Consider the following 144,179-nt stretch of genomic DNA (forward strand, 5'->3'; position numbering starts at 1 on the left):
CTGATTCCATATTTCCACTGCTAGGAGTCTCCGATAGAGTCACTCCCATATGCCTTCTGGAGGCTCCAACAATCCAGGTCCCTGGTATGTCCAAGAGACTGCTCCCTCCTCACTGTCAACTTCCCTTCTCTCCCAATCTTGAAGTAGAAACTTAAGGGTTCTTTGGAAACTCAATTGGATGGTGTTTTGCCAGAGCAAACATGTAGAGGAACATTTTGCTGAAGCAGACACAGGACAACAGATGTTCTGCTAAAGCAAGCATGTGAAAGAACATGTGATAAAGAATTCTTAGCTAAGGAAACGCATGTATTTACCCCCCTTTCATAGCTTAGTTGAGCTGCATTTGTCAGGACTCTGGACTGAAAAACTTCTGGTGGTATATTGCAGTTTCTTGCTTCTTCCAAAGACTCAGCCTGATTGGATGCAAGTCAGGAGGCAAAACCAGTGCTGAGAATAGACCAGTGCTGAGGCAAAGCAGGTAGAGGGCATGTGATTTTTGGAGGCTATAAATAGGATTCCATGGTGTTACAGAGACAGAGCTGGACTTGCTGGTACAACTAGCTGTGCAATGCTTGTAGGTCCTGAGTCTTTGCTTCTCTAAAAGAGGCACAGTTGAGAACTCTTGGCTTTCCTCTGGGTCCCTCTTATCTATCTATCTATCTATCTATCTATCTATCTATCTATCTATCTATCTATCTATCTATCTATCTATCTATCTGTCTATCTATCTATCCATCCAGTTAATTTATGTGAATACACTGTTGCTGTCTTCAGACACACCAGAAGAGGGGAATCTGATCCCATTACAGATAGATGGTTGTGAGCCACCATGTGGTTGCTGGGAATTAAACTCAGGACCTCTGGAAGACCAGTCAGTGCTCTTAACCACCGAGCCATCTCTCCATTCCCTTTGAGTTTCTGTTGCTGACTCTAGTCAAGGTTGAGGCCTGACTGTCTCTGCTAAGTCGAGTCCCCACAGTTGCTAAGCTGACTTTACTGATCTGGACTGCTGGTGTGTCTGTGAAGTGTTTGTGAGTAGATCAAGCTGCCACTGCTAACCTGTGAACTGAACTGCTAATTTCCAGATAATGCAAAGGAAAGTTCCTCCCAAGAACCTTTCTAAACAGGTCCATTCCCCTAGTATCTTTTCTTTACCTCTGGTGGGTGGTGGGCTACAAGGGAGGTTAAGTCATTTAAGAACTGTCATTAAAAATAAGGTTTAAAAAAATGAAAGATACACTCTCCCTACATCTAATCACCCCAGCCCTGCTCTCCTCCCTATCACCTCTCTCACTCAATTCGCTCCTATATTCACCTCTGAAAACTATTTTGTTTCCCATTTTGAGAAAGGGAGAACAATATTTTGCATCATTCTAACTTGAGTCTTCTTTGTTATTTGACTTCTTCAGTTCTGTTGATTATAGCATGGTTATCCTGTACTTTATGGCTAATATCCACGTATAAGTGAGTGCTTTTGGGGTCTGAGTTACCTCACTAGGGATGATATTTTCCAGTTCCATCCATTTGCCTGAGAAATTCATGATGCCCTTGTTATTAATGATTGAGTAGCACTCCATTGTGTAAATGACACACATCTTCTCTATCCATTCTTCATTTGATGGATATCTGTGTTGTCTTAATTTCTGATTATAATGAATATTGGTGCTATGAACACTATGAACATAATTTATCATGTATGTCTGTGTGATGGTGGAACATTTTTTAGGTGTATTCCTAGGAGTGGTATAGCTGTGTCTTGAGGTAGAAATATTCCTAATTTTGTGAGAAACCACCAAACTGATTTCCACAGTGACTGTAAAAGTTTGCACTACTACCAGCAGCAGAGCAGTGCTCCTCTTGCTCCACAACCTCATGTGAATGTGCTTTCTCTTCAGTATCTAATTTTAGGCATTCTGATGGGTTTGAGGTGAAAACTCGGAGTCATTTTGATTTCCACCTCAATTGTAACTATGGACACTGAACATTTCTTTGGGTGCTTCTTGGAAATTTGAGATTCATTTCTTGAGAACTCTCTGTTTAGCTCTGGACCACATTTTTTTTTTTTTTTTTTTTGGTTTTTCGAAACAGGGTTTCTCTGTACCTGGAACTCACTTTGTAGATCAGGCTGGCCTCAAACTCAGAAATCCGCCTGCTTCTGCCTCCCAAGTGCTGGGAATAAAGGTGTGCGCCACCACCGCCCTGCTCTCTGTTTAGCTCTGGACCACATTTTTAAATAGTTTACTTGGGTTGTTTTTGTCTAACTTCTTGAATTCTTTATATATTTTGGATATTACCCCTCTATCAGATGTAGGGTTGGTCAAGATCTTTTAGCAATTTCTAGGCTGTCATTTTGTCCTATTAATGGTGTCCTCTGACTTTCAGCAACTTTTCAGTTTCTTGAAGTCTCATTTATTAATTGTTACTCTTAGTGATAGAGACATTGGTGTTCTGATCAGGAAGTTGTCTCCTGTACCAATGAGTTCAAGTTTATTCCCCACAATCTGTTTTAGTGGATTTAGTGTATCTGGGTTTACATTGAGGTCTTTGATCTATTTGGAGTTGAGCTTTGTGCAGTGTAGCAAATGTGGATCTATATGCATTCTTCTAAATGCAGACATCAAGTTTATAGACTTGCACCATTTGTTGAAAATATCCTCCCTTTTCCTTTTTAGTTTCTTTGTCAAAATTCAACTGTACTTAGGCATGTAGGTTTTTATTTTAACAATTTTTATTAGATATTTTCTTCATTTACATTTCAAATGCTATCCCAAAAGTTCCCTATACTCTTCCCCTGCCCTGCTCCCCAACCCATCCACTCCTGTTTCTTGGCCCTGGATTTTCTCTGTACTGGGGCATATAATCTTTCCAACACCAAGGGCCTCTCCTCCCAATGATGACCGACTAGGCTATCTTCTGCTACATATGCAACTAGAGACACGAGCTCTGGGGGTGCTGGATAGTTCATATTACTATTCCACCTATAGGGTTGTAGACCCCTTCAGCTCCTTGGGTACTTTCTCTAGCTCCTTCATTGAGGGCCTTGTGTTCCATCCAATAGATGACTGTGAGCATCCACCTCTGTATTTGTCAGGCACTGGCATAGCCTCACAAGAGACAGCTATATCAGGGTCATGTAAGCAAAATCTTGCTGGCATACACAATAGTGTCTGTGGCTGATTTGGTGGCTGATTATGGTATGGATCGCTGGGTGGGGCTTTCTCTGGATGGTCCTTACTTCTGTCTCAGCTCCAATCTTTGGGTTTAATTCTGTATCTTCAATTCGATTCCATTTTTCAACCTGTTTGTTTCTATACCAATACCATGTGTTTTTATTACTATTGCTTTGCAGTACAGCATAATGTCAGGGATGCCAATAACTCTAGAACTTCTTTTATTCTTCAGAATTGTTTTAGCTATCCTAGGTTTTTTGTTTGTTTTACTGTTTTTTTTTTTCCTTATGAAAGTGAGAAATATTCCTTCAAGTCCTGTAAAGAATTGTGTTGGCATTTTATGGGATTGCATCGAATCAATAGGTAGTTTTTTGTAAGAGGGAAATTTTCATTGAGCCAATCTTATTGACCCATGAGCATGGGAGATCTTTTCACCTTCTTATCTAATCCTGAATTACTTTCTTCAGAGACTTGAAGTTCTTATCAAACATGTCTTTTACTTGCTTGGATAGAGTTACACATGATATTTTATATTATTTGGGTCTACTGTGAAAAACATTGTCTCCCTGACTTCTATTTCAGTTGTTTATTGTTTGTATAGAGGAGTACTACTGATTTATTTGAGATAATTTTGTATCTGTCCACATTGATGAAAGTCATTATCAGCTGTAGAAGTTCTCTTGTAAAAATTTTTGGATCGCTTATATATAGCATTATATCATCAGTGAATAGCAATATTTTGACTTCTTCCTTTCCAACTTATATCCTCTTGATCTTCTTTAGTTTTCTTATTGCTCTAGCTAGAAATTAAGTACTATATTGAAGAAATAGAGAGAGTCGACAGCCTTGTCTTGTCTCTGATTTTAGTGGAATTGCTATAAGTTTCTCTCCATTTAATTTTATTTTGATATTGACTTGTGATATGTTAACCTCTGTTATGTTTTAGCTATGCACATTATCCTTCTACTATCAGTGAACTAAACAAGGCTGCACATTCTCTCCCTATCTGTTCAATATATTACTCGAAGTCCTAACCAGAGGAATTAGTAAACAAAAGGAGGTAAAAGGGATAAAAATTGGAAAGAAAGAAGTCAAAATATCACTATTTGCAGATGATATAAGAGTATACTTAAGTGACCCTCAAAGTTCCACGAGGGAATTCCTAAACCTGATAAATAATGTCAGCAAAGTGGCTGGATATAAAATTAACTCAAACAAATCAGCCTTCCTCTACTCAAAGGATAAACAGGCTGAGAAAGAAATTAGGGAAACAACACCATTCACAATCACCAAAAATAATATAAAATACCTTGGTGTTACTCTAACCAAGCAAGTAAAAAATTCATATGACAAGAACTTCAAGTCTCTGGAGAAAGAAATTGAAGAAGAGCTAAAAATGGAAATATCTCCCATGCTCATGGATTAGCAGGATTAATATAGTAAAAAGGGTTATCTTGCCAAAAGCAATCTACAGATTCAATGAAAGCTCCATCAAAATTCCAATCCAATTCTTCATAGAGTTAGAAAAAGCAATTTGCAAATTCATTTGGAATAACAAAAAACTCAGGATAGCAAGAACTCTTCTTAACAATAAAAAGAACATCTGGGGGAATCACTGTCCCTGACCTGAAGCTGTATTACAGGGCAATAGTGATAAAAATTGTATAATGTTGGTAAAGTGACAGGCAGGTAGATCAATAGAATAGAATTGAAGACCCAGAAATGAACCCACACACCTATGGTCACTTGATCTTTGACAAAGGAGCTAAAACCATCCAGAAAAACAAAACAAAGCAAAACAAAAACAAAAACATGTTCAACAAATGGTGCTGGTTCAATTGGAGGTTGGAATGTAGAAGAATGCAAACTGATCCATTCTTATCTCCTTGTACAAAGCTCAAGTCCAAGTGGGTCAAGGAACTCCACATAAAACCAGATACACTGAAATTAATAGAAGAGAAAGCAGGGAAGAGCCTTGAACACATGGGCACAGGGGGAATTTCCTGAACAGAACACCAATGGCTTATACTCTAAGATCAACAATAGAAAAATGGGATCTCATAAAATCCCAAAGCTTCTGTAAGGCAAAAGACACTGCCAATAGAACAAAACAGCAATCAACCAATCCTACATCAGGATAGAGGTCTAATATCTAATATATACAAAGAACTCAAGAAGTTAGACTCCAGAGAACCAAATACCCCTATTTAAAAATGGCATACATGTTAACTTCTTCAGTTCTTTATATTTTGGATTTTAACCCTCTACCAGATGTGGGGTTAGTGAAGATTTTTTCCCAATCTGTAGGTTACTGACTTGTGTTTACCACTATGTCCTTTGCCTTACAGAAGCTTTCCAGTTTCATGAGGTCCCATTTATCACTTGTTGAACTTAGAGCATGAGCCATTGGAGTTCTGCTTAGGAAATTCTCTCCCTGTGCCAATGAGTTCAAGGCTCTTTACTACTTTCTCTTCTATTAGACTCCATATATCAGTTTTATGTTGAGGTTCTTGGTCCACTTGGACTTGTATTTTGTACAGGGTGACAAACATGAGTCTATTTGCGTTCTTCTACTTAGAGACAGCTAGTTAGAACAGCACCATTTATTGAAGATGCTTTCTTTTTTCCATTGTATATTTTTGGTATCTTCATCAAACATCAAGTGACTGTGAAGTGTGTGGGAAGACTCAGCTATACCACTCTTGGTAATATAGCCATAAGACTCAGCTATACCACTCTTGGTAATATACCTAAAAGATGTCCAAACATGACCTAGGGGCACGTGTTCCACTATGTTCATTGTGGCCTTATATGTAATAGCCAGAAGCTGGAAACAACTTAGATGTCTCACAACAGAAGAATGGAAACAGAAAATGTGGTTCATTTTGCCTGGTGGAATACTATTAAACTATTATGAACGAAGATATCCTGAGTTTTTCAGGCAATGGATAGAACTAGAAAATATCATCCTGAGTGAGGTAATTCAGACCCAAGAAGACATCTATGGTATATACTCACTAATAAGTAGATATTAGGAAAATCAAAAAAACAAAGAAAAAACCCATACATAATACCCCAAGATACAGTTCACAGAACTCAAAAAGCTTAACAATCTGAAGTGCCTAAGTGCAGACACCTCAGTCCCACATGGGGCAGAGAAGAAAAAAATCACAAGTGGTGAGGGAGGGAGAGAGTTGGGAGAAATTGGATGGGGTTTCATGTATTGGGAGAGGGAAAGGGGAACATGATCTGGTATTGGGTAAGGGAAAGGGACTGAATCACTGAGGGCCAGCAGAAAGAATGTAAAAAAGCAGCCTTAAATAGGAAATAGGATGTTGCTACCCCCCAAGAATGCACCAGAGGTCTGGGAGGTGAGAGACTCCCAGGACTCAAAGCAAGGGACCTTAGATGAACTGCTGGACAGTAGCTACAGGGAACTTACAGAGCCCACCTCCAACAGGAAGACAGGACATCAAGTGGAGGGATGGGCTTGCCATCCCACAGTCACACCTCTGACCCTTAATTGTTCCTGTCTGAAAGAATTACAGGGATGACAATGGAGAGTAACTTGAGGAAAAAAAGGTCCAGCTACAGGCCCAAAGTAGGATCCAGCTCAAGGGGAAGTCCAAAGCCTGACACTATTCCTGAGACTATGGAGCACTCACAAAAAGGATCTATCATGACTCCCCTCCAAAAGACCTAACAAGCAGCTGAAAGAGTCTGATGTAGATATTTGCACCCAATCAATGGACAGAAACAGCTAACCCCTGTTGTTGAATTAGGAAAGGCTCAAATAAGCTGAGGAGAAGGGTAATCCTGTAGGAGGACCAGCAGCCTCAATTAATCTGGACCCCCCGGGATCTCACAAGCACTGGACCATCAAACAGACAGCATATACCAGCTTATATGAGACCCCCAACATACATATAGTAGAGGACTTCCAGATCTGTGTTCATTCAGAGATGATGCACTTAACTCTCAAGAGACTGGCAGACCTAAGGAGTTTAGAGGTCAGGTGGTGTGGGGGTAGTGGCATCTGTGTGGAGACAGGGTGGGGTGGGGAGGAGATGTTGGATGTGGAGCAGTTAGAAGGTAGATGGGGGAAAGGTACTGGAATATGGAGTGTAATAAAATAAATTTAAAATAAAATTTAAATTTAAAATAATAAATAAATAAATAATGAGAAAAATAAAAGAAAACTTAAAAAAATGGGATACAGAGCTAAACAAAGAATTCTTTTTTTTAATTTTTAATATTTTTTATTACATATTTTCTTCAATTACATTTCCAATGCTATCCCAAAAGTCCCCCATACCGCCCCCCACTTCCCTACCCACCCATTCCCATTCTTTTGGCCCTGGCATTCCCCTATATTGGGGCATATAAAGTTTGCAAGTCCAATGGGCCTCTCTTTCCAGTGATGGCTTCTTATCTGAGGTATATCGAATGTCAGAGAAGCACCTAAAGAAATGTTCAACATCCTTAGTCATCAAGGAAATGCAAATCAAGACAACCCTTAGATTCCACCTCACACCAGTCAGAATGGCTAAGATAAAACAAACAAACAAACAAACAAACAAACAACTCATGTGACAGCACATGCTGGCAAGGATGTGGAGAAAGAGGAACATGCCTCCATTGTTGGTGGCTTTGCAAGCTTGTACAACCACTCTGGAAATCAGTCTGGAGGTTTCTCACAATATTGGACATAGTACTACCTGAGGACCCGGCTATACCACTCCTGGGCATATACCCAGAAGATACCTCAACATATAACAAGGACACATGCTCCACTATTTTCATATCAGCCTTATTTATAATAGCTAGAAGCTGAAAAGAACCCATATGTCCTTCAACAAAGAAATGGATACATAAAATATGGTAGATTTACACAATCAGGTACTACTCAGCTATTAAAAACACCGAATACATGAAATTCTTAGGCAAATGGATGTAACTAGAAAATATAATCCTGAGTGAGGTAACCCAATCAAAAGAACACACATGGTGTGCACTCACTGAAAAGTGAATATTAACCCTAAAGTTCAGAATACCCAAAATACAATTCACAGATCACATGAAGTTCAAAAGAAGAAAGACCAAAGTATGGATGCTTTGATCCTTCTTAGAAGGTAGAATAAAATACTCATGGGAAAAAATAAGAAGACTAGTGTGAAGTGTGAAGCAGAGACTGAAAAAAGGCCATTCCAAGACTGCCCCACCTAGGGATGCATCCCATATACAGACACCAAACCCAGACACTATTGTGGATGCCAAGAAGTGCTTTCTTATAGGAGCCTGATATAGCTATCTCCTGGGAGGATCTGCCACAGCCTGTCAAACCCAGCCACCTATTGGACTGAGCACAGGGTCCCTACTGGAGGAGTTAGAGAAAGGACTGAAGGAGCTGAAAAGGTTTTCAACCTCATAGGAAGAACAAAAATATTAACCAACCAGACCCCAAGAAATCCCATGGACTAAACTACCAACCAAAAGTACACATGGAAGGACTCATGGCTCCAGCTACATATATAGCAGAGGATGGCCTTGTTGGGCATCAATGGGAGGAGAGACCCTTGGTCCTGTGAAGTCTCAATGCCCCATTGTTGGGGAATTCCAGGGTAGGGAGATGGAAGTGGGTTGGTGGGTGGAGGAACACCCTCATAGAAGCATGGGGGGGGGGAGGAATATGGGGATTCTGAGGGGAAAACTAGGAAAGGGGATAACCTTTGAAATGTAAATAAAGAAAATATCTAATAAAAAAGTTAAAGAAAAGAAAACCATGTTAAAATAAGGAAATACAGAGAAAAAATGATTATCTAGAGATTGAAACTGATGCTGGATTTAAGGAGATACACAGCCAGGAATGATGAAGCTCCTAATAGGTGGGCTGGAACATTCTTCCTGACAAGTCCAGAAAGAAACATGGCTGAGCCATAAATTATGTTTGGGCATATAAGCTCTAAAACTGAGATGTGACCATTTCCATTGTTTGAACACATTTTCTACAGTGTTTTTCTACTGCAGATCCAGGGACTCAGATATTTGTTGTAAAATAGGAGAGAATAAAGTAGTATGCTAATCTTATCATCCCACAGGTAAAACGGTATGGGTTATCATGTGAAGTCCCATTTCACAACTTTATAGTTCTCAATATTTATACTTACCAAATAACATCCTTAGCATGTCTATGACAGAAATAAAAATAAATGAGCCGTAACAGAATTATTGCTGCTCAGGGAATGCAATTGTAACAAAATCTTATATATTTTTCACATAGTAATAGATAAATACCATATGCCCACAGGCCATCTTTGCTACAGGTAAATTGCAAGATACTAGCAGTACAGGTCAGGTTAGGGGGTGGCTGGAGGGGCAAGTCAAAAAAGGAAGTTGAGACTCAGAGGCATCAGGAAAGTTAAAGTTCTTCTATGCCTCCCTACTTTATTCTTCTCTGTCAAAGAACATCATTATGACTTGCTTCCTTTGTTAAGCATCTTATACTTCTGCTTTGTCAAATGGTAATCTCTCAGTCTAGACTTGGCTTGCCATTGACCTAATTAATTATACTCAGTATTTAATTATGTTTTTTTCCTAATTTTAAACTTTGCCTACTAATTTTATTTTCTTCCTTTCTACTCAAAAGCTTCCCAGACTTCCTATTTGCAGAATATTTGTCAATGACACCTTTTTTAAATCCAAATATTAAAATCTTATTTCTTTCCTAAAATCATGATTGTACTGATTAGAAGGATGAGAAGGATGATGAGGATGATGATGATGATGATGTTCATGATGATTGTCAATTTGACAGAACCTAGAGTCAGCAAGAAAGGGGAACCCCCAGAACAGAATTGCCCAATCAGTTTGGCCTGTAATTATATCTGTATGGCATTGTCTTTGCTGCTGATAGATATGAGAGGAGCCCATCCCACTCTGGTTCAGGCCATCTCTGGGAAGGTGTTTTAAGTATTGTAGAAAAAAAGCTCTCTGAGCATGAGAAAGAAAAACAAAAAGAGGAATTCCTCAAGAGTCTCAGCTCCACTTTCTGTCTCAGGGTTTCTGCCTTGAGACCCTGCCCTGACAATCCTCACTGTTTGACTGAGCCTTGAAGTGCATGCCTAAGAGATTATATCTCTCTGAGTTGCATTTGACCATTTTTATCACAGCAGAGAGAACAAAACAAAACAAAATAAAACAAAACCAAAGGAAAAAAAAAGGGCAAAGATAAATATCCAGTGATCACACCCAGTGATCTTTTGTAATCACTTGGATTCATTTTACTGAACAATATGTTTGGTAGAAATGTTATGTTTTCACACCTTTCATGAATTAAAATCCAAATAGTTCTCTTCTTAACAGGAAATTAGCTGGGCAGTGGTGCAGCACATCTTTAATCCCAGCACTTGGGAAGCAGAGGCAGGCAGATTTCTGAGTTCAAGGCCAGCCTGGTCTGCAGAATGAGTTCCAGGACAGCCAGGGCTACACAGAGAAACCCTGTCTCGAAAAACAACAACTACAACTACAACTACAACAACAACAACAAAACAAACAGAAAATTAATTGTTTTCTGCTTGTTTTACTTTGGTGGATTGGGGTGGGGTTATCTATGTTGACAACAACCCAACTAGAGAATAGAACAGGCTGCTTCTGTAAGATACATGATGCTTGGAATTGTGGATGCTGAACACATGGGTGATGCATCAAGCATGAGTCTTCTCATGGCAAGCTATTTCTATACTTATAATTGATCATTTCGATCAGAATTCCAAGCAGTTATTCTCCAAGCCAAGGAGCACTTCATCTGCATTGATAAAGCAAAATTATAATCACTATTCCAGTCATTATTCTTTGCCATTTTATGATTAGCTGCTCTATGTTTTCTTCAGTTTTTCATAAAGCCTTTGATAATCAATGGGTTCCATTATCTAATTTTTTTTGAAAATCATTTATTGTTTCATGTACTTATAAAACCTGGTTATACATATGGGCACATGTAAGTAGACTGTAATATGCTTGAGCTTATACTATGTCTGCCTAAGAAAAACACTAATTCAATATATCTATACTAACTTCAGCTACTTAATAAAACCCCTGATATTGAATCAGAAAAGAAACCATTTGTAGGTCTTTACTTTGTGTTACTATGGTAGCAGCAGTGGAAAGTAGTAGAATCCAGATAGGACCAGTATGAAATAATGAGAACTCAGTATGAATTGATGTGTAGTCATTCTTCTCCCATAAATATATAAATACAATGATATGGCATGATGAAAATGTCAGTTAAAGTGAAGCCCTAGGATCGTCTTCATCGCTCTTGAAATTATCAATCAACAAATATTCAATTTAATTTTCATTAATTCATCCCTAATGGTCAATCAACTTCTTTAATGGACAACACTTATCTCTAGTTTAAATTATTTCAATTTACAATAAACATAACTAATTATAAACAGTAATAGCACACCTTAGAGAATAAACCTGCAAAGTATCTTTACCAACTTCTCTGAATTCTCTAAAACTTTTGTTGCCATAATTTATGCTTAAAAATTAATAGGAAACACAAAGTTCTAAATAAAACTAATGTGTTAATTTACAGCTATGACCATACATATAATCTAACCGCCATGATTTTTAATAACTTATAAACCTTCTTGAATTTTAATTATACATATTAATGATACTTAAGAAAACAGTTTATGCTTAGAATAAATCAAATAATTAACAAGAAATGAAAATATAACTTTACCAGCTTTTGTTTGGGAATATCAGAAATGAGCCTTCCTAAGTGTAAGAAAACAAATCGAAGAAATTTCTGTTCTTTAATAACTTTATTTTTTATAGTCCAGTCATTATCCCCCTCCTATTCTGCCCTCTGACAGCTCTTCATCCCATTCCTCCTCCCCACTGTCTCTAAGAGAGTGTTATCACCACCACCCCTTCTCAGGCCCATCCCCTGGGGCCTCAAGTCTCTCCAGTCTTAGGCACTTCTCTCACTGAGGTCAGACTAGGCACTGCTGTATATGTGTCGGGGGCCACAGACTAGCTAGTGTATGCTGCCTGATTGGTGACAGTGTTGGAGAGATCTCTGGGGCCCAGGTTATTTGAGACTGTTGGCCTTCCAATGGGGTAGCCCTCCTCCTCAGCTTCTACCAACCTTTCCCTAATTCAACCACAGCAGTCCCCGACTTCAGTACAATAACCAGAGGACAGCCAAGCCTTGGAACCTCCCCTGACATGGATCCCAAGTTGGGCTGGTCACTGGACCTCCTTTCCCTCAACTCATCTCCATTTCTGTCCTAGCAGTTCTTTTAAACAAGAGCAATTCTGGGTCATCTGTATTGTAGGTAAAATTGTCTAAACTCAGTGCATTGTAGCTGGCAATCCAGACCTCTTTCTATACTCTTTATGATAGTCACATTTTATCCTGTTTAGCACTGTGGAAGGGAATTATGGTTCATGCTCCAAAATATAATTTAATTAATGTCGAGTTATTATGTTTTTAATAGCAGAGGTAGTATACCTATTCTTTTCCTTTTAAAAATCTTCATGCACAGTCAAAATGTTCAACGAACTATTTATTAGAAATTACTACCAAGATTGAAAATTTTCCATCTTGTATTTAGGCCTGCAAATTATTTGAAATGTTGTTTCCTTTTGAAAAATTCTAAAGGAATTTTTTTATTTAAATTTGTATTTATTTAAGGCTGGATAAATTTGTTTGTGTGCCTAATATTTCTTTTTGTATGTAAAGCATTCTGCTATGTCTCTATGATAGTGAACCATGTTAACTCTGGAATACAGTATTTTAAATGCTCTTCTATTTAGTCCTGTGTTGGATGGTAATTCTAATTGACCCGAAGAACACAAGTCGATAGGTCAGATTAAAATGGTGAGTGTACTAATTGCTGATGTCCTGAGAATTTCTGCAATGTGAATGCATAATGCTCCGTATTATAACATCATGAATACAGTAATTTAACTCCAGAATGACAGAAAATACTTTCAAAAATGCTAAACTTAACAAAAGCAACTATATATTGAAACGATTGTGACTTCTTGGCGTTAACATTTTTTCATACATCTAAATCTGAATAAAGTGTGAAAGACATTAAATCTGTTGAAACTTAAATTTGCCCCACTTCTGGTTTGGGGGAATCTGTCATAACATAGACAGAACATATGTTCCTCTCCTCTGTTTCCTCACTGTTAATCCTGCCTCAAATCCTATGAGCCATTGAAACCAAATTCAATTAATTTCTAACCACAAGGAAAGAGTTACAAATATGGTGATCAATTATTTTAATAATTAATTTAATAATTTAATAATAATTACATTATCCACCTTTTTATTCTTTCTTTTGTTTCACAAGGAAAATCTGGTTGATCTTGATTTTAAATACTAGAATTCATTTTAAGTGATAAAAGCAATTCATTGTGGACTTTTCTTTATATCTATCAAAATAACTGATAGTATTAATATATTAAATTTTATATGGTGAATTTAATATTTAGGAAAATCTTATAGGTAAGTGTCTACTAAGAATTTGTGATTGTTTTTATTATTTATGAACATATGCTAAAATGTATTATTTTGAAAAGTATAAATATAATATATTCCATACAAGCAATTTAGAAGAGTAATAGGCAGTTCCTATCTATTAAGCCAATAAAATGAGAAATTTTTCATTTAAATAATGCCTTGTACTAATATATAAGCAATTCTATATGTATACAATTGTATATAAAATGAACCACTCGAGTTTTACTCCTATACAGCAGTGTACCTATTTAGAGGGCATCAGAAACATTGGTTTGTCTTTTAAATTCTGTACATACTAAAGTTTAATGCTGTTATAGAATTTAAATTTCAATTTTTTTAAATAAAACAACCTTAAAATTAAGTATAAATGAATTAGAAGATTTCTGATTGAATATATTTGTAGAATTTTCTTCTGTCTGTGGATTACTCTAATCTAGAACACTTTCTTGGGATCATATTTTTAGCATTGAGTTGAAGTGATTCAGTTGATTCTAAGCTGAATCTCTTGTCAGAACGTGAGTAGCAGAGAAAAACTGCTCACCCACTTCAGCCAGGAAGAACTAAAACAGAATGAGATTCTGAGAATTTCTTTCCATTTACCCTGTTCAAGTAAGAGGTCATCTAGGCTTCAGTCTACTGTTGATATTGCTCTCAACCTTGGGGCTTCCATCATAAATACATAGCCTCAAGTAGTTAACTCTCAAGCATTTCCAGAGATTTGCTTACTAATGTTTTAAGTATGTCTCAACTTAATTGAGTTGACAATTAAGATTGACTCAAACAGATGGTACAGTGTTAAAAAGGATTCCTTTGGAAGCCATGAAGTAGCGTGTGTTTGTAAAAACCAGCTTCCTCCTCTCTCCTTTCATTTCATACAAAGCTTGGACTATTAGTAGTGAACTTCCACACTCTAAGCTAAAATTTCCCGTTAGATTTTTTTCCTTTATATGAATCATGTCTACATACAGGATGTACAGACACATAAAAAGGTTATATTACTATAGGTTATATATTGTCCAATATGATCCAGTTAACAATAAAAACTATTAATCATATACAAAGAAATTTTAATCCACTAACACGGTTTCTCTGACAAGGATCACATCCAAAGATATGATCTAGCTGTAATGCAGACACTCTCTGGATTACAGTGTATGTTTTCAGTACATATGTTTAACCCCTAATAATTAATGTAAAGTTAGTTTGTAGAAGAAAGCAGCCATGTTTAAACATGACCTCTAATTGAGGGTCAGACAAACTGTAGAATAAGAGAAGCATTTGACACAATGAGTCAGAGATAATATACATCCAACTCATACAGAGAACAGCAGAGGATGAGAGGTTACTTAAGAGCAGGAAGAGAGAAAAAATATAGTGAGGTATGTGTATGTGGCAGTTTTACCAGAAACATTTTACAGAGACCGAAAAAAAAAAATCCAGAAGAGAAGCAGGACTGAATCAATCAGCTTGGAAAATTGTATAGTACAAAGGCTAGAAGCTTTCAGGTATAGGTTAGTGATAGAATAGACAAAGAAACTCTCTGGGCTCAGCCCAAGCCATGCATTTGCACAGCTTGAGTAAGGCTCTCATCTCATCCCTTCATCTGAGGAAATAAAAATAACATTTACATTAATATCATTGTGATTCCTTTGGAAAGCTATCTTTGAAGCCTTTTTGAAGTATTTTTCACTTGCCCATAAATCACACAGACACAAAAAAAAATCTATCTTAACTTTAAAAGATTTCAAGTTATAGTACTATGAAAGATTTCTCTCTTGAGTAAATTACAACTCTTTCACTATAAGAAAAATGGCCACATTTATCCCTTTAAAACTCTTTGCCTTCCAAATTAAAATTTTGTACATGTATTTAATGAACTCATCAATGCTACAATAAAAAAGGAAGAAGAAAACACGTTGCTGACCTGGATAAAGATTACAAGACAAATAGACCCTAGGATTTCATTCTAAAAATACTGCTTTTGCAACTCAGGAGGTGGCTTATTTGTTGCGATTACTGACTAGTCCTGTCAATGATCCAGGTTTGGCTTCTAAGACCAATATCATGGTATTCAATTATCTGTAACTTACATTCCAAGTGATGCCATAGCTTCTTCTGACTGTCATGGACACAGGAAAAGCAAGTGGTACACATGGATACAGGGGGTCAATACAGTCACACATATCAAATACAACTGAATACATTTAAAAAGTAAAAATACAACATTACTATCACATAATTAACATGCAAAAACGCTATGTTTAACAGATAGAATTTGGTGGTTGCCCTTGTTCCTTGGACTACTGACACTGTCCTCATTATCAATGTCATAGCTATAAATAATTTTCTTTTCAAGTTTGTATGTTTTCCTTATTGATTTTTATTTTTGTTACTTTAAGAACATTAACATGAGTATTTCCTTAACAAAAGGGTAATCATACAATATAGTATATTTAGCTATAGGAAGCATGAGATACAATGGTTTGTAAGATATACTCTTATTGTGCTCTGAGTCCTCCTGCTTTCCATTATTTTATCAGTCTAGTAAGAGCTTTAATGAGTTTAACAGTTTTACATAGATCATTTAAATGATATCACATAGTGACTATCTTTTTCTGATTTGTTTCTTTCATTTGGTATGTCTTTAGTTCACTCATATTCATTACATTTGTATTCATTACATTCTCCCACCAGCAGAAAGCATATTTAAAAAAACATAAAAAGGAAAGAAAATAACTGGTAGAAATATAAGAAAATGATATGAAAAAGGAAGAGAAACAAATTACATGAAATTATAGGTGTGATACTGTGAGGGATTTAAGTTGGTTGCTCTATGAATTTGAAATACAAAATAGGATACAAATGTAGAGGGTTTCATATATCAATCTAAATAAAAGATCAGCTTTCACTTTAACTGAAAGAAAGACTAAATAGGAGGCTATCAAGGTTGTATTTCAATAGGGTTTACATTTTATAGGTCTTTTAAAAATCTGGTGTAATGAAGAGTTGAAGTAAGGAATAATAACATCTTAAAATAATGGATTCCGAACAGACATCTTGGTTCCAGATCCCCGCCTAGTGTATTCTGCACAGAGGTTAGGGATCTGACTGGCCCGAGAACACTTTGTCTGAGCATCAGCAGCAGACACCTTGGTTCCGGGACCCTGCCGGGTGTATTCTGCACAGGCCCCAGACTTCCAGCCACCTTCCAGCCAGTGGAAAGGGGTCTGAGTGGAGAGGGAGCGCCTAGCCTGAGCATCAGCAGCAGACATCCTGGTTCCAGGACTCTGCCGAGTGTATTCTGCACAGGTGAGAGTACGGAATGCAGAAGCTAAAAGCTTCTGGGACTGGGGGAGCCACAGAGCTTCTAGGGCAGCCCCCTTTTCGGGTCCCAGACAGCTGGCCACTTTTCTGGCCAGTGGTTAGGGATCCGACTGGCCCAGGAACACTTTGCCTGTGCATCTGCAGCAGACATCTTGGTTCTGGGACCCCGCTGAGTGTATTCTGCACAGCCCCAGAGATTACCAGATGGCGAAAGGCAAGAATCCTACTAACAGAAATCAAGACCACTCAACATCATCAGAATGCAGCACTCCCACCCCACCTAGTCCAGGGCACCCTAACACAACCGAAAAGCTAGACCCGGATTTAAAAGCATATCTCATGATGATGGTAGAGGACATCAAGAAGGACTTTAATAACTCACTTAAAGAAAACTTCCCAGTCCTAAAGAAAGAGATGCCCATGATCATACAAGAAGCCTACAGAACTCCAAATAGACTGGACCAGAAAAGAAATTCCTCCAGACACATAATAATCAGAACTACAAATGCACTAAATAAAGATAGAATATTAAAAGTAGCAAGGGAGAAAGGTCAAGTAACATATAAAGGCAAGCCTATAAGAATTACACCAGACTTTTCACCAGAGACTATGAAAGCCAGAAGAGCCTGGACAGATGTTCTACAGACACTAAGAGAACACAAATGCCAGCCCAGGCTACTATACCCAGCCAAACTCTCAATTACCATAGATAGAGAAACCAAAGTATTCCACGACAAAACCAAATTCACACATTATCTTTCCACGAATCCAGCCCTTCAAAGTATAATAACAGAAAAAAAAAAAAAAAACAATACAAGGAAGGAAATCACGCCCTAGAAAAAGCAAGAAAGTAATCGCTCAACAAACCCAAAAGAAGACAGCCACAAGAACAGAAGGCCAACTCTAACAACAAAAATAAAAGGAAGCAACAATTACTTTTCCTTATTATCTCTTAATATCAATGGACTCAATTCCCCAATAAAAAGACATAGACTAACAGACTGGCTACACAAACAGGACCCAACATTCTGCTGCTTACAGGAAACCCATCTCAGGGAAAAAGACAGACACTACCTCAGAGTAAAAGGCTGGAAAACAATTTTCCAAGCAAATGGCCTGAAGAAACAAGCTGGAGTAGCCATTCTAATATCGAATAAAATCGACTTCCAACCCAAAGTTATCAAAAAAGACAAGGAGGGACACTTCATACTCATCAAAGGTAAAATCCTCCAAGAGGAACTCTCAATTCTGAATATCTATGCTCCAAATGCAAGGGCAGCCACATTCATTAAAGACACTTTAGTAAAGCCCAAAGCACACATTGCACCTCACACAATAATAGTGGGCAAATTCAACACACCACTTTCATCAATGGACAGATCCTGGAAACAGAAACTAAACAGGAACACAGTGAAACTAACAGAAGTTATGAGACAAATGGACTTAATAGATATCTACAGAACATTTTATCCTAAAACAAAAGGATATACCTTCTTCTCAGCACCTCACGGGACATTCTCCAAAACTGACCATATAATTGGTCACAAAACAGACCTCAACAGATACAAAAATATTGAAATTGTTCCATGCATCTTATCAGACCACTATGGACTAAGAATGATCTTCAATAACAACATAAATAATGGAAAGCCAACATTTGCATGGAAACTGAACAACACAATTCTCAGTGATACCTTGGTCAAGGAAGGAATAAAGAAAGAAATTAAAGACTTTTTACAGTTTAATGAAAATTAAGCCACAACATACCCAAACCTATGGGACACAATGAAAGCATTTCTAAGAGGGAAACTCATAGCTCTGAGTGCCTACAAAAAGAACCTGGAGAAAGCACACACTAGCAGCTTGACAACACATCTAAAAGCTCTAGAAAAAAAAAGAAGAAAATTCACCCAAGAGGAGTAGATGGCAGGAAATAATCAAACTCAGGGGTGAAATCAACAAAGTGGAAACAAGAAGAACTATTCAAAGAATTAACCAAAGGAGGAGTTGGTTCTTTGAGAAAATCAACAAGATAGATAGGCCCTTAGCTAGACTCACTAGAGGGCACAGAGACAACATCCTAATTAACAAAATCAGAAATGAAAAGGGAGACATAACAACAGATCCTGAAGAAACCAAAACACCATCAGATCCTTCTACAAAAGGCTATACTCAACAAAACTGGAAAACCTGGACGAAATGGACAAATTTCTAGACAGATACCAGGTACCAATGTTAAATCAGGTTCAAGTTAACTATCTAAACAGTCCCATATCCCCTAAAGAAATAGAAGCAGTCATTAATAGTCTCCCAGTCAATAAAAGCCCAGGACCAGATGGGTTTAGTGCAGAGTTCTATCAGACCTTCAAAGATGATCTATTTCCAGTTCTGCACAAACTATTCCACAAAATTGAAGTAGAAGGAACTCTACCCAACTCATTCTATGAAGCCAAAATTACTCTGATACCTAAATCACAGAAAGATCCAACAAAGATAGAGAACTTCAGACCAATTTCCCTTTTGAATATAGATGCAAAAATCCTCAATAAAATTCTTGCTAACCGAATCCAAGAACATATTAAAGCAATCATCCATCCTGACCAAGTAGGTTTTATTCCAGGGATGCAGGGATGGTTAAATATACGGAAATCCATCAATGTAATCCATTATATAAACAAACTCAAAGACAAAAACCACATGGTCATCTCGTTAGATGCGGAAATAGCATTTGACAAGATCCAACACCCATTCATGATAAAAGTCTTGGAAAGATCAGGAATCCAAGGCCCATACCTAACCATGATAAAAGTAATCTACAACAAACCAGTAGCCAACATCAAAGTAAATGGTGAGAAGCTTGAAGCAATCCCACTAAAATCAGGGACTAGACAAGGCTGTCCACTTTCTCCATACCTATTCAACACTGTACTTGAAGTCCTAGCCAGAGCAATACGACAACAAAAGGAGATCAAGTGGATACAAATTGGAAAAGATGAAGTCAAAATATCACTTTTTGCAGATGATATGATAGTATATATAAGTGACCCTAAAAATTCCACCAGAGAACTCCTAAACATGAAAAACAGCTTCGGTGAAGTAGCTGGATATAAAATTAACTCAAACAAGTCAATGGCCTTTCTCTACACAAAGAATAAACAGGCTGAGAAAGAAATTAGGGAAACAACACCCTTCTCAATAGTCACAAATAATATAAAATATCTTGGCATGACTCTAACTACGGAAGTTAAAGATCTGTATGATAAAAACTTCAAGTCTCTGAAGAAAGAAATTAAAGAAGATCTCAGAAGATAGAAAGATCTCCCATGCTCATGGATTGGCAGGATCAACATTGTAAAGATGGCTATCTTGCCAAAAGCAATCTACAGATTCAATGCAATCACCATCAAAATTCCAACTCAATTCTTCAACGAATTAGAAAGAGCAATCTGCAAATTCATCTGGAATTAAAAAAACCTAGGATAGCAAAAACTCTTCTCAAGGATAAAAGAACCTCTGGTGGAATCACCATGCCTGACCTAAAGCTTTACTACAGAGCAATTGTGATAAAAACTGTATGGTACTGGTACAGTGACAGACAAGTAGACCAATGGAATAGAATTGAAGACCCAGAAATGAACCCACACAGCTACGGTCACTTGATCTTCGACAAGGGAGCTAAAAACATCCAGTGGAAGAAAGACAGCATTTTCAACAAATGGTGCTGGCACAACTGGTTGTTATCATGTAGAAGAATGGGAATCAATCCATTCCTATCTCCTTGTACTAAGGTCAAATCTAAGTGGATCAAGGAATTTCACATAAAACCAGAGACACTGAAACTTATAGAGGAGAAAGTGGGGAAAAGCCTTGAAGATATGGGCACGGGGGAAAATTCCTGAACAGAACAGCAATGGCTTGCACGGTAAGATCAAGAATTGATAAATGGGACCCCATGAAACTGCAAACCTTCTGCAAGGCAAAAGACACTGTCAATAAGACAAAAAGACCACCAACAGATTGGGAAAGGATCTTTACCTATCCTAAATCAGATAGGGGACTAATATCCAATATGTATAAAGAACTCAAGAAGGTGGACTCCAGAAAATCAAATAACCCCATTAAAAAATGGGGCTCAGAACTGAACAAAGAATTCTCACCTGATGAATACCGAATGGCTGAGAAGCACCTGATAAAATGTTCAACATCCTTAATCATTAGGGAAATGCAAATCAAAACAACCGTGAGATTCCACCTCACACCAGTCAGAATGGCTAAGATAAAAAATTCAGGTGACAGCAGATGCTGGCGAGGATGTGGAGAAAGAAGAACACTCCTACATTGTTGGTGGGATTGCAAGCTTGTACAACCACTCTGGAAATCAGTCTGGCGGTTCCTTAGAAAATTGCACATAGAACTACCGGAGGATCCAGCAATACCTCTCCTGGGCATATATCCAGAAGATGTCCCAACCTGTAAGAAGGACACATGCTCCACTATGTTCATAGCAGCCTTATTTATAATAGCCAGAAGCTGGAAATAACCCAGATGTCCCTCAACAGAGGAATGGATACAGAAATGTGGTACATTTACACAATGGAGTACTACTCAGCTATTAAAAAGAATGAATTTATGAAATTCCTAGGCAAATGGATGGACCTGGAGGGCATCATCCTGAGTGAGGTAACACAATCACAAAGGAACTCACACAATATGTACTCACTGATAAGTGGATATTAGCCCAAAACTTAGGATACCCAAGATATATAATACAATCTGCTAAACACATGAAACTCAAGAAGAATGAAGACCAAAGTGGGGTCACTGTACCCCTTCTTAGAATTGGGAACAAAACATCCATGGAAGGAGTTACAGAAACAAAGATTGGAGCTGTGACGAAAGGATGGACCATCTAGAGACTGCCATACCCAGGGATCCATCCCATAATCAGTTCCAAACGCTGACACCATTACATACACTAGCAAGATTTTGCTGAAAGGACCCTGATATAGCTGTCTCTTGTGAGACTATGCCGGCGCCTAGCAAACACAGAAGTGGATACTCACAGTCAGCTAGTGGATAGATCACAGGGCTCCCAATGGAGGAGCTGGAGAAAGTACCCAAGGAGCTAAAGGGACCTGCAACCGTATTGGTGGTACAACATTATGAACTTACCAGTACCCCGGAGCTCTTGACTCTAGCTTCATATGTATCAAAAGATGGCCTAGTCGGCCATCACTGGAAAGAGAGGCCCATTGGACACACAAACTTTATATGCCCCAGTACAGGGGATCGCCCGGGCCAAAAAAAAAAAAAAAAGGAAATAGGTGGGTAGGGAAATGGGGGAGAGGGGGGAGGGTATGTGGGACTTTTGGGATAGCATTGGAAATCTAATTGAGGAAAATACGTAATAAAATATATTAAAAATTATTTAAAAAAATAATGGATTCCTTGGAACTGTGTGCGTAACAGAGGCAGGAATGTAGAACATAAAATCACTTGGAGAACCATTGGGGAGGCAAGATGAGTGTATGTGACAATGATTGATCATTGTGCTCACCAAGTTGAAACCCCTGGCAGAATTTTTAGTGTTTTTACTTTGACCTAAAATGGACTTGCTTTTTCCTGTGTTTTACAATATTATCTGATGTCATTACTGTCATCTTGTACACTTGTTGCATCTAAACATTTTCTTATGAATTCTAAGCTTTTGATTTCTTTTCCATAAGTGCTTTTATCTAGACCATAAATTCATTTAAAATGTTCTTGCTGCTATTTTGTTTGTTTGTTTTTTGTTTGCTTGTTTTGAGACAGGGTTTCTCTGTATAGCCCTGGATATCCTGGAACTCACTCTGTAGACCAGGATGGCCTCGAACTCAGAAATCTGCCTGCCTCTACCTCACAAGTGCTGGGATTAAAGGTGTGCACTACCACTGCCCAACATCCTACTGCTTATTAAATAAAAATTTCTCCATAGGTTTGATGTTTCAATTGAAATAAACTTTAATCTTCTTCTGACATACTTGTTGATTTTCTCATTTGTTTATTTTATCATGGTTTCTTGGCATTAGTTACATTTTGTTTGTATCTCATATAACAAAGTAGATTTCAGTTTTTTATGTGTATGCATGTATATAGATGATTATTTTGTCAAAGTTAAATTAATCGAATCTCCATTGATGCTGTAGCATTATTTGCAAACAGTTCATCATGCAGGGATCCTCTCTGTATGGTGTTCAATTCGATATTACGAACCTAGTTGATACAATGCTTTTCAAAGATGAGTGGCATAAAGACCTTAAACATTTGGAAATGTTAATTTTGTTGGTATGGAGACATGGTACAATGGTTGTAGCTATCCCTGCTCTTACAGAGGATGTGGATTCTGATCCTATATGTGATAGGCATGTCATGGGTCCCAATGTAGTTCCTTATCTTCTGTTTCTGCCCTCTCAGGGTGTCTAGATGCTGCTGCTGCTGCTGCACACCAGGCTGGAAGGGTGAAGGGGGATCTGGAACTTGTTGAGTCTGCAGGGGTTGGGGGAGGAGCAAAGGTTTCTCCAAGGATCTTAGTGGTACAGCTCTTTAGACAACAAACTTCTCAGATGATCTTCAGTAAAATACTCTCTTAGATGATCTTAGCTTGTGTGCATACCTTTATTTGGGGTGAGCTTGTATCCTCACACTTTATTCAGAGTGACCCAGGGCTATATATAAACTTTGGAAAGTGGAAATGAGTATTCAGGGTGAATGAAATCATGGGCTGGAGTTTAAAGCACTTTGAATGCCTCATTTGTATGAAGAGGCATTCAAGGAATCCCAGGTATTTGCTGGGCAGGTTCTTTTTGGGAATAAAAGAAGTTGTCTGACAAGGACTACACAACCTTCACTAGGTAGAGGGTGTGAGGAGTCAGGCTCCTCATATAAGATGAGAGAAGGAGAAGCCCTGCTAGTAAAGGGAATCTTCCATTTTGAACTAAGTTTAGAGGAGCTATCTGGTCATCAGAGATGTCACCTTAATTAGCAGGTTTCCTCACACCCAAGACCCAGGTTGAGTGGTTCCTAAATGCCTGCAACTATAGCTTCATAAAATCTGACACTATTTTCTGGCTTCCATGGGTACATACGTAGTTGGGACACACTCACACACAAATAATTAATTAAAATAAATCTTTAAGAACAAAAAAATTCATGCTCAGAGTTTGTCTCCAGAGATAAAAGTAATATATATTACACTATTTGTACTTTATATTTACATACAATTATATATTATATATAATATATGATATATTATATACATCATATATATTATATATATTATATATATTATATATAGATACACACACAGACAGGGTCTGCATGCTTATCTTTTTCCATCACAGCAGCCTACTTTATGTATAGCTGAAACCAAGAAAGTATTTTTAAAATTAAAAGAGATTGTAAAGAAACTTTAAAAAGTAATACTACTTGAGCTTTGTGCAAGATGACAAATATGGGTCTATTTTCAGATTCCTCCATACAGACAGCCAGTTAGACAAGCACCATTTATTGAAGATGCTTTCTTTTTTCCATTGTTTATTTTTGGCATCTTTATCAGAGATCAAGTGTCCATAGTGTGTGTGTTTTTTTTCTGGGTTTTCTATTCTATTCTAATGATCAACGTGTCTGTCTCTGTAACAATACCATGCAGTTTTTATCACTATTGCTCTGTAGCAAAGCTTGAAGTCAGGAATAATGATTTTCCCAAGCCGTTTTTTATAAAGAATTGTTTCGCTATTCTGAGTTTTTTGCCTTTCCAGATGAATTTGAGAATTGCTCTTTCCATGTCTTTGAAGTTGTTTTTGAAGTTTGTGTTGGGATTTTGATGGGGATTGCATTGAATCTGTAGATTGCCTTTGGTAGGATGGCCATTTTTACTGTTATTTCTGCCAATCCATGAACATGAGAGATCTCTCAATGGGAAAGTGAACAGGGGTTGGGGGCAAGAAAGGAACATGAACTGGTATTGGGTGAGGGAAAAAAGACTGAAGCCCTGAGGGCCAGCAGAAAGAATGGAAACAGGCAACCTCAGGAGGTAGGAGATTGTGGGGACCCTCCAGAATGCACCAGGGACCTGGGAGATGAGAAACTCTCATGAATCAAAGGGATGAAATACACAATAGTAGGGAAAGGGAACTTATAGACTCCACCTCCTGCAGGAAGACAGGACATCAAATGAGAAATGGGGTTGTGATTCCATAGTCACAACTCTGAGCCTTAATTGTTCTGAAAGAATTACAGGAATGGTAATGTAGAGGAGCCCGAGGAAAAGAAGGTCCAGTGACAGGCCCAAAATGGGATCCAGCTCAAGGTAAGGTCCCAAGGACTGACACTATTACTGTGGCTATAGAATGCTCACAAAAAGGGACCTAGTATAACTGCACTCCAGAAGATCCAACAAGCAGCTGAAAGTGTCAGATACAGATATGTGCACCCAACCAATGGACAGAAGCAGCTGACCCGGTGTCTGAATTAGGGAAGTCTGAAAGAAGCTGAGGAGGAGGACAACCATATAGGAGGAACAGCAGTCTCAATTAATATGGACACCCAAGGTCTCTCATACACTGGCCCACCAAACAGGAAGCATAATTCATCTGCTTTGAAGACCCCAACACATATACAGCAGAAGACTGCTGAGTCTGTGTTCAATGGGAGATGATGCACCTAGCCTTCAAGAGACTGGAGTCCCCAGGGAGTTTAGAGGTCAGGTGGGGTGGGGGTTGGAAGTGGGGTCTTCCTCATGGAAACAGAGAGTAGGGAGAAGGTATGGGATGTGGAAGAGTCAGAGGATGGACAGGGTAGGGGCAATAAAATCTGGAGTGTTAAAAATAAATTTTAAAAAATTAAAACAGAAAAAAAAACATGTAAAATATTATCGAGGATCTTAAACATATTCCATAGCAGTATGTCTAGAGTGGATGGCACAGAAAAATAAAGTTTGATGGATGGAATGTACTATAAAGGCAGAGGCGGGATTGGCTGCATCATACCTGAAGTCTGCAAGACATTATAAAGATGAGTAGTGGTATATTCACTGAGTAGTTATGTATTCACTGAAGTCTCCAAGCATGTGATGCAAAGTGTTGCCTTGCTTTGGGTGACAACAGAGATGTAATTTGATCTCATAGCCAAGGTTATATTTATTCCACAATATGGTAGTAACATCATAAGCTCTCCCTTCAGCCTATCCTCAGTCAGTCTCTAGGGTCTCTATTCTCTCGTCAGACACCCAGCACGTTACATTGGTTACTACCACTTAGTTAAGAATGAGCACATAACAGGTTCATTTTTTAATGATACAATATGTATTTTTATTATTTTGGTCTTTCAGTAAAATTTTATGCAGGTCTCTGTCACTGTCAGTCACAAGTAGAATTTCATTTCAATAACTTTTAACTACTATAAAAATGTTTCGATTTAGTTTAAAATTCCTTCCCAATTTTTGCTCTAACATCAAATCTAAAACATCTACAGATGGGAAAAAAATCTGCCTCTTTCTTCTCATTCCCTTCTCTTCATGGCAAGAACTAAGTTTTTAACTCCTCTTGGCTGGAGCCGGGGAGGCTGGGAGAGGGAGGAACGATGATATAATTTATGTTTATTATCTGACTGTAAGAGAATTTTTTTGATGCTTCTACTCTTTCAATGGGAAATGTAAAATTGATAGAGTTTGCTTTCAAATTCTGATGCAGTTGGAATATCCTTGGTATGAAATTTTATATAAGGTTGACTGGTTTTTAGGTTTTTTTTTTTTTGTTTTTTCTTTTTTTGTTCTTTTCCTATATATTCAGTATTCAAGCATCCAGAAATATACCCTTCACATTTTAAATTATTTAGGAGACATTTTAAGATAAAAAATATTCTTTAAGATGAGCCTAAATGCCCTCAGCTCCTTCAATCCTTTCTCTAACTATTCCATTGGGGCCATTGGGCTCAGTTCTATGGTTGGCTGTGAGTATCTGCATCTGTATTGGTCAGGTGCTGGCAGAGCCTCCCAGGGAACAGCTATACCAGGCTCCTGTCATCAAGCACTTCTTGGCATCAGCAATAGTGCCAGGGCTTAGTTTCTGCAGAGGGGATGGATCGCATGGTGGGACTCTCTAGATGGCCTTTCCTTCACTCTGAATGTCCCCCATATATTCAGATATTTGAACAGTAGCTCAGTACATGGTGGCAAGAATTTTAGGAGGTCTGGCCATGGTGGAGGAGGTATGTCAACTGGTGGCTGGCTTTGAGTGTTAAGACGCCTCACCTAATTTAATTCTAGTTCACTCTATGCTTGAAGAGGTTGTAGCTGTGGGCTCTTGGCTTCCTGCTCTAGTTAATATATCTGATGCTTGCTGCCATGCTTTGCAATCCTGATGGACTCTTACTCCTCTGGAGGAATAAGCCCAAGTAAACCACTCCTTCCATTAGTTGTCTTCGTGATGATGTTTTAATGACAGCAATAGAAAAAAAACACATAACAGATCATTAATATTCTAGTAACATAAGACTTAAAAAATAAAACATTCCCATGTTTACACAAAGGCACACATCTGCAATGTAAAGGTTAAGTATTTCATGGTAAGAATTACACACAATCCCATCATCCTTTCAACTTAAGGACACACAGAGGAAGCTGGCAATGCTGTTGTCTTAACAGGGGCTGCACATTTATGTAAAGGAAGAGAGAATTGCTCTTATCCATTTGTGAAAAGAAGGTGAAAGCCAAAACTTTGAAAGTGTTCTCGACTTGGATTTCACAGCTTTTATTTCTTACATAGATAAAAGGGAACAGAATCGATTCCACAGACTTGGAATGCATCTTCTCAGGGGCCATTGCTTTAGTGTAGTATCTAAGCATCATGTTCAGTTTTTCTTTGTTTTGATAGATCAACTAAGACTGAAATTTTTCTATTTTAGCTTTATTACTCCATGTATTTTGTGTATTATTATTCTGTTAACATAGCTTCATGTTAAATGTAATCACAATAGATTGTTATATCAGAATATGAAATAATGATTTAACTTCTCTAATTTTGTGAATAGACTAATTGATAATTACTTCATATATACATATTTTATGATTAATATCATATAAATAAATATATTACTAAAGTGTGTATAACTATAAGTCAACAAAATACACACACACACACACACACATATATATATATATATATATATGCACACACAGATATACTGAATGTTATATAAAGAAAATTCATGCTTTCGCTAATGGAAATAACTAGTACTTTTTCCTCTAAATTTTCTTTCACCTGTTTTTCAAGAGTAAATTTTTGTTAAGACTATTCAGCATTTGTGTCTGTTCCATATACTTAAATTTTAGGAAATTTCTAGGTCTTTTTTTTTCTTTTCTGTGTTTTGAAGTCTAATATATCTTGGTAATGATTGAAAAGTTGGTCAGATAATTTTGTAAGCATTTACTACAGAGCTTTTTCATACATTTAACTATTTAATTTCATTCAATATTGCCAACTATTAACATTTGTCAAGAGATTAAAATATAGAGATATGATGCTAACATATTTTATGGTGAGGGGAGCAATTTCTCATGTTACACATTAGTTTTTCTGACCGATGAATTCACACGTTTCTGCATTAACACTGACTATGAGTAACATCTCACAGCATGTGTTGTTCCTAGTTTGGAATCTATTGACAGTTTAGTGAAGATCACCAGTGTGCTGAGGACCTGACATGCTCAGAACTCTTCCCTTGTTTCCTGGGAGAAACATGAGCTTCCATAAGCTATGTTGATAAGTAGTCATTAGTGACAATGGATGAGCCACACTTTGAAATTAGTTCCAAATTTTTATTTCTCTGGTCTTTGATATATTGTGCTTTGGGTCAGTAATCACCTGTCTCTATGGTTTTGCTTTTAGTTATACACTAAAAGTCTAAATGAATTCTTTCAGGACTCACACAAGAAACCGTGTTGCTAACAGCAGAATATGATGACATGAATTCTGTGTTACATTCTAATTGCCATTCAATGTGGCATAGCCCTGAAGCGTACTTTCACATTAGGATGTGATCATTAAAAGAAGCCACTCCCAATTCCTCCCATTTACAATCCAATGGAAATTTTAAATGCAATCTCATAGATTATTCTACTTTTGTAGACGGTTTCACACTGAGTTTCTAGTTTGAGTGTATAACCAACATTTGAAATAAAATACTTTGCCATTTCATAATTTGTAGTCACAGAAATATAAGAAAAGCCATACGAATTATATCTTCTCATAAAATTAGGATGAGGTCCCTATAAGTTCTGTTGAAGTGATAGTAGTTCTGTTATTATCTTGAACAGATTTCTTTCATATTAAAAAATCGAAAATGAAATATTCTGAAAATATGCACTAAAATTTTACTCAGCGATAACACAATGTTTGCATGAACTAAAATTCAAACTAAAAGTGCATCCTCTAAAAGAATATAAAAGACTCAGTTAGAACCAGCAACTAAATACCCAGATACCAGCATGATGCTTTCTATACCAGAGCTTTAAACATCATTGCATCTCTCATTATTTTCTGATTTTCAGTCCATCTCTTTGAGTGTGGAGCCCAACCTCTCCTGTAGGAAATTTTTCTTCCTCAGGCTATTGCTCTGAGACCTCAAGAACCTACAAAGAAAAAGAAAACAATTCTTTCTGCCCACACAGTTGCATATTCCCAACTGAGGTAATCATTGATCATCTGTATGGGGTGGAAGAAGGATCATTTCTAAGAAAAACCTGCTGTGAGGTCTAGAAATATGTTGGTTCTGTAGTAGAAAATTTACTATAACAGCAATTTGGCCATAATCTACACTTTCCAATTAGCAGTCTTGCAAATGTTAGAGCCACAAGAATTCCATTTGGCATACCAAAAGCATTTTTTTTTAAATTGGGATACTTTCATTTAGAAAAGTGTTAGTCTGTGTAATGCTACCAGTTTCTTTAAATATGAGAGTGTGCTAGTTAGTTCACCAGGAGCCTCATTACAGATAAGTCTCATTTTACTTTAATATAGAAAAGCAGAAATACATAGGAAGACCCTAAATGACCGTCTCTTAGCTATGTTAATACCCTTCAAAGTATCTACTTCGAAGGCAGTAGTGTTTTTTCACATTGTACTCTGAGCCTAATGACTTCTGCCAAAAGTCAAAAGGGAAATTATTCTAGAATCTTGTCATGAGCCAATTTTCTGTCTCAAATAATCTCCTGAAACACTATGTGAAGATCTATATACAATCTAACTGAGAGATATTTCTTTTAAAAATTACTTTTATATTTTGCAATGTTAATTGTATGCTGCCAAACCAAACAAACCTCATTTCACGTTAAGTGAACAAAGATTTAAATGTGCTGCAGAGAAAAATGCCAGTTAGAAAGTAAAGTTTGAAGCCGGGCAGTGGTGGCACACGCCTTTAATCACAGCACACAGGAGGCAGAGCCAAGCAGACTTCTGAGTTAGAGGCCAGCCTGGTCTACAGAGTGAGTTTGAGGACTGCCAGGACTATATAGAGAAACCCTGTCTCACAAAACAAAAAACAAACAAACAAACAAACAAACAAACAAAAAAACCACAGAAAATAGATATTAAAGTTTGTTTGCATCACTAAGGTAGCACGTATTAATAATCTTTACAAACAAAACTGCCCTTGTGATTAAACAAATCTGAAAATCAGTGAGCTCTTTTACTGAAAAGATTCCTCTTTCAAGCTTAAAACTTGAAAGAAGAAAAAAATAAAAGGCTAAGGCTGGAAAGCTAGTGGTTAAGAGCATGTATTTCTCAGAAAAAAAAAAAAATGCGTCTGGTTCTCAGCACCTGCATCTTACATCTTATAGCTGCCTGTAACTCCAGATCCAAGAGGAGCCATGCCTCCATCCCCTTCAGCCATGAGAAAAGTGTGTGAGTGCGAAGAATATTAGATTGATTTTAGTTTAATTATTGGAGAAACTTTCTTTTAACATTCTATACCACAGTTTGTAATCTTACGGAAACCTATAAGCAAATGCCATTCTATAATAAAATACCACCATAGTGTATGTGTATACAATATAAAATTCAATAAAATGTTTTCAAGAAATGTGAATATTTCAATTTACATTTCAGCTCCCCTTTTCTTTTCATAAATAAAAGGCTTGAGATCTTGAAGTTAATTATTTATACAGGAATTGGCAAACTATGACCCATGAGATTATCCCAGATATTTGCTTGCTATAGAGTTCACAGCCAAGATGGATTTAATATTTTAAATAGTTGAGAAAATAGAAAAGAATTTCTCACAGCAGGTGTAAAGAATATTTGATTCAATATCTAGTGCATGTAAGCCTACTTTTTATAAGAAAGCAAGCATTTGGCAAATCTAGTTACAGAGTACCAATTGTTTGTAGGTTTCATATCCAGCGCATTCAAATCTATAATTGCAAAAGCATATTGGAAATCCAATGCTTGAAACTATGTATGTTCACACAGTTCCTTAAAACTCATCTATTTTGTAAAATAATAAAAAAAATATTAATTTTATCAAGAAATTGAAACGAAAGCCAAATTGTGTTTGTTATGGTTATCAGCAACATACACTTTCTTCCCTTCTTATTATTGCTTTTATTTTTTGAGATTATAATACAATTACATCATTCTCTTTTCACTTCCCTCCTTCCAAACACTTCCATATACCTTCTCCTTGTTTCAGATTCATGGTCTCTCTTTTTTTCCCAATTTTTATTAAGTATTTACTTCATTTACATTTCAAATGAAATCCAGAAAGTCCCGTATACCCCCCTCCCCTGTTCCCCTACCCATCCACTCCCACTTCTTGGCCCTGGTGTTTCCCTGTACTGGGGTATATAAAGTTTGCAAGACCAAGGGGTCTCTCTTCCCAATGATGGCCGACTAGGCCATCTTCTGGTACATGTGCAGGTGGAGACACGAGCTCTGGGGGTACTGGTTAGTTCATGTGTTGTTCCACCTATAGGCTTGCAGACCCCTTCAGCTCCTTGGGTACTTTCTCTAGCTCCTCCATTGGGGGCCCTTTGTTCCATCCAATAGCTGACTGTGAGCATCCACTTCTGTATTTGCCAGGCACCGGCATAGCCTCGCAGGAGACAGCTATCTCAGGGTTCTTTCAGCAAAATCTTGGTGGCATATGCAATAGTGTCTGTGTTTGGTGGCTGATCATTAAGTAATTTATTTATTCACTTTACTTCCCAGTCAGAATCCTCACTTCCTCCACTACTCCCAGTTCCACTCTCAAAAAATCCCTCCCCACTTTTATCCTCTCCCCTTCCTGGTTCCATTCCTATCATTCAGTCCTGGGATATCAAGTCTCAGCAAAGACATCCTTTACCACTGAGGCCCAACAAGTCAGTCCAGATATTTATAGGGTATCCAGTGGCTGGTAACAGAGTCAAAGAGACCCCTACTCCAATTGCTAGAGTACCCACAAGAAGAACAAGCTATGAATCTATGAATTGGCTGTAAATGTGAAGGGAGCCTAGGTACACTCCGTGCACAGTCTTTGGTTGGTGGTTCAATCTCTGTGAAGCCCCACATACCCAAGCTAGTTGACTTTCTCTTCTCTTCCCTAAGACTCCCTGAGCTCAGCCTGATGTTTGGCTGTGGGTCCCTGTATTTGCTGCTGGATGAAGCCTCTCAGGAGACAGTGAATCTCGGCTACAGTCTGTAAGCACAATGGAGTATCATTAATAGTGTCGGCAGTCAGCTCTCTCGCAAGGGTCTAAAGTTGGGTCAGTCACTGGTTGGCCATTCTCTCTATATCTGCTCCATCTTTATCCATGCAGACTTACAAGTAGCAAGATTTTTGGTTGGAAGGTTTTGTGAGTGTGTTATATCCCCTATCTATCTACATTGGAAGACCTCACCTGGCTTCAGGGGGTGGCCAGTTCAGTCTCCATATCTCAGTGACTAGGAATCTCAGCTAGGGTAACCACATAGACTCCCAGAAAGCTCCTTTATCCCAGGTCTCAGGCTAGTCATAGAGATGCCACCCACGGATTTCCAATCTCTCTCTCTCTCTCTCTCTCTCTCTCTCTCTCTCTCTCTCTCTCTCTCTCTCTCTCTCTCTTGCTCCCTCCCTCCCTCTCCCTGCCTTCCCTCTCCCCCTCCCCCTCCATTCCCAGGATCTAGTTCAATCCTGCTAGACCTCTCACCACACCTGATCACCATCCCCTTTTCCCTCCTTACACCCTATCCCATAGAGTTCCTCCTTCCACCCACTTCTAATGTCTATTTTCTTTCCCATTCTGAGTTATATTCAAGCATCCTCCCTTAGACTTACATTATTTAGTTTCTTGTGTCAGTGGATTTTAGCATGGTTATCCTGTACTTTATGGCTAGTGCCCACTTATAATTGAGAACAAATCATGCTTGTATTTCTTCTTCTGGGTTATGTCTCTCAGGATATTTTCTAGGTCCATCCCTTTGCCTGTAAAATTCATGATGTTCTTGTTTTTAATAGCTGAAGAGTATTCCATTGTGTAATGGTGCCACATTTTCATTATTCATTTTCCAGTTAAGGGACTTCTTCTAAGTTGCTTGCAGATTCTAGCTATTGTGAATAAAGCTGCTATGAGCATATGTGAGCAAGTATCCTTGAGGTAAGGTAAAGAATATTTGGTATATGCCCAGGAGTGGTATAGCTGTGTTTCGTGGTAAAACTATTCCAAATTTCCTGAGAAACATACGCATTGATTTCCAGAGTGGTTGTACAAGTTTGCATTCCCACTAGCAATGGAGGAGTGTTCTCTTGGCTCTACATCCTCGCCAGCATGTGATGACACTTGAGATTTGGATCTTAGCTATTCTGACTGTTTTAAGATGGAATCCTGGTAGTTTTGATTTGCCTAACCCTGATGACTAAGGAGTAAATATATTTTTTGATGTGATTCTTAGCCATTAGACATTACTCTGTTGTGTTTTTTTTTTTTTCTGTTTAGCTCTGTACACTATTTTTAATTGGATTATTTGGTTGATTGGTGTATAATTTTTTGATTTGTTTATGTATTTTTGACATTGGTCCTCTGTCAGATGTAGAATTAGTGTAGATCTTTTTCCTTTTTGTCAGCTGACATTTTGTCATACTGATGATATCCTTTGTCTTACAGAAGCCTTTTGCTTTCATGAGCTCCCATTTATTTATTGTTGATCTTAGTGCCTGATCTGTTCTGTTAAGGATGTTTTCTAGTGGGCTAATGCGTTCAAGAGAATTCTCCATTTTCTCTTCAATTAGATTTAGTGTATCCAGATTTATGTGGAGGTCTTTGATTCACTTGGACTTGCGTTTTATGCAAGGTGATAAATGCGTATCTAGTGACATTCTTCTACATGCAGACATTCATTTAAACCAGCACTATTTTTTGAAGATGCGTTCTTCATTCTTGTATCGTTTTGGGTTCTTTGTCAAAATCAAGGGCCCGAACTTATGTGAATTTATTTCTGGGTCTTCAATTCTGTTCCACTGATCACCCTTTCTGATTTTATGTGAATACCATGTGGGTTTTGTTACAATTGTTATGTAGTACAACTTGAGATCAGGAATGGTGATACCTACAAAAACTTTTATTGTACAGGATTGTTTTATACATCCTAGTATTTTTGTTTTGCTTTGTCTTGTTTGCTATATGAAATTGAGAATTAATCTTTCAAGGTTTGTAAGGAATTCTATTAGAATTTTGATGGGAATTACATTGAGTTTATAGATCGTTTTTGTTAAGATGGCCATTTTTACTATGTTAATCCTACCTATCCAGGAGCATGGTTGATCTTCCTGTCTTCAGATATCTTCTTCAGTTTCTTCCTTCAGAGACTTTAAGTTCTTGTCATACAGGTCTTTTATTTGCTTGATTTGAGTTAGACCAACACATTTTATATTATTTTTGGCTATTGTAAATGGTGTTGATTCCCTCCTTAATTTTTTCTAAGTCAGATTAATGGCTTTTATAAAGTAGAATTTCTGATGTGTTTAAGTGAAATTTGTATCCAGCCACCATGCTAAAGGTGTTTATCAGGTCTAGGATTTAAGTTCTCTGGTAGAATTTTGGGGTCATTTATCATGTCATCTGCAAATAGAGACACTGACTTATTCCTTTCTAATTTGTATCACCTTGATGTCCTTTACTGCTCTTATTGCTCTAGCTAGAATTATGTGGAGTATAGGCTTTCGAAGTAAGACCTAATAATTTGATTTTGGATTTCCTCAGTGTCTCTTGTTGTATCTTTCTTTTTCTTTCTGATTTTGTTGATTTGGATATGCTGCCTATGCCCTTTATCTATCTTGTTGATTTTCTCCAAGAATCAGCTCTTGGTTTTGTTGATTATTTCTGTTGTTCTTTTTCTTCCTAATCTACCCATTTCAGCCCCATGTTTGATGATTTCCTGCCATCTACTCCTGTTGGAGATGTGTGATTGTTTTGTCCCATAGTATTCAAGGTGCTAGTATGAGATATCTCCAATTTCTTTATGAAGGCATACAATGTTATGAACTTTTCTCTTAGCATTGCTTTCACTGCATCCCATGAGGGTGAGTATGCTGTACCTTCATTTTCATTGAATTCTAGAATTGTTTTAATTTTTCATTTCTTCTCTGACCTAGTAGTCATTGAAAGAAGGTTTTCATGAGTTTGTAGGCTTTCTCTTTTATTTGTTTTTGTTGAATTACAGTTTTAATCCATGATGGTCTCATAAGATACAGAGAGTTACTTAAGTTTTGTTATATCTATTGAGGCTTGTTTTGTGATTGTCAATGATCAATTTTGGAGAAAGGTCTAAAGGTGCTGAGAAGGTACATTCTTTTGTGTTTATGTGAAATGTTTGTAGACATCTGTTAGGTCTATTTGATTCATAACCTCTGTTAGATTCATTATTTATTTCTTTACTTTCTATCTCAATACCATGTCCATTGATGAGAGTGAAGTGTTGACATCTCTCACAATTAATGTGTGTGGGTGTGTGGGGGGGGGATTGATGTGTGATTTAAGCTTTAGTAAAAATTTTTTTATGAATGTAGGTGCCATCAAAGTTGGGGCATATGTGTTCAGAATTGAGATGTCATCTTGGAGAATTTTTCCTTTGATGAGTAGGAAGTGTCCTCCCCCATTTCTTTTGACTAATTTTGGTCTTTTTTATTAAATACTAGAATGATTACTCCAGATTTCTTCTTGGGTCCTTTTGCGTGGAAAACCATTTTCTAGACCTGAGACTTTTTTACTCTGAAGCCATGCCCATCTTTGTTACTGAGGTGTGTTTCTTGTATGCAGCAAAATAAAGTATCCTGTTATCACATCTATTTTGTTATTATTGGAGAATTCAATGTATTGATGTAGAGAGATATTAATGACCAGCAATTGTTAATTCTTTTTTTTTTAATGCTGGCTATGAGTGTGTATGTGTGTGTGTGTGTGTGTGTGTGTGTGTGTGTGTGTGTGTGTTAATTTCCCTTCTTTTGGCTTGCTGGTGTGGAGTTATTTATTTCCTAATTGTGGGCAGAGGGGGGCATAAGCTAGCCTCACTGGGTTGGAGTTTTCCTTCTACTATATGCTGTAGGCCTGGCAATAATAATAATAATAATAATAATAATAATAATAATAATAATAAACAATAATAATAATATCATTAGTATAAATATAGTATAATATAATATAGTAATATTTAGATATTATTTAAATTTCATTTGTCATGGAATACTAGCTTTCTCCATCTTAAGGGATTGAAAGTTTTTCTGAGTATAGAAGTCTTAGCTGACATCTGTGAAATCTAAGAGTCTGCAAGACATCTCCCAAGACCCTTAAGGTTTTAGAGTTTCTGCTAGGAAATAGGGCTTAATTCTGATAGGTTTGCCTTTATATGCTACTTGGCCTTTTTTACTTGTAGCTTTTAATATTCTTACTCTCTTTTGTACGTTTAGTGTTTTGAGTGTTATGTGGAAAGACGAATTTCTTTTCTGGTCCAGTGTGTTTGGTGTTCTCTTAGCTTCTGATATGAACTTAGAAATATCTTATTTTAGGCTGGTAAAATTTTCTTACAAAATTTTGTTAACGTATTTTCTGGGCGTAGTACTTGGGAATATTCTCCTTATATTCATATTATTCATAGGTTTGTTCCTTTCATAGTATCCCATTGGATGTGTTGTGTCATGGACTCTTTAGATTTAGCATTTTGATTGATCTATCAACTTTTAAAATTATATTTTCTATGAGGAAGATTCTTTCTTCCATCTCTTGTATTCTGTTGGTGAGCTTTCATCTATAGTCTTACTATTCTTTATTAGATTTTCTATCACCAGGATTGCCTCAATTTGTGTTTTGTTTATTGCTTCTATTTTTATTTTCAGTTACTGGACAGTTTTATTCACTTCCTTCACATGTTTGATTTATTTTCTTATATTTCCTTAAGGAATTTATTCTATTCCTCTTTAAAGGTCTCTGTTATCATTATAAGATCATATTTAAAATCATCACCTTATGCTTTGACACAACATATAGTAGGGCAGCTGGGTCCTGGTGGAGCTTTATTGCCCTGGCTATTGTTCATTGTGTGCCTACACTGCTTTTTTACCATCTGTTTGTCCCTGGTGTTGGATGGATGTTCCTGATATCAGCTTGATTCTGAATAGAGGCAGACAGAGCTATGGGTTTGACAATGAATCTCGGGGAATAGCACTATACTTACCTCTGTTGGCTGTGGGAGAGGTGGCCCCAACTGGCAGGGAATGGATAGGAAGAGGTCTAAATTGGATGTTCCTGAACCCACCCACCCCCACATACCTTTTAGAGAGAACAAGGCAGAGAGATCCTTTGGGTAGAAGGTGTCAGGATGGTGTTGAGGGGATATTGTGTCTTCCTTACTGTTTTAAGCTCTATAAGCTCATGCTGTCTTGATTTACTATCTTTATCCAGCATTTAAAATAATACCTACCATCTGCTAATTTTATACAATATTTTTGTATAGAAAATGTATAAGAAAAAAGATCCCATGTATACCTGCACATCACATAAAATGAGTCCTAATTAAAACTATAGTATCTAATAATAATAAAAATAATGTTTATAAATCAATTTTAATGGATATGTTAAATAAATAATTAAGATAAATTCATGATAGAAATGGGGGATTTATAAAGGAATTTCTATATTGTTTTACCTATTTTTTTCTGTAAGCTTAAAACTGCTACAAAGTATTAAATACATTAATATAAAAGCCCTTGGAAAAAAGGAACAAAATAAGGGATGACAAGAGACGTTAAAGACAAAGAGTTATATTGTTATATATGTATGGATATAATCTTCGAGATCTGTGGATCTCAGATTGGTACTTGAGTTTACCAGGATCTAAGCAGATGGTACATTCAAATTGGAGGTGAGGAGAATAAAAGATTGTACAGACAAACTGGAGTCAGAATGCAGCATTGTTATACCCAGTATTAGTGGGCTCTGTCACCATGGCATGAATTGGAGAAACTTCAAAGGAAGATAAGTAAACCTCACATAGGCTATAGAAAGTCTGTGAGAAAAATCACAGGGAAAGATCCAAGCTAACACCCAACAAAGGCCTTATAGTGGTTGAATGAAAATGGCCCCAATAGGCCCATAGAGTGGCAATATTATGATGTGTACGCTTTTGGCAATAGGTGTGGCCTTGTTAAAGAAGTGGGTCACTAAGGGTAGACATTGAGGTTCCAAATACTCAAGCCTGTCCTAGTTGCTTTCTCTGTCACTACTACCTGTTGCTGCCTACAGGGCTGGATGTAGAACTCTCCAACACCACATCTATCTATGTGCTACTCTGTTTTCTACCATGACAATAATGGATTAAACCTCGGAATCAAATGTTTTCTTTTATGAGTTGATATGGTCATGGTATATAGGCTTAGATTTTTGAAACCTACTTTAATCAGGGTTCTCAAAGGCTTTGACCCCTCTCCACTTCTAGCCCAAAGTCCAAAGGTGAGAGGAAAGGATGATAAACAGGACAAAGGGCTGGAATCCTGTTTAGTAGTATTTCTTTGGGATGATTTCAATCTCTGTTGTCAGAGTATCAGCAGTCCAGTTCAGTAGTGTTAGATACCAACAGTCTAGCCCAAAGGATCATTAAACACAGATCAGCAATGGTGGCACAATCCAGGAGAAACCGACAGACCTCTGCTCAATTGAATTAGAATAAATCAAGGAGAGACTCAGAGCAGCCAGAATGCCAAGAATTCTCTGCTGTGCCTCTCTCAAAACAAAGTGAAGATCAGCGAAGATTGGAGACCAATAAAGAGTTGCACAACTAGTTATGCGGACATCCAGTCACTGTCTGTTGAGTGCCATTTATACTCTCTCCGAATATCACTTGACCTCCCATGGTTCTTGATTCAGCAAAACACCATGTGAGTTGAGTCTGCATCACATGACACAACTAGAAACTTCTACTTCAATGGTGTCTCTTCACAGCAATAGTAACCCTGAGACAGGTGCACTGGGTCCTTTCCTTCAGTATTCTGTTGCTCTTCTCTTTATGAGCACTAATCAGAAGCACACAGAAGTGGGGTGTGTTGCTATAGGATGCTACCTGAAGAGAATACATAACCTGGAAACAACAGCTTGCTGAGCAAAACATGTAGCTACACACTCAGAAGCTTTCTTTGCCAATCTTGCACTCTATTATTTCATGTAACATAATATAAGCCTGAGATAAAATGTTAGACTATGTAATCTCATGCAAAACTTTCCTTTAACTATACTAATTATTTTGATCCAAACATTTGTGATTTTCCCCTTGTGATTTCAACCCCCTTTTAATCAACACATTGAAAAATATCATTCTTTAGTATACTTCAAGCTAATCATGTACAAATCTATAGTATCTATCTGCTTATTTAACTAGCCTTCATTATTCAATGTATGAAAAACTCTCTTAGTTGTTTGAGTAAATATTATGAATCAGAGACAATTGACTAGCACAGGCCTAATTAGACTTCTGCATATCACTTTCTTCTATACTTGCTGACATCACATTTTCCTAATGTCCTGTTTTCTGCACTGTTTCCACCTCCAGCTCTTTATCATTTATCTTCCTTTAGTGCAAGCTAATTACGTTCATTACTAACTATACAAAAACATTAATGACAATGATTATGACAGTTATGGCTGTGCATAAATAGGGACCCATATGTTTAATAATTGTACAAACTCTATGACATATTCATATTCATCCTTATTCATAGCTGGGAAATTTGAAACACAGAAAAATTAGGCACATCTAAGACCACATTAGAGTTCTAAGGGCTTCAAATTCTTGCTTGACAACAAAGTCCAGCACTTTAATCATTACAAAGAATCATCTCTCTTACAAACACATTTGTCATTTTGAAAGGAATGATATTCTACTGCTCACTATGTATACGAGCAAATCAGTCCTTCAAAGTAAGTGTTGGGTACTTTAATTTTCTTTTCTTTTCTCTCTTGTAAGATTGTCTCCTGCTGTACACACCAATTATGCTTAATTCACCTTCTGGTGAATTGAAGAACCTTAGAACTAATGAATAAGTATTTCATGTGAACTTGGGAAATAAAGATATTAGAACTGGTTTTCTTTGTTCTTTAACATGGGTGAAATAAAAATATTAAATGTAAATTTAATCCTAGAACTCAAACTATCAATTTCTTCAATTCAAATGGATTATGTTGCAATTATTTCATATCTAGGATAAGTATAAAGTTATATCATTTGATAAAATTCATGTATACTTTAAAAGTTTTTATTTGTAAATAATAGATTTTTAATTATAACTTCTTCTTTGTTTTTTTCCCACCAGTACTTTATTATGAATCACTTCAGCAACTTCAATATTAAGAAGAAATACATGGAAATCACACTGAAAAAATGGAAGGAATTTTCCTGCAAAAGATATTGAAAACATAAATACATAAAGACTCGGTATTTAAAGGCCACGAAATCAACCCTCATTGACTCATAGGGGGAAAAAAAAGGAAAATGGAAAGTAATTCCGAGATTCCTAGACTTAGGAAAGAAGTTAAGAATATACATTTATAAGGGGCACTAAAACACATAATTTATAGGGAAATAGAAAACAAACAAACAACAAAAAAATAATATAAGTATTGTAAATGTTGTAACACATTGCAGAGGGAGATATAATAAACACAGTGAAATAGAAAAATAACAGAAGAAGAAAGACCATAAACAATAGCAATTGTGAAAGAGAAACAAGCTCTGTCTGCTGATGCATATTTGAAGAACAGAAAACTATTGGAGACTTAAATGAATATATTGAAAAATGATACCATGTTCTTCAAAAACACAAATTAAAAATTTTGATTTTAAGAATGATTCCAAAAAATATAGAATTAATCAATTAAGACTATTCTGAAAATATAATGAAGAAAAATCTTACGTAGAGAAGAGCCAAATAAGAAAAGACAAGCTGATTGAGATTTAACCATCTAAAAGGAATCTGTGGGAGCTAGGAATCCCACCATTGGTTAATCTCTGCCTTATGTCCAGTGGGGTTTTCTGTGTAGGTTAGTTTTATATATATTTATATATATATATGTGTGTATGTATATATATATATGTGTGTGTATATATGTATATTTTTACATACAAAAACATATATGTATATATGTGTGTATGTATGTGTATATATGTGTATATATACATACAAACACATACATGTATATGTGTGTGTTTATATGTGTATATGTGTATATATATACATATATATATATATATATATTCATTTTTCATAGATAAGATGATAGGTTGGTGATGTACCCAATGTAATCCTTTTGAAGTGAGGTATTGAGGTTAACCCCTTTCAAGGCGAAAAAAAAACCCCAAAAAACAAAAACAAAAACCAAAAAATTAACATGTTAAGTACAATTATTAGTTATAGAATTAATAGCAAAACGTCAATAGTTTTCCTAATTTAAAATATTTTAGAAATATTGTAAGGAAATTATATTAATAAATGAAGCAAATGAATAGGTCCTCTTTTATACACTCATTTATTTTGTTTCTGTATGTGAATAAATCTGTGTGTGTGTTTATGAGTGTGTGTGTGTGTGTTTTTATGTGTGTGTGTGTTTATGTGTGTGTGTGTGTTTGTGTGTTTGTGTGTTTCACATGTGCTATGAGTGAATCTCCTTATGTGTTGGTCAGAAACTTAAGAAAAACTGGGAAATGCTTACTTTAGAAATTTTATTGTCATGCATAAGACAATTATTCGCCTCTGGACAATTCCCAAAGAAAACAATCCCTTGTCTTGGTTGCTTAAAAACAAAGTACCACCAGATGTATTCACAAATGTTCTCCCTCTCATTGGATACATGTCCACAAGAAAATAAACCTTAAGATCAGATCGCTTCCATAAACTGATGTGTACATGTGAACTCCCACACCTGCCATGAATATGTGGAGCCATCCTAGTAATTTAGGACCTAGTAAAATTAATTACATCTTTTTTTAAATAATGAGCAACTTCTGTGAGGTCCCAATTGTTGATTTGCTTCTAGATAGCCTTGAGACTGGCATCTTTTTTGGTGTTGCATTAACAAGAGTGCTAACAGAAAATTAGGGCTTCACTCAAGGTACTGTTTGAGGGTCTAGTGTCATGGCTGGTCCTTCATAGTGCTGAAAACTGGGCTGTTAATATGTGTATTGGTACAGTGACAGGTGGATCAATGGAATAGAATTGAAGGCCAAGAAATGAATCCACACACCTATGGTCACTTGATCTTGGACAAAGGAGCTAAAACCATCCAGTGAAAAATAACAGCATTTTCAACAAGTAGTGCTGGTTCAACTGGAGGTCTGCATACAGAAGAATGCATATAAATCTGTTCTTATCTCCTTGTACAAAGCTCAGTTCCAAGTGGATAAAGGACCTCCACATAAAACCAGATACACTGAAACTAAGAAAAGAAAGTAGGGAAGAGCCTTGAACACATGTGTACAGGGGAAATTTTCCTGAACAGAACACCAATAGTTAATGCTCTGGGATCAAGAATTAACAAATGGGACCTCATAAAACTGCAAAGTTTCTGTAAGGCAAAGGACACTGTCAATAGGACAAAATGGCAACCAACAGATTGGGAAAGGATCTTTACCAACCCTAAATCTGATAGGGGGTTAATATTCAATATATACAAAGAACTCAAGAAGTTAGACTCCAGAAAACCAAATAATCCTATTTTAAAAACATGGTACAGAGCTAAACAAAGAATTTTCAACTGAGAAATACAGAAGGACTGAGAAGCACCTAAAGAAATGTTCAACATCCTTAGGAATCAGAGAAATGCAAATCAAAATACCTCTGAGATTCCATCTCACACCAGTCAGAATGGCTAGGATCAAAAACTCAGGTTACAGCAGATGGTAGTGAGGATGTGGAGAAAGAGAAACACTCTTCAATTGCTGATGGGAGGGAAAGTTGGTATAACCACTCCGGAAATCAGTCTGGAGGTTCCTCAGAATATTGGATAAGTATTACTGAGGACCCCGCTATACCACTTCTGGGCATATACCCAGAAGATGATGTAACATGTAATAAGGACACATGCTCCATTATGTTCATAGCAGCCTTTATAATAGCCCAAAGCTGGAAACAGCCCAGATGTCCTTCAATAGAGAAATGGATACACAAAACGTGGTACATTTACACAATGACTCTACTCAGCTATTAAAACCAATGACTTCATGAAATTCTTAGGCAAATGAATGGAACTAGAAAATATCATCCTGAGTAAGGTCACCCAGTCACAAAAGAACACACATGGTATACACTCACTGAATAAGTGGATATTAGCCCAGAAGCTCAGAATACCCAAGATACAATTCACAGACCACATGAAGCTCAAGAAGAAGAAAGACCAAAGTGTGGATGCTTTGGTTCTTCTTAGAAGGGGGAACTAAAAACTCATGGGAGTAGTTACAGAGACAAAATATAGAGCAGAGACTGAAAAATAGGCCATCCAGAGACTGTTCCACCTGGGGAGCCATCCCATATACAGTCACCAAACCCACACACTATTTTGGATGCCAACTAGTCCTTGCTGACAGGAGCCTTATATACCTGAGTCTCCTGAGAAGATCTGCCAGTCCCTGACAAATACAGAGGTGGATGCTCACAGCCAACCATTGGACCGAGTACATTGTCCCCAGTGGAGGAGCTAGAGAAAGTACCCAAGGAGCTGAAGGGGTTTGCAGCCCCATAGGAGGAACAATAAGAACTACCTAATATCCCTAGAGCTCCCAGGGACTAAACCACCAACCAACGAGTACACATGTAGGGACCCATAGCTCCAGCCACATATGTAGCAGAGGATGGCCTTGCAACACATCAATGGAATGAGAGGCCCTTGGTCCTGTGAAGGCTGGATACCCTAGTGTAAGGAAATTCCAGGACAGGAAGTAAGGAGTTAGTGAGCAGGGAGAGAGGGGGATGGGGTTGGGGATATGGAGGTAAATGAGGAAAGGGGATAACATTTTAAATGTATATAAGGAAAATATCTAATAAAAAGATATTTAAAACTAATGGCTTATAAATAAATATTAATGGATAAACAATTTCCTGAGGTTTCATTCTGTATTGTTTATTTTGTTACTTGTTCTTTTGGTATCATATCATATATTTAATTGAAATTTTTACAAACATTTGCTGTCACAATAAAACTTACACCTTTATTTAATATTAAATTACTAATTTAAGTCATAAAATGCCAATTCAATATAGGATCTATATATATTTTATACATATATTATATTTCAAATATTTAATGTTGTGACTCTTAATTCAGTTCCTCGTGCTCTGGAAACTAACCCCCATCATAAAATTATTTCACTGCTACTTTCTAACTGTAACGTCGTTACTGTTGTGAACGTTAATGTAAATATGGGATATGTAGGCGATCTGATCCTTGACAACCAAAGGTGTCCTAGTCCACAGGCTGGGAATTACTGCTTTATACTTTCCATACATTGCTATTATAGTTCATTACAATGAAAATGGTAACATGTTACAATTTTTAAAATAGCCTTCAGTTTGAGAAGCAATCATGATTAAAAGCACCAGACCACCCAGCCAAATTTCTCTTATTTTTTTTTCTAATGAAAATTCAGACACTTAAAAAAAGATCAGGCTTTATAATCAACATTAAATTTCTCATGTCAAATTCTGTTCTGTCTTGTGAAAGCAAAAATCTCATAATGAATATATTCTGTGCCTGAGAGCTAAAAGCTTATACATTTTAACACTTTCTCTCTCTCTCTCTCTCTCTCTCTCACACACACACACACACACACACACACACACACACACAGAGAGAGAGAGAGAGAGAGAGAGAGAGAGAGAGAGAGAGAGAGAGAGAGAACCCAGTTTGCAAGCAATCCTTTGGATTCTTCATAATATAAATGTATACTTCCTACAGATCGTTTTTTCCATTACTTTAGGACTTAGTAAATCCTAACCAATATCTTTCTCATAAAACTCTCAAAGTAGTAATATTCCCTATAAATATCATATCTATTAGTCCTTTATTTTATTCCTTTTCCAATTTATGTTTGAATCACTGTTTAAAACTTATAATAAATATTATAAATATTTATTAAAATAGTTGTTTAAGTTTTCCTTCTTAACTATTATGAATCATGTAAATATTAGGTAGTAGAAAATTTCAAGCTGGTATAATGACAATTAGAATATCGTACTGAAGTTTATAATATACCTGAAGAATGAATATGAATCAGATGGTAAACTTTCAAATATTTTTGCATATGAATTTATATTTATCTGTATTTTTAGAAGTGAAAGAATTTGCCTTGCTAATTTTTATAATATTCATTTAATACAAGATGCATATATTTAATTTTACATTAGCAACTTATGTGTACAAAACAACATTGGGACAGGAAATATGTGGTTGATGTTATTCCTACATTTTAATACAGCTAATATGAGAAATAATTTAAATACTAGAAGAGTAATGCATTGGTCTAACTGCATTAAAAATATTAAGATTTCAAAGGCAGTTGTGTGTTTAAACAAACCACGAAAGATGATATTCCTGGAGAGAACTATATAAAGGTTTAGAATAAGTGACCGCTCAATATTTTAAGGAGGAACGTTGTAATAGTTGACTGTGATTCAAGGATTATTAATGTGTGTAACTCACAAAGTTTATTGAGTTTTATTCATGCAGATACTGTACAAGACATTAAGTTTCAAAAAGCAGTCCCTAATGCCATTTGCTTAGTTTATTTTTAAAATCAAGTCATGTGCTAGCAGTAGTTTGTGCCTAGTATACTTAGATGCAATATTTATATTGCATATATGTGCTGGCCGTACTTAGATATTAGCACAAATTTGGAGATTATTTGTATGTTCTGAAGACAGTTTGTTTATTTGCTAGATAGTGGGCCCCAGAATATTCTTGAACCAAGTATATTGCACCTGAGAATATCAATGACATGATAAAGAAATTTATCCAACAGAGAAAGAGATAAAAGCTTAAAGGAAAGAGAATGTTAAAATACCTTGACGCACAGTAACTGGAAAGTAGCTTGGTGTTATGAAAGACTGTAGCACACAGGGAAGGACTGACTTCAGAGTATAAGTAGATAATCTTAAGAAGCTTAAGCTATGTTAAAGACAATGAGAAATTGTTGAAGGGTAAAGCGGTAGGAAGAAGTAAAATAATCACAATATGGAACTTAAGACAAGAAGAGAAATTACGCTATTAACTGGAGCTTAGTGTTAAAATGTACGAAAAGAAATATAAGAAAGTGATACAAGACAAAGGGTACTATCAGCAGTTATTGAAACTCCAAGAGACTCTAGAATAACACTAGATATTGTTATCGCCCTTGGTTATCTACCATAATTATATAGGTGAGACCCTGTATCTGAAGACACTATAAATTTTGGCTGGAGGACATGGAAAAAATCAATCTCCAACCAACCAGGTAAATTCCTCTCTCCTGACTGGTTTCCATAGTACAAGAAAATGATAAGCAGATTACTAGGAAAACCAGAGATGAGTTATTTTCTCTAGCATTGACCCCTGAATGTCACAGTAATGATCTGCTAGCAAGATATACCTGCTGACCCAGAGGGGTTCGAATGTTCTGATATAAATAATGGCTTTCTGCTTTGATTTGAGAACTCTTCCACAGGAGGGTGTTTCATAAATATAATGTAACCCTGGTGAAAACCCTATGTCATAGGAAGGTCAGAGGACCAAGTGTAGAAACTGCTATTGTATTTGGTTGTTTTCTTCTCTGAAATACTGTCTTTTAGACATGGCATGGCTATTACATTACCTCCCAGCATCTGTGGTTATCTGTAGACTTACCTAAGACCAAGCTAGCTACATTTCCTATAGATGGGGTGATGACTTGCAGGGTTTCTGCTGATGATCTATTGCCAGTGGAAGTACTAGAGGAAAAGAGTATCACTCTGTATGGAGGATATGGCTATGTATATTTTCTCCGTACTCCAGTGAATGGCCTCAGTACAAGAAACATATTGGCTGTGTGCTCAGTAGTAGATGGTCCACACAAAATGAAGTCAATCATATTTTTGAGAATTTTTGTATCACATTACTTTCCTTGGGAATTCTTTTTTTTTTTTTTTTTTTGTCATAGTGGTGTTTTAGTTAGATATTGCGGTTTCTGATTTGTGTGTTTTGGTGTGTGTGTGTGTGTGTGTGTGTGTGTGTGTGTGTGTGTGTGTGTGAACGCTCACAGGAGCATTCCCATGTGCACATGCACTCGTGGACATGTGCATGTGTGCAGTGTGTGAACATAAGTGTATGTGTGTATTATTTTTTACTTTTCTGTGATTTTTGAGGTTTTTCACTGGCTGCCTGTTTACTTTCTAAAGAGAATGAGCAGGAAAGAGGGTGGAGTTGGGTTGCTTGGGACATGAAATAATCTAGAAGTTGGAGAGGGGAAAACATGATCAGAATATATAGTACAAGATTTTTCCAATAAAAATTAAATTGAAATTATTCAAAATAACAAAAATATCATTAACAGAAAACAGATTACAGATAGATTTATTATCAAAGGTAAGTAATCCTCTTTCACAAATTGTTAAATTTATGAAGCCTAATTTTAATGCCTTTTTTAAAAATGAATTTATATTTTACACTCCATACTTCATACTCCATTCCCTGCTCCCCCATCTACCCTCTGACTGCTCCACATCCCATACTTCCTCCCCACCCCACCCCTGTCTCCATATGGATCCCCCAACCCCCACACCACCTGACCTCTAAACTCCCGGGGGCCTCCAATCTCTTATGAGTTAGTTAGGTGCATCATCTCAGAATGAACACAAGACAAGAAGTCCTTTACTGTATGTCTGTTGGGGGTCTCATATCAGCTGGTATATTCTGTTTGGTGGTCCAGTGTTTGAGAGATCTTAGAGGTCCATATTAATTGAGACTGCTGATCCTCCTACAGGATCGCCCTTCTCCTCAGCTTTTTTTCACCCTTTCAGCTGCTTCTGTCCATTGGTTGGGTGCAAATATCTGCATCTGATTCTTCCAGCTGCTTGTTGGGTCTTCTAGAGTGCAGTCATTCTAGGTCCCTTTTTGTTAGTGTTACATAGCCTCAGTAATAGTGTCAGGCCTTGGGGCCTTCCCTTGAGATTGAACCACTTTGGGCCTGTTGCTCAACCTTCTTTTCCTCAGGCTTCTCTCCATTTCCATCCCTGTAATTCTTTCAGACAGAAATAATTATGGGTCAGAGATGTTACTGTGGGATGGCAACTCCATCCCTCACTTGATGCCCTCCCTGTCTTCCTGTGGGAGGTGGGCTCTATAAGTTCCCTCTCCCTACTGTCTGGCATTTCATCTAAGGTCCCTCCCTTTGATTCTTGAGAGTTTCTCACCTCCCAGGTCTCTGTTACTTTCTGGAGGGCCCCCCTCCCAACCTCCTATTTCCCAAGGTTGCCTGTTTCCATTTTCTCCTGCTGGCCCTCAAAGCTTCAGTCCTTTTCCCTTACCCATTACCAGATCAGGTTCCCCTCTACCGACCACTCCCCCCACCCCATTCACTTTCCCTCCCAGGTACCTCTCTCCCTCGCCATTTGTGATTGCTTTCTTCTCTCCCAAGTGGGACTGAGATGTCCTCACTTGGGCACTTCATTTTAATGCCTTTTTAACTTTCATATTCCACAGTTAAAATAATGGTGGTTCATCTGAAAATACCTCATTGTATTTTATATATATATATATATATATATATATATATATATATATATATATATTAGTTTAAAAATCTTGTCCATTTTTCCTAGTAATTAGGTTCTTTTTCTGTTGGCCACACAATTAATGTGTGAATATACATAATTAATTTTAAAGAACAAAGAACAGCGAGGAAATTGACTTTATAAAGTATTTATGCTTATGAACCTTGCTATCATTGGAGAAATGTATCTGAAGATTTAACGTCATGTGTCTTCATTTTTATTCTGTATTCATGCCATTGAACAGGCACAGCATCTAACAATGAATTTTAATGAATCATTGGATATATGGATTCATATTCATTAAAAATACATGGCTATGTGTGAGTGTTCCTAAAAAATCATCAACTTCCCAGTTTAATAGTACATTGTTTTTCAGATTTCATTCATTGATGTCTTTAATGATAGCTTATTAACATAACAGAAAATAATTGCTAAGAATATGATTAAATTTCTTATAGATGGATTTAAACATTACTACACTAAATGCTTTCATAAAGCATTAACAAACAAAATCTATTTCCTAATAACTATTTAAATTAAAATAGGAAAACATAAATACTTGTATCACCACCACCATTTATCAAATCTGCAATACTGATTGGGTCTGTTATGAAACCTGTGACGTTTAAGGATTACTTATATTAATTTCAGAGATGGAAGGAGAAAGACCACTTAACAACTCATTATGGTCAAATTAACTAAAGCCAACAATTAATTAAAACAAGGATTTCTTATTCATGAATGTGAGCTCCCCCCCCCCCCAGGTAGGGTTTTTAAGGTCTGCCTTGTATGTGAGGAAGACAAGGGTTTTATAGCACAGGAATAGGTAGAGTGAACCTAACTTAAGCATAACAAGTTATGAGTTAGGAACTTCTGAAACAAAGACACAAGATGGGTATAACAGATCATCATAGCAAGGTAGCCATAACTACTCATTTGAAACAAAGGTAAGGTTGCAAGATGGCTCTAAATATTTCTTTGAATCAAAGACTTGATTGTCATTCATGAAACAGGCAGTACAAAACCATCTGTTGTTAAGGATACAGGTGAGGTATAGCCAAATCTTTGAGAAACAAAGGTTTAAGCATAAATAGCGATGAGCCTAATTTGTCTTTTCTGTAAGAAAGGTTTTTGCTCTCACTCCTTTGTTCCTCTAACTCTCACTTCTCTCACTTCTTTCTCCTCTTTCCTTTCTCTTTGTCTTCTCCTCCCCTCCCCTCCCCTCTCCTCCCCTCCCTCCTCCTCCTCCTCCTCCTCCTCCTCCTCCTCCTCCTCCTTCTTCTTCTTCTTCTTCTACTTCTTCTTCTTCTTCTTCTTCTTCTTCTTCTTCTTCTTCTTCTTCTTCTTCTTCTTCTTCTTCTTCTTCTTCTTCTTCTTCTTCTTCTTCTTCTTCTTCTTCTTCTACTTCTTCTTCTTCTTCTTCTTCTTCTTCTTCTTCTTCTTCTTCTTCTTCTTCCTTTCTTTCTCTCTCTCTCTCTCTCTCTCTCTCTCTCTCTCTCTCTCTCTCTCTCTCTCTCTCCGTTCTCTCTATCCCCTGCATTTCTATAATAAAGCTTTTAAACCATAAAAAAGAAGAGTTTTATGTCTAAGATGGAGGCAAGTCAGTTCTTTAATTACCCCAACCTCTAATATGGCTGATCATAGTTGATTAAATAGATGTCTGTGTGTGTATATTTGCACAAGTGTGAATAAAAAAATTGACAGACTATTATTTGAAAAAGTTTTTGTTTGTTTCTTGGATTTTTTCCTTTATCTTAGCAATTGTGTTAAAATATAGTCATCAGTTCAATGACAAGTTAGCTGAGAAATGTGAGGGACCACTGAAACATTGATCTAGACTACACTCTGGGTTGAAAGAAAAATTTGTTGGGGATCAAAATGCCAAGCTACCTCATGATGTGGGGTGTCAAATAGGAAAAAATGGCAGAAGGCAAGTAAGGGTATTTGAGCTGACCCAGGCTGTTTGTAATAACAGGAAACTAGGTGAGATTTCATTAGTTGTCATTCAGGGATGCATCAGACCACTTTCCTAGTAAACAGATAGTTGTCTTGACATATTTCTGAGGAATGCTGAATTTAGGTTTCTACTTATTCCAGAACAATCCTTTGGTTTACCTGGTCAGAGGACTTCTGTTCTGGATATTGTCAACAGCACAGCGATTTGGGGGAGCCTACTTTGTACTTAACAACTCTTTCAGCAATATTTTTAAATGAATAATCAAATATTTCACTTCAAGTGTGCTTTCAACAAGATTTACTGTCATACTAGTTCTCTATATTTTTAATATTTATTCTTAATGTATTTTATGTATGCAGGTGGCTTTCCCACGTGTATAGCTGTGTAACACTTGTACAACTGGAGATTTGGGAACCCAGAAGAGATCATTGATGCTTATGAACCATGGAGGGGCTGACAATCAAACCCCAGTACTGGAGGACATCAGCCTGTACTCTTAACCACTGAGATGTCTCTTTATTCCTGCTTTGTTAAATCAATCTTTACCACATTTACATCCTACTTGTAAATTATCCTTAAAATTACCATTGTGTTAAAATGAAGAACTCTATCCAGGTAAAGTAAAGATTTTCTAGTGTTGGGGTCCAGATGGTTTGCAGTTCCTGTCTCAGGAATAAACACTAACCCAAACTGTGGAGAATACAGGCCTGAGATAAGACAGAAGAGGAATGCCCTCATCAGGAATAAATCTGCTAGGGCGGGGAAGTACAGAAAGAAGAAATAAGATAAGACATGCAAATACACTGTGCAAATGCTACTTGCATATTTAGTTTAGCAGGTAGCTAAAAAATGAATAAACAGCATTATACGAATAAAAAGTTCATTCCTGAACTGAATCCAGCTTCTTGTTTTTATCATTTTCATTTCCAGATCCCTGTGTGGCCATGGCTGTTGTGGCTGAGGCCCTCTGTTTCTTCTACAAATGAAGATGTCTCATAAACACTTGTGTCTAGTGCTTTTTACCATTTCGAAGTGAATATTAATACCCACCTCCATTTTTATGTTGCTATCCATAATGTATTTGAGCCCAGGAGCCTTGAGCTTGGAATTGTCAAATGTGAGATCAAACCTTCATCAAGAAGTCCTCAGAGAGTATGTTAGCTCTCTTCCTGGAATGTGAAGAAGCAATGAGAACCCCTTCTGCAACCCAGCACAAAGCCCTACCTAAAGCACTGTCATAGTGGCCAGTGTCAGTTGAGACCTCAAAACTCCAGATGTTATAAAATATTCTCTTAGTTTTGAACTTTAACTGGAGTTGTCGATGCAGCTGTAACTAAGAGAGCCCTCAGTTGCCTATCATGATTTCCAATGTCTTTTTACCCACAAAACTGACGTACAATTTGTTTTTAAGTGGTATGTTCTTCAAATGTCCTTTTTCACCAAGGTGTACCCCAAGGGTGAAGTCTTCTTCCTTCTCACAGTGTGCAAGGATGGTTTTATTCTAACGACCCTCCTCTAATATATAGCAATGGTGGCTATGCATATACACTATTTGCTTTGTGTTGTTTTTAATGAACACAGTCAGCTTTTTCTGATCTTAAAAAAATGCTAAACTAACCATGAATATTATTCATAGTCAGGCAGTGGTGGCACATGCCCTTAATCCCAGCACTTGGGAGGCAGAGGCAGACAGATTTCTGAGTTTGAAGCCAGCCTGTTCTACATTTGTGAGTTTCAGGACAGCCAGGGCTACACAGAGAAACCCTGTCTCGAAAAACCAACAACAACAACAACAAAATCAACAAAAAACAAGAACAAAAACAAACAAACAAACAAACAAGAATATTATTGAAATAAGAAATAAAGTTCTTTCCCAGGAATATCACACAGTGCATATTATTTTTAATATGTATGTTATCCTAGATCAGTGATCATATTACTTACAAATTCAACTCACAAATAAGAAGAAAACAAATAAGTTAGACTTTCAAAAGAGGTGTTTATATTTAAAAGTATATTAACTCTATCTTCTGAGGTCACCACTTAGTTTAATGTGAAATGGATATTATTAGCTAAGATATAAATAAAATATTCTAGCTATTAAATCATATGCATTTTCTACTGGACGATGATGAAGATTTCCATAAAGCAAGATAAACTTGAAATAGGGATCGTTTTAAATTATCCAGATGCATGAGTAAATAGATTTTCATAGTAACTAATCTCCCTAGTAGATCTATCAGCTACATAAAAATAATCTTAGCAGAATATTTATTTTAGAGTGTGATGTCTTAATGCCAGCAATTAATAGTGTCACTCTTTTAAGATACACATTTGCGAATTTCATATCTCAACAGCTACCTTTTAAAATGAAGGTAAAACAAATCACTGGAAGGATGTGCAAAGTATATATTTTGATAATTGCTACAATTTCCTTATCATCTTTCATTTATTTAATTCCCACAAGCTTTGTCAAATATTGAGGAATAAGAAAATTGATCTTATATTAACTGCTTGTTTTGACAAATTAAGTCATTTGAATTTGACTTTCTATTTAAATCATGCTTATTTATCAGATAGAATCTGCATCTGCGAAGCCCAGCTTGTCTTTGATGGGGAGAGAGGGACATGGTTCTTGCCCCCTGGGAGAGGGCCCATGATGTGAGCCTTCCTGAGTGTAGATCTCTACTGTGGTCATAAGGCTTGTTTGTGTAAAAATGTGCATATTTCTGGAACCAGTACTAGCAGTGGAGCACTTTCTTTCTGAGGAATATCCTCCCAGTTAATGTTAATGACTCTATAGTATTTAGAAACAGCACAAGCCCAGGAGTTGAGGGTGTGGCTATGTCTCCGCAAAATGGTAAACACTGGTACCTTCAGGACAGCTCTTAAGGCTATAGGAAAGAACTCTAAATAAATGAGTTTGAAAATACATAATCTCTCAACTATGCAAAAAATAAGGATGCAATATGAATTATATGAGGGCAGCTTCTTGAATCTAAAGGAAAAAAATGCAACTGGGCTATGAGCCAACTTGCTAGAAAGTTACTAAGGAAAGAGATAAAGAGATTTAGGGAATAGTGATCGCCAGAGATCACTTTGAGATAAGTGTCTTCTTTATGCAGAGACAGACTCCTGAGTTCAGGATCAGCCTAGTACAGAGCAAGGTTAGGCTCAGGCATGGTCCAAATGGTAATTTCAGGGCAGTGTCACACCCAAGTAGTTTATTTCTGTGCTTAAAAAAGGCAGGCAGATCTCTGAATTCTTTTGCAATGTATGTGTTTGAAAAAAAAAGTATGCTTGCTGTCTCCTAAGAATTAAAGGGCTGGGGGTCACAAGATGTTGATTCATAAGATTGTCAAAAGAGAACCTGGAGTAAATAACTTAATTGATATGTAAAATTAAAGACTGGACATTGTGTTCTGCAGGACATGAGCTATCCAGAGAAAGAACTTTTGGTCTCTGTCTCCGTGTCTGTCTCTCTGCCTCACAGTCTCTCTCAGTCTCTCTCTCTCTCTCTCTCTCTCTCTCTCTCTCTCTCTCTCTCTCTCTCTCTCTCTCTCTCTCTCTCTCTCTCACACACACACACACATACACACACACACACACACACACACAAGCAGGACATTGACAGAGATTGACAGAGAGAGCTCTTGGAATAACAACAAGCAAAATGTTGAAAGAACTTTCCCAAAAGAAAGCAGAAAATAGAGGTAAGAAGACTGGAAAAGAAGCTGTATCAATCATAACACAGCTTGGACCCATGACTTGACTTCTAGTGTGCTTTTTACAAACTTCCACATACTCCTTTCTCAAAACCTCTCTCCCTGCCAGGGTTGGTACTTGGCAAGAATCCAAATAAAATTCTTTAAAAGAATTACAATTTAAAGAAAGATAGACTGGAGCTTAGCATGTCTGTCCTCTGAGAGGTTCTTCCAGTGTCTAACTGAGACAGACACTTATAACCAACCATCGGACTGAGGTCAGGGACCTCTATGGAAGAGATAGGAGAAGGATTGATGGAGCTGATGGACATTTGCAACCTCATAGGAAGACCAATCATTATCAACTAGTCAGGGCCTTTCAGAGCTCTGATAGACTAAGCCACCAACCAAAGAGCATATATGAGCTGGTCCTTGGCTCCTGACATATATGTAGCAGAGAACTGCTTTGTCTGGTCTCAGAGGGAGAGTATACCCCTAACCCTATAGAAGTTTGATGTCCCAGAGTAGGCAGTGATGGGGGCAGAGATGTGGGGGTGGGTGGATGCCTGCAGGAGCACCATCTCAGAAGCAAAGGGGAGGAGGAAGGAGTGAAGAATGGACCTGGAAGTGGGGCAATATTTGAAATGTAAATAAATAAAACAATTTAATTTTAAAAAGAAAGATAGAAGCCACTTATAGAAAAGTGAAAAGATTTTGAAGGTGAAGGCCCTCTGATATGAAAGCAAGTTATCTTTTAGCTAATAGCCAAATTTCCAGAGGACCTACATATAATTTTATAGAATATTATGGCTATTGGAGTCTATAGAGTATTTATATAAAGTTTCATTTGTTAAATGAATTTCATAATACATGCCAGGAAGTTCATTTTAGAAAGCATATATTTGAACAAAATATGTCTGAGAGGTTAATCCAGACTGAGTATGATGTCATATCGATCTATTTTAATCTATCAGTCTCACACAGTTATAGAAAGCGTGATGAGTTTTCAGCATTCCTAATATATTCATCCCTAGGCACACATGAGCATCTGTTCCTTATTTGGGGTTTTATTCTTATATATTAAGTTAGTTAAGTAGCTGAAGATGCAGTTCTTTGGAACCTTATTAATTTGAACTGGCTTTTGTTAAGGAAGATTGTCATAATCCAGAGTTTACAAGTAGGACCAATCATCACACCAAATACAACCATGCAAGCCTCCAGTGTCTACTGATTTGCTTGTCCTGTTACCCTCCAGTTGAAGCCAATTGGCTGTGTAACATTAAAAAACAAAACAAAACAAAAAAAAAAAAACAGAACAAAAACAATGAAAATTTGTGAAAGAATCCCATGCTCCACTTGAATAAAAATCTTCATTATAAACAAAGCAAGACATAATTATGCTCTATGTATTTTAAATTTGTCTCCTTTATTACCCTTCTAGGGAACCGTGGGTTATGCCAAGATGCATGGAAATTGTAAAGGTTGTTAACCATCTTAATGTGTCTACTTATTTTTAAATCATTGTTCTCATAGTAAACTCTGCTACAGAGCGACCAAAATCAAAGCATTTCATAATTTTTTACCATGGATTAGCCTATGCTATCATGCAGAGTTACAATAGACAATTTAGTTATAATTTAAGCTCTCTCCCGTATTTGCACCTTGATAGATTTCCCAATATTTTACTTTAATTCATATATGTGGTCCCAAGATAACTTTAAAAAAAAAACCTGGATATTACCATGTCACTTCAAAATTTTAATTTATAAGAACATGAAATAAGGGTATTCATGAAACCATTACAGAACTCTTTACAGTTTATATAATGAAATCCACATATACATAGAGTTCTGTTTATAAATTTACTTTGAAGATGAAGTTATTTTAAAAAATAAACTTCGAAACTTTCTAGATCCTAAATGTATGTTTTTTAAAGCACCATTTCATAGCAGAGGCAACAGTTAGACTTTCTAAATTACATTCATAAGTCTGGGATATAATTTCTATTCCTTTTAATCGTGGATATCTCCTTTGAGCAAGGTTAGCTATTCTTCAACTCTGAGATAATTGTTTTATACCTTAAACTCTTTCTTTTATCAATTTCTCTGTAAACAGGAAAAATTTTATATTTACTTTTGGATTAATTATATAATCAAAAATTAATGAGACTCTATGAAAACCTTAGTGAGTTTCTAGGACAAGTAGTGGTCCTCTGTGGATCATGTTCTCATTGTAGCTCCCTGAGATTTTATAGATATTCAAGGGTATTCGAAAGTTAAAATATTTAATTTCTTCTTGTTTTTGCTTTCCTCTGTTTAAAATCCTACATTCTCTCTAAGGTACTATATGTAATTAGGGCTGCATTTAAGCCGTGCTTTGTCTTTCTTATTAAACAATATTCATTAGAGAAAAGGAACCAAAACACTGGTTTATGGGTTTTTTGTTGTTGTTCTGTGGTGTGTGTGTGTGCATGTGTGTGTGTGTGTGTGCCTTGTAAAGTAGTCATTAGAGAGGAGAGAGAGAGATAGAGATAGAGAGAGAGAGAGAGAGAGAGAGAGAGAGAGAGAGAGAGAGAGAGAGAGAGAGAGAGAGAGAGAGAGAATTTTAAAAACGAATTCACATTGTAAAGGATTCTAAGATCTTCAAAGTAGAATTTCAGGGCAGAGGTCCAGGGTGTTCAAAGGCACTTTTTGACAACATTCTCTTCTTCTTGGTAAGGTTATCATTAAATTATCACCTCAGAGTCTCATCTTTATAAAGCAAGTTTTATCTATTAATTGTTCATCTTTGTAAAAGAAAATACATTGGGAACATTCAAAATAACATTTGACAGGCTACATGGGCACTATGACATATTCATGTGGAATCATATAATTAACCGTCTTCATTGTATTTACAAGTATTTAATCTGAAATCTGATAATTCTAATATTCTCATCGTGTTGAATGTACATAGAGAGAATGAGCCGAGGACCTAATTGCTGATTTTAGCAATTAACTGATTAACTGATGTAGCATTATAATTAGATGACCTAAAGCTATTATTGCTATGGTTATGAGCATCTTAACTTAAAATTTTTATCTTGAGTAATGATAATGAGTGTAATAAAATAATGATTGAAAATACATTCAAAGAAGGGAGCAAATACTTTAAGGTGCAACCATTGTTGACCAATTGTATTTATATGGAAGGTTACAGCATACAGTTTGTAAAATATTCTTCATATGAAATATAGATAAAGTCAGCCATGGTAAATTATAAAGGAATAAAGAATTTTAATAATTATTATGGAGAACTTGCCTGCTCCTTCTCATTATCTCAAGAGAACTACCAATGTATTAAGTTTTGTCTTCCACTAAAATTTATTTTCTAAGAAGAACTTTATACTATAAGATGCCTAGGCAATGCCATGTACTGTGAATTGGAATTTAGCCAAGTACAGATGGTGAGAATGCATCTAAGCTGAAGAAACAGCATACACAAAGACTCTGAGGTGTGAGATAGCATGGCCTAACCAGGGCAATATCATTATTCATCATGTCACTACTTAAAAGTAAAGAAATGGGCTTTATCTTTGCATAAGAGTTAATGACTATGCAACCTATATACAAAGATGTAATTGGCATGTAATATCCTGAGAGACAAAATAATCACACTGCTGTTATTCCTATTATTACAGAAACATGTAAGTTAAAAGCAAGTTAGAATTTACACTTTGTTTTGTTTGCCTTGGAAAGTAATCATACTAGACACACACACAAACACACACATGTGTTTATGTGCATTTAGATGGGCTAATATGTGTTTATACATGTGTGAGGGTAGGTGTTCATATGGGTGAGTAGGGATGGCATATGTGTCTGTGTATGAGAATGCATGTATGTATTTATATGTCTATATATGCTTGTATGTGTCTGTATGTGTGTACTTTTGTGTTTATAAGTGTGTGTGAATGTGTAAGTGTGTGTGTGAGGTGTGGTCACATGTGTATTTGGGTCTGTGTGTATGTGTTTGTACATGCCTTTACATGTGTATGTATGCTGATGTGTGAGAGTAAATGTATGCATGTGTGTATATATACATGTGTTTCTGAGATGATATTTCAATGAAACCATGAAATAATGATTCTAGGTTCTGCTTTTGGTGAAATGGACTTTTGAAAGATCGAATATCTAATGACTCAAAACCATTGTTTCTAAAAGTAAAGAAATGTTTATCTTTAGGATCAGTGGTAGAAATTATTTTACTATTTTTATTTCTTATGTTGTTAGTCAATACAATGTCAAAATCCTAACTCCTGAAATTTTTCCTTTAATGATCTAAATGTTAGATATATATATATATATATATATATATATATATATATATATATATATATATATTTAGATTTCTACTATTCTCAAAAATAATTGTACTGCAGTGGTTTAGTGGCAAACACATCCTGCTACTGATACAAATAGAAATAAACCCATTGGAAAAATAGAAGATAAAGTAATTAAAGGACAAATGTATGGCCACCTAGGTTTCAACAAATAGGGAACTAAGATGCATTGAAGGGAAACAGACTACTTGACAATGTGTACTGACAAAAGTATATCCACCTCCAGGGAGCAGAAATTAGATCCATATCTTTCACTCCATAGAAAACCAATTAGATGTGGTTCAAAGACCTTAAATTAAAACTTGAACCAGTAAAACTGCTTTTGTTCTCAGTTCTTGACACTTTTTTTTTTTTTTGCTAAAAAGTTCATTAGAAGTAGCAATCAGTTCAATTTTTAAAAAAGATGGGGAAAGGTTGTTTGTGTGTAGTATCTGATGTTATATTAATTAATATTATTACCACAACTGTCTCCTTATTAATTCCAAATGTTCCTCAATTGATAGTGTTCTCTACACTTAAATAAATTTGTCATTAAAAGAGATAAAGCTCAGAGCTTGGTGAGGAATAATATGAGAGTAGTGTGTGTGTGATTGTGAGTGTATGTGTGTATTATTCACTCTTAAGTGTGTGGCATTCACTCTTATTGATGTATGAAAAGGCCTCATGGGCCTTTTTATTCTTTTCTTGTGCTTCAAAATGATAAAGTTCACATCTGTGGTTTATTCTGATAGAAAAATCTTGCCTGCAAGAGAGAGTGCTCTCTAGAAAATAACTATAGTAGTCGGCAGAATGTTGAAATGAAAGTTTAGACAACTGATAGAAATAATTGTCATAAGCAGGATTTTAGTATGATATGAGCATTTCTTTGGTAACTTTAATGTTTGCTTTGGGAGAGGAAGACAAATGAACTACCACAAGCCAGCATCCACAAAACATGACTAGAGATGCTAAACATTATACAGTTTTCATCTCTTAACATTTTTAATCCTTTTCTGATCATAACTTAAAGGAATCAAAACACTGCCCATTTTTCCCATTGAATGGCCATGTGTATAATAAAAGAACGTCACATGTGGTTAGTAAATAGTAGTATAGAATAAGACAGTATGAGAACATGTGTTTCTCACCACTAAAATACAGGTAAGGTATTAGTGCAAGGTAATAGTGAGTTGGATTGACAGTTGCACTCTGAACAAAGACAGACAGTGTGACAAACTGACCTAAAAGCTGCCACTCTTGGGACTCTCTCAGTAGTTGTGGTCTTCTGTTCTCTATGTGGTTCATCTCTCTGTGATATGATGTATTTACATAAAACATATTTTCAATAATTTATTACAAACAGACTAAGTAGCAGCTATAATGGAGGCAAAAATTTTACCAATCCTGCATAAAGTACATTAATACAAATGCCCCTATTCTGGACAACACTCATCATTTCTTACTTCCTTTGAGTGACTCTGGAATGGACACTCATAAACTCAAGCCCTCTAATCTCTCATTTCTGAAAAACATTTACTACAACTGGACATGGTAGGTGTTTTGCTCTGCATCAGCCTAACTCGTAAAATCCTGTGTGATGCCCTGCTTGTCCTTCTCTGAAATAACTGTAGGATTTGGGAGTTGGATATCTGTTCAATTTGATGGCGAATAGTAAAAGGCATTAGATTGGTCACTCACAACATAAAGAAGGACAATTAATGAAATATGAGAAATTGGAGAAATTAAGAATCATAGAAAGGGGAGGAAAGAAAAGGGGAGAAAGTGGTAATATAAGGAAAACAGAGAGAATGACCTTGAGTCCAGAGAAGCAACTTTTCAAATGATTTCAGATATTAAAATCCATTGGTTCTTCAAAAATTTATTTAAGATTACACATTATAGACTCTAACTTGTAGATAGAATATTGGTTTATAGGCATTCCTCCCTCATTTTAGAGCAAAGAATGTTTAACTAACCAGCTAAAAAGGGCATATTTGATTTTAAGAGATCCTAATATGGATGGAATATTACACAAATATAGAGCATCTAAGAATTTTGTGAATTTGTAAAACATGCATTGACCAGAAACAGTAAAACACAAAATAAACCTAATGTCTAAAATATATGCTATACCTTTTATCAATTATTTAAGAAAATCTGTTTTAGAAGTTGACATAAATGACAAAAATTTTTGGACTTCATTTTCAAATTAGAATATGCATGTGAATGTGCATATTGCTATTTCCCAGTATATATCATATAGAAGTGTAATTGTTTAAATCATGATAATACATGCATAAATCACAGTACCACTATTTTTCCTTCAGTTACACAAAATCTTCTGTGGAGTGCCCTCTTTTTCTGCTTGAGAAAGCAGAGTCAGTGCATGGAGTTTAGTAAAGACGAAGGGCAGTGAGATCCTTCTGTAACCTTGGTTTTTCCTCTGGTGAGATCATGAGGTCAGATTGCTGCCACCTTAGATAAAAGTTGATGTAAATCCCTGATGAAATTAGATCAAATGTGATTTTCATCAAGGGTACTCTAGTGATTGCAGCCATCATCATATTTACACTAAAAGATGAAATGTGTAGTGTATTGCTTTTTGTTCCACCAGCATATATTTTAAGAGAAAGTACCTTGCTTGCCTCTTAACTTAAATGTAGCTTGTTGAAGCTTGCCAAGTAAACAGAATGGAACGTTGGTCCTATGGGTCTATTCTTTTACATGTTGAACATTGTATGTGTTTTGGTGAGTTTCATGATTTATATATGCATCTTGTTCTTAATAAAATACAACACTAAGGGTGAGGAGATACAGCATCATGTACTGCTCCTACAGAGTATCTTTGTTCTGGTTGGGAACCTATATCCTTCATTTCAAAGTCCTGTGAATTGGTTTGCCAGGAATAAGGAATCATCTCTGGCCATCATAGACACCATAATCTGTGTAGGGTTCAAAAATTCATGAGAGCACACAGAAAACCACATAAATTAAACAATATATTATTTTTAATTTTTATATTATAATAATTCCATAAAATATCAATTTTTAAAAATATGAAAATTATCAACAGATGATTACATACATTTATTCCTGCTAGTATGCTAGTAATTTTTCTATAGGTAATACTCATTATGAGTTGATTCCATGAAGAATTCAACTATGGACATACAAGTCTGAAGCATATGCCTTATAGTCAACCAGAAACACACAGGTGTGAATTACTTAAAGAAAATATTTTTGTTTTACTAAAATATTAATTATAATAATTTTTATTTATTAGACAAATTTGAGTTTTTCAACTTGTATTTAAAACTCACAAGTCTTGTATCATTTTCCTTTTCTGTGTTTGTTTTTACTACTTTTGAATATTGGTTCCCAGGGTTTTGCTCTGTTTCCTCAGACATGGTGATGCATGCCTTTTATCTAAGTGCTTCAGAGGTAGAAGATAGCAGATCTCTCTGAGTGTGAAGCCAGCTTTGTCTACATAGTTAGTTTCAGGAAAGCCAGGACCACAGAAACAGACTCTGACTAAATAATGCCAAATATATACATATATTATATACATATATGTGTATATACATGTTTATATTTTTTATAAATTTATAAAACATTTATTGGTCAGAAACAATAAAGTACAAAATAAACATAATGCCTAAAACACATGGTATTTTTACTAATTGTTCATTAGAAAGGACAATCAGCCGATTCATCTGGAATAACAAAACACCAAGGATAGCAAAGACTCTTCTCAAGGATAAAAGAATCTCTGGTGGAATCACCATGCCTGACCTAAAGCTGTACTACAGAGCAATTGTGATAAAAACTGCATGGTACTGGTATAGTGACAGACAAGCAGACCAATGGAACAGAATTGAAGACCCAGAGATGAACCCACACTCATATGGTCACTTGATCTTTGACAAGGGAGCTAAAACCATCCAGTGGAAAAAAGACAGCATTTTCAACAAATGGTGCTGGCACAACTGGCTGTTATCATGTAGAAGAATGCAAATCGATCCATTCCTATCTCCTTGTATTAAGGTCAAATCTAAGTGGATTAAGGAACTCCACATAAAACCAGAGACACGAAACTGAGGAGAAAGTAGAGAAAAGCCTCAAAGATATGGGTACAGGGGGGAAATTCCTGAATAGAACAGCAATGGCTTGTGCTGTAAGATCAAATATCAATAAATGGGACCTCATTAAGTTGCAAAGCTTCTGCAAGGCAAAAGACACCATCAATAAGACAAAAAGGCCACCAACAGATTGGGAAAGGATCTTTACCTATCCTAAATCAGATAGGGAACTAAAATCCAATATATATATATATAAAGAGCTCAAGAGGGTGGACTCCAGAAAATCAAATAACCCCATTAAAAATGGGGCTCAGAGCTAAACAAAGAATTCTCACCTGAGGAATACCGAATGGTTGAGAAACACCTGAAAAAAATGTTCAACATCCTTAGTCATCAGAGAAATGCAAATCAAAACAACCCTGAGATTCCACCTCATACCAGTCAGAATGGCTAAGATCAAAAATTCAGGTAACAGCAGATTCTGGAGAGGATGTAGAGAAAGAGGAACACTCCTTCATTGTTGATGGGGTTGCAAGCTTGTACAACCACTCTGGAAATCAGTCTGGCGGTTCCTTAGAAAATTGGACATAGTACTACCAAAGGATCCCGCAATACCTCTCCTGGGCATATATCCAGAAGATGTCCCAAACGGTAAGAAGGACACATGCTCCACTATGTTCATAACAGCCTTATTTATAATAGCCAGAAGCTGGAAAGAACCCAGATGCCCCTCAACAGAGGAATGAATACAGAAAATGTGGTACATTTACACAATGGAGTACTACTCAGCTATTAAAAAGAATGAATTTATGAAATTCCTATACAAATGGATGGCATAGGTGTGTATCAATGCAGTGGTATTTATACACATTGCCCAGGCTTCTTTTTATGTCAAGTTGATACAAGTTGCACTCACTAGAGAAAAAGGAACCTCAAGTGAGAAAATGCTTACATAAAATTGAATGGTAGGCAGACCAGCATGCAGGATGTCTTCTTAATTAGTAATTGGTAGATGGTGGCTCAGCTTATTGTGGGTGCAGACATACCTGGGCTGCTGGTCCTGAGTTCTATGAGAAAGCAGGCAGAGGAAACGGTGAGGAGCAAGCCGTTGAGCAGCATGCCTCCATCACCTCTGTATCAGCTCCTGCTTCCAGGGTCCTGTGCTGTTTGCGTAGTTACCCTGAGTGTTTTAGATGATGAACTGCAATACAGAAGTGAATTCACCACTTTCCTCTCAAGTTGCTTTTGTCCTAGTGTTTCTTCAGTTCAAGGGCAATCATAACTAAGATGTCATATATGTCATTCACAAAGCCAAATAAAACAGTTAATAAAAGGAGAAAAGCATAATAAGGCATAATAAAGTGACTGCTTGATTGTGTGCCTACAATCATTGAATTTTTCACTTCATTATGTCTAAAAATATTTTATTTCCTTCATTTAGTTTTAATTTAGGCCTAGTTAAAATTTATTTGGGAAATACATTATGAAAAATGAATTATATTAATGGTATTAAAATAATCGTTAGGTACAGTCCAAACGATTAAGTATATATTCATTAATTATTTAACTGTCTAGTCTATTTAACTTTAGGATTCTATTTATATAAAAGACTACTAAAATAGGTTCATGGATGCTACATTGTCTGAATTCTTGTTAAAATACTATCTGAGTAAACACTGATATTTATTTACTGTGTTGTTGTTGTTAATGTTGATATTTTTGTTGTCAGTGTATGTTATGTGTGTACAGGTGACATGTATGATAGAAGAGGATGTCAGATCCTCTATAGTTATAGGTGGTTGTACCAGCCAGATATGCATACAGGGAACTGAACTCAGGTCCTCTGGAAGACAGTAAGTGTTCCTAAGTACTAAGCCATTTCTCCAGCTCTAGACACTATTTTTTTTTATTAATCATTCCATTCATTTACATCTCAAATGATATCCCTCTTCCCAATTAGCCCTCCACAAAACCCCTCCTATATCTGCCCTCTCCACCTCCCCTTTGCCTCTATGAGGGTGTTTACCCACCCACTCACCCACTCCTTCCCTACCCCTCCAGCATCCCCCTATGCTGGGGAATTAAAAATCCACAGGACCAAGGGCCTACCCTCCCATTGATGTCAGAAAAGGCCTTTGCTCTGGATTCTCACCCACTCAACCCACACCCAGATGCAGCTGGACACCCAGGAGTTCTGACATCCAGGATCACAGGAACTCAGGATCATAGGACACTAAGTTTTTCAATTGCAATGGTTTTTCCAATATATATTTTTGCAGTGTTTTCTCTTTTACTACATAATATATTATAAAATGTAAATATATATAGTGTGTATGATACTATAAATGATGTTATATCATATAATGTTATATATTATACTTTATAATATAATGTGACTAAAAACATTTCATGTCATCAAAATGATACATGTGACTAGTCATTTTAATTGTATGTTGTTAATAAATGCCTTAAAATTATATGTATAATGAATTGCTTAAAAAGCTATCAATCATTCTTTTATTTTTTTGGAAACCATCAAAGTTGCAAAGTTAACTGTATTTTATGAAGAATAGGTAAAGAATTATACATAGCAAAATGTGGGAAAGGTTAGTGTAAATTCTCCATTTTATGAAGGAATTTTCTTTATATTTATTTACTGTTTTATTACAAGTTGGATCCTCTAGGTACGTTTTCCAGGGTTTATATTATTTCCAATTAAAGCTCAGGCAAAAAAAAACTGTAATGATTTTAAATCCATATAGGATACTAAAAATTTGTAAATAATTAAGTTTGATTCAAGAGTGTATCCTACTGTATAAAATAAACATAATAAGGTATATAATTTAGAAAATGTACTTTTCAATAGTTTTTATGAACACATGAAACAAAAGTTTCATAATAATTTAATCGCAAAACCTACCAAGTGCAGACATAAAACACTAATTACTGGGTGCAGCACACAGAACTAGAACAATATTTGTAAGAATTTTCCATTAAGAACCCACCGTTAACAATTTCATCTCTCTTTTTTTTCTCTTATAGCATAGAGCTCCCTAGGGATTTTTCTTTCTGTGTACAATATGCTGAAGACTGGAGAAAAAAAAAACAAACCTGTGCTAGCTAGATGATTTTCAATGTAGGGCTGTCCTTAAAATGTCTGTGTTTTAAAGATCCGATAGCTGTTTATATTTGTTTCATGCACTCTTTGACAAGTGAGGCATAAGATATATCTATACTATTTTTTAATGCTCACTACCATATAATACAGATATTCTATGGGTTAACCTGGACAAGAGTTGGAATTATCTTCTGATCCTGGGATTATAAAGAATGTCAAAATGAAAAGAAATTCCTTATTAAAAATCAATCAGTGAAAAAATAAAATGCAAAAACACAGAGATTTGATAAACTGAGAAAAATAAAATTTATTGTACCTAGATAAACAACTTTGATATGCTTCTTTCACCAATATAGGCAAATATTGTAGCACTGTCATCTGCATTTGGGGACTGGTCATAAGTGTATTATCAAATACATGTAGTAAGCTAATTTTATACAATAAATTAAAAGTAGATTACTTTTGTACAATTAGTTTTTAAAAATCAGGATCAGAAACAACATAACATATGTAAGTCACAAAGTAGTCTCCTGCAGTCAGAGGCCATCACCAGAACAATTTATAGCAGGGTTGATGATAAACAGGACAAGCTGCCTCCATGTAATACTGCAAATGATAAAATGTGATGCATTCCCATGCTTAGCTCCTTTACAAAGTTTCCTAAAATCTTCAATAAAAAAAAAATCTCTACACATCTATTAGAAACATACTAGCAAGGTTTAAATTAAGACTGAAGATAAATGTTTCAAGGAATGAAAATCACACAAAACTAGAAAAAAAACAGAGGATTTGGAAATATAAGTGATATATTAAAAATATTACTTTCATAGTAAGTTCATCAGGAAGTAAGAAATGTACAGCCCCGATGTCAGGCGTGGTGGTGCACACCTTTAATTCCAGCAATTGGGAGGAAGAGGCAGGCAGATTTCTGAGTTGGAGGCCAGCCTGGTCTACAAAGTGAGTTCCAGGACAGTCAGGGCTACACAGAGAAACCCTGTCTCAAACAAAGAACAAAACAAAACAAAAAACCCAACAACAACAACTACAACAACAAGAAGAAATGTACAGTCCCCATCCCCAATAACGACAATAACAAGAAACAGAGGTATTGGAGTAGTAACAGAAATTCATAAGGACTAAAAAGAGACTGGAAACAGCAGGATGAATATGTTTATCTAACCCAAGAATGGTTTGCTGAAAAATGACAGAAATCCTGCTACATTTTGGAAAAGTGCCTTGACTGGAAACACTTTAAAGTAAATTAATTCCTCTTAGAGTCAGAGGAAAGCAAGCTCATCACTGTAATCCTGGTGGCTAGGTGGAAGATTGTGACATTGCTGGAAAACACTTGTGTCAGCATCATTGACTGAGACACAAACACTTGTATATTCAGATAAATCTGTGTCTAAATGGAGAAATCAGGGGAAAGTTCCGATTTTGATGTGTTGGCGCTTAAGAACATCCACAGTAGGTAAGGAAAGCAGATGGTACATGGGATATCTTGGTTTCAGCAAAACAAGTGAGAAACAGTACCAGATGTCCAGCACGTGAGGATGAAGGTTACATAGAACTTTGCTCACAGAGATATGCTGAACACCATAAATGTGAGTTATCTTCAGGGCAAACAAAGGCATACTGAAGATGCTTGCCTAGCTGTGACAGTTGTTCCACTTGGTTTATGTCTTCAAATGCTGAAAGAGTTCATTGATGTATAAGAAATCCTATATGAGATAATCAGAATTATGCTACAGGATTTTTGTTGTTTTTTCCAATTTCAACCTAAAATGTCATCAAATTTCAAATCTAGAAAAATCCCTTCCTTTAATTAGATTTTTAAAAAAATGTTTTTTATCATACTAAGTATGATTTTGTTTTTATTTTACAAAGATTATTAAATAGGCTTTGGGTATACCCAATTTTGCCATGTATACTTTGGTACCAAGCTGGTAGTTTAGCTTCTCACCTCTGGTTTCTGAATTGTGGCTCTGTACCAGGTCTTATCTTATCTACTATTCTTCAGATTTTTTTAGAACACTTGGTTCTGTGGTGAGATCTCTACTGTTCTAATGAAACAGAAGAAAAGCAACAGCAAGTAGTTGTATGGTTTCCACATGCTACATACAGTGCTAAGTTTTATTAATTCTCATAAGATCACAAGGTAGTCTTATTACTGTTTGTTGTTTATAAACAAAGGAAATGCATGAACATGCCCAAGTATATATAGCTATTAAAACTGGCTTATTCGGTCTAGAATCTCTACACATTTCTCCACCCCCAGTATTGCCTCCTGGAAGCCAAATGTTAAAAAAAAAAAAAAAAAAAGGCATTCCAGTGAACTTCACAAATGCACTTATTTTGAAATCACTTAAGTCATAAACAGTTAAGACCACAAAGTGGGCCTGTAAGATGACTCAACAGATAAAGACACTTAATGTCAAGCCTAATGATGTGAGTTTGGCCTCTGGGACTACAGGGTAGAAGAAGAAACAGTTATACACACAGACACAGAAACATACACAAACCACAGACTAAAGACAACTGAATGTCCTTGACTCTGAACACCTAAAGGATAAAATCCAAACAACCCCCAAAACCACAAACAAAAATGCCAAACATTAAAATATCACAAACAAACCCAAACATTGTAGACCCAGATAAAAATATATTAGGAGAAATGCAATGAAAAAATATGATAAAGGTCCCTAAAGAAAGGTGATTTCTTATTTTATTTCTTCAATTCCATATGCTACATAATCACTTGAATAAACTGAATTTTGAGTCGAAATTTTAAAAACGATGTTTATTATCTAGCTACATCTAGTAATACTCTCTTGAGATCTGCATGTTTGTGGGCACCTAACCATTTTACCAGCTGAGCCATCTCATTGTCACCTCTCCTATTCATTCTCGTGTTTCTCTGTGAAGAAATATATTAATTGGTTGTTCCTCTATGTTCTGCACTACCATTGCCCCAACACATCTTTCAGGCAGGACAGATTGTAGGTGGAGGGTTAGTGTCTGGGTTGGCATCTAGGTTTCTCTTCTTATAATCTGTGGAGTATCTTTTCCAACCAAAAGGAATAGAATGTGGTGATGAAGTCTCCAAGCCCTTACCAGCTCCACCTCTCTGTTTATGTGGAGGTGATGTCCATTGTCATGACAGCAGGGAGCATGTCAGCAAGCAGGCAGATGAGGATTCTACATCTGGATCCACAGGCACCAGGAAGAGACAGATTCTGACACTAGATTGGGCTCTCAAAACTCCAAAGCCCATACACCAAAACACACTTTATCCCATAAGCCCGCACTCTCTCCAACAAAGCCACTCTTCTTTTTTAAATTTAATTTGTAATTCATTTTTTACACCCCATATTCCATTCCCTGCTCCTCCCCATCCACCCTCAGACTGCTCCACATCCCTCACCTCCTCCCCTTCCCATCCCATCCCCATGTGGATGCCCCCACCCTCTACCCCATCTGACCCAAATACTTGCACTTTCTAAACAATCGAGTATGGGGGTTTGTGGGATCCAGTCTTATCCAAACCACCACAGTCATTACAATTAAGAAGGAAAATGTCTACAGCTAGAATAAGCTAGCTTACTGCATATTTATTTTATGTTTGTTAATGAGGCACAGAATATTCAAAATTATTGCTTGCTAAAATAAGTAGTGATTCCTTTTATTACTTTTCTACCCCCTCAATTCCATACACAGATAATAAAATAATATTTTTGTAATGGTTTCAAGTTTAGTCTTAATGAGGAAAAAAATTCACCCTCTTTACATCTTAATTATATTTACTATTTATTCAAATTTACTGTTTAGTCAAAAAGCTTAGCTGAGTATTTTGTAAGTTCTTAACATGTTTTAATAAAATGGTGTAACATAAAGATAGTGGAAGAACTTGGAGATTATAGTATGCCCCACTTTTATAAATACTAGGCCAGAAAACACATTTATTTTTAGATTTAACAATTAAGTTCTATGGACTTTGGGGATATGTTACACTTTTCTATTAGTTTTCCAGTAACTATAAAGTATTTTATTTAGAAAATGATTCTTTCCCTTCCTTCCCCTTTTTTCCCTTGTTCAGCAACTCTGAAATAATGAAATAATATTTAATTATTTAAATTAAGGATCTGCTAGTGAGGCCATGGAACCTACTGTAACTGCTTTCTACAGCAGTGTATTCTAGCTACTTATTCTAAATGCTTATTCTTAACCCACAGAGAAGCGTAGTCCTCACCCCTAGTCATATAAGCTGCTTCCTGTAGCAAATGGAGATCGTTACAGGAAACCACAACTCATAAAATGCAGAGCACAACTGCCTGTGGGATGCCTACTCCTAGTTAATAAATTTACAACATGACACTACATATTAGGCTCAGGATACATCATGGGAGATGGGGCAGACAAATGGAAAGAGCCAGAAGACCAGGACATGAGGAGAGACATATTCATTTCTTTAAAAACAATGATTAAAATAAGAGAATATTTTTTAAGGTACAGGAATTGGAGAATGGTAGGAATGATGAATCGATCTAGAGGTGGCTGGAGGACAGGTGGGAGGGAATGTGATTCAAATGGTTGTACAAAATTCTCAAAGTATTGCTTGACCAATTCGGTGTGTTCTTTCCACCACCATTGGCCCAGCACATCTTGCAAGCAGGACAGATTGCAGGTGAGGGGTTTTGTGGTTGGGTTCATGTCCAGGCTTCTCTTTTCTTAACCTGAAGATTATCCTATTATGCCCAAAAGACTACAATTTACCGCTGAAGCCTCCACCCCTGCATCAGTTCAACCTCTTTTTCTTCAATGAGTTATTCTTCGAAATGGACCACATTATTAGTTTATAGAGGGCAGCCTTCTGTCTCTTCCCTCAGAGATTAGGAAACCTCATGGAAAGGGGAGAGGGACGACTGTGGGAGTCAGCGGGGACAGAGGACAAGAGATGACAGCCCACTGAATAAACTAAGCCGGACTCCCGTGGGCTCACAGATGGAAATGGCAAGCACTGGCACTGCATGGTTTGAAAGAGGTCTTTAGCCTATGTGTATGGGTGTTAGCTTGGCGTTCTTTTGAGACGCCTAATAAGAGAAGTGGCTAAGACTCTGTTGGTTTGCTTTTTCTTGAGACTCTTCCTCCTTTTGGATTGTCTTGGCCACCCTCCATATGAGGGCTTTCACCTTGTCTTAGTGTGTCTTGTTTTGTCTTTACTTGATGTTGTCTCTTGGAGACTTGCTGTTTTCTGAAGAATTAAAGGAGAGGGAGTGGATTTGGGAGAGAAGGGAGGTAGAGGAGACTTCGGAGGAGTGGAAAGAAAGGAAGCATTGTTAGGGAGAAGAATATATTTTCAATTAAAAAAAGCTTTTAATTAATCTAAGTAAAATTTCAAATTGTTGTCTTATAATGATTACTGTCTATTCCCTAAATTCACATGAAAGAAGAGGAACAATCAAAAGTTACTTCAAGAATCATTTAACAGATTTTATTCCTTTTGGCAATAAATGTAAAATTAATAATTGAATATAATGTGAACTTTTTGCAATATTAGTTTACCTAAAGTCAAATTGCACACATTTTAAGTTTCTCTCTCTCAGTCTCTCTCTGTCTCTCTGTCTCTGTCTCTCCCTCTCTCCCTCTCTCCCTCTCTCCCTCTCTCCCTCTCTCCCTCTCTGTCTCTCTGTCTCTCTGTCTCTCTGTCTCTCTCCCTCTCTGTCTCTCTGTCTCTCTGTCTCTCTGTCTCTCTGTCTCTCTCTCTCTTTATATATATATATATATATATATATATATATATATATATATATGTGTGTGTGTGTGTGTGTGTGTGTGTGTGTGTGTGTGTGTGTGTGTGTTCCAAACTGATGTATCCAGTATGCAAATCACTGATGGATAGGTAAGTTTGGATCACGAGGACTTTGACCTAATGAATGGGTTAATAAATTAATAGTAATGGAATTTGGGGGAATTGGTAGAAAGTAGGAAATAGGGTGTAGTTGGGAAAATATAGGCAGTCATTTAAACATTAAACTAACATTTTTCTCTGTTACCTCTAGTTGTTTTGATAATGGTTGTCATGCTTTGTTATTCCCTCCTCTAAAGCATTAGTAAGGAAGACTTATTCTCTAAGAAACGAAACGAGGAAAACTCTAAAGCACAGCTTTTAGTATGATGTATTTTTACAAAGAGAATAATTAATTTCTCTAATAATGATGCAGGTGTATTACGCTAACTGTCTTATAAATAAGCCAAACTTATTTAGTTTACAGCATATATTTTCTGCTTAAATGCCTGTCTTTCTGCTTCCCTTTTAGCAGGAGGCGGACTTTTCTGCTTGGCAATAATGTCTTTCTTACTTCAGATCCAAAGAAATGGATATTAAAAAAGCAGGGACTGATATCCAAAGCAAAGCATATTCTTTCTCCATTTAAGTGCTCATATAATTTGCTAGAGTAGGTACAGTTACTAACTCATTTACCTACATGAACAAAAACACTTAGTGAGCATTTAATATGTTGGTATTTCATATCCGATGTTACAAATTTGAATTACTTTAACATGTGAGGTGTTAGAAATGGTTGTTTTAATTTTTACATGTATTGCTTTACAAGAGTGAATTATCTTTAGATATCAATGCCACATTCTTTTCCAGTGCCTGATGATGTCCCACATTGTGTCTTAATTGAGTGGATGCTTCTTATTTTTATTGTGGCAATCTATATGTATTAATCAGCTAAATATGGGCTCAGATATACCTACTATCAAAATATATAAATTCGGAACTTAATTCTTACTATCATTGTAATTATTACTTTTAATCTTAACTATTTAATGTCTGAAGTACATTATATAATGTTGATTCTGTGGGCATTCATAGTTCTAATGTAAATAGGAAAATATATTTAACAATATATTTACTAGTGCTTAAAATGTATTAAATGAACAATTTTATGAGTTAAAGAATTACTATCCCTTTACTATACTTTATCTAGAAGATTCCTTAAATATGTATTCCTTTTATTATTACATCATAAATTATATCTTCTTTATTAATGAGTGATAATGTCATTCACTCATTTGGGCTTTAATGTAACAGTGTGGAAAATTTTATTGTTACTTATTTTTAACTAGTATCCAGAGAAATATTCTGATTACATATCTTAAAGTATGTGAATGTTATGTATCATTTCTTCTCTCTCCTGGGTACCCTATTTTCTTATCTACTTACTCTTTTATGCTCTAATACATGAAAAAAGACTGTTGGTCAATTAAAAGCTGAGAAGAAGGCATTTTTGTTCTGTCATTTCAAATTCAGACAGAAGAAGAAAGGGCTCAGCTCATTAAAGCAGAGATTCCACTTACTTTCTAAATCTATCAAATGTGCCTATAATACTAATGCTGCCAGAGACTTCACAGACTTTGTTTCTCTGGAGAATAGACTGGACATTGCAAATAAGCTAATTAGGAGCTATAAGTACAAGCCTGTGTTCTTTTGTGAGCAGTAATTTTAGCCCCTTGTGAAGACTGTGACAGAGCATTTAAATTAAACAGTGTAGTAGCCTAAGATGAATATTCTTAGATGGATCTTTGGTGATAATTGTTGTTATGTGTTGTTATGCTCTTCTCTAAAGCATTAGTAGGGAAGACTTATTCTCTAAAAAATGAAATGAGGAATTTTAATACAATGTATTTTACAGCATGAGTAATTTCCCTAATAATGATGCAGGTGTAACATGCTATCTGTGTTGTAAATAAGTCAAACTTACTTAGGTTATACTCTATCTTTTCTGCTTAGATGCATTTTTGTTATTACTTAATTATTTTATTTATGTACATCCCAAATGTTGTCCCCCTTTGCCTTTTGTCCTCACAGAGTTCTTCCCCCATCCCCTTTCTCCTTCACCTGTGAGAGGAGCCCTCCAGGTATTGCCCTCTCCCCTGCAGCATCAAGTCTTTACATGATTACACACATTTTTCCCACTGCTGTCAGATAAGGCAGCCCTCTGTTACATATGTGCTTGACGCCTTGGACTAGCCCATGTAAGCTATTTGGTTGGTGGCTCGGTCTCTGGAAGCTTACAGGGGTCCAGTTTAGTTGGCATTGTTGGTCTTCCTCTGGGGTTGGCATCTACTTCAATTTCTTCATCCTTGACCTAACTTTTCAATAGGGTTCCCTGACCCCCATCCAATGCTTGTGTGAAAGTATCTGCATCTGTTTCAGTCAGATGCTGGTGGAGACTCTGGACTCATTTGGCACTTATAATGTCTAGTCCTAAACTCTCAACAACACCCCTGACTCAGCTTTACACATGCTGGAGTTAGAGAATAAGTCACTATGTGTGGCAAATACATTTGTATTTCTTAAATGGTCTGTGTTTTCATATAGTCATTTGTTTTATTTATGTGACACCAATAATACTAGAATGACTCCTACATATTTCCACTCTGGGTGCCCCTAAATGTAAAATAAGTTTATCTTAAAGTACAAATATTCCATACATTGCACATTTTACTTTTGGTTTGTAAAATTTTGCAGTTTGGTGAGGGAAATAACTGTTTTCATCTAAAGATTTCATCATTCATCTAAAGATTTCTAGAAATATGAAAGTTTGAAATACAGTCAAGAATATCCTCATCCAGAAAGGCCTATGATCTACACTAATTATGATATTCTGGTAATATCGTTTTTGTACACATATTTCAGGAGACAACTAAAATCTAGATGTTTTAATTTGGGGATTTTTCACAATTGGACAGTATTTACATTATGAGATAAACATGAGACTTGAAGAGGATGGTGGAAGGTTATGATAAAACAATTGTTTCACTTTGGCAAGAGTGATGGACTTGTGAGTGCTAGTATTGTCAAATAGATACACTGTAACTCTAGGATAAGGGTCTCAATGAAAGGATTGTCCAAGTCAGGTTGTCCTATGCATATGTCTGACAGAGGTTTTCCTCATTGTATTAATTGATGTGGCGAGATCTGGTCGATTGTGGGTGGAACCCTTTCCTGAGTTTGTTTCCTGAAGTATGCAATAGCTGGTACAACATGAAGAATAGTAAACACACAGGTCCATTTATTTCTTCCTTTTCTTGATTAGATTTATACCATGAACTGCTTCAAGATTTTTGTTACCTTAGCTATCTGCTTGAATGAACTACAACCTGGGAATACAAGTAAAAATAAACCCTTCCTCACCTAAGTTATTTTTTAAAGATGTATTTTATAAGAACAATAGAAATGAAACAAAGAATTTAGTAATTTCACTAGCTTCTGACTATGAATTCTAGTTAATGTTTTAGATTTAATTTCATGGTACAATTCATTACTAATGTCTCTCCTAATATTTATATTATAGGTTCTTTTTGTATTCTTTTACTGATATCTTTATTTATAAACTTAAGTCATTGCCCTCTGAATAATTCTCATTTTTTAGTATCACTACCACTATAACTTTGTAAAAATCCCTTTATCAGCATCACTTGAATATTGATATACATAACAAATGTTGATTGTTATTTCTCAAATTATTTTGTGATATAGATTAAAATTGTTTATCAGATACACAAAATATAAATAAACTAACCCTTTCATAATTTTCACTGAGTTGTTCTTATATATAATCATTACATTACATGTACTCAAAAGTACACTGGAGTTATTTGAAAATGTTTCTTTTTCATACTAACATCAATTATTTGCCTCTTGTCTCTTTGAGGAACTCACTAATCCCAGGAATCTATTACTGGTATATTCTTTCAAGGAAGCTCATCGTCCACCATTTTGGTAAAGGAGATCATGAGCAGACAATGGATGCTCTGCCTGGTTTCCTTGCAGTGGATAAAGTGATACCTACCCAGAAGAAAACCAATGCTAATGTCAAGGACACTTTGTTCCAGTGTTAAGATCTCATGTAAATTCTCACTTTCTTAAGACAAATTTTTGGTAGATATATTCATTCCTTCCTTCATTCATCATTTATGCAGTGAGTTAGTGTGTGTATGTGTGCGCATGTGTGTGTATCGCTTTACATTTTCTAAAGATAATAATAATCAACCTTTAAATTAAGCACTGTTCTAAATTATAATATTTTTCCACTATGTTTTCATAAAATATTTGAACTGCTTGTACTTAAAAATCATGTCTTTGGACTGGAGAAATGGCTCAGAGATTAAGAGCATTGTCTGCTCTTCCAGAGGTCCTGAGATCAGTTCCCAACAACCACATGGTGACTCACTACCATCTGCAATGACATTTGGTGTCCACTTCTGGCTCTCAGGCATAAATGGAGGCAGAACACTCTATACATAAAATCATGACTTCAGTTTATTACATAAGATTATGTAAACATTTCCAAACTGTTCATATGTTATCTGTTTTGCTTCTATTGGTTTAAATTACTATTGAAGGCTAGGAGAGCTGTGACAAGTCTTTAATCCTAGCACTCCTGAGGCAGAGGCAGGTGGACCTTTGTGAGTTCAAGGACAACCTGATCTATATAGTAAGTTCCAAACTGGCCAAGAATTGAATTCCTGTCTCAAAAACAAAACAAAACTATTTTTGAAATTATAAATAAAACAAAAATATTTAATTAACTGAAAAAGAAAGAAATAACCTGTTAATAGACAAGGATATCTACAGTCATGGAATAAAATACTTTGTCAACATGTAAATCATGGTCAATCAATTTCCTGTGGAAAACCTTGATGCTAGTGGATGATATAAAATTTCAGTATCTTAAATCATTTCCAAGTTGCATACTGCATTGTCATATGAATGTTTTTATTTAATTACCCTGTCCTTTAGCATCAAAGAAACAATTTAATGTGCCACAAGGGAAAAAAAAAGGACACTAATAATATTTATGTCTGTGACTATGGAAAATACATTGAGAAAAAACTACTCTAGATGTTTGGTGTTGGACCCCAGGACAAGGAACTGAGGTGTATATTTTACATTTCAAATCAGACCAGGCCTCCATGTTCTCCCAGTATCCCTCAGTCCCTACCTAGCATACCCTGCCCTTAAACTTGAAATTTCCAGCCCAAGAGCTCTGCTGCCCTTCCCACAGAGGCTCCTTCTCCTGGTGTAATTGATATATTTTGGTCTCATTGAGGCATTTCTCCCCATATCCTGCTGCCCCTACCCCAATGACTACGAATTCCCTGGCCTTGGTCCTTACCCACCAGAAAGCAGCTTCCCAAGTTAACCTGCCTATACTATATTCTAATCTGAATTGAATTGCCACACTTCACTGCCGGAGAAATAAACCCATCACTAGAGTTAAATGAGAAGTGACAAAATTTGTAATTTGAAAATTTCCATGCAGATTTATGCTTAATCAGAAAAACAAATATATACATTGGTATATGATACTGCTAGAAAAAAAACATTTAAAATTTCTTAGGCTGATTTTCTTAAAGAAAATCACATTTTTAAAAAGTGTGCTTTAGATGAAATGAAGTTATATCAGTCTACCTTGCCTCTCTCTAGCCCCTCTCAGCTACCTACTGTTGATTCCTTCCCATCCTATCCTCTTCAAGTTGTTTATCTCTTTGTTTTTGTTGTTGCTGGTGGTGGTGGTAGATTTTGGTTGTTTCCTTTTTATATCATTATTATTATTATTATTATTATGACCTAAAACTGGGGAGTTATTTAAATATATTTTATGGTGTCTAAATTAGAATTTCTAATGTTGTGATGAAATACCATAACCAAAAAAAGAAGTTGAGGAAGATATAATTTATTCACCTGATGCTGCACCAAAGAAAGTCAGGACAGGAACTCTAGCAGGGCAGGGACCTTGAAGGCAAGAGCTGATGCAAAGACGAAAGTAGGGGTATTACTTTCTGGCTTGCTTGTCACGGCTTCCTTAACCTTCTTTCTTTTTCTTTTATGTTGGATAACATTTTGTCCTATTGACAGTGTCCTCTGCCTTACAGAAGCATTGCAATTTTATGAGGTCCCATTTGTCAGTTCTTGAATAGATAGGGAGAGAGTGTGTAGCCATGTCTAGACTCTGATTTTAGTGGGATTGCTTCAAGTTTCTCTCCATTTAGTTTGATGTTGGCTACTTGTTTGCTGTATATTGCATTTAGTTTGTTTAGTTGTGGGCATTGAATTCCTGATCTTTCCAAGACTAACCATGAAGGTAAGCTGAATTCTTTCAAATGCTTTTCCAGCATCTAATGAAATTATCATGTGTTTCTTTTTCCTTGAGTTTGTTTATGTAGTAGATTATGTTGATGGATTTCCATACAGTGAACCTTCCTGCATCACTGGGCTGAGGCCTTCTTGATCATGGTGAATGAACCTTTTGATGCGTTCATGTATTTGGTTTGCAAGAATTTTATTAAGTATTTTTGCATTGAGGTTCATAAGAGAAATTGGTCTGAAGATCTCTTTTTTGTTGGGTGTTTGTATGATTTAGGTATAAGCATAATTGTGGCTTCATAGAACAAATTAGATAGTGTTCCTTCTGTCTCTATTTTGTAGAATTGTTTGAAAAGTATTGGTATTAGGTCTTTGAAGGTTTTATAGAATTCTGCACTAAACCCATCTGGTCTTGGGCTTTTTTTTGGTTGGTAGACTTTTAATGACTGCTTCTATTTCTTTAGGGGTTATCTTTAGATGGTTTATCTGATCCTGATTCAACATAAAAATGTACACACTAAGTTTCACAGGAAAGAAATAGCCATGAAAACAATTGGTACAGGAGACAATTTTCCAAACAGAAAACCAAGGGCTCAGGCTCTAAAATCAAAAACTGATAAACGGGACCTCATAAAACTGAAAAGCCTATGTAAGGCAACAGACACTGTCAATAGGACAAAATGTTAGCCTGCAGATTGGGAAAATATCTTAACTATGTTTGGCAGAGTGCTAATCTCCAGAATATATTATGAACTCAAGAAGTTACACTACAAAGTACCAAATAACCTAATTAAAAAATGAGGTATAGAGCTAAACAGAGTTCTCACCAGAGGCTAAGAAGCACTTAAAGAAATGTTCAGCTTCTTAGCCTGACCCCTTCAGTCCTGGGCTATCTTAGTTAGGGTTCTGTTGCTGTGAAGAGACATCATGACACTCTACTATCCCTTCCTTATCTGGCTTGGGAATCCTCACACATCTCGATAGCGCTACTTTGTATTATCAAGCATTCAAATACATGAATCTATGGGGGCTGTTCCTACTCTACCACTGGGGACTTCATGACAGTGAGGATGCGCTTTCACCAATGGCCTCTCCTAACCTCTCACAGTACCAAGTCTCCGTTATTCTTCATAATTCCTTCATGCCTTCAAAACTAGTATCACCTGGGTGACTCTTAAACATTGCCAAATCTGGCTGACAGAATAATAAATAATGTCTGCATTAATCAACCTTTTATATATTGTAAGAGTCAGCTTAGATGTCGCTAAGAATGAAAAACTGAAGATAGGCAAAAGCTAACATTACTTGTAACTCAGATAGAGTAAGAGTCAAAATTTTATTTGAAACTTGCTAGCAAAAGTAGAATATTCTCTCATCTGCCAGCATATTCTCTGCAAGTTCTCCCTAATTTTGCTTATGCATTTTACTTATTATTGTTCCTGTATTTTATACTTTCTTAATATAACAAAACATGCATGTATATACCTCTAATTTCTACTAACAGAGAGAGGGTGGAAGAAATGTACCAATCCAATGATCTAAATACACTCATAAATGTCTGAATATATTTTTGTAATTTCTTTCTTTTCTGTTTGTTTTGTTGTTTGTTTTGGTTTGGTTTTTCGAGGCAGAGTTTCTCTGTGTAGCCCTGAATATCCTGGAACTCACTCTGTAGACCAGGCTGGCCTTGAACTCAGAAATTCACATGCCTTTACCTCCCAAGTGCTGGGATTAAAGGCATGCACTACCACTGCCTGGCCCATTTTTGTAATTCTTATAATTGACATATTACAATCACTTTTGCAATAAAGAACCCCGTGTAATTGGCAGCATCAAAGTTCTCATTCAAATGACCACTAATATATAGAGTTACTTTTCTATAAGAGATATTTAGCATTAAATTCATCATCACCCTGAGTACAACATATTAGACAAAAAATTGCATGGTTGGCTTGAAAATATATACTAATGTGTCTCTAGAGATGCATAAGGTACAATGGAACTTTGGTTTGTGATGAAGTATCCCATGTGATTGTTACATTCTACCATCCTGTGTCATTTAAGTACTTAAAATATGATCAGTATTGCTAGACACTGATTTTTTTGTTTTATTTATTTTTGATTACATTTTAATAGTCACATGTAGTTAGGGACTACTTATATTAGTCAAGCTGTTTTTATTATTGAATTGTCATCAGTGAACAAAGCACACACTTTCCTATCTTCAAGCATATTTTATTCTGTACAGACAGATTTGACAGTACATATACAAACAAATATATATGCAAAAGGAATTGTAATGAGGGTATGGTTTTGATGTGGCAGTTAGGTACAGAATATGAAAAATGTGAATCAATTAAATTTGTAATAGTAATAAATTAGAAAATAAATTTTAAATGGAAATAGAGAGTAAGGTTTTTTAGAAGAAAAATATGTTTCATATATTTTAAAGCAAAGATACTATAGTATCTCAAGGGGCTGGTAAAAAATTTTGAAGGATAACTTTGGCCACCTCACATTTACTGTTTCTAAAGCAAAATCAGTGTCTTTGCAGTGAGTAGAAGCTACTATTGCCTTTTAAAGAAAGAAATGGTGTAATGCTATGGAGGATATTCTGGAAATTGCAAAATGTTTATAGAATTCACAAAAACATGTAGCTTTGATTTTAATATTTTGCAAATTCAATTCCAGGCAAAAAACACCTCTGATTTTTTAAAATTTTTCATACAGGTCTTAATAAGTGTTTTCATATGCAGAATTAGTAGAATCAGAGACTTCTAAACTTCCCTAATAGCTTATAAACATATCAGTGTTGTTTTGTATTTTAGCCAATATGATACTCATAAAATATAAAAAGACAAAGCCACTCCAAGTCTGATTGTTTCTCCTGTGATACAGATCACTTCTGACAACTGATGTGACAGAGGCTCTCCCCATCTAGAAATATATAATTGAGTTCTTGGCAGTAAATATCTCTGGATAAACTGCAAACAAATCAGTTCCTACACTGTCTACCTGGAGAAGTCACCTCACCATGTACAGTACCCTTCCTCAACAGCATCCTTCCCATATGTTTTAGCTGCCTTTAGCAAGCCTCCAATGTGTCCATGCCTTTATTTCTCTTCTATCTCTGCTTTAGGTCAGGATTCACAGAGCACATTTATTCAGTAAAACTCATTTGCTCTAGCTTCTTATACAACAAAGGAATCTTTTGCTTATGGTTGCCATATTACAATGAAGCAAAGTATGAAAGATGTAGACAAAGAGGTTCAGGCACAAGGTGCTCCAAAGGTCACAACAATTTCTAGTGGGATTCGAGTGTATTCCAACTCCTCCCACTGCCACCCATGCATTTTTTAAGTGTTCCCTAGACCCTGTCTTTTGTTTGTCATTCATGGCAACATTGATATTAGATTGAATGGCAAACAAAGACTTCATCCATGGATATGCCCAAGTAGACAATAGGCTTCAGTCCTATACCAAGAACTATAGATGTCTGAGGAAAGCCAGGAGCAGGAGAGGTGAGTGTCCTGTTCCATGAAAGGGCACACAAAACAGTGTCCAGTGCCAAGGAGCCAGGCAAGAAAACATACAAATATGTAACATTATACAAACCCAGAAGTTTATGTTTACATATGTGTGTGAATAGAAATACATACACATATATATGCATATACAAATAAACATAAATACAATAATAATGAAAAAAGAAATCATGAACTTGAATAAAGATGTGAAGGGCTATCATATATAAAGTACTAGAAGGAAGAAAGGGAAGAAAGAAACATTGTATTTAAAATATAATCTAAGAAAACAAAGTAGAAAAAAAATTGTAAGGTCTGCTTTTTCAGATTATTCTGGCCTCTGAGCTCAACAGAGAAGGGGTCAGTGGAAGTAGATAGCAAAGGCAAAAGCCATAATTAAAAATCCATGCACTCTTTGTAGCAGAGGATGGCCTAATCAGTCTTCAAAAGGAGGAGAGGCCCTTGGTACTGTGAAGATTCTATGCCCCAGTATAGGGGAATCCCAGGCCAGCAACCTGGAGAGGGTGGGATATTGAGCAAGAAGAGGGGGAGAGGATGGGGAAGGGGTTCAGAAGGGAAACCAGGAAAGGGGATAACATTTGAAATGAAAATAAAGAAAATATCTAATAAAAAACCCATGCACTCATATCATACTGTCAGAAACAATTACCTATTATATTATACTATTTTAGGGTAGGATATTTGAAAAATAGAAAATACAAAAATTAGTATATATGAAAGAGGGATCAGCAGATAAGAGCACTGACTGCTCTCCCAGAGGTCCTGAATCTGATGATCTTTTCCTGATGTGTCTGAACACAGTTACAGTGGTCTGTCTGTCTGTCTCTCCATATATATATATATTAGACTTATATGTATATATGTAATGAATAAATCTATTTTAAAAAGTTCTCGATTTCTGTGCTTTCTTTGTACGTTTCTCATTTCTAGTATTTGAATTCTCAGAAACCATCATTTTACTTAAATCACAAAGAACATTGTAATTGACAAAAAAGAAAACATTTATTCCCTAACATTACTTTTATAGAATATTATTACACTGCATCATTCTCCCTGACACTTTCATTGGGACATGTCTATGTGCTTTCAGTTGCTTCTGATATAAAATTCTATCCTGACTGAGATTCAAATGCAAATATACAAATATATAATACGCATTTGCTATAATACAACAAGGCAAAGGCCCTCCTGTCCAGCCTCTGATGATGAGTCTTCCCTGCTTTTCCCTTCACAAAGGAAGTTCACTAGATTCTTAGATTGCTCTTCCCTCTGTCACTCTATGATTGCCCCACCTCCTCTATCATCCTGTAGGTTTTGGTATGAGTTTTGAATAAACACTGTTAACCAACCCTACATATCTCACATACTCATTGCATTGGTTGTAAAAGCACACCTCTCTTCAAATGTACACTCAGTCTTTCTTTTTTTTAAAAAATAATGCATGAATTTATTTTATTTTTCAGGATATTTTACCTACCTTTGTAAAAATGGATTTACTCTTTCACTATTTCATATTCTATGAAATGATTTTATTTTAAAAAGCCACATTTGGAGGATGCCAGGAGCACTTAGCCCTGAGTTGAATGAACGTGACTTAAATGGGTTCACAGAGACAATTGCTGCAAGTACAGGGCCTGCAGGTTTCTGCACCAGGTCTTTGCATAAATGCTTTAACGGTTGGCTTAGTATTAATTTGGAAAGCCTAACAGAGGCAATGGGTGTGCCTGTGACTCTTGTCTGCCCTTGGGTCTCTCTTCCTCCTCTGGGTTGCCTTGTTCAGTGGTGTTTGGTTGTGTTTCCTTTCTGAAGGGGAGCAGAGGGGAGTGTATCTAGGGGAGCTGGGATGAATGTTAGGAGAGAAAACTGTGCTCAGGATATATTGTATAAAATAAGAATCTATTTTTAATTTTAAAAGAAAGAACTTCTACATATAACACATTGTTAAATTCTTAATTTAAGTAGGCTCTCTGATCCATAACAAGTATATTAAATAGTTATGTTTTTATTTCATTTTATGTTCTATGCATCATAGACAAGAATGGTGATTATGCTTCTAGAAATTATAAAACACACACCACAAACTGAGTTGTGTAATACTCTAAACACATTAGAATTTGAATCTGTTTCTCTGCCTTAGACAGCATAGTGGAGAACTTCATTGGATTTAAGAGTACCTAACTGTGGAAGGATGGTATTTCCAATATGTTGGGGATTACAAGGTATATTAATCAACTCCTCCCAGAAAAATCTCTGAGATGTCCAACATCCTATTGAGTACTTTACAGTGTATGATTATTATTTCTCTCTTTGATTTCTGATGAGATCAGAAATGCCTCTTAATAACTGACATAGAACCACGATACCTGGGTAGCTTCCTTTTCTCTCAAATCCATAACACTCCGGTGTATATTTTGCAGTAAGTTTTCACAGACACACTATGATGCACAACTATGTGGTAGGGAGATAAGAGAGACAAAAAAGCAAAAGACATTGAGCACTATGACAGGCAGAACTGGAAACTAGAGGGAGGATAGGAACTGCCTGATGTGAATAGACTGCTTTGTCACTGAGGCCATGCAGAAGTTCCAGCCCATGTGGCCCCTGAGGGTCACGGACACAGACTTGGCCCTGCAGCATCAGGGGTTTGTGTTGATATGTGTCACTCATGTTATCACCAGAAGCCATGCCAATAGCTCAAGTCATGCCAAGAGCTGTGCACAGCTGGCCCCACTCCTCACTGACTGCAGCACTGAGGAGAGTGGGCCTCCCACTGCTCTAAAACAGCGCAGTCCAGTGGCATAGGCACAGGTGACTAGCCACAAGGGCAGGAGAGCAGAAGAGTGGGCCCCATCTCTTGCCAGCTGTGGCATTCGGGTTAGTTTGCCAGAGTAGTGCTGGAGAGCTAGCAGACTGACCAAGTCAGCGATTAACCAGGCCCAGATGCAGAGCTGTGGGAGGGTCCATCCCAACATCTACCCCATCTGTGAACTACTGGAGTGCATGAAGGGGCAGGTGCTGCAGAAGCAACCCCCCGCAGGACCTCAGTGACATAGAGCAATGACAGGATGACCAAGAGAAGTGTCAGTGAGGACAGAGCATTCATTGATATTGGAGAAGAATCCTGAAGCCTCAAACCAGACCAATGACTCATTGCTATAAACATTTGCAAGTAAAGACGTTTGGACAAAAGAGAATGCCAGATGACAATCTCTGACATACTTTGGTACACCACAGCTTCCACAGTAAAACCTTCTTTGTTTTTTTGTTTGTTTGTTTGTTTTAGGTTTTTTGTTTTTTGCCTTTTTGGATTTCTATTTTTATTTGTTTTTTGTTTTCTTTTGGCAGGGGGAGGATGCAAGGGCAAAGGGTGATTATGAAGGGATGCTGTGATGGTTTGTATATTCTTGGACCAGGGAGTGGCACCATTTGTAGGTGTGGCCTTGTTAGAATAGGTGTGACCTGGTTGGAGTAGGTGTGTCACTGTAGATGTGGGCTTAAGACCCTCACCCTAGTTTCCTGGAAGTCAGTCTTCCATTAACAGCCATTGAATGAAGACATAGAACTCTGAGCTCTGCCTGTGCCATGCCTGCCTGGATACTGCCATGCTTCCACCATGATGACAATGGACTGAACCTCTGAACCTGTAAGCCAGCCCCAATTAAATGCTTTTTTTCCTTGGTCATAGTATCTGTTCACAGCAGTAAAACCCTAAACAAGACAGATGGGGAAATGAATGGAACTGGACTGAATGATGTGAATAAAAAAAATTTAACTATGTCATGCAATGTGTGTGGAGGGGAGCTGATACCCAGAGGTTCATCTCCTTCTCAGAGGAGAAAGGGAGGGGGGTGAGGAAGGTGTTATGAGGGGGGACTGGGAGGATGTGGCTGATATTGGGATGTAAAGTGAATAAATAAATAAATTTAAAAGCATAAAAAGGTAAATTGATTGAAAGTGCTATTTTGCTGCTTATCATATCCTTAAAGTTCATTTTATATGGGATAAAATCAGAGTCCAGACTTGGAAATGTAGAAGTGCTTCTATTTACTATTTTTTTTTTCCAAATGATGAACATTCAAGAACAGAGTCCTTTGGTATCATAAAACATTTGGATATCTTTGCTATGTTAATATAGATTTAACCTTTTATGGTTATTATACATGAACAAAAACCTAAAGTGACTAGTAAGTATTAAATCTATTTCAGAATTGCTCAGTAGAATGTAGTACCCCACTTGTAGTTCTAAATTGGCTATAATGACTTCATTCATCTTAGAAACCAGAAATACGTTTAAAAATAAAAAGCAATTTTTGCATGAGGAAGAAAAGTAAATGGCTGCTACCATTGTTTATTTAGAATAATAGTTCTCAGCCATCCATACATTGACCAAATGCCCTTAAAAGCTTAGCTCTTTAGTTCTACATTTTTGTTGACTAGGAGTCTTAGTCATCTCTATTTGCTGATTTACTTATTTTACATACTAAATATGTTCTCCTACCGATGAGACTGCTGCTATAATGCACGCCTAAAATCTTACCTATTCAAGAGGCAAAGAGGAGAAGATCACAAATAGGAGGCCTCCCTGTGAAATTGATGATATTTAGTCTCAATAAGATAGCAAGGTAGAAGGTGACAGGTAGCCAAGAAAGCTTAATGACAGGGAGTTCACTTACGCTGCCCTTCTGGGTAAATCTCTAGTCATTTCAAAATGCTGTTACATCTTCAAAAATGAATCATAGACTTCAAACACACATATTTAATACCTTGTGTCTAACAACTAATAAGTTCCATGGACTTTTAACAGTACAGTGTTGAACTAGATAAAAACTGACAATGCCCCACTCTCTCCACCACACTGCTATTTTCTAGTCCAGCCCCTATTTTGTTTTGCAGGTGTTAAATTCTAAACTGAAATAAACAAGCTAATATTGAATAGTACAAATGTTTTCAAATGTCATTTATAAAAAAATACTTCAAAGAAAAAATCTGTAAGTTTTGTGTACTAGTTTTACTTGGCATAAAATTAATTAAGTGTATATAATTACATAGTCTTCAAACTAAAAAGGGGGGTTGGGGTTGGTATGCAAGGAAGGTGGGTGGGCAAGAGATAATCATCTTGAAGGGACTGTCACAGTTTGTATTCACCCAAGTGAAGTATATCTTGGGAAGCAAGCAAGCAGAGGATTTGTTTGCAGAGATCAGGAAGGACATATCTATGAAGCAAATTGTAATTTAGATGCACATCTGTTTCGGGGCAATTTTGCAAAGGTACGAAATATTGCTTCCAACATTCAATATACAGTTTAGCATGGAGGCTGTCACCCGTGACTAAACAGAAGCATGAAAGTTGTCTTATTCTTGGTTTTGTAGGGGAAAGGATGGTGTTTGCTAGGTGGTTCAGAACTAGCTTGAGGGAAAGAAAGCACAGAGATTGTTCTAGGTTCTGTTTTATGGTATTAACTTTGCTGTTTGTGTTGGATGAAGTGAGGCACATTTGAACATTCTTTAGCCAAAAGGAGGAACAAACAAAGGTTTGTGTTTGTTTGTTTTGGTTTTTTGTTTGTTTGTTTGTTTGTTTTGTTTTTTTTCCCTAAGGCTGTCTCTACAAGCAGCAGATGAGGAAGAAATGTTTGAAAAGATGCCACACTCAAAAAAGAAGCCAACTGAAACTGTTAGTGCTCTATGGGATAAGGTACTAGGATATAATGCAGACTTGAGGGTCTGGGACCTTCCTTTTCTTTCGTTTCATTTCCTTTCTTTTCCTTCTTGTTTATATTTTTGTTTTGTTGTTTAATTGGTATTTGGACAAATCTTTTACTCTGAAGTTTTCCTTGCACAAACTGGTTTTAGTGATATTTTATCTCTTTACCTTTAAAAACTCACGTGATGTTCACAGGAGAAATTTCTGTGATTGAACACAGGTTAAAAGGTACAAACAGAGATGGGCGTGGTGGCACACGCCTTTAATCCCAGCACTCGGGAGGCAGAGGCAGAGGCAGGCAGATTTCTGAGTTCGAGGCCAGCCTGGTCTACAGAGTGAGTTCCAGGACAGCCAGGGCTACACAGAGAAACCCTGTCTCGGGAAAAAAAAAAAAAAAAAAAGGTACAAACAGGCTAAAAAAAAAAACCAAAACAAAGGCATGCAAGCACCTGCCGTAGTCGCCACTGTAATGGAAGAATGAGTGATAGAGAGATAGGAAAAATGGAATAGTCAACAGAGGGATGGGAGAGAAGGCAAAGCCAAAGGATTCCTGTGCTGTGCAGTAAGCTAAACATGGAGACTCAACAACAGTGAGGAACAGGCAGGCATGAGGAGGCGATGGTGAGTCCCTGACCCAGGCTGTCCCCAAGGGCCATGTTTGGGTCCTTGGTCCTGCTTCAGCTGGGGCCGCTGCCGATGTCTGTGACCTGACAAAAGTCCAACCGATGGCCAGGTCTGTGGTTTTGTCTGTCACCTAAGACCATATGAATGTCTGCAATGACATGGTGATCTGAATGGCAAGCTCTAACATCTGAGGCCATGGGGACATCCAGGCCCATGCTGCTTCTAGGGACCAGGTCTAGGATAATGGTACTAAGGCAGCCAGAGTCTGTGTTTGATGTTAGAGGGCCATGTTACCACCAAAGGTCCTGCATATCTCCCTGGACTGCCTCCTAAGGCACAGTGCACCATGCACCTTGAATGCCACCTCATTCTGAATTATTGACCTTCTTGTTGCCTGGGCAGCTTAATAGAGCTGCCCCTGGTGGCTGGGATGCAGGTCAACTGCCCTGAGGAAGTGAGCATAGAAAAGCTGGCCCTTTTCCTCCTCTGCAAGGTGGGGGTGGGGGGAGGTTTTTGTATGAGTGAGGGAGAGATGCCTCCCTCTCCCTTGTCTCTTGCCTCCTGTGCTAGGCAGGTGAGATGTGCTGACATCAGGAGAGGGGGAGAGATGTCACTGTACCTCACCTACTGCAGCCCTCTGAGTAATGGGAACCTGCCTCTTGTCATCTGAGAAATTGGGTGAGCTAGCTGGGGAAGTTCTGGTGAGGTCGACCTGGTGATGCAGGCACAGGAGAGCTGGTGGGCAGACCAACTCAACGACTTCTCAGTCTCTGATCCAGGGATTTCACTTGGCCTTCCCCAACATCTAACGCATCCATAATTTGTTGCATCATGTGAAGGGACAGGTCCTGCAAAACAAAAAATGCAGGATCTCCATGACACCGGACAACAACAGGACATGCAGCTGAGAGGGGTCCTGGTACAGATCCGGTATTGTTAGTGTAGTGGAACCAAATGCCTCAATACAGACCGATGACTCACTGCAATGAACTTTAGCATGTAGCAATGTGTGGATAACAGGGTATCCCGTGCAGCACACTGTGTCACACTATGACAATCTTCCATGACAGGATTTCTATTTTTAGTCTATCTTATTTTGTTTTGAGGTGGGAGGTCTCAAGGGAAGATTAAAAAGCAGAGGGAACATGAATGGGATTGGGATGCAGGATGTGAAATTCACAAAGAAGCAAGGAAAAGTTTTCAGAAGCATAAAAGAGAAAAAGGCATTGTTCCACATTAGCACTTGATACTTCCACTGTTTGATTAGAGACTGATTGATTTAGTTATACTTCTGTTTGAGTGAGAATAAGGGACTCATAAGTTGTATCATTTTGGGAAACACATCTATGATATATAAAAGTAGTTGGAAAGCTGCTTTTGTTACATTTTGGTAACAGTTTAACTCTCAAGGGGAAAATGTTACTTTGGAATTACAGAGATGATCATTTCAGCTGGGATTAAAAAAAAAAAAGACAGAGGGAAAGAAAAGATTCCACAAGTCTTTAGATACAGTGTGACACTGTTATGTCCTGGCTATCAGCACAAGAATCATAAATGTCAAAAATAAACTAACCAAATATTTAACCACTGTATCAGTTATACAACTAAAACAGACATTGTAAAACTTTCTTCTATAAATAGCCTGCTGCTTGCAGGAGGAAGCATGATAAACATCTTCTAATTGAAACTTTTTATAACCATTTTTACACTTTAATTTATGGTGGAAAATATGCATTCCCACAGCAAGCCACTTGACATTTACAAGCAGAGAATGAACCTGCCTCTCTTATTGCTTCTGATATAAACTGAAAATAATAAGAGTGTATAGGAGTTTTGCAACTAAGTGTTGACCTCCAGACTCAAAATGGAAAGGATGCTAGAAATATTTCCTGTAGGAAATCATTGCAATGATTTTTTGATGATAGTTAAACAAACAAATGAAAAAACAAACAAACAAACAAACAATAAATTACATGGAAGAATAAAGTATGGTAAAGCTTTTATGTATTCTACAACTACCTTAATAAATATTCTAGTCTCGGTTTCTCATTTCATGCCATGTCTTTACATTAAATTACTGTATAATTGAATAATAGCAATGACATTTCAGGGATCACACTTTGTAATTAACATTCCTCCTGAATTTTTTTCACAGAAGTAAAACACAACTGTAGTAAAATAGATCAATTACATATTTTAATTCTCAATGGAATTCGTGCCAGCTACTGAAGACAGTATTACCTGAATAACATCACATATATGAAATAATTGATTCCACATTTGATCCTACTTTGATTTCTCTGACCTTGAAGTTAGAAATAATAACATTAATAATTATATCATTATGCTACATATCTGTATCCTCTATGCTTTAAAAAATAATATATTATCCTAGTATTGACAAATATAGAAACTCTTAAGATATTTTAAAGGTCATCCCAAGAAAATCGTTTTACAAAGGCCAATGTGTCAATATACAGTATAGACTCCTATACCAGTTATAATTATTCAAGGCATAGGTGGTTGTATAGATGTGTAATAGGTGATGAATCTATTACTTTATGAAAAGGTGAGATATTCCTAAGACAAGATGATATTTCACAATTGATACAAGAGACTCTGTCTGAAGCCTTCATAGACAAACTCACTGTTCAGTATGCAGCACTCACTTCCATGCTTCAGTAAACTTATGAAAAATCTGATATTCCATATGGAAAATTAAATAGATTAAATAAATAAACAAACAAACAAACAAACAAACGCCCATTCCTTAGAGAGTACTATGTGACTGGAATGCATCAGAAGGAAGGTGAAGTTCTGGAAGCATTTCCATTATAATTTGCTGTATGAATATTCATCACATCATATATTTTACAAGCCATTGGGTTTATTACTGTTGCAGCAATAGTGAGGTTATATGGGACTATTGTTACAACCTGTTAAAAGATATTCAAAAGGGAGTTATCACCTGTCATTTGCATCTCAATTTAGATAAATAAAGATACTAGCAATTTGCAGATAACCTTTGGGAATATTTTATTAATTGTCAAAGGTTTAAACTCAAAGTGAGCCAGACATCTTAATTCTATTTTATTTTTATAGTTTTATATCTATATATCTAGTGACTGCAATTCTGGTTTAAAAATTAACAGAAAGAATTCAGTTTCGTGTGCCATTTGGTTTTGCAGAGAGATAAATGAACAAAATTTCATTATGTGAAATTCTAGACTGATTACGTAATTACATGACTGTTAAACAGAGGAGACTCAGTATACTTTGTTTCAAAGTTGCTTTGATAAACACCATGATCAAAACCAACTCAGTCAAGACGGATTTGTTTGACTTTGACTCCCTAGTAGCAGTCTATCACCGAGGATTGTTAGGGCATGGTCTCGACATAGAAACCTGCAGACAGAAACTGAGGTAGAGACCTTGGAGGGACACTGACCTCTCAGTTCTTCCTACGTCTACTTATCAAGCTTTCTTATGAAACCTAGGACCACCTAGGCAAGCATGGCATCACTCTCAGTGAACTAGAACCACCAATCGGCAATCAAGAGGATGCCCCTCACACATGCCCACAGGTCAACGGAAGACAATTCCTAGATGAAATTCTCTCTACCCAGATATGTCAAATTGATAACCAAACATTGCCATCACATAAGGAATATAGATTGTGGTAGAGACAGTTGATATAATTTACCATTACTCTTACTCTTAGATGTCAGACACTGCTAATTGATAAGAGCATAAGACTAATTCAAGTTTGGATATACTTTAACAGAATCTAAGCATTTTCTAAACATCAGGTGTTCTCCAGGAAATGTGTTAGGTTACAAATTACCCTTGTTCAATAAAGTGGTTCTCCTCTAAGAATCATTAATTTAGGAGGCCTGGGTAGTTGGCTAGGGTTCAGTACCAAACATGATTTCTTTGTTGTTGAGCAAGTCTTTAGAGGGCTGTTGGGTACTGCCATGGTAGGTGAAAGACAATACTGTATCCTTAGCATTGTCATGCCATAATGGTCATTGTTGTGGGTCATAGGCATACTAGCTAGATTGAACTGCTGGTATGCTTACAAGCTTGCATATTGCCTTCTGGTACCAAGAAATCTGGTACTCTGGAATGAGTCTTTCACATCAGTTCCCACGAAGAGGTTTCTGGATGCTGTTTCTGAAATGTAGGGCGTCTTTGTCAAAAGGAGACAAATATTTGACAAGGAAACACAGAGAAATAGGATGTATTATTTTAGGAGTCTCTGGGGATAATATTGACAAACAAATCAAAAGAGGACTTCCTCCTTATGCCTGTTGTTCAAAGAATGGTTTTATGTATAAACCTTCAGATAGAGAGAAAGAGAGAGGAAGAAAGAGAGGTTGAAAAAAAAAAAAACAAAGAAACAAACAAAACAAAACTCATCAGTGTTTCCTGTGAGGAAATGGGGGAGTATTAAACCATATTTAAATTAAAAATATAGAAAATATTACTCCTCCATTGCTGGTAGGATTGCAAACTGGTACAACCACTCCGGAAATTAGTGTGGCAGTTCTTCAGAAAATTGGACATAGTGCTACTTGAGACACAGCTATACCACTCCTGGACATATACCCAAAACATGCCCCAGCATATAACAAGGACACATGCTCCACTTTGTTCATAGTAGCCTTATTTAGAATAATCAGAAGCCGGAAAGAACTCAGATGTCCCTCAACAGAGGGATGGATACAAAAATATGGTATAATTACACAATTGAGTACTACTCAGCTATTAAAAACAATGACTTAAGGAAATTCTTAGGCAAATGGATGGGACTTGAAAATATCATCCTGAGTAAAGTAACCCAATCACAAAAGAACACACACAGTATGTACTCACTGATAAGTTAATATTACCTTAAAAGAAGCTTGGATGCAACTTACAGACCATATGAAACCCAAGCAGAAAGATGATCACACCAAAGTGTGGATTCTATAGTCCTACTCAGCAAGGGAAAGAGAATAATCTTTGTGAAGTAGAGGGAGAGAGGGGTCTAGGAGGGAGAGAGAGGTCTAGGAGGGAGAGAGGAGAGGGAGGAAAAATTGGCACTAGTTTAGATATGGGGGGAGATGGGGAGAATTACAGAGAGTCAAGAATTTGATAGTAGGTGTGTAGCAGTGGAGGAGGATGGACTGGGGCTAGCCCATAGAAAGTCCCAAATGCCAGGGATACAAGAGTTTCCAAGAACACAAAAGGAAGGTGTCAAAATACCCAACAAATGGGAGATAGGACCTTTAGAGACCATATCCAGTGGATAAGTATGGTTGCCAGTTGAGGGATGGGGACAGTTACCCACCTCAAAATTATTAATACAGAATTCCTCTTGTCAAAAGGAAACTCAGGAAAAAAGAATAGAGAAGAAACTGAAGTAAAGGCCACCCAGAGACTACCCCACCTAGGAATCCATCTCATCTGTGGACACAAAACCAAGACACTATGGCTGATGCTAAGAATTGCTTACTGACAGGAATCTAATATAGCTAGCTCTCCTCTGAGAAGCTCTGCCAGAGCCAGATCAATACAAATGTGGATGTACACAGTCAAACATTGCACTGAGAAGAGACTCTAATGGGGAAGTTAGGGTAAGAAGTGTAGGAGCTGATGGATTTTGCAACCCCACAGGAAGAACAATAATATCAACCAACCAGACCCTCCAAAGTTTCCAGTGAGTAAACCACCAACCAAAGAGTAAAAGGGGGAGTGTACCCATGACTCTAGCTGGATATGTAGCAGAGGATAGCCTTATCTGGCATCACTAGGAGGGAAGCACCTTGGTCCTGTGGAGCTTTGATAGGGGAACGTTAGGCTACTCAGGCAGGAGTGGGTTGGTGGGTGGGTGGAGTGGAACACCCTCATAGAGACTGGGGAGGGAGGAGGGGATGGGGGCTTGTGGAGGGGAACTACGAAGGGGGATAACATTTGAAATCTAAATAAATAAAATAACCAATAAAAATGAAAAAATGTATAGAAAATATTTTGGTAAAGTTGAAAATAAATTTTATTGGTTCATGACTAAATTATTTTTTCTCACAAGAAACAACTATTTATTTAAAATGCCAGTGGAAATACAAACACGTATATTTGTAACAAATCGTTAATTTTGCACACTGCCTCAGAAAAGTAATGTTTTATATGATTTTTATTGTCCTTATGTTTTTAAATTTTATTTATTTATGTATCTAGGAATCTAAAATTAAAGATCTGAAAAATAAAGACCAGAGTGGTCAAAATATATGTGAAAATAATTAAATAATAATATTAGCATTAAATACGTTGTGCTTCAGTCACTGTGGATAGTCATGTAAGACAGATGACTCTGATCTAGACATAGAAGAAAACGATTACAAACTTTTGACTGGACAGCTAGAAGAACAATTCTTAGAAGTGGTATCAAAAAGAGAATGTATGTTTGGAATCAATTCAGAATCTTCTGAATATATCTATGTATGTACCATATATATAGTCTATTACATAACCTATTTCCTTGAATTTTTGTAAAGAATGGTGATAGATTTTAGTCTTAAGATTCACTAAAACAAAAAAGCAAAAAAAAAAAAAAGCAAAAAAAATCACTTCATATCCAAGAAAGACTCTGAAATAAATTAAATTTAACACTGCTGGTAGCAATTGTGTTTGAGTCAATGATTTAGGCATTAAACATCATTTCCCTAAGACATATACTGTATTTCATACAGGATAATAGGGGAAAGTCCAAGCAGTGAAGTGAGTATTCAAATAATTCTGACACAGCAGTGCAGAAACTATGTGACTGAGTAAAACAGCCAACCATCAAACAAGCAAGTCCTCAGATAGAACCAATTTTTCTATCTATTGAGTTTTACCAATTTAAAATTAATTTCTGACTGCTTGAGCTCAAATAACTAATGGAAGTAAGCACCATGCAATTTGAATCTCTGTTCTCTCCTGTCGCAATGGAGTACTCACAGCAACATGGTAAAATCCCTAAGCTGTGGTAATAGGGAAATATCAGTGAAGGAAAGAGCAGTTGCTTGTCTCTGTTCCCAGTGCTCTAACAGGGTTAAGTATGGAGAAGAAGTTGATCAAATGTTTAGAGTTCACAACTAAATGTAAGATTAAAGTAACAGGAAAAAGAAAAATTTCCAAAGACTACATAATACATATATGTAATATATATGTGTATATATGTATATATATACATATATGTATATATGTATATATATATACATGCACATATATGTAATACACACACACACATATATACGTATATATATTCACACTGGTATTTTTAATTATATAAATATATATATATAATTAAAAATATCAGTGTGAATTGGGGAAAGGTAAGCATTGCTTTGATAGATTCCTATGGGATAGATTCCTATGGGAAAAGGAAGCATTGACCAACTGTGGTGATACAGGCTTTAAAATTCCACTGTCATCAACACAACAAATAATGTTTCTTGAAGCCTGACATGAAAATTCTTTTGCTATTTTCTTCTGCCTTTGTTGAATAGTGGCTTACCACATACATCCAGAATGAATGCTGAGCCACAAAATCAGAATTTTGATGAAAAAAATGACTCTATTATAGCTGACCTATTGTTCGCTAAGGTTAAGAAGAGGCTATTAGCAATGTCTAGCTGCACACAACAGCCATGGTGAGGTTAAGAGGCAAAGCGATGTCAGAAATACAACCTACACTTTTTAAAGTAAATTCAAGCTTCTTTTTGACAGACCCATAATTGTTACTAGAGAGACTGAGGCAGGAGATTGCAAGTCCTAGGATGGACTGATTGGCATCGCAAGAGGCTATTTAGAAAGGGGCAGGAATTAAATTAAAATTTATCTTAAATATACAATATTTAAAGTCCAGCAACTAGTATGGGGATAAAAAGCCTTGCAAAACTGGGGAAGTCAGTCTCCAGAGCAAGAGTGAGGATGAGATGTGCCTAAGCCCAACAAATATCCCACTGAGACCCGCAGGAGTAGGATTGCGTTCTCCTTGCTCTTGGTATGCATAACCCAGCCCATGGTAAACCTGAGGGCCTTCTCTCTTCCTATAAGATCATGGCCAGCTAGCACCTGGAAATCCTTTCTGGCTAAATGAAGCATTCTCAGCACCTTGGCCCAGCCAATGATGTACACTCAGCCCCCAAAACATACCCACTCCACAGGGTTCTTCTAACCCTTCTTCACCCCCAATGAAGAGAGCACTTTCACTGAAAATCATCTCCTGAGAAGGCTGTTTCTCTCACACTCACAACAACAGAGATCCTGATAACTTACTGGGCTTCCTCTCTTCCAGTCCAGCCCATTGGACAGTGGTTCCTGGGTTCCTCGAGGGGGAGAAGCAGACCTATGCTGTTAAACTAGCAAAATTAAAGAGTAAAGATTAATATATAAATATATTGTATATAATTATACAATAATTATATATTTATATTAATAATTGTATATTATATATAATTTTCTATAATACAAATATATAAGATATATGTGTGTATATATGTATATATATATGGAAGAATCTGCTTAATAGGTTTCCATATTACCCCTCATAATTTAGCAACTATTATCTACTCTAGTTCCCTTTTCTACCGCACCCTGTAATATTTTACTTACTTTACACCATCCCTCTGTAGTTCTATAGATTGTAGTGGGGTTGTTATCAATTTGACTCTTAATACCCACATATAAACAAACACATACCATATTTGTTTTAATAGATCTGGGATAGTTCTCTAAGGATCATTTTCAAATCTCCATCCATTTTCCTTTAAATTTCATGATGTAATATTTTTAACAACTGAGGAGTACTCCATTGTACCAATGTTCCACAAAATACCACATCCATCTTTATTCATTCTTCTGTTGAAGGACATCTCGGTTGTTTCCAATTTCTGACTATTGCAAACAGAGAAGCAATGAACATGGTTGAACAAGTGTCTCTATGGTAGGATGAAGTGTCCTTAGGTACATGCCTAAAAGTAGTATAGCTGGACCTTGAAACAGATCAGTTACCTGATGAATTTACACAAGGGTATCCATAATGGCTGTATATGTTTGCATTTCTTGAAATTATTAAATTTAAGAAAAATAGAAAGGATTTAGTTCAACTTAAAAATTTAATAATTACATGAATAATGTCTGATTTGTAAAATAATGTTGAAGAGTGAAAAATTCAATGATGAGTGACAAATAGGAATACTTTTTAATAAGTAAATAAAATATTTTGGCTGCCATAATGCACATTTTAGGAAAAATTTATGACAAATTAAAGATTATAGATAAACTATAAAATTGCTATTTCTTTTTTTTTAATTTTTTTTTATTACATATTTTCCTCAATTACATTTCCAATGCTATCCCAAAAGTCCCCCATACCCTCTCCACCACTTCCCTACCCACCCATTCCCATTTTTTTGGCCCTGGCGTTCCCCTGTACTGGGGCATATAAAGTTTGCATGTCCAATGGGCCTCTCTTTCCAGTGATGGCCGACCAGGCCATCTTCTGATACATATGCAGCTAGAGTCAAGAGCTCCGGGGTACTGGTTAGTTCATAATGTTGTTGCACCTACAGGGTTGCAGATCTCTTTACCTCCTTGGATACTTTCTCTAGCTCCTCCATTGGGGGCCCTGTGATCCATCCAATAGCTGACTGTGAGCATCCACTTCTGTGTTTGCTAGTTCTTAACTCTTAGATAGTATCAAGATATTATATTCTTTATGTTTAATGAAACGTATTGTATGTATTTCATTTCATACAGAATTGTCACATACACATACATATATCAAAGATGCTAAAATAAGAACAAAACCCAAAATAAAGTTTTGCCACATGTAAGGTATGTACTGAACAAGTATTTAATAGTTATGTAAGATATACAACTATCTGTATACCAAGTTCCTCACCGAAAAATAAGAGGAGGATTTTGGTCCAGGAAGTGTCTGACCCTAGGATACAGGTGAGATGGGCATTTTCTCTCTGGTGACTCTCTGAGGCAGGTCCACTGAGGAGCACACAGGCCTCAGAAGCAGCAGAGCAGCTGGGACAGGGTCCTACAGGCCTACATCTGCACCCAGGTAGGGCTGATCCTCAGCCCTCTGTGCACCTTCCCTGCCAGAGGAGAGCTTGCCTCCAGGGAGCACTCTGACCCAGGGACTTAGAGGAGATCACCATTTTTGCTCAGGTGAATCTCTAGGGTGGGTCTAAGTGACAGAGCAGCTCAAAATGGATCCTACAGGCCTACATCTACACCCAGGAGGTGGGGCTATTCAGAAGCCCTTTGTGCACTTGCCAAGAGAGAGCTGGTCTTCCAGGAGTGCTGTCACAGGCTTACAGACTCACAGGAGGAGCAAGCTCCAGCCAGAGACATCTAGACCATCTAACACCTGAGATTACTACATGATGAAAGGCAAACACAAGAATCTTACCAACAGAAACCAAGACTACTTGGCATCATCAGAAGCCAGTACTCACACCAGAGCGAGTCCTGGATACCCCAACACACCAAAAAAATAGCAAGATTTGGATTTAAAATCCTATGTCATGATGCTGGTAGAAGATTATAAGAAGAACATTAATAGCTCCCTTAAAGAAATATAGGAGAACACAGCTAAACAGGTAGAAGCCCTTAAAAAGGAAACACAAAATTCCCTTAAAGAATATAGGAGAACACAGGTAAACAGGTAGAAGCCCTTAAAGTGGAAATCATGAATTTCTTAGACAAATGGATGGATCTGGAAGATATCATCCTTACTGAGATGACCAAATCACAAAAGAACACACATGATATGCACTCACTGATAAGTGGATATTAGCACAGAAGCTCAGAATACCAAAGATACACTTTGCAAAACACAGGAAACTCAAGAAGAAGGAAGACCAAAGTGTGGATACCTAAATCCTTCTTATAAGGGGGAACAAAATACCTATGGAAGGATTTACAGAGACAAAGTGTGAAGCTAAGACTGAAAGATTTACCATCCAGAGACTGCTCTACCTAGAGATCCATCCCATAAATAACCACAAAACCAGACATTATTGTGAATGTCAACAAGAGCTAGCTGACAAGAGCCTGATACAGCTGTGCCCTGAGAGGCTCTGCCAGTGCCTGACAAATACAGAAGTGGATGCTCACAGCCATCCATTGGACCAAGCACAGAGTCCCCAAGGAAGGAGCTAGAGGAAGGACTAAGGAGCTGAAGGACTTTGCAGTCCCATATAAGGAACAACAATACGAGCTAAACAGTAGTTCCAGAGCTCCCTGGGACTAAAATACCAACCATAGAAAGCACATGGTGGGACTTATGGCTCTAGTTGCATATGTAGCAGAGGATGGCCTAGTTGGTCATCAATGGGAGGAGAGGCCCTCGGTCCTGTGAAGGTTATATGCTCCAGTATAAGGGAATCCTAGAACCAGGAAGTGGAAGTGGTTGAATTGGTGAGCAGGAGTGGTTAGGGGGTTGGGGTGGGGGAGTTTCATAGGGGAAACTAGTAAAGGGGAGAACATTTGAAATGTAAATAAAGAAAATATCTAATAAAAAGATAAAAAGAAGGAAATAAAAGAATAGACAAAGTTGTGGAACAATTAGACCTTTTGTGCAATGCTTAAAGGATTGTAAGTAGTTACTAAAAGTTTGAAGTACTGATTGACAGAATTGATAATGTTAACCAAATTCATAGTCTATGACTCAAAAGGATTCAGATGTTTTACTTCTAGAGTCAATTAATTTTGAATTGTAAGTGAAGAGAGATACAATAGCCTACTCTTGGGAGAAAGACATAAACTTAATTCTTTTACAGTTTCTTTGGTTCCACATGTTTAAAAGCCACACAATAAACTTATGGAGCCTATTAGGTTCAGAAGTATGAGTGGTCTCTGCTTTACTCAAAAAAAAAAATCTTTCCTTTACTCAAAAATTATGAGTGACTTATACTCAAGAGAGTCATTGAGATAATATTGATATAAAATAGTGAAACTAGTTAACAAAGTATTCTAAATATTTTCTTTTAAAAGGGGATCATTTTTACTATACAGACTAAACTTTCTCTCCCACCTCATGAAAATGAGTACATAAAATTCTTCATGTCCAATCCCACAGACACACCTTTAATTTCATCAAGATGTTTCTATCAGAAACCATCAATATTTATACAAACCTAAGGAAATGTTATGAAAGCCTTTGCCATTTTTTTATTTGTTTAAAAAAAAACTGCATTGATAATTATATACCACTTTTTAGTGTGAATATATTTGTAACCCCGCAGTTGGCTGTTTATAGAATGGTTTAAGGAGAATGGACACAGTAGCATTCACAATTTAAATATTCAATTGTATTTATGTGTTCATTTAAAAAATGTTACTAAAATCCACAAGAATAGTTATGTAGAATTTACAGACAATTTGAAAGAATTGCTACTAAGTAATATCACTGATTGAATCTTTTATTTTTATTTGAAACGTTATAATTAGATGACACTAATGTAAATGAGATTTTTTTTTTTTAATTTTGGTTCAAAACAGACTTGAGTCTTGAATGTGGTAGAAATAAATTCCCTGAATGTTTAACAATGGAGATTCTGACAGACTAGCAAACAAGCAACAAGGATTTCTTTTTTTCCTCTTCAATCAGATTTTCAGTTTTATTTTGTTTTGTTTGTCTTCTTCCTTTTTCTTCTTTTTCCTCCTCCTCTGCTTTTGCTTCCTCATCTTTTAGAAATTTTCTGTTCACATCTTTAAACATTAACCCCCATTTCTGAATGTGACATGCAATTATGCCTTCATTGATGTCACCCTTCAGGAATGTCATTCTTCCTCATATTACCAGGAATTTCATGAGACTAACAGCACATACACTTAAAAGCTCTAAGCAGGTTTGTTATTTTAGAACTCTCACAATGATTTATATATCATGTTTAGAAACTAGTTGATCAGTTGATGACATTTTAAATAATATTTAACTCTGAAGATGTTTAATAGTATTCAAATGATCAAAACTTATCTGAAAAAGGTTTCATGATAAGACTCTGTGTGTGTGTGTGTGTCTGTCTAAGGGAATTTTGGCTATTTATATAGTATACAAATATATGATAAATTAAATAATAATGTAGCAGTTCTGCAGTCTCTTGATGAAAATCTATTCAGTGTCTCCTAGTAAAAACAAAATGTGCCTGTGATCCTTTGATCTTTTTCATCTAAGGATTATTCCATAGAGCTAACAAATAATGGTGATGGAAGAGTCTGAAGCTCTTTGTGTGTGTTAGTGTGTGTGTGTGTGTGTGTGTGCGCGCGCAAGAAAGTTAAATTTCAAAAATTAATCTCCTGTGGCAAGGCAGAGAACACACTAGCATTCATGGCAGCCTAAGGAGCTCCTCTAGCCTTCTGGGGACATTAACTAGGACTAAACTGGAATTTACAGCCTCAAAGAAAGACAGTCATTCAGGATCAGCTAGTAGGAAGCATTGCTGGGGTTGATGAAGACACTTAAGGGCAGGCTTAAACATGATGGTTAAGAGACTGAGAAGTACTCAGAAGAAAATGTAAGAAACACTGTGACATCAGTGTGAGTGTCTAGGGCAATATCCTCTTTGGTCTTTTCAATATTTGTATTTAATGACAATTCCTTTTTATTTTTTTTCCTTTTTAAATTAATTACTCCATTTGTTTATATCTCAAATGATATTTCCCTTCCCATTTAACCTTCCACAACCTCCTCATCCCACATCTGCCCTATCCCACCTCCCCCTAGCCTCTATGAAGGTGCTCCCCAACCCACCTACCCACTCCCAGCCCCACAGCTCCATCATTTCCCTACGTTGGTGCATCAAACCTCCACAGGACCAAGGACACACCCTCTCATTGATGTCAGACAAGCCCATTCTCTGCTACATATGTATCTGGAGCCATGAATCCCTCCCTATACACTCTGTGGTTTGTGGTCTAGTCCCTGGGAGCACTGAGTGGTCCAGCCAGCCAATGTTATTCATTCTATAAGGTTGCAATTCCCCTCTATTCCTCCAGTCATTCCACCAGCTCACCGATCAGGGTCCCTGAACTCAGACTGATGACTGACTATGAGCATCCACATCTGCACCTGTCAGGTGCTGGAAGAACTTCCCAGGGAACAGCCACAACAAGTTTCTGTCAGCAAGATCCTCTTGGCAACAGCAACTGTGTCTGCAAATAGGGTTGGGTTATCTGCAGCCAGGATGGATTCCTAGGTGGGGGATCCATGGATGGCCCTTCCTTTAGTCTCTGCTCCATTGGATTTGAAGTACTTATCTTCAATTGCTAAGCAGTCTAGCTCAGATAATGGTCTAGTTCCTGAGGGGCACCTGACAGGTTTACAAAGTAAAGTGAAAAGGCTAATACACAAAAATGTAGGAAGGTGGGAGGTCTTTCTCATGAACCAAATGAATTGCCTTGTTTGAGAATCCCAGGAAATATCTGGAGAAAGGGATGAAGTCAGCTTCAATGTCATACACATTCAGATCGTAAGCCTGCATCACTGTCACTTTGGTTGCTAGTGGGGAGAGATGTGCTCATGTTCTCCAAAAGTTGGACAGAGGAACCTTTTAAACTTCTGATTACTTTTTCATACACATATGAAATAAATGGCCATATACACATATATTTAAATCTTAGGATTTGTATGTTGTAAATATGTAAATGTGATCATTCTCACAAAATATGGTATATGGAATATTATGTGCCACTATTAGAAATTTCATAATTTTCATACAGCGAAGTTTGTCTCTATTATGGTTTTCATTGCTCCCAAGTAATTTCTGATTGGTTAATAAAGATGCTGACTCCAATAACTGAGCAGAAGTGACATATGTGGGTTTTAGGGTTCCCAGACTTGGGATCAGAGGAAAAACATGAGGTTGATGGAGTGAAGTTGAATGGAGGAAGAAGCCGCTATGGGTTAGGTGAGAGCTGATATAATGGCCATGTGAGTTGGCTAACTGGAGTTACGAGCAGCCCAGAAGAAACAGCATATTATAAAACGGAATGGTTGGCTGGGAAGTAGACATAATAGCAAAAAGGATAAATATCTTATCAGCTCTTGTGCTGAATAAGGCTTATTGTCTGTATCTTTTATTCAGGAACTAAATAGTCACAAGCAGGATGCAAACCTAGGATTGAGATTAAGTGTTTCTACAACAGTTATATTATAAACATATAAATTTGTGTGGAACATGAACATTTTAAACATATCATTTGACCACATCATACTGTTTTTGGTTTTGGGTTTTTTTTTTTTACTACTTACTTACAAAAAAAAAAAAAAAAACAACAAAAAAAAACATTCAAAATATGCATTGGTGTTAATTATTTCAGGTTAATTTGAGTAATTAAAATGGTTTCTATCAAAAATTACTTATTAAAAGACAATTCGTCAACTAGGATAATGTGGTATAATTAGCTGCATATTTCTTAGCTTAAATCTAGGCATGTTTATTATTTAGTCATTAGTGGGTCAAAGAAGTCAATTAAACTCATATTATCTGTATATTATATGATGGAATCTTATAATAAATATAAAATAACAAACAATAATGAAATTAAGATATGCATATGACAATCACCATGCTTATGCAAGTGCATTCGAGTAAAGAATATTGAAACAATAATCTTAGGTAATATCTTATTATTAAATACTGTGTATCATTGAGATTTCACATGTATATAAACATATACTTGGACCAGTTCAAAAGTTGAAATTTTCATAAACTTTAGATTTGGAGAAAATTAAAGGTTTCTATTTCTTAGCCTGCTTACATGTTCACACACTTCTCTTTAGAAATCTGTTGATTTCCAATACAAAAGAATAAGATGATTTAGAACTTGTCAGCAGCCCATTCTGGACGCTATCTTTCCAAAAAGTAACAATGAAACATAAATAACATTAGTATACATGATTAAGCATGAAATCACAAAGGGCCCATTTAAAATTGTATTGAAATCAGGTTCAAAAAACTTTACTGTTTCCTTTCTAGATGATGACGTCCTTTCTTCTAGTAGACAACCATTTTGAAAAATGGTAACATAATGTGCTATTACTTATCTTACTGATTTGCCTCAAGCCTTAGGTGGTATGTTAGGATTTCCGTTGCTGTGAAGAGACACCATCACCAAGGCAATTCTTATAAAGGCAACATTTAATTGAGACTAGCTTAAAGGTTCAGGAGTTCAGTCCATTATCATCAAGGTAGACATTATTAATGACCAGGCAGGCATGGTGCAGGAGGAGCCAAGAGTTCTACATCTTCATCTGAAGGCTGCTAGGAGAAGAGTGGCTTCCACTTGGTTAAGAGAAGGGTCTCCTTGCCCACCCTCACAGAGCCACACTTCCTCCAACAAGGCCACACCTCCTAATAATGCCACTCCTGGAGCCAAGCATATCCAAACCACCACATTCCACTCTCTGGCCCCCATAGTCTTGTTCAAACACATCAGTTTGTGGGGGCCATAGCTTAATAAAAAACACATTTAGCCCAACTTCCAAAGTCCCTTGTAGGAGGAACTGTGTGGCCATCTCTGCATAAGCCAGGGGCCACGCAGAAACAAAGGAATATTCTGCAGGAGGACTTAATTGAGACCTGTCTGGGAGACCAAGGATTGCTGATACAGACAATGCCAACCAGTTGGGAATTGCAGTTTAGAGGAGATGCTTTCTAGGGACCAATGGGGCTTAGGTGGAGGATATTAAAGAACTTGCAGCAGTATTCAGAAGAGCTTGCTACAGCGTCTCCCAACTGCTCCCAGAGTCTGTGCCATTTATTCTGAGCCACCTCACCTCCAACCTCAAAGGGCAGATAGGATCAGACAGTGGGCAGTCCTGGGTATGAGCAGCAGCAATCCCCATAGTCTCAACAATGTTTAAAATGCAAAGTTCAAAGTCTCCTCTGAAGTTCACCCAATCACTTAACTGTAACCCCCAAAGCAAGACAGGAAGCCAGCTGGGCAAACTCCAAACTCTACATTTACATGTTTGATGTCAAAGAGGTCTTCTGATCGATCTTCAACTCCTTTTTTGACAACTCTTTTTTTTTTTTTTTTTTTTTTTGTCAACTCTTTGTTGACAGCAACACACTTCTTTCTTCTGGGCTTGCTCTGCTCTATGCTATCAGCTTTCCTCGGGCAGATTCCCACTGCTCTGTTATACTTAACATTTTGGCATTTCCAAATCAATTTCAACTTCACAGTTTCTTGTTCCAATGCCTGAAATCCACACATGATCTTCTGGGCTCCTCCAAAGGGCTTGGGTCACTTCTCAAACTCTACCTTCTGTAGTACTCTAGGCTCTTGTTGATTGTACTCCACTGCTGCTGATGTTCTTGGTGGTTATCCCATGTAACTGGCATCTCCAATACACTGGGGTCTTCTGCTGCAACTAGGCTTCACTAGTAGCCTCATATAGGCTCTCTTCATGGTACCAAACCTCAACACCACATGCTGTGATCAGATAGTCAAGACATGGACTACACTGTATACTAAAATGTAGTATTTGCCATGATTTGGAAGTAATCATTGAAGAAATTCACCTTTTATTTATTTAACTTTATATTGAAAATAGAGTCTTCTCTCATACATTTCAAATTTTGCCTCTCTCCACTCCTCTTATCTCCCCCTCAACTGTCCTCTCCCTCCTCTTCATTATTTTTCTTTTCGGGAAAAGAGCAGGAGTGCAAGAGACAACAGCTAAACAGAACAAAACAAGATACAATAAGACAAGGCAAAAACCCTCTTATCTAGGTTGGTCAAGTTAACACAATAGGAAAACTGGATGCTGAAGAACAACTCACTCCCTGGAGATAGAACCACTCTCACTATTAGGAGTCACACAGAAACTGCAAGCTAATAACCATGACTTAAAAACAGAGGACCTGGTGCACATGCTGGCAGAACTGGTGCTTGCTGCTTCATTCTCCGTGAGCCCGCATATACCTTGCTTAGTTTGTACAGGAGACCATTCTCCTGGTATCCTCCATCCACTTTGAATTTTACAGTATTCCCTCCACCCTTTTCATGGGATTCCTATATCTCAGAGAGGAGGGTTCCCATAGGGACCTCCAATGTAGGCTTCGTGTCTGTTTCTTTGTCTCTCTGTCTCTGTCTCTGTCACTACCTGTCTCTCTCTACATAATGTCTAACTCTGGGTCTCTACACCTGCTTCCATTTCTATCTGCTGGAGGAAGCCTACACAGTCTCTGATTCCTGACCATCCATCCAGTATAGGTCATGGGCTTTTATTCATGTCAAAGGTAGCAAGTTAAACCAAACATTTGTTGGTCAATCCCAATTGCCCCATCTTGCAAACAGAACAGATTTAGGATTTTGTGGTTGTATTCATGTCCAGGTTTGTCTTTCTGTGGCTTGCTGAGTGTCTTCTTGTTCCAAAGAGAACAGAACATAGAAATGCACTTTGAGGTTTCAAGACACTAGCAAAGAGTCATTAGAGATGACTGAAAGTAATTATCATAGGAAACATCTACCTTCAAGCCTGGTAACTTGAGCTTGTTTCGAAGAACCACATCTACAAGGAGAGAACAGACTCCTTCAAATCATCCTCACACCTCCCTATGTATAACATAGCATAGGTCTTTGCACATACTTACTTTCTTTTACCTTAACAAACCAATTAAAAATGACAAACAAATGCAAAAAAATAACATAAAATTTGACTGTAAAATGGTAGTGAGAACAGGCATGTGGTTAAGTCTTCAGTAAAAATTATAAGACATTAGAAAGAAAGAGATAATTTAGAAGATGATAGATTTAACCCATGGAAATCCATGCCTCCATTATAGCTTTGCCAGAAATTATGAATACATAACTATAAACTCTGTTGTATATATAATGCCATTATATTTGAAAGTAAAGGTGGCAATCTGAAAAAGTGACCAAAATATATTCATAGGATACGAGAAATGTTAAGTAAGGGACAAAGAGTCATACAAAGAAAAGTAAACAATTTCAAAATTTGTTTTAAGAAAACATATAAATTTTTCTTTTTTTTTTTTAAAGATTTATTTATTTATTATTATATGTAAGTACACTGTTGCTGTCTTCAGACACACCAGAAGAGGGCATCAGATCTCATTACGGATGGTTGTGAGCCACCATGTGGTTGCTGGGATTTGAACTCTGGACCTTCGGAAGAGCAGTCGGGTGCTCTTACCCACTGAGCCATCTCACCAGCCGACACCATTGCATACACTAGCAAGATTTTGCTGAAAGGACCCAAATATAGCTGTCTCTTGTGAGACGATGCTGGGGCCTAGCAAACACAGGAGTGGATGTTCACAGTCAGCTATTGGATGTATCACAGGGCTCCCAATGGAGAAGCTAGAGTAAGTACCCAAGGAGCTAAAGGGATCTGCAACCCTATTGTTGGAACAACATGATGTACTAACTAGAACCCCGGAGCTCTTGTCTCTAGCTGCATATGTATCGAAAGATGGCCTAGTCAGCCATCAATGGAAAGAGAGGCCCATTGGACTTGCAAACTTTATATGCCCCAATATAGGGGAATGCCAGGGCCAAAAGAATGGGAATGGGTGGATAGGGAAGTGGGGGGGCGCTATGGGGGACTTTTGGGATAGCATTGGAAACGTAATTGAGGAAAATATGTAATAAAAATATAAAAAAAAAAAAAAAAGAAAACATATAAAACAATACCTGGGACTGAATTACATTCACAGCAGCAAATGCTTTAAAGACATACCTACACTGTATTAGCCTAATATTAAATTTTTAATTTTGCTTACTTTAATGTTAATCAGTAGCACTCATTGATAATTACTATGCCTACTGATTTTAAAGTCTAGTTACAAATTGAGTTTTTATTTTCAACTCAAGAAAATAAAGAAATCAAAAATCTGTTTTATATTTGTTTACCGTCAAAAACTGTATTTCACTAATTTGACATGTATTTGAATCTTTGCAATAATATAAAGTTTGTCCTACTTCAAGTGACATTTTCAATCTACAATTTAACATGCAAATATGAATTAGTTAAAAGGTTAGTAGATTAAATGAGCAGCTCAGGTAGATGGTTTCCTGATGAACATGATTTTCTTACATTCCCCTGCCCTGTCACCTGTTTGATTGGTACTACATCCAACTTCAAATTGGGTCGATGATGGTGACTTACATCACCAACCAATAAGAGTTGCCAAAGGAAAGCATGCCTCAGAGTTGGATGTTAGGTTTTATTTTTATTTTCTCATAGGAATTGTTGTCCAGTATCATATTGTCAGTACAAGTTAGGTGTGGTGGCACAATCCTGTCATCATAGCACTTGGCAGATGGAGGAAGAAGTTCAATAATTGCTTGTCTACCTAAGGTGTTTGATACCAACCTGAGCATCACAAGATCCTTTAATAAAAACAAAATGAACAAAATAACAGTGATAAGTTATATACAATGTATAAAAAGCTCTTAAGCAGTTAATAGAATTTTGAGGGCATCCTAATAGGTGATTTTTCTCTTAAGTTCCTGCATAAGCAAGCTGTTTTTTTTTTTTTTCAGGTGAAGGGGTTTAAGTAAATTAAACACTCTGAATTTGAATATGTAAAGTAGGTGAGAGTGCTATATCAATTTTTTCAAAAGTATATATACTTACAATTAATTTCCAGGTTTTTTGACATATAATGATCGGATAAAACATCACACAGATTCAAGTTGCATGCAAAATGACTTTTTAATACAAATGCACACTGAGAATGACCACTCACACAAACCATTTTTAGGACTGCATTTTTATTAATTTATTTTCAAAACAAAATGTTCACAGATGATTTCCAAACTGTGCTTCTTGTGAGAGAGCAAATATATGTTTCTAAATGTCATATCACAAAGTAATTATTACCTTACTTTCTCAAAGAGAAATGTATTTACTGAAACATGCTGACATGAAAAATTATATCCTTTATTAAAATCACAGTAAAGTGAAATATCAAAGTATTCATTTATTTGTGTATTCTAAATATAAAACTGGTATCAGTAGTAATTATGAAGATAAAATTAAATTGCTAGGCACCATATGTGGTGACTTTTATAGTTGCATTTATATTGATTACATGTAATTATTATAGCCAGTCTCTTTTAACTTTATAAGAGAATATACCAATTAAATATTTTTACTTTACTACATTATACATGAGGCAGTGCAATTGCTGTGGAAATGCTGTCTTATCTGAAATTCACATATTTCACTATATTTAGTATTATTCTTCTTGACACTTTTAAGAACTACAAACATTACATTTAGTTTTTATACTTATATACTTTCTAAAAAGATACTGAATTCTGTATTTATAGCTATAAAATCAGAAAATATTAATTTTAATCAAGAAAATAATATATGCATCAGTTAAGATTAGTATTAACAGTTATCTAATTATTAAGCTTCAAACCCAGGACAAATGGTTGAGGTGCCTATTTAACATATCAAAGCATAGCTGGCCACCAGGTTCTCTGAGGATCCTTCAGTCCCTATATGTTGGGTAGGGTACATATGGCTAGTATATTATGCTCTCTGCCCTGATCTCTTCCAGCCCAGAGGTTGGGATGCCCTACCCCCAGAGGCTATAACCTATATAATTCCCACATCTTAGTTCCCTGCTCCTTTTGTATCTTTGGCTCCTGAGTGCTACACCTGGTTCCCCTCCTCTCCCATCTATCACATGGTCCAGATCAGCTTGTTAATGTACAACCCTGGATTCTCCCAGATACCTCTGCTTCTGGCTATGCTCTTTCATATAACTATAATAAACTTTCTCCTCCAACATACCTAGAAGCAGTGATGCCCTGTACTTTCCTTTCCTTTTCATTTCTTTTTTTTTTTCATTCACTAATAAAATGGGACATTTGTACCACTGTAATTCATTTTATTCCATGTTCTTTAGTGCTTTATCACTTAGTATTTTACAATGTAATGATTATAGATATTACACAATAGCTCAATTAAAAATATTATGTTTAACTCAAAATTTAGAAAAAAATTTGAACAAGGATTACAGTTCTTCTACTGAATGTTATAAATAAATTTATGTAAAAGTTCATTATTAACAGTCATCTCATTTTAATCTATGCAAAAGTAAGTTATTTTCACAAAGAAAAGAAAGAATCTTATTCTGAGAATGAAATTATTATTATTATTATCTTTATCACTTCATTAGAAAATATGTCTTATTAAATGTAATGGTACCAATTATAAATCCCTCTTAAGTTTATGTCCTTAACTTCACATACTATAATATGGCTCAACATTTAATCTTCTCAAAACCCTCTTATTGCTGCGTGATAACATTTTCATGGTCTTGAAATATAAAACAGAAGTACATTCTAAACAAAATTTTGTTGAGAAATCAAACAGTTCCTCCAAAAGGGAATTTCTAATGTCCCTCTAAAGATATCAATATAAAAAGAACAAAATGCACCACCAGTAGCTATAGAAAAATACATTGCTAATTGAGCCACAGGAGGATCAGACCTTTGATGTTGGACAGAGCAGCATGAAGATGAAGAATACAAATTTCCTCAGATGTTTGAACTTAGGGCATTGTGATGCCGAGCTCTAGTGATGAGGCTACCCACCACAGCACAGTGCTGCTTCTCTTGCAGAATCCATTTAAATATTCTTCTGTCATATAGAAACATACAAAGTATTTATTTGTTTAATTGTTAGACCACTATAGATATGGAGTATCTTAGTCAGGGTTTCTATTCCTGCACAAATATCATGACCAAGGAGTAAGTTGGGGAGGAATGGGTTTATTCAGCTTACACTTTTATACTGCTGTTCATCACCAAAGGAAGTCAGGACTGGAACTCAAGCAGGTCAGGAAGCAGGAGATGATACAGAGGCCATGGAGGGATATTCTTACTGGCTTGCTTCTCCTGACATGCTCAGCCTGCTCTCTTATAGAACCAAGACTACCAGCCCAGAGATGGTCCCACCCACAAAGGGCCTTTCCCCCTTGATCACTAATTGAGAAAATAACTTACAGTTGGATCTCATGGAGGCATTTCCTCAACTGAAACTCATTTCTCTGTGATAACTCCAGCTGTGTCAAATTGACACAAAACTAGCCAGTACAATTGACCTCTTGTCAACTTGACACACAAACACATCACTGGTAAGCCTCAACCCTAAGTTTCTTATTCATCCCCAAGATCTCCAAAATTTCCACAGTCTTTACAAATTCTTAAAATTTCAATCTCTCTTAAAATCCAAACTCTTTATAATTAAAAGTCTCTTAACTGTGGGCTTCACAAACAAAACAAAAACAACAAACAACAAATAACAAACAACAAACAACAACAACAACAACAACAACAAAACCAGACCTTCAAGAGGGAAAAATATCAGGGCACAGTCACAATCAAAAGCTAAAATCAATCTCCAACTATTCAATGTCTGGGCTCCAACTCATGAGCTTCTGGGCTCCTCCAAGTACTTCAGTCACTTCTCTAGCCATGCCCTTTGTAGCACATGTGTTGTCCTCTAGGTTCCAGATGCCTGTAATCCACTGAGGCTACTCTTGGTGGTCATCTCATGGTACTGGCATCTCTAAAACACTTTATGATCCCTTCAGTCCTGGGCCAACAATTGCAACTGAGGCTGCACCTTCACCAATAGCCTTCCATGGCCTCTCACAATGCCGACCCTCAGCTGTTCTTCATGACCCCTTCATGCCTTCAAAACGAGTTCCACCTGGGTGACTCTTAAACATTACCAAATCTCGCTGCAGCACAAAGTAAAACCTTGGTTATCTCTGGAACACAGCCTCTGTGCTCTCGGGAAAACACATCCCAGAAGATTTCACCCTAATGATGCTGGTCTTTTCTTAATTACTGCTAATTTCTTAGCTCCAACTAATCAGCATCAATAGTCTCGGTAATGCAAAGTTTTTGCTTTAGTAGTTCTGGTGTCTTGTTAATCACAGCTGATTCTTCAGCCCCAGCTAACCAGAACCACAGAATCTTCACAATCCAAAATAACAATGGCCCTGAAGAGAGTTTAATTTTCCCTCTGAAATTTCACAAGCCAGGCCTCCATTTTCTGCACTGTTCTCAACATTATCTTCTAAGCTCCTACACAACATCTCACAGAACTCTTAACACCGAATGGATCTTCTGACCAAAGTTCTAAAGTACTTTCCACAGTCTGCCCCTAAACATGGTCAGGTTGTCACAGGAATACCCCACTTCTGGTACCAATTTTTCCTAGTCAGGATTTCTCTTCCTGGACAAAAACATCATGACCAAGAAGCCAGTTGGGGAGGAAAGGGTTTATTGAGCTTACACTTCCATACTGCTGTTCATTACCAAAGGAAGTCAGGACTGGAACTCAAGCAGGTCAGAAAGCAGGAGCTGATGCAGAGGTCATGGAGGAATGTTCTTTACTGACTTGCTTCCTCTGACTTGCTCAGCCTGCTCTCTTATAGGACTAAGACTACCAGCCCAGAGATGGTCCCACCCACAAGGGGGCTTTCCCTCTAGATCAGTACTTAAGAAAATGCCTTACAGTTGGATCTCATGGAGGCATTTCCTCAACTGAAGCTCCTTTCTCTGTGATAACTCCATCTGTGTCAAGTTGACACAAACTAGCCAGTATAGGGAGACACACCAGTCTACTTCCACAGACATATCCAGAAATATGCAAAAGGATGGGATTCTAAGGTAGATTCTAATTTCAGATTTACAGGATAAAGAATTGCTCGATGTCAGTCTTATTCCCCCTTGTTTCTCTATCTGATGGTATAATTTATGATTTTAATTATTTTATAAAGTAAGAATGTTCAATAATCTGTCCATCCCCAATTTTTAATTTTTTCTAATATAAATCATGTATTAATTTCTCATCATATTTATCTATGCTAAATTTATTTCTTTTTATGCATATATGCATATTATTACTGAGAATCTTTGAGAGCACAAGAATGAACTAACATTTCATAGTTTGATGGTTTTCTAAAACATATTCATAATTTTAAACATTAATTAGCGAATAGTGAAAGACCCCCGGAGGGCAGACCCTCACTCAAGCCTCGGGACAGCCGCGCACCCAAGAAGACACTGAGACCGAACTCAAGATGTAGAGAGTAAGATTTTATAAAGCAGCAACAAGCAAGCACATGAACCAGAGCTCTGGGGTCGAAACTCATACACCAAGCAAGGTGCAGAGGAGAATCGACGACCGGCCCAAATTTTTCACAGGCTTATATAGGAGAAAGGCAAAGGGGGAGCAGGGCAGGGAAAGTACAAATTTGCATCACTAAGGGGTTCTGCCAAGGGTTATTCCAAGGGACTTTCCAAGGGGCTTTACGTAACCAAGGGGTCGTGTCCTATATTTTGGCAATGTACTTGATTTATTGGAACATTCTGAGGTTTGTTCAAACCCTTATCTCAAAAATGTTCCTGGCACAGTCCTCAGTTGGGAGGGGTTGGACTGGGTTTGTTCCAGGAGACCCTTATCTAAAAAATGTTCCTGGAACAGTTTTCATTTGGGAGGGGGTCGGACTCTGGGGTGAAGAGTTCAGGAATGTACTCTGGGGTGAGAAGTTCAGGAGTGTTCCGGGAACAATCTCCAGATGGGAGGGGGAAGAGGACTTTGTGTTGAAGAGTTCAGGAAGAGTTCAGTAATTTTCCTCTTTCATTCCCCCCTTCTTCTAGTGAGTAGCTCTAATCTTAGAGCGAGTTTTCGGCCTCTTGGAGGACCCGATATTGTTGCCTTAGTACCATAACTTGTACTGCATTTATTCTTTCTCTAATAAAAGCTACCAACTTATTGAGAATGCAGGGGCCAAAAGTGAGCAAAAGCATAAGTGTAATTAAGGGTCCTGCTATGGTGGAGAGGAGAGTGGTGAGCCAAGGGGACTTATTAAACCAGCTTTCGAACCATCCTTGTTGGCTTTCTCTTTCTTTTTTACGTATATCTAGGCGTTCTCTAAGTTTGGCCATAGAATCTTTGATTACTCCTGAATGGTCAACATAAAAACAACATTCTTCTTTTAGGGCAGCACAAAGTCCTCCTTCTTTAAGGAATAATAAGTCTAATCCCCTCCTATTTTGCAGCACTACCTCAGACAGGGAAGTTAAAGATTCTTCTAATTTAGTTATAGACTGTTCTATAGTTCTAAGATCAACATCCATAGCTGTACGTAATTCTTCATAGTATTGGGGGGTCTGAATTAAGGCAGCGGTCCCTGTACCTACTCCTGCTGCTACTCCCAATCCTAAAAGTACTGCCAGAGTTAAGGTAATGGGTTCTCTTTTCCAGCGGACCCGATGATCAAACTTGTCTAAAAAGGAGCTATCATCATGATACAGGAGTCTAGGAATAAGTTGAACCAAAATGCAGAAATCTTTGGAACTATTAAAAACAGACATAGATACGCAAGGAGTGAGACCGGTATTGCAAGCCCATACTGTGTCTATGGGGGGCACTAGATACTGACCACTTTTGTTAGGCTGGATGTTCTGGGTCTGATTACAGAGGTGTCGTTTATCCTGAGGCGCCTGGCCTAAACAAAGCCCACTTCCTGAAACCGCTGCCAGAGTCAGCTTTCTGTTTTCCCCCCAAAGGCATTGAGAATGATCTGAAGTAGTATTATAAGTCCTGATCTGAGCAATTCCTTCATAATAAGGGGGCCTAGAGGCATAGCATAGCCAACATGATCGAGTCATATTAGGATTAGTCCTATTTAAAACTAAAAAAGCTCCTTGGACTAGACTGACCAGATGGCTCTCTGTGTCTAGGGGCGGTGGGGAAACTAAGGTTGGCTTCATGAGAAAAGTATTAGTCCCTAGGGTGGGTCCCACTGTGTTGAGCTGTGGAGTTGGTGGAGCTGGTAAGGCCGGGACCTGTGGGGGAGCCGGTGCAACTGGGGGGCCCTGTTCTGTAAGGACTTTGTTGGGCCCTATGGGGGTTACCGCTAGGTCTCTCACTGTCAATCTGATCGTAAAAATGAACCCAGGGTCTCTTGTTGGAGTGTATACACGCCAACCCCACCTATTTCCTTTTAGCCAACTCAATCGATTTTGTTTTCCTTTTTCGGTGAATTTTATAAGTAGGGGGTTGCAGTATTTACCTTTGCATGGCCCTGGGGGGGCTGTTTTTAAAAGCGCACCCATTTTCTGGATATTTATAGGAGTTTCTTTCTCCTTGGTTTGGCCTGTCATAACCACTACCTCGTTTAACCGTGATTAAGTCCCAGTCAGAGGAAGGCTTCCAGTAGGCGTCCCCTGTTGTTTCACATGCCCATTTACCACAAAAATAAACTGATGCCCCGCCACATTCTTGTTGAAGCTTTTTGCTTTGACCCTGACCGGGGCAAACATAAAAATGTGCAGCTCTAAGATTAGCTCGGTAGAATTGCCCCAAACACCCATACGTGCTCCCTATTCCATTCGGAACACACTGCTCTTCAGGGGGTGGGTTATTGAGATCAGTGTGATCAGGGAGGTCCCAGTTGGGAGATCCTGCTGCTAACTTACAGATGTCAGGTGTGAGATCAGGCCACCAAGTCCAAGGGGGGTGGACTGCAGTGACTGCCCATACAATGTTTCCCTCTTCATTAAGCACTTCCCAAGACTGCTGAACTGGAGCATGAGGGTTGTGGTTCCCTAGGCTTAGGGTGGCACCCGCGACATAAGCGAAGTTTAAGAGGATTGTCAGTAGTTGCCACCGTCCAGTTGTCTTCATGGTTGCCTCTTCCCTGGTTAGGAGCCTTCTTGACATGGGAGACGTGGATCCAGGCAGTGACTCCGTCTACCTTTACTGCTGTAGGAGTTGTTAACAGCACCAGATATGGTCCTTTCCACCGAGGCTCAAGAGTGCCAGCGCGATGTCGTCTGACAAGGACCGAATCTCCAACCTGGAACCCGTGGGGCATTGCTGTAGTCCCCGGTGCATAAGCTTCTTTGATCCGGTCCCAGATCTGTGTTCTGACAACTTCTAAGGCCTTTAAATGGGTAAACAGAGCAGAGGGTGAGGAAGAGTCAACACAGGGATCCAATATCCCGCCAGACTCGGTCAAGGGGGGCGGTCCCCCATGTAGAATTTCATAAGGAGTAAGACCGAAACGTCCAGGTGTGTTTTGGACTCTGAGAAGCGCAAAAGGAAGGAGGGTCACCCAGTCTTTACCGCAGGTCTCTAATTTAGTTAGGGTCTCTTTTAGAGTCCTATTCATTCTTTCTACCTGTCCTGAGCTTTGGGGTCTATAAGCACAATGTAACTTCCAATCAGTCCCCAATTGTGAGGCCAATCCCTGACTTACCTGGGCAACAAATGCGGGCCCGTTGTCTGAGCCAATTACCTTGGGGATCCCAAACCTGGGTAGGATTTCTTCAAGGATCTTCTTGGTCACCACCTGAGCAGTTTCAGATCTAGTGGGAAAAGCCTCTACCCATCCAGAGAAAGTGTCTATAAACACTAGCAGGTATTTGTTGCCATACATTCCTGGTTTAATTTCAGTGAAGTCCACTTCCCAGTAAACTCCGGGGCAATCTCCTCGCTGTCTCTTTCCTTGTTCTTTGTAAGGTCGGGCAGCATTGGTGAGTGCACAAGCCTGGCAAGAGTCAATTACCTGTTGTACCACCGAGTTGAGTTTTAAAATATCCTATTTCCAAAACTCTCTTAGTAGTCCAGGGGTAAAATTTACTGCCAGTAGCTCCTATTACCATAGTCTTCTTACTTCCTAATTGTCCTAATGGTTTAGTCAAGACTGAATGTTCTGCTCCTGTGTCTATTAAAAAATTAACAGGAGTCCCCTCCACAGAAAGTGTTACCCTAGGCTCAGGGAGGGGGTCCGAGCCCCGACTTCCCTAGTCTTCCTTCATAGCCAACACCTTGGGTTCTTTTGGCTTCCTTTTGGGGCAATTTCTGGCCCAATGTCCTTTCTCTTTACAGTGTGCACACTGGTCTCTTTCAAGTAGAGGTTTCTGTTCTCCTGGAGGTCTTCTTGCCCTGTTGCCCAGGTACCCTGACTGTCCTTTTTCTAACCTTCTTTCTCCTACTACTGTGGCCAAAATTCTAGTTAAGTTTTTCTCCTGGCGGCGATCACGCCGATTTTCTCTCTCTTCCATCTCTTTCTTTTCTCTCTCTTGCTTTTCTTCTTCTGTCTCCCTCTTATGATACACTTTTTCAGCTTCTTTTACTAAATCCTGTAAAGTATAATCTTGGAGCCCCTCTAATCTCTGTAACCTTTTCTTGATATCAGAGGCAGACTGACCAATGAAAGCCATAGCCACGGCTGCTTTTTGACCCTCTGAAGAGGGATCAAACGGTGTATATCTCCTGTAAGCCTCCATTAGTCGTTCTAAGAAAACAGAGGGCGGCTCCACTGGTCCCTGAAGGACCTCTCTTACCTTGGCCAAATTAGTAGGTCGCCGTGCGGCCCCTTTGAGCCCCGCCACTAGAGTCCGGCGGTAGACCGTGAGACGCTCCCTACCTTCCGCGGTGTTGTAGTCCCAATTAGGGCAAGTCAAGGGGAAGGATTCATCTATGAGATTGGGGAGATTAGTGGGGGTCCCATCCTGTCCCAGGACATTCTTCCTGGCTTCCAGCAAAATTCTTTCTCTCTCCTCCGTGGTGAAGAGGACCTGCAAAAGTTGCTGGCAATCATCCCAAGTGGGTTGATGGGAGAACATAAGCGATTCAAGGAGCCCAATAAGCCCAGAGGGGTTTTCTGAGAAAGGAGAGTGGTTAGTTTTCCAATTATATAAATCAGAAGAGGAAAAAGGCCAGTACTGCAAAGGAATGAGATCATTAGGTCCTGACGCTGGCCCTCCCACATGTGCTCTAAGTGGCAAGGCAACTGTTGAATCTGGCCCCCCTTCCTCCCCAGGGCTTCGGCCTCGGCGGCTCCTAGTTCCCCCCGCCGGTCCCTGAGCTCCTCTCGCTATTGGTCCCTGTGGCGGGGCAGCCGCAGGCGGCTGCTGGGGTGGGGGGTAAGGGGGAGGTTGGGAGTCCATCCAGAGGAGGTCGTCAACCTCTGGATAAATCTTGGGGGGTGCTGAGGGACTGGATTTTTCGGCTGCGTCGGACTGGACAACCGCGACCGTCAGTTTCGAAGGATTTGGAATCCAAGGCTTGACCCACGGAGGTGGGAACTGAACAAGACTCTGCCAAGTCACAATGTAAGGGATCTGATCAGGGTGACCTCCTTCTTCCTGAAAAACAATTTGCCTGACGGCGGCGATTAGTGACAAGTCAAAAGCACCCTCCGGTGGCCAGCCCACTCCAAATGTCGGCCACTCGGAGGTGCAGAAGGTCTGCCAAGGACCCTTTTTAACCTCCACCTACTGGTTGTGAGCTCTGACCCTCACCTCTCCCCAATGCTCCAGGGTCAGAGACAGGGGAGAGGAGGCAGATTGTCCCATTTCTAGAATAATAGCAGACACAACAAGAGCAGACACGAGACTGAGACAAAAAAGAAACCACAGGCAACTTACAGAATCAGATGGCCTTCCAAAGGCCGACAGATTGAGACCTACCTGGTCTCCAGAGGGGTCCACCAGGCGTCCCTGATCCTCCCCTTGTCCTCCTGGGACGTCTCCCAGGGCGAGCGGACGGTGGACACCTGGACACGTCTATCCTTATCCACCCCGCGCTCCCTCCCGGAGCGCGGTCTCAGGTGCTCGTACTGAGCACAGAGCGTCGCGCAAAACCGAAACGGCGATCGCACCAAATACAGAATGGCCTACCTGGCCTCCAGAAACAGAACACAGACACCAGACGAAAACAGAACAGAAAATCTTACCTCTGAGTGGGTCCAGGACTTCTGGGTGGTCGCGCTGATTCCCGGCCAATGCACCAAATGAAAGACCCCCGGAGGGCAGACCCTCACTCAAGCCTCGGGACAGCCGCGCACCCAAGAAGACACTGAGACCGAACTCAAGATGTAGAGAGTAAGATTTTATAAAGCAGCAACAAGCAAGCACATGAACCAGAGCTCTGGGGTCGAAACTCATACACCAAGCAAGGTGCAGAGGAGAATTGACGACCGGCCCAAATTTTTCACAGGCTTATATAGGAGAAAGGCAAAGGGGGAGCAGGGCAGGGAACGTACAAATTTGCGTCACTAAGGGGTTCTGCCAAGGGTTATTCCAAGGGACTTTCCAAGGGGCTTTACATAACCAAGGGGTCGTGTCCTATATTTTGGCAATGTACTTGATTTATTGGAACATTCTGAGGTTTGTTCAAACCCTTATCTCAAAAATGTTCCTGGCACAGTCCTCAGTTGGGAGGGGTTGGACTGGGTTTGTTCCAGGAGACCCTTATCTAAAAAATGTTCCTGGAACAGTTTTCATTTGGGAGGGGGTCGGACTCTGGGGTGAAGAGTTCAGGAATGTACTCTGGGGTGAGAAGTTCAGGAGTGTTCCGGGAACAATCTCCAGATGGGAGGGGGAAGAGGACTTTGTGTTGAAGAGTTCAGGAAGAGTTCAGTAATTTTCCTCTTTCAATAGAAAGAGGATTGTGCAAGCTATATTGTAAGATTTACTGTGATAGTCAGATTCGCTAATGTAAATGAATCAGATTGAAAAATTTAATTTATGATTTAAGAATTTCAAGAGACAATATGATTATTTTACTGAGATATCAAATTAAATGTATATTCTTCTTGCCTTTTAAAGATATAGAGGAGAAATTTCCCAAAACTGTGTTTCTATTCATTTCCAAATTCATGGTACCCATAAAGAACACACAGATATAAAAACTATAATAATAAACATAGTAAAATGAAAAAATTACAAGAAAAATAATTATCTAAATTATAGATTATGTTCAGAATGTGTGCTTCCATATTAGTTAATTCACTTGACAGATGCATCATCTGTTCTATGATAGACTCAGATGGAAGAAAATAGAAAAGGGGAGATTTTTTACTTCATCCTAGAACTGTAGGTTTCATAAGGCAATAGGCATTGAATAAGCAATTATAAATGTAAAGGCTACGGAAAGGGAAAGTAGAGCTAAAAAATATTTTAAATGTATTTTGAACATACATACACTGACAGTCATCTTATTCTCTAATGTCAAGAATTACTTTCTATAGTGCTTGCATGTGAGCTCCTAGCTCAAGATTGGAAACATTTTTATAAATAATATGAAGTAAGGGTATCAGAAATAAAGAACAAATGTTCTCAAATTTATTCCATCATCTAGAAAAAAACATTTTAGGAGAAACATAAGAATTCTAGAGACAGCACTCGGGAGGCAGAGGCAGGCGGATTTCTGAGTTCGAGGCCAGCCTGGTCTACAAAGTGAGTGCCAGGACAGCCAGGGCTACACAGAGAAACCCTGTCTCGAAAAACCAAAAAAAAAAAAAAAAAAAAAGAATTCTAGAGAAACGGTTACTCTAAACTAGACATACATATATGATACAGAGACCTTACTGTAAGCTGAACAGAAGTATGAATAGTTTTACCTTGGGATCTTAGTTCTTTTGATATTGAAACAGGCTAAGTCCATGACAGGCAGCTCAGGAAATTAGGCCTAAGAACTGGGCAAGTCCAGACAAGTCAATTACTAGAAAAAAAACAAAAAACAAAAAACAAAAAACCCAGGCTTCTAGCAGCTAGTCAGAAACTGCCCTGCCTTCAGAAGCTGTCCTGCTACCTGGCCTGAAGCAAGAACAATGGGTCAGCATCAGTTTCCAGACTTCCTCAGCTACAGTTTCCAGATCTCCTCTGCAAGAGTTTCCAGCCCCCATGCCCCATTAATGGCTCTGAAATGTCCCTAGAGATGGAGCAAGATAAAGATCACCTACTCCCAGGAAGTCCCCTAATGTGGTTTAAATTGGGCCTGTGAATTCACTTGGTTGTCTCTGCATTTTGTTCATGGGATACCACAGCATGCTAGATCTCTGCAGAAAACAAAACAAAACAAAACAAAACAAAACAAAACAAAACAAAACAAAACAAAACACTCATTATGTTTACATTCTATTTGAGTCTGAGGTATCATTCTTCTGTGAATCTTGGACACTTACAATACAGTCTAACAGACAAAAAATAGACCTGGTGGGTTTTAGAGAATGTATTTCCTTCTCATGGTATATAAGCTTAGCACCTCAAAGTTCCAGGTGTTTGTCCTTTTGATTGGTGAGTGAGACCTCCATTCTTCCAAATGCTACCTACAAAACTGGGAGGGAATTTAATGCTCTGACAATACTGGGGGTAAAAAACCTTGAGGTCACTCCACCAAGACTGTTCTGAGGTCAGGCATTTCCACCTCCAGCCTTTTCATTACTCTGTTCCCTATGACTTTGCACAAGGATTACATTTCAAAGCATCCTTATTGAGGAAGCTGTGGTGTCACACTACTTTATTTAAGAATGCAGTCACAGTGATGTGATAACTAAGCTGAAAGTAAAGTTTCAGTCCAGAGGAAAGATGCAGTCTTCATCTTGAAGATTAAGGAACACTGAGAGGGTGGGGGCATGAATTATCATCTTTCTTTTTGACTAGTTTTACATAATTAAAAGGAAGCCTAGACTATTGCAAAGAACTGAACTCTTAGAGAAATCCTGATACACTTGGTATCTAATTTGAAAAGAATTAAGTAGTGGCTTACCCAGCCCATTCAAGGTTTACAAGTAAAACAGGGAAAGGTTCCTTTACAGTCAGTCCCTCAGTGCAGCTCATCAGAAGTGGCAAACATTTCCAAGCACTGAGAGTGGCAAGGTCATCTAGCAATCTCTTCACCCTATTTCAGGCCTTTGGATCCAATTCAGGCCTAGAACTACATAGCTTCAATTTTGTTAATAGCATTATCTTGATCTGCTTCTTAGAATTAATTTTAAAAGTCATAAATGGAGCATTTGTAAAAAAATTAAATTCAAGTAAAGCACAGTTATGAACTTTTTAAAACACACACGGTAGTGTTTTACTTACAAAACGGAATTTTAATGCCATTTTATTTAGTAAGAGTAGCTACATTTATGCATAAATTTATGGCTACAAAGATTAAAATATACATATTGATTGAATACAAAAGTCATTATTTTTATTCACTACTCTAAACCAACTTGCTCCTCACTAGCAATACTCACCTTATATTCATGTTTGTACTCAAGGTAGATTTTTGTGTCACTATGTGCATAGTCCCTGAATCATTTTGACAGCAATCTGACATCTCCTGTACTCTGTAGATATGTGTTGAGCAGATTGCTGCTCACTTTAAAATTGGTTACTATGTAATGTTAAAGTTAGAGTAGCATAAATCAATTCATTTCACTATCTAATTATGTATCTTTTAAATGATCATCAGTGTTAGGTAAACTGTTCATAATACTGTAATGCTTAGATGATGAATTTATAAAAAGAAACAGAAAAAGTGAAAGTGTAACTTCCAAGTGTGCTCTGCACATACCATGGATGACAAATAAATCTGTAAATTAGCTAAAGTTTTATAAAGCATGAACCAGTCAATTTCCATCCCTATTTACCATGAGTTCTTTTCATACTTATTTCATTTTCTGTTCTAAGTTGAGGATAATGACAGTTTTATGTTAGGTATTTTATTCGGTGCAAATACCCTTTTCAATATGCATATATAAGAGGAATAGGAGATCTCTACATTGAAAGCACCCAATTGCTCATATTGAAAAAAAATATAGTTTATAGTCATTTATGCAGAAAAACAAAAGAATAAAATATTGCAATGTACTTCAGAAAGAACCCTGCTTCAGTTATATTAGGCCATTGCTAAATTTTAAATCTCGTTTGAGTGATGCTTTCCTGTGCTTCCATGCTCATAAAGCAATACCACCCTAATGGTGTTTTGCTGTGAATATTTCTGAAAGCTAAAAATAGTTTTTGTCTGATTAAACTTTAAGATTCATCAGTGAAGCAAATCATCTCTCCAAATTGCTCAAAGACAGTCTCCTCAGATACTTCTCTGCCCATGCTGAATACAGAAAAGCAATTGCAAAGCAAAGCCTTACGTTTTAATTACTGTGCCTAAGAGATCCAAGAGGCCAGAATGCCCCTAATACAGAAGCCCATTGCCCAAGGACAGATACTTCCTGAAATGCTGGAAGCCATTGTGTATGGGAACCACATATTTTCACTCCCCTAAACATGTTTGTTTGTCTTGTCTGCCCTGGACTGGATGTGCTTGGTCACGTGTGAATAGGAAGTATATGGGCAGTAATGTGTCAGGATGAATGCATACCTCTGATTGGATGTAGGCAGGAGATGCATAGGCATGAAATATGTCAATATATATGCTTTACCGTGATTGGACCTAATGAGACATACAATGGCATTGTGGGGTCACCTTTTTAAGGTTTTGTAAGTAATGTCTCAGGTGACCATTTTCTAGAAACCCATAGATGGACCTGGCCAGAATATCCATCAACTTTGCCAGTATTTAATTAAAGCTTGCTTCAAATGTGGCTTTAAACTGAAGTAGGATTTTTTTCTCAATCAATGGGATTAATATAAGAACTTATCAGTGCTGCTATACAGTAATTTTATAATTAGAATACATTGTCATTGTTCTCTGCTTAGTAATACTAGCTTTAAAATAAATTTAATATTATATTCTATAATTTACTATAAAGGGATTAAATTTATTATAGCTAGGTATTTTTGCACTTAGTCACGGAAATATTTTCTGTAAAATACACAATATTCGAAAAGTGCTTTAATTATATAATTGATTTTAAATGCTAAGTCTTCTTGGAATAATGGGTTTTGTTGCTTAAGATAAAAGTTTTGAATCATCTAATTCTTCTCTGTACAGAGATTCTATATGTACATGTCTTGGTTTGTCAAATGTTCTTGAAATTCTTTTCAGCCAGTCAGTGGGTAAACATCTTTGCCACGAAGCCTGACTACCTGAGTTCCGTCTCCAGGACTCACAAGGTAGAAGAAAAGTATCAACTTTTGCAAATTGTTCTCTGGCCTGTGCAAAATACCAAGGCACACACACCATGACTCCCCAGAAATAAATGGTTAACAAACAAACAAATAAATATAACTTCAAAATGTTGGGTGGTAGCTCTAGAGTTAGGAAGATAATGTCTCAGCAGTTAAGCATATCTGTTTCTACACAGAAGCAGAGGTCAGGCTCTAGCATAGCTATGGCTTATAACACTTTGTAAGACCAACTCCAGAGTTCTGAAAAACCTCTTTTTCATGCGCGGGTACGCACAAGTGCGCGCACACACACACACACACACACACACACACACACACACACAAAGTGAAAATAGATCTTTAAAAAGAAGTACAGGTCAAATGCTAGGGTTAAGTTTGCGTTACATGAAGGGAAGCAATCTACTTCTTAAGGAAGATTGTGTATTTAAGAACAGGGCTTGCAGGTGTGCAATGACCTTTCGTTGTCTTCAAATAACTCTTAACCTCATCACTTCAACTCTTCAACTTTCCCAATTAGTAATTAGCACGGCATTCAAGCACTTGTTAAAAGATGGAAATGAGAGAGTTTTGTCTACTTTATACACTTTGGATAGTTACTAGGTACTATTCCTTTGACGGCTTTGTCCTAGCCAAATGGTAACACATCCCTATCACCTCTTCTTGATCCATACATCTTAGAAAGGCAATTAAACATGAAAACAAGCATGTTATCATATTCTCTGTGCCTCGGCCTGGTGAATTCTGTGATGAGCATTCAAGGGTGACCTGGGTCTTTACAAGTTTCAGGATTGAGAAATAGATCCATCTTTGCTTTCTTAGGCACTCTTATTGCAACCTAGCTGACACAATGTCTGAACAGATGCACACCTGATTTTAGGTCTGGGTCTTCTTTCACAACACTTTGTTCTTAAGGATATCTTGTGACACTGTGAGATAGTAATAGTTACTAAGGAGAATGATGCTTTATGCATTAGATAAGGTCAAAAGAGACTTTCAAGTATTTAAAAAATTCACCATCTCATCATGTAAATCAGGCGTTAACAGAGGTTTCTCTAAAATCAGGCCACCCTTGATTACTCATGGGAGTCTAATGGAGGAATAAAATCTTCATTATACCTGTGCGTATTAAGAGAAGTTATTTTTGTAACTGAGACCATGAAAACCAGAAATCAGCTCTAGAATATGTTACCTGGCTTCAGATCTGTCTAGGAAGTTATTATAAATAGTTGCAAATCAAGAATAATTATAGAATAGTATGGCTATATAGTCATCTTTTCTCTTGGGAGGCAAACCCTGGTCTCTCTAATGACTAAAGATTACTTATGTCACTAGGATTCAAATTGAAGCAGATAACAACACACATGTATATTTGTATTCATGTATATTCAATAGATATATAATGACAGAGCTCTTATGAAATATATATCATATACAGATTTCAGCATTATTCCTTTTGTTTTCTCCTGCTAATCATAGTTCTTCTATCAATGTCCCTCTTCTTTTAGTATATATGGTTTTTTGTACCTATGTACAACTCAGATAACATGATTGAAAGAATTCACTCAATATCTGTCTTTCTGATTTTTACTTCACTAATATAAAAGTCCAAAGTTGAATCAACTTTCTATCAAAAAGATCTACTATTGATATATATTGGACATCTAGTGTTTGATTATGGGCACTAGACAAATGTATGATTCAAATGCATCATCTGCTTGCTTGAAGTCATGTCCTATTCTTAGTGGCTATAAAAGCATGGTGAGCTGCATTTCCCACCTCCGCCTCCAGATTTCCCAGCTAACACAATTGGTCCATGTGTCTGAACTTTCCACTAGAAGCAAGATGCTCTTGAATAAAAGGAATAACCTTTGTTGACAGCCATTCCTAAACAGATCTTCCGACTGTGATTTTAAAAATATGCATGGGCCATCCATCCTAATTGGATCACACCCTCACCCCACAGTGGTTTGCCTGGGACAATGGGCAGAAGTGAATGGCAGTCACTCTATCTCTGGATCCCCATTGTCTAGCTCTGGCCTAGCTCCTGGGACTGGAGGAACTTCTTGGTCCCCAATAGCATTCTGCCCCATTTTGGAAACCTTGGGGGTGGGGCAAAGCTAACCAGCTTGAAATCCTGCCCAACCACCATCCTGGTCAGACCTGCCTGACACTCAAGCTAGGTTTGCTGGGACACATCCTGTGGAATAGGTCCACCCAGTCCACAGCCTGTGGTGTGGGGTCTGCTGGAGGCAGAGCCAATAGAGTAGTGTACCCTGATCTCTGCTGTATGGCCCACAGCACACTCCCAACCCCATCCAGGGAAGTCCTGCTAAGGACTTATCAGGATTATCCAGCCAAGATCAGGGAAAAACAGAGGAGGTAGAAGGAGAATGGAGAAAAAGCACGTGGCTTGGAGAAACTGCAAGTTATATGGGATCTCATAGATGAGCATAGAGTAGTGTAGAGGTAGATCTGCTCAACCTAGGGTGTAGCTTGTATTCCAGTTGATTGAGTTGTGATTTCTTTAACCTGGCCTTTTTGGGTTGGAGATTTACAACATAGAATTATCAGCTCTGCCTGTACCATGCCTTCCTAGATGGTACCGTACTCCCACCTTGACGATGATGAACTGAACCTCTGAACCTGTAAACCAGCCCCAATTAAATGTTGTCCTTTATAAGACCTTTATAAGGTCATGGTGTCTGTTCACAGCAGTAAAACCCTAAGACAGAAGTTGGTACCAGGGAATAGGGTATTGCTGTGATAAGCCTGACCATGGTTTTGTTTGGAAGAATGTGGATTTTGGTACTTTGGATTTGGAAGGTGACTGAATGCTTTAAAGGGGGCTTAATGGGATATTCTAGTAGGACTATTGAAGACTTTACTACTGTGAGTGATTTGAATTGTGCAGACCTGGCCTACGAGGTTTCTGTGGAAATATTCAATATGAGGCCTAGAGACTGTTTTTGTGATATTTTGGTGAAGAATGTGTCTACTTTTGTTGCTCTTGTCTGAAAAGTCTGACTGAGGCTAAGGAAAAGAAACTCATGTTAACTGCATTGAGAAAGGTAGTCTCAGAAATGTCCATCATAGACTCTGGTTAAGTCTTATGAAGAACATTTTAAACAAGCATAGCAAGCAAAGAAAGGAAAAATATAAAATGTATGGTTCAACTATTAAAGGGGCACCAGAAAGTGAAATGTAGCCTAATCCTGTGTTCTAGGAGATAGCAGATTAAGGGAGTGGGACTTGGGGGCAAGATCCTACCAAGCTAAATTTAGATCCAGGCATGGTGGTACACACCTGTAATTCCAGAATATAAATCCTGGCAGAGCTATGAGTTCAAAGTCAGCCTACAGAGAAAGTTCCAGGATAGCAAAACTTAGGCAGTGAAGGATTTTGAAAACAGAGAGCTATTGATAATGTAATATAACAAGGGACGTCAAGTTCCAGCTGAAGGAATCAGCAGAACTCAGCAGCTTTGGTCATTTGTCTCTGGCTTTATAGTCAAGAGGAGAAGAAGACTACTGGAACAATACATGCTGTTTAGCTGGAGCTAAGAAATTAGTGGTGATTAGGAAGAGACCAGCATCACTGAGGTGAAATTTTTTGGGAAATGTTTTCTGAGAGCACAAAGAAGCTGTGTTCCAGAGATAGCCACAGTTGTTCTTCTCGTTGCAGTTGTACTTGGTAATGTGTAAGAGTCACCCAGATGGTACTGGTTTTGAACGCATGAAGGAGTCGTGAAGAGCAGCTGAGACTTAGCACTCTGAAAGGCTGTGGAAGGTCATTGGTGAGGGTGCAGTTTCAGTTGCTGTTGACAGCCCAGGACTGAAGAGGTCATGGGTAGTATTTGAGGCTTGGCACCAGGAAAAGAACCTATGAGAGGCTATTGGTGAAGCCTAGTTGCCTCTAAAGACTCCAGCATATTGGAAGTGACAGTACCATGGAATGATCACCAAGAAGAGCAGCAGCAGTGAAGTGGATAAACCTGAGTTTAGAGTGATACAGAGGGCAGAGTTGGAGAAGTGACATAAGGCCTTTGGAGGAGTTGAGAAGACCATGTCTGGATCCCAGACATTGAAACAAGAATCTATAACATTAAAGCTACTTTGGAGACACCAAAATGTTTTTAGATGACAGAGTCATGGGATATCTGCTGAGGAAAGCTACTAACAGGGAGTGGAATCAGCCCAGGAGAAAGAAGTTTGTTGCAGTCAACAAAGATCAAAAAGGAGTTGGAGATATGACGACTACTTTGACATCAGACATGGAGATGCAGAGTTTGGACTTTGTCCAGCTGGTTTCCTGTCTTGGTGATTATAGTTAAGTGATTGGATGAATCTCAGAAGAAACTTTGAGCTTTGGACTCATATATTTGAATAAGCCTATGGGGCCAGGGAGTAGAATGTTATGATTAGTATATGCTCAGCCCAAGGAAGGAAAAACTTGTACAGCCACTATCGAATCCAATATGGCAATTCCTCAGAATTGGAAATTCCATCTACCTCAAGACCAGACTGTACTGCTCTTGGGTATATATCCAGGTTCTGCTCCATCATATCACAAGGGCATTTGTTCAGCTATGTTTGTAGCAGTTTTATTCATAATAGGCAGAAACTGGAAACAACTAGATGTCTCTCTAGAAAAGAACGGGATAAAGAAAATATTTATACAATATTTATACAAATATTTATATTCAGCTGTTAAAAACAATAACATTGTGAAATTTGAAGGCAAATGTATGGGAATAGAAAAAAATAATTATTCTGAATGAGGTGACCCACACCCAGAAAGAAAAATATGTGTTTATTTGTGAGTGAATTTTAGCCATTAAGTAAATATTAATCAACCTGCAATTTATAGACTCAGAGAGATTATGGAAAGAGGAATGGTCTGGGGTAATACATTTTCTCCCTAGGAGGAATAACAGAATTCTATGGGTGGACTGGGAAACAGGAGCAGAGGCAAGAGGCATGGAGGCAATGGGGTGCAGGGAGAAAGGTTTCTAAAAATATAGCTGGAACTGGGAAGCATTTGGACAGTGGTATGGGAACCTACTGCAGTGGAACACTTTGGAATATATGAATGTGATCCTTATGAGGAGTTCTAGTAGTAGTTACATCTTGTATAGGCAAGTATTCTAGTAGAGGAACTGGTTGAATTCAATTTGATTACTGGCTAAGGGGGTTTCATGGAGATTCTCAAAGAAGTCAGGCTAATGCTAAGACAAAGAAGATTGTGAATGGTGCCCCATTCCAGTGAACACCAGTTCACAAAATCATCAAGACGTTCAGCTGGTGTACACATGAGAACTCACTCCTTTGTAGTAGTCTCTTTGGTGTGTGAAGGTACTTTGCAGGCTACAGAAAAAGAAATGTAGACACCAGCCCAACCACAAAACATTTGAGAAACAATCTGTCCTGCCTACAAAATATGCTAGGACCCAACACTGCTTGGGTAAACCAAAACAAAGTGTCAATGAAATGATACCCAATGATATGCTGCTATACTCACAGATATCCACCTTATCCAATGATCATCTTAAAGGCTTCTTCAAGCAACAAATGGGAATAGATGCACAGAACCACTGCCAGACATGTAAGAAGGAAGTCTAAATTAGAGATATCCACAAAATCCCACACCCATGAGCTCAGGGAATCCAGGCAGAAAGAAGGCAGAAAGATTGCAGAAGCCAGAGGGAATTGAGGACATCAAGATTATGCGGCCCTCTGAATCAAGTAAGCAAGTTGTATATGAACCTACAGAGACTGATGTAGCAAGCAAAGGGACTACAAACTGGATAATTAGATTGATATGTAAATAGGTAGACAGGCAGACAGACAGACAGACTGCTTACTTCCACAAGACAGAATGAGTTTCCAGGATCAATTTAAAGCTAACAGCTTTGGAATTTAAAAAGATTATTGTAAAAGACCAAATGGAAGATAGACTACCTTCAGAAGTATAAGATCTAATAGAAGTTGTACTAACTGACCATCCTTGGCAGATGTTTCTATGTTTAGATCTCCTGATACTGAAATACCTATGTCAGTATCAACAAACAATTTTCTCTTTTCCCACTGAAATTCAGAAAAGTATTCAAAATCTCTGATTGGTAATTACTAGTTCTGTGAGTAACAGGTCCCTAGTCTCTAACCAGTAAATATTAGATCTTAGCCAACATTCATGAAATAGAAACAAGGTCATACCATCATCAACTGCCTGACAGTTAAAATTTCAGTTATTTTTTTCAATCCTTAATTATAAATGAACATCAGAGAACCATTTCTACTACTGATGAACAAGGCCTTATCTCTATTGAAATATCCATTCCCAAATTGAGATTTCCTTCTTTACTTCCCACAGTATTTTGTCCATATCTGCCATTACTGGATTGAGAAATTGTCTTCATTTTTATTATTTTCAGTTTTAGAATTCCCTTTCTGTCCTTTGAGTGCTGGATTACCAAGCCTGCCTGCCTTTCTTTCTTTCTTTCTTTCTTTCTTTCTTTCTTTCTTTCTTTCTTTCTTTCTTTCTTTCTTTCTTTCTTTCTGTCTGTCTGTCTGTCTGTCTGTCTGTCTGTCTGTCTGTCTTTCTTTCTTTTTTTTTTTTTTTTTGGCTCTTTGGCTTTTTGGCTTTCTGGCTTTCTGGCTTTCTGGCTTTCTGGCTTTCTGGCTTTTTGACTTTTTTGGCTTTTTGGCTTTTTGGCTTTTTGGCTTTTTGGGTTTTTTTTGGCTTTTTGGGTTTTTTTTGGCTTTTTGGCTTTTTGGCTTTTTGGCTTTTTGGCTTTTTGGCTTTTTGGCTTTTTGGCTTTTTGGCTTTTTGGCTTTTTGGCTTTTTGGCTTTTTGGCTTTTTTGCTTTTTGGCTTTTTGATTTTTTTGGCTTTTTTGGCTTTTTGGCTTTTTGGCGAGATAGGGTTTCTCTGTGTAGCCCTGGCTGTCCTGGAACTCACTCTGTATGCCACGCTGGCCTCAAATTCAGAAATCTGCCTGCCTCTGTCTCCCAAGTTCTGGGATTAAAGGAGTGAGCTAGCACTGCCCAGCTCCTGCCTTTCAATTTTATAGTATTAAGTTTGTAGAAATCTTATAATTATCTATAAATGAATATATTTTGTTTGAGTCACATTGATTTGACCCTTCAGTTAATAACTAAGGTTATTAAAATATGTTTATATTAAGGGCATAGAATATAAAATACTCTCATTATTTCTGTCCATTTATGTGTGTTACTATTTTCTGAAGATACAATATGTCTGGCTAACATAATTTACCAGTAGTTGTTTATCCAATTGTGATGAGATAATATTTACAGTAACTTGTGATGCTATGTCAGTCAACCTGTCTTCTCCTATATCTATCATTGTCTCAATGTTTGCATCAATATTATTTTGAGAACTTTGTTTTTCACTGAAATAGGAAAAGGCTATGGCATACTCAGATCTGTTTTTATTATTATGCAATTATTGCATTGACATAGGGTTGAACAAATTTCAAAATTCTTGATACTCAGAAGATTTTATCAAAATCTGGTTTTGTATTTATATATAATGAAGTCTAACTCTATTTCCCAAATAAAAATTTAAACAGAGTGTATGTGAACTACAAAAATTATGTAGTTGAAAATCACTTATATATGTTACCTCAGTGTGAGTAGAATTCTATATGTACTACTGTTATCTCTCAAGGATGATAGCATAGCACAATTATCCAAATACATTAAAATTCATTGACTATTACACATATAACTACCTTACTTTGTTTTTACTCTTCTATGTGCTTTCATGACATTATGATATTTAGTATTATATTTTTATTACTTCTAGTAAATTAATATTTCATACTGAAGTTAATATTGCTGATTATAAACAAATATTTGGGTTTTATGAATCACTTAATAAAATGCTTGAAACTGCATTGCTATTTCTTATCTTAGGTTGCATATAGATTGTTTATTAATAATTTTATTTTCATAAGTGAAAGTATAGTACACATTAATTAATTGATTAAATATTAATGATAAAAAACTACTTTAATAAATAGCCACATTGTTAATATTATGTGATTCTAGTTTTTATAAACTGCTTAAGAGAAAGTTGAGTGTACTCTCAAAAAATTATATAATTCCTAATATTTAAATGAATTTGGTAAATTAGTCAAACAAGTTTCTCATCAAAACTTTTGTCACTTCCTTTCTTCCTTCCTTCTTTCCTTCCTTTCTTCCTCCCTTACTTGCTTCAATTATATCTCGGTTTCCCTCTCCCTCTCTCTCCCTTTTCCCCTCTCCCTCCCTCTCCCCTTCCCCCCTCCACCTCTCCTTTAGGGTCTCTTTCTCTAGCCAATGTTGGACTAGGTCTCTGACACTTCACAATGTGGATGGCAGCAGGAGGTTAAGACTTCGAATCAGCTAAGCAGGACTCACCATTTGGTCTCACAGAGACTGAAGTGACAACCAAGGGGCCCATATGGTTCTTTGGAAATCCTAACAGTGGGAGCAATTGCATCTCTGATTCCTTTGTCTTCTCTTAAAACTCTGAACCTCTCTTTTCCTCCTATTGGGTTGCCTTGTCTATCCTGGCTATAAGGGCTTTTGACTTGTCTCATAGTATCTTTTTTTTTTTTTTTTTTTGGCTGTTGTTGCTTGGAGGCCTGGTCTTTAGGAAAGGGGAGCAGAGTAGGGGTGGGGAGAAACTGCGGTTGGGATGGATTCTATGAGAGAAGAATCTCTTTTCAATAAAAATAAAAACAAAGAAACAAATAAGCAAATCTACTCTCTCTCAAATTTTCTAATGTTAGTATCAGACATCTGCATGGTGCATTTGTCATAGATGTCCATAATCACGATTCTTTAAATTCACTATTCAATATTTACACTGATTTTTTGTATTATTCTATAATTTTGTTATCTAACTACTAAGTTTTATTTATGTATTTTAACTGATGAATTAAAGTGGATTTACTTAGCTGCTACATGTTGTTCTGAAATAGGTTTGGAACAATTAAACTGGGCAAATATAATAGATAGTACATTTATCTTCAGTGTTAATAACTATTGATCATTTAACCAAAGTGCAATGTATTATTGTCACCTATAGTCCCAATATTATATAGCAGGTCCTTAAAATTATTCTTTCAACCTTATGCAAATTCTATATATTTGGACAACTTTTCTGAAGTATCCACCTCAAATTTTTGGTGAGCATCAGACATCTGTTTTTCAGTTCATCTTTCCATTTTTTAAATTACAGAATATCTAGGAGTATGTGGAACTTATCTTTGTTCTCTGTTTATATGATATTCTATAATGCAATGTAATGTATTTTAGGTTTTTCTATATTGTTAAAAATTATGCTTTTTTTTTAGCCCTCACCTTTCTTACTCTCTAACCCCCCTTCTCTCACTTTCCCTTCCCCCCTCTCTCCATGTGGCCATGTCCAGTCTCTCTCTATTTTTACCTTTTCTCCTTTCTGTCTGCCTTTCTACAATAAAGCTCTAAAACCATTAAAAAAAAAAAAGACAAAAAAAAATTGTCAGCCAAATAGACCCCTACAGAGTTCCTAGGGACTAAACCACCAACCAAAGAGTACATATTGAAGGACCCATAGCTTCAGCCCCATATGTGTCAGCATATGGCTATCAATGGTAGGAGTGGCCCCTGGTGAAATCTTAATGCACAGTATAGAGGAATGCTATGATGGAGAGGAGGGAGTAGGTGGGTGGGGGAGGGAACACCCTCATAGAAGTAGGGAATATGGGATAAAGGGTTTGTAAAAGGGAAACCAGGAAAGGGGATAACATTTGAAATGTAAATAAAGAAAATATCCAATTAAAAAATAAATGACAGAAACGGGGTAGCTAGGGCGCAGGGTCGGCTGACACCTGCCAGCTGCCCACAACACCCGCCACAGGATCTTGGGACTTCTGGTGGGTGGAACACAGCTTCTGCTCCAATCCAATCGCACTGGACCTGAGACTGCTTTAGTTAGGGAAGCAGAAAGCCGGCCTGAGTGGGGCCACAGGCCTCTTCCTGACTGACCAGCAACGGGGTAGCTAGGGCGCAGGGTCGGCTGACACCCACCAGCGACCCACGACACCCGCCACAGGATCTTGAGACTTCTGGTGAGTGGAACACAGCTTCTGCTCCAGTCCAATCTTGCAGGACCTGAGACTGCTTTGGTTGGGGAGGCAGAAAACCGGCCTGAGTAGGGCCACAAGACTCTTCCGGTCAGACCAGCACCGGGGTAGCTAAGGCGCAGGGTCGGCTGACACTCACCAGCTACCCACAACACCCGCCACAGGATCTTTTATTTATTTATTTATTTTTGCTCATATTTCTTTTTTTTAATTTTTAATATTTTTATTACATATTTTCCTCACTTACATTTCAAATGCTATCCCAAAAGTCCCCCATAGCGCCCCCCACTTCCCTACCCACCCATTCCCATTCTTTTGGCCCTGGCATTCCCCTATATTGGGGCATATAAAGTTTGCAAGTCCAATGGGCCTCTCTTTCCAATGATGGCCGACTAGGCCATCTTTCGATACATATGCAGCTAAAGACAAGAGCTCTAGGTTCTGGTTAGTACATAATGTTGTTCCGACAATAGGGTTGCAGATCCCTTTAGCTCCTTGGGTACTTTCTCTAGCTTCTGCATAGGGAGCCCTGTGATACATCCAATAGCTGACTGTGAACATCCACTCCTGTGTTTGCTAGGCCCCAGCATCGTCTCACAAGAGACAGCTATATTTGGGTCCTTTCAGCAAAATCTTGCTAGTGTATGCAATGGTGTCAGCGTTTAGAAGCTGATTATGGGACGGATCCCTGGATACAGCAGTCTCTAAATGGTCCATCCTTTCATCACAGCTACGAACTTTGTCTCTGTAACTCCTTCCCTGGGTGTTTTGTTCCCAATTCTAAGAAGGGGCACAGTGTCCACACTTTGGTCTTCATTCTTCTTGAGTTTCATGCGTTTAGTAAATTGTATCTTCTATAATTTCTTTCTTCAGAGACATGAAGTTTTTATTATACAGATCTTTCACTTCCTTAGTTAGAGTCACGCCAAGATATTTTATATTATTTGTGACTATTGAGAAGGGTGTTGTTTCCCTAATTTCCTTCTCTGCCTGTTTATCCTTTGTGTACAGAAAGGCCATTGACTTGCTTGAGTTAATTTTATATCCAGCTACTTCACCGAAGCTATTTATCAGGCTTCGGAGTTCTCTGGTGGAATTTTTAGGGTCACTTATGTATACTATCATATCATCTGCAAAAAGCGATATTTTGACTTCTTCTTTTCCGATTTGTATCCCCTTGATCTCCTTTTGTTGTCTAATTGCTCTGGCTAGGACTTCAAGTACAATGTTGAATAGGTAGGGAGAGAGTGGGCAGCCTTGTCTAGTCCCTGATTTTAGTTGTATTGCTTCCAGCTTCTCACCATTTACTTTGATGTTGGCTACTGGTTTGCTGTAGATTGCTTTTATCATGGTTAGGTATGGGCCTTGAATTCCTGATCTTTCCAAGACTTTTATCATGAATGGGTGTTGGATTTTGTCAAATGCTTTTTCAGCATCTAACGAGATGACCATGTGGTTTTTGTCTTTGAGTTTGTTTATATACTGGATTATGTTGATGGATTTCCGTATATTGAACCATCCCTGCATCCCTGGGATGAAAGCTAGTTGGTCAGGATGGATGATTGTTTTGATGTGTTCTTGGATTCGGTTAGCAAGAACTTTCTTGAGGATTTTTGCATCAATATTCATAAGGGATATTGGTCTGAAGTTTTCTATCTTTGTTGGGTCTTTTTGTGGTTTAGGTATCAGAGTAATTGTGGCTTCATAGAATGAGTTGGGTAGTGTAACTTCTGTTTCTATTTTGTGGAATAGTTTGTGAAGAACTGGGATTAGATCTTCTTTGAAGGTTTGATAGAACTCTGCACTAAACCTGTCTGGTCCTGGGCTTTTTTTAGTTGGGAGACTATCAATGACTGCTTCTATTTCTTTGGGGGATATAGGGCTGTTTAGATCATTAACCTGATCTTGATTCAACTTTGGTACCTGGTATCTGTCTAGGAACTTCTCCATTTCATCCAGGTTCTCCAGTTTTGTTGAGTATAGCCTTTGGTAGAAGGATCTGATGGTGTTTTGGATGTCTTCAGGATCTGTTGTTATGTCTCCTTTTTCATTTCTGATTTTGTTAATTAGGATGCTTTCCCTGTGCCCTCTAGTGAGTCTGGCTAAGAGTTTATCTATCTTGTTGATTTTCTCAAAGAACCAGCTCCTTGATTGGTTGATTCTTTGAATAGTTCTTCTTGTTTCCACTTGGTTGATTTCACCCCTGAGTTTAATTATTTCCTGCTGTCTACTCCTCTTGGGTGAGTTTGCTTCCTTTTGTTCTAGTGCTTTTAGGTATGTTGTCAAGCTGCTAATGTGTGCTCTCTCTAGTTTCCTTTTGGAGGCACTCAGAGCTATGAGTTTTCCTCTTAGAAATGCTTTCATTGTGTCCCATAAGTTTGGGTATGTTGTGGCTTCATTTTCATTGAACTCTAAAAAGTCCTTAATTTCTTTCTTCATTCCTTCCTTGACCAAGGTATAATTGAGAAGAGTGTTGTTCAGTTTCCACGTGAAGGTTGGCTTTCTATTAATTATTTTGTTATTGAAGATCAGCCTTAGTCCATGGTGATCTGATAGGATGCATGGGACAATTTCAATATTTTTGTATCTGTTGAGGCCTGTTTTGTGACCAATTATGTGGTCAATTTTGGAGAAGGTACCAGGAGGTGCTGAGAAGAAGGTATATCCTTTTGTTTTAGGATAGAATGTTCTGTAGATATCTGCCAGATCCATTTGATTCATAACTTCTTTTAGTTTCACTGTGTCCCTGTTTAGTTTCTGTTTCCATGATCTGTCCATTGGTGAAAGTGGTGTGTTGAAGTCTCCCACTATTATTGTGTGAGGTGCAATGTGTGCTTTGAGATTTACTAAAGTTTCTTTAATGAATGTGGCTGCCTTTGTATTTGGAGCATAGATATTCAGGATTGATAGTTCCTCTTGGAGGATTTTACCTTTGATGAGTATGAAGTGTTCCTCCCTGTCTTTTTTGATGACTTTGGGTTGGAAGTCAATCTTATCAGATATTATAATGGCTACTCCAGCTTGTTTCTTCCTACCATTTGCTTGGAAAATTGTTTTCCAGCCTTTCATTCTGAGGTAGTGTCTATCTTTTTCTCTGAGATGAGTTTCCTGTAAGCAGCAAAATGTTGGGTCTTGTTTGTGTAGCCAGTTTGTTAGTCTTTGTCTTTTTATCGGGGAGTTGAGTCCATTGATATTAAGAGATATTAAGGAAAAGTAATTGTTGTTTCCTGTTATTTTTGTTGTTAAAGTTGGCATCTGTTCTTGTGGCTGTCTTCTTTTAGGTTTGTTGAAGGATTACCTTCTTGTTGTTTCTAGGGCGTGGTTCCTGTCCTTGTATTGGTTTTTTTCTGTTATTATCCTTTGAAGGGCTGGATTCGTGGAGATATAATGTGTGAATTTGGTTTTGTCGTGGAATACTTTGGTTTCTCCATCTATGTTAATTGAGAGTTTGGCTGGGTATAGTAGCCTGGGCTGAAATTTGTGTTCTTTTAGTGTCTGTATAACATCTGTCCAGGATCTTCTGGCTTTCATAGTCTCTGGTGAAAAGTCTGGTGTAATTCTGATAGGCTTGCCTTTTATGTTACTTGGCCTTTTTCTCTTACTGCTTTTAGTATTCTATCTTTATTTAGAGCATTTGTTGTTCTGATTATTATGTGTTAGAAGGAATTTCTTTTCTGGTCCAGTCTATTTGGAGTTCTGTAGGCTTCTTGTATGTTTATGGGCATCTCTTTCTTTAGATTTGGGAAGTTTTCTTCTATAATTTTGTTGAAGATGTTTGCTGGTCCTTTGAGTTGAAAATCTTCATTCTCATCTATTCCTATTATGGGTAGGTTTGGTCTTCTCATTGTGTCCTGTATTTCTTGGATGTTTTGAGTTAGGATCTTTTTGCATTTTACATTTTCCTTGATTGTTGTGCCGATGTTCTCTATGGAATCTTCTGCATCTGAGATTCTCTCTTCCATCTCTTGTATTCTGCTGCTGATGCTGGTATCTATGGTTCCAGATTTCTTTCCTAGGGTTTCTATCTCCAGTGTCGCCTCATTTTGGGTTTTCTTTATTGTGTCTACTTCCCTTTTTAGGTCTAGTATGGTTTTGTTCATTTCCATCATCTGTTTGGATGTGTTTTCCTATTTTTCATTAAGGACTTCTACCTGTTTGATTAGGTTATCCTGTTTTTCTTTAAGGATTTGTAACTCTTTAGCAGTGTTCTCCTGCAATTCTTTAAGGGATTTTTGTGCTTCCTCTTTATTGTCTTCTACCTGTTTACCAGTGTTCCTTTGTATTTCTTTAAGTGTGTTATTAAAGTCCTTCTTGAAGTCCTCTACCATCATCAGGAGATATGCTTTTATATCCATGTCTAGCTTTTCCGGTGTGTTGGGGTGCCCTGGAGTGGGCGAAGTGGGAGTGCTGGGTTCTGATGATGGTGAGTGGTCTTGGTTTCTGTTAGTAAGATTATTACGTTTACCTTTCGCCATCTGGTAATCTCTGGGGTTAGTCGTTGTCGTTGTCACTGTTTGAAGATTGGAGCAGAAGCTGTGTTCCACTCACCAGCAGTCTCAAAATCCTGTGGCGGGGGTCCTGGGTAGCTGGCGGGTGTCAGTCGACCCTGAGCTCTAGCTACTCAGGTGCTGGTTCGGCCGGAAATGGCCTGTGGTCCTACTCAGGTCGTTTTTCTGCTTCCCTAACTAATGCAGTCTCAGGTCCCACGTGCAATTGGATTGGAGCAGACGCTGTGTTCCACTCACCAGAAGTCTTAAGATCCTCTGCCACAGGATCTTAAAACTTCTGGTGAGTGGAACACAGCATCTGCTCCAATCCAATTTCGAGAGGGACCTGAGACTGCATTAGTTAGGAAAGAAGAAAACTGGCCTGAGTAGGGCCACAAGCCTCTTCCAGTCAGACCAGCACTGAGATAGCTAGTGTGCAGGGTCGGCTGACACCCGCCAGCTACCCACAACACCTGCCACAGGATCTTGAGACTTCTGGTGAGTGGAACACAGCGTCTGCTCCAATCTTTAAACAGTGACAATGATAACAACTAACCCCAGAGATTACCAGATGGCGAAAGGTAAACGTAATAATCTTACTAACAGAAACCAAGACCACTCACCATCATCAGAACCCAGCACTCCCACTTCGCCCACTCCAGGGCACCCCAACACACTGGAGAAGCTAGACCCGGATCAAAAGGCATATCTCATGATGATGGTAGAGGACATCAAGAAGGACTTTAATAACACACTTAAAGAAATACAGGAGAACACTGCTAAACAGGTAGAAGACATTAAAGAGGAAGCACAAAAATCCCTTAAAAAATTGCAGGAGAACACTGCTAAACAGGTAGAAGACATTAAAGAGGAAGCACAAAAATCCCTTAAAGAATTGCAATAAAACCAGACCAAACAGGTGATGGAATTGAATAAGACCTAAAAAGGGAAGTAGAGACAAAGAAGAAAACCCAAATTGAGGCAACGCTGGAGATAGAAACCCTAGGAAAGAAATCTGGAACCATAGATGCGAGCATCAGCAACAGAATACAAGAGATGGAAGAGAGAATCTCAGGTGCAGAAGACTCCATAGAGAACATCGGCACAACAATCAAAGAAAATACAAAATCCAAAAAGATCCTAACTCAAAACATCCAGGAAATCCAGGACAAATGAGAAGACCAAACCTACCCATAATAGGAATAGATGAGAATGAAGATTTTCAACTCAAAGGACCAGCAAATATCTTCAACAAAATTATAGAAGAAAACTTCACAAACCTAAAGAAAGAGATACCCATGAACATACAAGAAGCTTACAGAACTCCAAATAGACTGGAACAGAAAAGAAATTCCTTCTGACACATAATAATCAGAACAACAAATGCACTAAATAAAGATAGAATACTAAAAGCAGTAAGGGAAAAAGGTCAAGTAACATATAAAGGTAAGGCTATCAGAATTACACCAGATTTTTCACCAGAGACTATGAAAGCCAGAAGGGCCTGGACAGATGTTATACAGAAACTAAGAGAACACAATTTCCAGCCCAGGCTACTATACCCAGCCAAACTCTCAATTACCATAGATGGAGAAACCAAAGTATTCCACGACAAAACCAAATACACACATTATCTTTCCATGAATCCAGCCTTTCAAAAGATAATAACAGGAAAAAAAAAAAAAAAACAATACAAGGATGGAAACCACGTCCTAGAAAAAGCAAGAAGGTAATCCCTCAACAAACCTAAAACAAGACAGCCACAAGAACATAACACCAACTCTAACAAAAAAAAATAAAAGGAAGCAACAATTACTTCTCCCTAATATCTCTTAATATCAATGGACTCAACTCCCCAATAAAAAGACATAGACTAACAGGCTGGCTACAGAAACAGGACCCAACATTTTGCTGCTTACAGAAAACTCATCTCAGAGAAAAAGATAGACACTACCTCAGAATGAAAGGCTGGAAAACAATTTTCCAAGCAAATGGTAGGAAGAAACAAGCTGGAGTAGCCATTATAATATCTGATAAGATTGACTTCCAACCTAAGTCATCAAAAAAGACAAGGAAGGGCACTTCATTCTCATCAAAGGTAAAATCCTCCAAGAGGAACTATCAATTCTGAATATCTATGCTCCAAATACAAGGGCAGCCTCATTCATTAAAGATACTTTAGTAAAGCTCAAAGCACACATTGCACCTCACACAATAATAGTGGGAGACTTCAACACACCACTTTCACCAATGGACAGATCATGGAAGCAGAAACTAAACAGGGACACAGTGAAACTAACAGAGGTTATGAAACAAATGGATCTGACAGATATCTACAGAACATTTTATCCTAAAACAAAAGGATATACCTTCTTCTCAGCACCTCACGGTACCTTCTCCAAAACTGACCAAATACTTTGACACAAAACAAGCCTCAATATATACAAAAATATTGAAATTGTCCCATGCACCCTATCAGATCACCATGGACTAAGACTGATCTTCAATAACAAAATAAATAATAGAAAGCCAACACACACGTGGAAACTAAACAACACTCTTCTCAATGATACCTTGGTCAAGGAAGGAATAAAGAAAGAAATTACGGACTTTCTGGAGTTTAATGAAAATGAAGCCACAACATACACAAACTTATGGGACACATTGAAAGCATTTCTAAGCGGAAAACTCATAGCTCTGAGTGCCTCCAAAAAGAAACTAGAGAGAGCATACATTAGCAGCTTGACAACACACCTAAAAGCTCTAGAACAAAAGGAAGCAAATTCACCCAAGAGGAGTAGATGGCAAGAAATAATCAACACAGGGGTGAAATCAACCAAGTGGAAACAAGAAGAACAATTCAAAGAATCAACCAATCAAGGAGCTGGTTCTTTGAGAAAATCAACAAGATAGATAAACCCTTAGCCAGACTCACTAGAGGGCATAGGGAAAGTATTCTAATTAACAAAATCAGAAATGAAAAGGGAGACATAACAACAGACCCTGAAGAAATCCAAAACACAATCAGATCCTTCTACAAAAGGCTATACTTAACAAAACTGGAGAACCTGGATGAAATGGACAAGTTTCTAGACAGATACCAGATACCAAAGTTAAATAAAGATCAGGTTAATGATCTAAACAGTCCCATATCCCCTAAAGAAATAGAAGCAGTCATTAATAGTCTCCCAACCAAGAAAATCCCAGGATCAGATGGGTTTAGTGCAGAGTTCTATCAAACCTTCAAAGAAGATCTAATCCCAGTTCTTCACAAACTATTCCACAAAATAGAATCAGAAGGTACTCTACCCAACTCAGTCTATGAAGCCAGAATTACTCTGATACCTAAACCACATAAAGACCCAACAAAAATAGAGAACTTCAGACCAATTTCCCTTATGAATATTGATGCAAAAATCCTCAATAAAGTTCTCGCTAACCGAATTCAAGAACACATCAAAACAATCATCCATCCTGACCAAGTAGGTTTCATCCCAGGGATGCAAGGATGGTTCAATATACGGAAATCCATCAACGTAATCCAGTATATAAACAAACTCAAAGACAAAAACCACATGGTCATCTCGTTAGATGCTGAAAAAGCATTTGACAAAATCCAACACCCATTCATGATAAAAGTCTTGGAAAGATCAGGAATTCAAGGCCCATACCTAACCATGATAAAAGCAATCTACAGCAAACCAGTAGCCAACATCAAAGTAAATGGTGAGAAGCTGGAAGCAATCCCACTAAAATCAGGGACTAGACAAGGCTGCCCACTCTCTCCCTACCTATTCAACATTGTACTTGAAGTCCTAGCCAGAGCAATTAGACAACAAAAGGAGATCAAGGGGATACAAATCGGAAAAGAAGAAGTCAAAATATCGCTTTTTGCAGATGATATGATAGTATACATAAGTGACCCTAAAAATTCCACCAGAGAACTCCGAAGCCTGATAAATAGCTTCGGTGAAGTAGCTGGATATAAAATTAACTCAAGCAAGTCAATGGCCTTTCTGTACACAAAGGATAAACAGGCAGAGAAGGAAATTAGGGAAACAACACCCTTCTCAATAGTCACAAACAATATAAAATACCTTGGCGTGACTTTAACTAAGGAAGTGAAAGATCTGTATGACAAGAACTTCAAGTCCCTGAAGAAAGAAATTAAAGAAGATATCAGAAGATGGAAAGACCTCCCATGCTCATGGATTGGCAGGATCAACATTGTAAAAATGGCTATCTTACAAAAGCAATCTACAGATTCAATGCAATCCCCATCAAAATTCCAACTCAATTCTTCAACGAATTGGAAAGGGCAATCTGCAAATTCATCTGGAACAACAAAAAACCTAGGATAGCAAAAACTCTTCTCAAGGATAAAAGAACCTCTGGTAGAATCACCATGCCTGACCTAAAGCTGTACTACAGAGCAATTGTGATAAAAACTGCATGGTACTGGTATTACAACAGACAAATAGACCAATGGAACAGAATTGAAGACCCTGAGATTAACCCACATACCTATGGTCACTTGATCTTTGACAAGGGAGCAAAAACCATCCAGTGGAAAAAAGACAGCATTTTCAACAAATGGTGCTGGCAAAACTGGCGGTTATCATGTAGAAGAATGCGAATTGATCCATTCCTATCTCCTTGTACCAAGGTAAAATCTAAGTGGATTAAGGAACTCCACATAAAACCAGAGACACTGAAACTTATAGAGGAGAATGTGGGGAAAAGCCTAGAAGATATGGGCACAGGGGAAAAATTCTTGACTAGAACAGCAATGGCTTGTGCTGTAAGATAGAGAATTAACAAGTGGGACCTCATGAAACTGCAAAGCTTCTGCAAGGCAAAAGACACCTTCAATAAGACAAAAAGACCACCAACAGATTGGGAAAGGATCTTTACCTATCCTAAATCAGATAGGGGACTAATATCCAATATATATAAAGAACTCAAGAAGGTGGACTCCAGAAAATCAAATAACCCCGTTAAAAAATGGGGCTCAGAACTGAACAAAGAATTCTCACCT

Source organism: Mus caroli, unplaced genomic scaffold, assembly GCF_978045245.1.
Source record: "Mus caroli unplaced genomic scaffold, Mus_caroli_1 scaffold_12, whole genome shotgun sequence".
Classification (NCBI taxonomy): Eukaryota; Metazoa; Chordata; class Mammalia; order Rodentia; family Muridae; genus Mus; species Mus caroli.